This window comes from Saccopteryx leptura, chromosome 2 (genome assembly GCF_036850995.1).
Source record: "Saccopteryx leptura isolate mSacLep1 chromosome 2, mSacLep1_pri_phased_curated, whole genome shotgun sequence".
Lineage (NCBI taxonomy): Eukaryota > Metazoa > Chordata > Mammalia > Chiroptera > Emballonuridae > Saccopteryx > Saccopteryx leptura.
The window spans coordinates 29,435,786-29,579,964 of NC_089504.1; the positions used below are offsets into that span (position 1 = coordinate 29,435,786).

General features: G+C 38.4%; 1 protein-coding gene across 3 annotated transcripts; it reads right to left on the reverse strand.

Moving 5' to 3' along the window:
* Positions 1-20,688: 20,688 nt before the first annotated feature.
* On the reverse strand, positions 20,689-94,101 carry SMC2 (structural maintenance of chromosomes 2). 3 transcript variants are annotated; one of them, XM_066367526.1, is made up of 25 exons: positions 93,925-94,101; positions 92,811-93,010; positions 90,863-91,012; positions 88,201-88,323; positions 86,756-86,794; positions 83,189-83,299; positions 82,972-83,016; positions 81,164-81,397; positions 80,823-80,972; positions 63,789-64,022; positions 62,384-62,543; positions 61,384-61,501; positions 60,206-60,344; positions 59,711-59,830; positions 57,885-58,089; positions 55,685-55,820; positions 52,662-52,786; positions 46,820-47,013; positions 45,699-45,842; positions 40,778-40,972; positions 38,691-38,891; positions 35,091-35,207; positions 31,479-31,639; positions 26,599-26,746; positions 20,689-25,235 (listed from the first exon to the last, which is right to left on the reverse strand). In XM_066367526.1, exons 2-25 carry the CDS (start codon positions 92,976-92,978, stop codon positions 25,077-25,079), a joined length of 3,576 nt encoding a protein of 1,191 aa, XP_066223623.1. In that variant the 5' UTR covers positions 92,979-93,010; positions 93,925-94,101; the 3' UTR covers positions 20,689-25,076. The 3 variants fall into 3 exon arrangements, with proteins under 3 accessions (XP_066223623.1, XP_066223622.1, XP_066223621.1); XM_066367525.1 differs by having other exon boundaries at positions 92,811-93,039; XM_066367524.1 differs by having other exon boundaries at positions 20,690-25,235; positions 92,811-93,039; positions 93,917-94,101.
* Between the last annotated feature and the right edge of the window lie 50,078 nt (positions 94,102-144,179).

A 144,179-nucleotide genomic window follows, 5' to 3' on the forward strand; every position in this document is an offset into this window, starting at 1 on the left:
TCAACATGGCCTACAGATAAGTTATGTAAGGATAGGACAACACACTAAATAACCCTAGGCTACATTAACTAAACTACCCTGGAGAAAATTGTCATTCTTTTTTCTTAGGAGCATTCTGAGATTACTGAGCCATATTTCCAAAATATTGTGGGTTTTGTTTGTTCATTTGTTTGTAGATTTTCCTCCCTTTCACACAAGCAGGAAGATGGGGTCTGAGCAAGGACAAAGTGAAATCATGGTGTAAAGGTGACATTTTGAATTCATTTTGCTTGAAACTACCAAAGTTAGCTGCAGTGTCCTATCTTTGCCAAAGATGGACCTCGTAAATGCCAAATTCTTGGGGCCACCAGTTCTACACTTTAAAAGTATAATAGTATTTGACCGCTTTGATTATTGAAATGTTTGGACTAATGATGAGAAGTGTGCGAAGCAATTGTAGTTACTTCTGTATTCTAAACCCATTCAAAAGAAAATTCACTAATTGTCATTAAGATGCTAGAAAAACACAGATGAAAATATTGGGGGTTATATTTGTATTTTTTTGAAGTGCGAGATAGGAGGCAGAGAGACAGACTCCTGCATGCGCCCGACCAGGATCCACCCGGCAAGCCCACTAGGGGGCGATGCTCTGCCCATCTGAGGTGTTGCTCAGTCGGAGCCGTTCTAGCACCTGAGGCAGAGGCCATGGAACCATCCTCAGTGCCCAGGCCAACTTTGCTCCAATGGAACCTTGGCTGCGGGAGGGGAAGAGAGAGAGAGAGAGAGAGAGAGAGAGAGAGAGAGAAAGGAAGAAAGAGAGAGAGAAAAGAGGTGGGGGGGGGGAGGGTGGAGAAGCAGATGGGTGCTTCTCCTATGTGCCCTGGTCAGGAATTGAACCCGGGACTTCCACATGCCAGGCCGACACTCTACCACTGAGCCAGTCGGCCAGGGCTGAAAATATTGTTCTTGACTGATGTAGCTGATGGTCCAATTTGGGATATAGAAATAAAACCAAATAAATGCACTTCAGAATCAGGGCTATAAGAGAAGAATGGTCAGAAGCCGAAGGACAGGAAGAAAGGCATGACACAGGGGAATTCATGCGTAAGTTGGGCTTCAAAGAGTGAGAGTTCATCAGGAAGAAGAGCTGCGGGTGAGGTGTGGATGAACACGCATGTTATGCGGTGGCTGCAGCAAAGTGTGAAGGCGGAGGAATGAGGCGGTGGAGATGCCCTGGACGGCTGGACTACAGTTAAATATAACTGTGTTTACTTAACTTATAGGCAATCGGGAATAAATGGTTTTAAAAGAATGACATGAACAGACCTCTATTTTAGAAAGATGCTGGAAGCAGTGTGAGCTGTGGAAATAGACAAAAGACAGAGACAGTTACAAGGGCAGAGAAAAACCTCAGTAATAACATGTACTCTTACATATTTTCAGCTTTGAAAAGATCTTACCAAAGGCAGAATTATGTTTGCAATTGAATTTATAAATGATGTGAAAATTTTCATTGAACAAATATTCGATACCTGTCATGTAACAGGTATTGAGAAAACAAATATACCTGAGGCACAGGTAAGAATGACAGGCGCCTCGGAGTGACATGTTGATTCTGACGCTGTAACCTAGACTCACTCTAAGGGTAAAGCACAGCACTGAGGCCACCTGTATCCCCCTTGGTTCTGTCTGTGTCTGCAGTGTACAGAAAGCAAGAGGCACCAAAGGGTGTGGTCGATTTTCAGTGTGTCTGGAGTGGACGCTACTGAGTCAACAATTTTCACACCATGAATTCGAGTTTGAATAGGTCAGACTTCTAATTTAGTTATAGATAGTGCTTTTTATCTTTCTTTTTCTTTCTTTGAACAGAAAGCAAATCAGAAGGCCTACATAGTTTTAGGTGAGGCTCTTTTTCCAGCCTAAAGTCTGGAACATCTTCCACCTGCTTTTGCAGTATTTTTCTCCCCACTCAGGACACTGTTTCCAGTGATTGCTCATCTTAGAATTGTGCTAAATTTTAAAGGTTGGGTGATGGGTCCATATCCACATTGTTAACACTTTCTGTCACATTTTTTAGTGATATCTCTCATAAATTTGCAAATATGTAATACGGTATTAATTATAGTCACCATACTGTACATTATATCCTTGTGACTTACTTTGTAACTGGGCAGTATTTGTTTTTCTCACTTAACACAATGGTTTCAATATCCACCCATGTTGTCACAAATAGCAAGATTTTCTTTTAACGGCTGAAAAATATTCCATTGATGTATACACTACACCTTCTTTATCCAGTTGTCTATTGATGGAAACAGGTTGCTTCCACATCTTAGCTATTGTAAATAATGCTACATTGAACATGGGGGTGCATATGTCATTTTGAGTTGGTGTTTTCATTTTCTTCAGATACTTAGGAGAATTGCTGGATCATACGGTAGTTCTGTTTTTAATTTTTGAGGGACCTCCAAACTGTTTTCCATAGTGACCACACCAATATAAAACCCCACAGTACACAAAGGTTCCCTTTCCTCCACACCCTCCAACTTCATTTCTGGATTCCATTTACCCACTCTATCCCAGGCATATAAAATATTTTCAGTTACCCAACATTCAGCATGTTTTCACATTTTCATGCTGTGTTCTTCCCTCTCTCTGGAATGGCATTGCCTTTTGCTTCCAGAAAGGGTTCATTCTCTTATTCTTACATAGGAATAATCAGTCTTCATGCCTTTTGCTATGTTTTTGTTTTACAAATAAAGCACTTGGCCCTGGCCAGCTGGCTCAGTGGTAGAGTGTCAGCCCAGCATGTAGATATCCTGGGTTCAATTCCAGTAAGGGCACACAAGATAAGCGACCATCTGCTTCTTCACTCCTCCCCTCTCTCTCTCTCTCTTCCTCCTGCAGCCATGGCTCAATTGGTTCGAGCTCATGGGCCCCAGGTGCCGAGGATGGCTCTGTGGAGCCTCCACTTCAGGCGCTGAAAATAGCTGTTGTGAGCATGGCCCCAGATGGGCAGAGCACTGGCCCTAGACAGGGGTCACTAGGTGGATCCTAGTTGGGGCACATGTGGGACTCTACCTCCCCTCCTCTCTACTGGAAAAAGAAGAAAAAAGAAAGCACTTGTGGTATGGTTACAGGTAGCATAATGAACCTCCTGCAAAACATCTGCAAGAAGTAGGTTTTATTTGACATTCTTACAGGACTTCAGAGATTAAAATTAGATCCCAAATGGTAGAACTATTCGAGCTTTTTCCTTAGATTCAAAATGAAAGTCCTGAAGCTATCACCTTTCAAGGAGGTGTAGAAAGTTAAAGTATAGTAGAACATAGATGACAAATACTCGTAAGAATGCTACTGTGGAAGGAACCTTACCTTTGTCAGAGAATGTCTATGCAAGTTATCAAGTGAAGACTCGACATGCTGTAGTGCAGTCCTTTTCAAATTGCTTTGAGGAATTAAGAATTCTCAGGACTCTGTAATGTCTCAATACTCTACATTTTTTTTTGTTTTGGCAAAATTAAAAATGATACCTACATATTTGGGGCTCATCTCAACAACTTGCATCTTAACCCTGCATGATTTCAGTGCTAGCATTTATACTTGAGTAATAATCTTTTTAGCATGAAGAACCGGTAAGTGTATTTTAATGCAATGTGCCATGAAATACAAGGTGTTACTATGTACATGTGGCATCTCCACAGTAGAGGAAGACCAAATGGCACTCACCCTGCTGTGCGGTTCTAGAGTGGTGTGCGTGGAACAGGGAGGAGGATGGATGAGTCCCTACATGGTTCACACAGATGCTAAGGCACAGGAGCCGGCTCAGCACACAAACCATAGTCTCTCTGAACAATTTTATTTCACCCTGCATTGGCATGATTGTTATTAAGCTAAACATTGTTCGTGGTTGTTTGTATTTATTTTGTATTTTCTATTTAATAGTTTTTGAGAATGGAAGGCAAAAGGAGTTCATTTCAAAGTTTATGTTCATACACATTAAAGTAAATATTGTGTGGAAATCAGGCTTCCTTTAAATAGCTTTTATATTAAATGTTTTAGAAACAACTGAAGGTGAAAGATTGTGAACCCTGGAATTGAACATATTCAAAGTGTTGCACTTTAACTGAGGATGTAAATTCACTTCTTTGAGCCTATGTTTTCTCATCTATGAGAATAGCAACTTTGTTGTTAAAACCAGGAAATAGGTAAAACTGTGCAGTCAATGTAAGCTTTTCTTTCTGTTTTTAATCTTCAATCCACATCTTGCTGTCTATATTTTTTCAGTAGAACCCACCAGGGAATAGCAAGGGCCACAGATTAGCAGCACAAGATACGGCTTAGAGTACTGGAATTACTGGTTTCAGGTGTACAGCAGAGTGGTTAGACAGTCATATACATTACAAAGTGTCCTCCTGATAGTTCCAGTACCACCTGGCACCCTACAAAATCATAATATTAATGGCATTCCCTATGTTGTACTTGACACACCCTGTGACTATTTTGTAACTTCAATTCGTACTTAATCCCTTCACCTTTTTTTTTTTTTTTATAATTTTATTTTTTTAATGGGGCGACATCAATAAATCAGGTTACAAATATTCAAAGATCAACAAGTCCAGGTTATCTTGTCTTTCAATTATGTTGCATACCCATCACCCAAAGTCAGATTGTCCTCTGTCACCTTCTATCTAGTTTTCTTTGTGCCCCTCCCCCTCCCCCTTTCCCTCTCCCTTTCCCCCCTCCCCCCATAACCACCAAACTCTTATCAATGTCTCTTAGTTTCACTTTTATGTCCCACCTATGTCTTCTTCTATGTACTTTATTGTTTCAGGTCTTATGTTTAGATTTTTGATCCATTTTGAGTTAATTTTAGTACAGGGGGACAAACTGTAGTCCAGTTTCATTCTTTTGCATGTGGCTTTCCAGTTTTCCCAGCACCATTTATTGAAGAGGCTTTCTTTTCTCCATTGTATGTTCTTGGCCCCTTTATCAAAAATTATTTGACTATATATATGTGGTTTTATTTCTGGACTTTCTATTCTGTTCCATTGGTCTGAGTGTCTATTTTTCTGCCAATACCATGCTGTTTTGATTGTCGTGGCCCTATAATATAGTTTGAAGTCAGGTATTGTAATGCCCCCAGCTTCATTCTTTTTCTTTAGGATTGCTTTGGCTATTCGGGGATTTTTATACTTCCATATAAATCTGATGATTTTTTGCTCTATTTCTTTAAAAAATGTCATTAGAATTTTGATGGGAATTGCATTAAATTTGTATATTGCTTTGGGTAATATAGCCATCTTGATTATATTTATTCTTCCTAACCAAGAACAAGGAATATTCTTCCATCTCATTATATCTTTCTCAATTTCTCTTACCAATGGTTTATAGTTTTCATTATATAAGTCCTTTTCATTCTTTGTTATGTTTATTCCTAAGTATTTTATTTTTTTTGTTGCAATTGTGAAGGGGATTATTCTTTTGAGTTCATTCTCAATTGTTTCATTGTTGGCATATAGAAAGGCTATTGACTTCTGTATGTTAATTTTGTATCCTGCGACCTTACTGTATTGGCTTATTGTTTCTAGTAGTCTTTTTGTGGATTCTTTGGGGTTTTCGATGTATAGGATCATATCATCTGCAAAAAGTGATACCTTTACTTCTTCTTTTCCGATATGGATGCCTTTTATTTCTTTGTCTTGTCTGATTGCTATGGCTAGAACCTCTAGTACCACATTAAATAACAGTGGAGAGAGTGGACAACCCTGTCTTGTTCCTGATTTAAGGGGGAAAGCCTTCAGTTTTGTGCCATTTAATATGATGTTAGCTGATGGTTTATCATATATGGCCTTTATCATGTTGAGATATTTTCCTTCTATACCCATTTTGTTGAGAGTCTTAAACATAAAATTGTGTTGTATTTTATCGAAAGCCTTTTCTGCGTCTATTGATAAGATCATGTGGTTTTTTTTCTTTGTTTTGTTGATATGGTGTATTACGTTAACCGTTTTACGTATGTTGAACCATCCTTGAGATTCTGGGATGAATCCCACTTGATCATGATGTATTATTTTTTTAATATGTTGTTGTATTCGATTTGCTAGTATTTTGTTTAGTATTTTAGCATCTGTATTCATTAGAGATATTGGTCTGTAGTTTTCTTTTTTTGTGCCCTCCTTGCCTGGTTTTGGTATGAGGGTTATGTTGGCCTCATAAAATGTGTTTGGAAGTATTGCTTCTTCTTCAATTTTTTGGAAGACTTTGAGTAGAATAGGAACCAAGTCTTCTTTGAATGTTTGATAAAATTCGCTTGTATAGCCGTCAGGGCCTGGACTTTTATTTTTGGGGAGGTTTTTAATGGTTTTTTCTATTTCTTCTCTACTGATAGGTCTGTTTAGGCTTTCTGCTTCTTCTTGACTCAGTCTAGGAAGGTTGTATTGTTCTAGGAATTTATTCATTTCTTCTAGATTGTTGAATTTAGTGGCATAAAGTTTTTCATAGTATTCTACAATAATTCTTTGTATATCTACGGTGTCCATGGTGATTTCTCCTCTTTCATTTTGGATTTTGTTTATATGAGTTCTTTCTCTTTTTTCCTTGGTAAGTCTTGCCAAGGGTTTGTCAATTTTATTGATCTTTTCAAAGAACCAGCTCTTTCTTCTATTAATTTTTTCTATAGTTTTACTGTTCTCTATTTTATTTATTTCTGCTCTGATTTTTATTATCTCCTTTCTTCGGCTGGTTTTGGGTTGTCTTTGTTCTTCTTTTTCTAGTTCCTTAAGGTGTGAAGTTAAGTGGTTCACTTGGGCTCTCTCTTGTTTGTTCATATATGCCTGAAGTGATATGAACTTCCCTCTTATTACTGCTTTTGCTGCATCCCATAGATTCTGATATGTCGTATTGTCATTTTCATTAGTCTGTATATATCTTTTGATCTCTGCACTTATTTCTTCTTTGACCCATTCATTTTTTAAAAGTATGTTGTTTAGTTTCCACATTTTTGTGGGATTTTTTTCCCTCCTTTTTGCAGTTGAATTCTAGTTTCAAGGCTTTATGATCAGAAAATATGTTTGGTACAACTTCGATTTTTCTGAATTTGCTGATGTTGTTTTTGTGGCCCAACATATGGTCAATTCTTGAGAATGATCCATGTACACTGGAGAAAAATGTATACTCAGTCACTTTGGGATGAAATGTCCTGTAGATGTCTATCATATCCAGGTGCTCTAGTGTTTTGTTTAAGGCCACTATGTCTTTGTTGATTCTCTGTTTGGATGACCGATCTAGAGCCGTCAGCGGTGTATTGAGGTCTCCAAGTATGATGGTATTTTTGTCAGTTTTTGTTTTAAGGTCAATAAGTAGCTGTCTTATATATTTTGGTGCTCCTTGGTTTGGTGCATATATATTAAGAATTGTTATGTCTTCTTGATTCAGTGTCCCCTTAGCCATTATGAAATGGCCATTTTTGTCTCTGAGTACTTTTTCTGTCTTGTAGTCAGCATTATCAGATATGAGTATTGCTACGCCTGCTTTTTTTTGGATGTTATTTGCTTGGAGTATTGTTTTCCAGCCTTTCACTTTGAATTTGTTTTTATCCTTGTTACTTAGATGAGTTTCCTGTAGGCAGCATACAGTTGGATTTTCTTTTTTAATCCATTCTGCTACTCTGTGTCTTTTTATTGGTGAGTTTAATCCGTTTACATTTAGTGTAATTATTGACATTTGTGAGTTCCCTATTGCCATTTTATAAATTGCTTTATGTTAGTTTTGTGTCTTGTTTGATCCTTCTCTTTCGTTTTTTTATCTTTTGTTTTTATTTGGTTGTATTCCATACATCTTTCCACTGTTGCTATCTTTTTTATCTCATGTGCTTCTGTGGTGGTTTTTTCAATGCTGGTTACCTTTAGGTAATGAAAAGGGTTCCTACCCTGTTCATTGTAGCGCACTATTTTGTGAGTACTTTTGCACTCCATCATCCTTTGCTACTGTAAATCTCCATCCTCTCCCCCCTTTCTTTTTGTTGTTGTCACAGTTTAAATTTGGTTTTATTGTGTTCTTCTTGGAGCTTTTACTTGTGGCTTTTTTTTTTGTTCTTTGTATCTGATTGGAGAACCCCCTTTAGTAATTCCTGGAGTGGGGGTTTTCTGATGATAAATTCCCTCAACTTTTCTGTATCTGTGAATGTTTTTATTTCTCCTTCATATTTGAAGGATAGCTTTGATGGGTATAGTATTCGTGGCTGAAAGTTCCTCTCTTTCAGGACTTTAAATATTGGGGTCCACTCTCTTCTAGCTTGTAGAGTTTCTGCTGAGAAATCTGATGATAATCTAATGGGCCTTCCTTTATATGTTGTATTCTTCTTTTCCCTGGCTGCCTTGAGAATTTTTTCTTTGCCATTGGTTTGTGCAAATTTCATTATGATGTGCCTTGGAGTAGGTTTGTTGGGGTTAAGAAAACTCGGAGTTCTGTTTGCTTCATGAATTTGAGGCTTTAGTTCTTTCCACAGGCTTGGGAAGTTCTCATCTATTATTTGTTTGAGTATGTTCTCCATTCCATTTTCTCTCTCTTCTCCCTCTGATATACCTACTATTCTTATGTTATTCTTTCTGATGGAGTCAGATAATTCTTGTAGGGCTATCTCATTTTTTAAAATTTTTGAGTCTCTTTCTTCCTCTCTCTGTTATGCCTCAAGTTGCTTGTCTTCTATTTCACTAATCCTCTCTTCTATCTGGCCTGTTCTATTAGCCAAGCTTGTTACCTCGTTTTTCAGCTCATGAATTGAGTTTTTCATCTCTGTTTGATTTGTTTTTATAGTTTCAATTTCCTTGGACATATATTCTTTGTGTTCATTGAGTTGTTTTCTGAGCTCCCTAAATTGCCTTTCTGTGTTTTCTTGTATATCTCTGAGTATTTTTAGGATTTCTATCTTGAATTCTCTGTCATTTAGCTCCAAGGTTTCCAATATATTAAATTTTTTCTCCATAGATTTTTCCTCATCTATCTGTGTTACCTCTCTTTCTTTTGTATCCATGATATTCGATTTTCTCTTCCTTAGTGGCATCTGAGGGTGGTTTTGTTGATAGTATTAATGAGATTTAATAAAAAATAAAAAGTTAAAAAAATAAAAAATCGAAAAAAGTTTTTTTTTAAAAAAAAAATTAATAATGAAATAAAGAAAAATAAAATAAAATAAAAATGTAAAAAAAAAGGAAATTATTCCCCCCCTCCTTTTTTCCTCTCCTCTCCTCTCCCCTCTTTCTTGAGAAAATCTTGTGGTGAACTGTGAATTATATTGTATTTAATAGAACAAACAATGCCTGTAATGGAGGGCCTGAATTGGGGAAAAGTAATAAAGGGGCAAGAGAAAAAATAATAAAAATAAATAAAAAATAAATAAAAATAAGGGGGGGTATGGACCCACAAAAAAGCAAATAATGAAAAAATTTGGATCAAGAATAAAATGATTTGCGTTTAGGTGTTGGTTGACTAAGAGTTATGATGAGAGGAGTAAGAGGGAAACAGGAAAATGGGGGGACAAATTAAAAAATTACTATTGTATTTAGTGGAACAAGAGCTTGATAAAATGGAGAGCCTGGGATAGGAGCACTGCTAGTGAGTTAAAAAGGTGAAGTAAAAACCCCCCAAAATGCCACAAACATAAATTTGAGTCCCATATAAAATAATTTGTTTGTTATTGAGGTTTGAATGAGAAGAGATGTAAAGGAGAAAGGAATAAACTAATATAGAGGGAGAAAAGAATGAGAGAGAAAAGAGAGAGACAAGATGGCGCTGGAGTAGGCGGACGTACCAGCATCTACCTCCCAGAACCAAAGTGGATTACAAACTAATTTTATGAACTATCAGCTGGAAAAACCAACTTTGGACTAAACTAAAAGGACTCTTCAACCAAGGAACGCTGAACAAGCCACACAGAGACTGGTAGGAAAAGCGGAAACGCGGAGAGGGTTGCCCAGCTCCTCGGAGCGAACGGCAGCAGGGAGAGACTCGCATGGTGGGAAGTGAGTTTAGCAGAGGGGAAAGGGTCCTGAGCCCCAGAAACAAAGCCCCACCCTGCAGCCCCAGACCCCAGAAGAGGCGTAAAGACAGTATTTAGCCAGAAACAAGTCAGGATACTGTTTGTGAGGGAGTCTGATTTCTAAGACCCAGGATCCTTCTTAAAGGGACCACGCAGAACATCTCTCTCACAAACACTCACCCGGGGCTCCTGGAGACGGAGGGAGAGGGGAGAGAACCACAGTAACAGGAAGAGAGTATAATCTAGGAGGCACAGGGAGAAACATTTTGGGAGATAGCCACCCTAACCCCTGGGACGAGTCACTCCCCAAAGCTGAAGTGAATATTTCCCCCGGATATAGCAATACCAGCAAAGGGAAGCAGGAGAGCAGCCAAACAAGCTCCCCCGCAGCATTCAGAGCAGAGTCGCATAAAAGGAGGGAGCTTTAGGGTCTACAGTAGTGAGTCTTAGGGTCCGAGCTGCAACGCCCCCACCCACGCGGCTGAGGGTGAGCCGGAGGGCAGGCGGCAGCAGGAGACAAAAGTGCAGTTCTGCTGGCAGGGTTGGAAGCCGGCTGGCCACCACTGGGCTCAGGTGTGAGCTCAATCTTGCCCGGCTAGGGAGAAGGGGGCGTGCAAAAGCGGCCAAGCTCAGATGCCGGCAGCCTGTAATCCAGCCTCGGGAGAAGGGCGGGAAACCCGGAAAGGGTAGAAACCAGCCCCGGAGCAAGGGCAGAGGAGCACATCCCTGCCCCGCCCGTGCAACCCAGGCTTGCGGTCTGACTTGGTAGCCGGCTCCTCCCGCGGGGGTGGAGCCAAAAGCCCAGAAGAGGCGGAGTTCCGCTACGGAGCTGAGCTTGGGCACGCAGCCCTGCCTGGTGGTAGAGCCAAGGCTAGCAGCTGTTCCTTGAGTGGGATCATCCGGCAAAGGCAGGGCGAAAGCTCGGAAACAGGTGGAGACCCGCAGCTGAGCAAAGGTGCTCGCCAGTGCCAACAGGACCGAGCATAACATCACACACGGGGGAGGGGCAAAGGCCAAGGCCACCAACCCTTGTGCACCCGAGCACGTGATCACAGCCACTCCCATGAAGAGAAAATGCGGAGGCAGAGAAATACAACACAAATAAACCAAGAGAAATCCCCATAAAAGGACCTAAGTGAATCAGATATAACCAAATTACCAGATGCAGATTTAAAATAACGATTGTTAGGATGCTCAAAGATATTAGAACCACCATAGATGGCCATTAAGAAAACCTAAATAAAGAGATAACAAATATAAAAAAGGACATTGAAATAATAAAAAAGAATCAGACAGAAATGACAAATACAATATCTGAAATAAAGAATACAATGGAAGGAATTAAAAGCAGGATGGATGAAGCAGAGAATCGAATCAGTGAGTTAGAGGACACAATAAATAAAGGCACAGAAGCAGAGCAGAAAAAAGAAAAGAGACTCAAAAAGTCTGAGGAAACTCTAAGAGAGCTCTGTGACAACATGAAGAGAAATAACATCCGCATCATAGGGGTTCCTGAAGAAGAAGAGAAAGAACAAGGGATAGAGACTTTGTTCAAACAAATTATAGCGGAAAACTTCCCCCAGTTAAGGCAGGAAAATGTCTCACATGTTCAGGAAGCACAGAGAACTCCATTAAGGAGAAACCCAAAGAAACCAACACCAAGACACATCATAATTAAATTACCAAAGCTAAATGATAAAGAGAAAATATTAAAAGCTGCAAGAGAAAAAAAGACTATCACCTACAAAGGAGCCCCCATAAGGATGACTTCTGACTTCTCAACAGAAACACTTGAGGCCATAAGGGAATGGCAAGAAATATTCAAAATAATGCAGAACAAGAACCTACAACCAAGACTACTTTATCCAGCAAGGCTATCATTTAAAATTGAAGGAGAAATAAAAAGCTTTACAGACAAAAAAAAACTCAAGGATTTCACTGCAACCAAACCAAGGCTGCAAGAAATGCTAAGGGACCTGTTGTAAACAGGTCAAAGGAAAAAAAGAATATAGCAAAAGAGAAAAACAGTTTTAAAGAAAAAAAATGGCAATAAACAATTACATATCAGTAATAACCTTAAATGTTAATGGATTAAACGAGCCAATCAAGAGACATAGGGTAGCTGCGTGGATAAGAAAACAGGACCCATACATATGCTGTCTACAAGAGACACACCTTAAATCAAAAGATGCACACAGACTGAAGATAAAAGGATGGAAAAAAATATTTCACGCAAATGGAAAGGAAAAAAAAGCTGGGGTAGCAATACTTATATCAGACAAAATGGACTTTAGAACAAAGACCATAGTTAGAGATAAAGAAGGTCACTACATAATGATAAAGGGAGCAATCCAAAAGGAAGACATAACCATTATAAATATCTACGCACCTAATATAGGAGCACCTAAATATATAAAGCAGACTTTGATAGACTTAAAGGGCGAGATCAACAGCAATACTATAATAGTAGGAGATTTCAATACCCCATTAACATCATTAGATAGATCCTCAAGAAAGAAAATTAACAAAGAAACAGCAGACTTAAAGGACATATTAGATCAACTCGATCTAATAGATATCTTCAGAACCTTTCATCCTAAAGCAGCAGAATATACATTCTTTTCAAGCGCTCATGGTACATTCTCTAGAATAGACCACATGTTAGGGCACAAAAGCAGGCTCAACAAATTTAAGAAGATTGAAATCATATCAAGCACTTTCTCTGATCACAATGGCATTAAACTAGAAATCAACCACAACAGAAAAATTGAAAAACATTCAAACACTTGGAAACTAAATAGCACAATATTAAACAATGAATGGGTTAACATTGAGATCAAAGAAGAAATTAAAAAATTCCTAGAAACAAACGATAATGAGCATACATCAACTCAAAATTTATGGGACACAGCAAAAGCAGTCCTGAGAGGGAAGTTTATAGCATTACAGGCATACCTCAAGAAGCTAGAAAAAGCTCAAATAAACAACTTAACCCTGCATCTAAAAGAACTAGAAAAATAACAGCAAGTAAAGCCCAGAGCTAGTAGAAGGAAGGAAATAATAAAGATCAGAGCAGAAATAAATGACATAGAGGCTAAAGAAACAATACAGAGGATCAATGAAACCAGGAGCTGTTTCTTTGAAAAGGTAAACAAGATCGATGAACCTTTAACAAGACTCACCAAGAAAAAAAGAGAGAGGACTCAAATAAATAAAATTAGAAACGAGAGTGGAGAAATAACAACTGACACAACAGAAATACAAAATATTGTAAGAAAATACTATGAAGAACTGTACGCCAAAAAACTAGACAACCTAGATGAAATGGACAAATTCCTTGAATCATATAATCTTCCAAAAATCAATCTGGAAGAATCAGAAAACCTAAACAGACCAATTACAACAAATGAGATTGAAACAGCTATCAAAAAACTCCCAAAAAAGAAAAGTCCTGGGCCTGATGGCTTCACAAGTGAATTCTACCAAATATTCAAAAAAGAACTAACTCCTAACCTTCTCAAGCTATTTCAAAAAATTCAAGAGGAAGGAAGACTCCCAAACTCCTTTTATGAGGCGAGCATAATTCTGATTCCAAAACCAGGCAAAGACAACACAAAAAAAGAAAATTATAGGCCAATATCCCTGATGAACTTAGATGCAAAAATCCTCAACAAAATATTAGCAAACCGGCTCCAGCAATATATGGAAAAAATCATATACCATGATCACGTAGGATTTATTCTTGGGAGGCAAGGCTGGTACAATATTCGCAAATCAATCAATGTGATTCATCACATAAACAAAAGAAAGGAGAAAAACCACATGATAATTTCAATAGATGCAGAAAAGGCATTTGATAAAGTCCAGCACCCATTCATGATCAAAACTCTCAGCAAAGTGGGAATACAGGGAACATACCTCAACATGATAAAGGCCATCTATGACAAACCCACAGCCAACATCATACTCAATGGGCAAAAATTAAAAGCAATCGCCTTAAGATCAGGAACAAGGCAGGGGTGCCCCCTTTCACCACTCTTATTCAACATAGTTCTGGAAGTCCTCGCCACAGCAATCAGACAAGAAAAAGAAATAAAAGGCATCCAAATTGGAAAAGAAGAAGTAAAACTATCATTATTTGCAGATGACATGATATTGTATATAGAAAACCCTAAAGTCTCAGTCAAAAAACTACTAGACCTGATCAAAGAATTTGGCAAGGTGGCAGGATATAAAATCAACACTCATAAATCAGAGGCATTTTTATACACTAATAATGAACTGTCAGAAAGAGAAATCAGGGAATCAATCACCTTTACCATTGCAACCAAAAAAATAAAGTACCTAGGAATAAATCTAACTAAGGAGATTAAAGACTTGTACTCGGAAAATTATAAAACATTGATAAAAGAAATCAGGGAAGATACGAATAAGTGGAGGCATATACCGTGCTCATGGTTAGGAAGAATAAACATCATTAAAATGTCTATATTACCCAAAGCAATTTATAAATTCAATGCAATACCAATGAAAATACCAATGACTTACTTCAAAGACATTGAACACATATTCCAAAAATTTATATGGAACCAAAAAAGAACACGAATAGCCTCAGCAATCCTGAAAAGGAAGAAAAAAACGGGAGGTATCACACTTCCAGATATCAAGTTATATTATAAGGCCATTGTACTCAAAACAGCATGGTACTGGCATAAGAACAGGCACATAGATCAATGGAACAGAACAGAGAACTCAGAAATAAACCCACAGCTCTATGGACAACTGATATTTGACAAAGGAGGTAAGACAATACAATGGAGTAAAGACAGCCTCTTCAACAAATGGTGTTGGGAAAACTGGACAGCTACCTGCAAAAAAATGAAACTAGACCACCAACTTACACCACTCACAAAAATAAACTCAAAATGGATAAAAGACTTGAATGTAAGCCGTGAAACCATAAGCATCTTAGAAGAAAACATAGGCAGTAAGCTCTCTGACATCTCTCACAGCAATATATTTGCTGATTTGTCTCCACAGGCAAGTGAAATAAAAGACAGGATAAACAAATGGGACTTTATCAAACTAAAAAGCTTCTGCACAGCTAAAGACAATAAGAACAGAATAAAAAGACAAACTACACAATGGGAGAACATATTTGACATAGCGTCGGACAAGGGGTTAATAACCAAAATTTATAAAGAACTTGTAAAACTTAATACCAGGAAGACAAACAATCCAATCCAAAAATGGGCAAAAGAAATGAATAGACACTTCTCCAAAGAGGACACACAGATGGCCAATAGGCATATGAAAAAATGTTCAACATCACTAATCATTAGAGAAATGCAAATTAAAACCACAATGAGATATCACCTCACACCAGTCAGAATGGCGCTCATCAATAAAACAACACAGAATAAGTGCTGGCGAGGATGTGGAGAAAAGGGAACCCTCCTGCACTGCTGGTGGGAATGCAGACTGGTGCAGCCACTATGGAAAACAGTATGGAGATTCCTCAAGAAATTAAAAATCGAACTGCCTCTTGACCCAGCTATACCACTGTTAGGAATATACCCCAAGAACACTATAGCACTGTTTGAAAAGAAGAAATGCACCCCCATGTTTATGGCAGCATTGTTCACAATAGCAAAGATTTGGAAACAGCCCAAGTGTCCATCAGAGGACGAGTGGATTAAAAAGCTTTGGTATATATATACTATGGAATACTACTCAGCCATAAGAAATGATGACATAGGATCTTTTACAACAACATGGATGGGCCTTGATAACATTATACTGAGTGAAAGAAGTAAATCAGAAAAAACTAAGAACTATGTATGTTTTCATACATAGGTGGGACATAAAGATGAGACTCAGAGACATGAACAACAGTGTTGGGGTTACAGGGTGGGGGGAGGAGAGGGAGGGGGTTGGGGGAGGGGAGGGTCACAAAGATCATGACTTTTCAGCATTTGCCATATTCCCCCCTTAATCTATAGACAGACAGCAAATATTTACGTATGGTGTTCCCACTACAAAGACTGCTGTCTTAGGGACAAATGCTGATAAACTACTTCAGCAGTTCCTCCTTCTTCAAAGACTTATATGTAAACATAGAGCTCCATGTTTCATAGGACATACTCAAGCTCACTCCATGCTCCCTGGAGCTTTAGCACAAGGGAATGCCCCCTCCCTTTTTTTTTTTTTTTTTTTTAGTATTTTTTCTTTTATTTATTTATTTTTTGTATATTTCTGAGGATGGGGATGGGGAGGCAGTCGGACAGGCTCCTGCATGCGCCTGACTGGGATCCATCTGGCATGCCTACCGGGGGGAATGCTCTGCCCATCTGGGGTGTTGCTCTGTTACAACCCGAGCCATTCTAGCAACTGGGGCGGAGGCCGTGGGGCCATCCTTAGTGCCCAGGGTGGATTTGCTCCGGTGGAGCCTTGGCTGCGGGCGGGAGGAGAGAAACGAAGAGGAAGGAGAGAGGAAGGAGTGGAGAGGTAGATGGGCACTTCTCCTGTGTGCTCTGGCCAGGAATAGAACCCGGGAATCCTGCACACCAGGCCAATGACTCCGACGGGTCTACTATATCATGCTTTTTACTTTAAAAAAAAAAATTACATTTCTTTTGAATGCTGATGAGCAGGAGACACCAAATCTTTTTCGCCTGCAAACTACTACCCTCTTTATTAGATCTAGCTAATAACACTGTTCTGTCTTTTTTCCAAACAGCTCCAGATATATGGAAAAGATTTATATAGGCGGATGGGGATCCTCAAACCCCTCAGCGAGATCTTCTGAGAATGGCTTTTAAGATACCTAGAGGCAGAAAAAGCCCAATAGAGATCAGAGGAACTACCAGCTTTTAGGATACACCCTTAAAGGCTCCAACGCCCCAAAGGGGTCTCATAGGATGCCATCTGGGTCCTGCTTCAATAGTGGAAAGGAAGGTCATTGAGCTAAAGCCTGCCAGGCTTACACGCCTCTGCTGCGAGGAAACAGGGACACTGGGAGGTGGGCTTCCCCCTCGCTCCTCTAAGGGAGGGTTCAGTCTCTTCCAGTCCTGCTCCAGCCACCTATGACCTAACCTTGCCCAGAAAGCTGGGGTTTGCCACCTAAGGCTGAAGGTGCCCAGGGCCGTCGGCCCCATCTACAACACTGTGGACGAGCCTAGGGTATTTCTTCCATGAAGTAGGTAAACTGATCTCATTCGCACAAGGGCCACTTAACTATGTTTTGCCTGAATAGTCAGGTTTTTTATTCTTCCCTCAAAGATCTCTGTTGTGGGTGTTGATAGTCCTATTTTCTGCTGCTTTGCTTAATATATAGTGTTTCCTTTATCCCTTCTACCTCAATGCCCCACTCATATTTCAGGCTGGGACCTACTCCTAATTTAGAGCTCTCTTTCCTCCTTTAGCCAACTTGTATTATGAATTTACCTTTGCCACCCAGCTTAGTGTATCCCAAAGTTCTCTTTACCAGGCCACAGTCACAGAGCTCCAGGAAAAAGCTACCTGGTCTCAACTCTCTAGGCAGAGGAGAACAGAAGCTTCATATCCACGCATGCTGCAAATGGCTTTTTCCAGTCTACCTGAATCATTACCAGCTAGAAGCAGCGGTCATTGGGACTTGGACATGAGCTGCAAAATATAGAATGGTGACAACAATTCCAGTGCCATGCGGACTTTTCCTGTGGGGAACTTTCCTGGACTGCTCCCTGTGACAGCTCCTAACAGACTGAACTGTGGTTGGGTTGCATTTTTCAGGGATTTGGCATGGTGATGGGGCCAACTTGGACTTGGGGAACATGTTAAGGACACCACTCTTTTAGGGATTCTTGCTGTATTGGCCAAGAGTTTGCTTAAAGGCTTTTAGTCACTGTAAAAAAAATAGAGGACTGGATGAAGAAGATGGGGCACATATACACCATGGTATACTATTCAGCTAGGAGAAATGGTGACATTGGATCACTTATAGAGGAATGGTGGAGTCTTGGTAGCATTGTGCGGGGTGAAATAAGCGAATCAGAAAAAAACAGGAACTGCAGGATTCCATACATTGGTGGGACATAAAAGCGAGACTAAGAGGCATGGACAGGAGTGTGGTGGCTATGGGGGGTGGGGGGAGGGAAGGAGGGAGAGGGGGAGGGGAAGGGGTACAGAGAGAACTGGATGGAGGGTGGCGGAGGATGATCTCGCTTCGGGTGATGGGTATGCAACAGAACTAAATGACAAGATAACCTGGAAATGTTTTCTTTGAATGTATGTACCCTGATTTATTGATGTCACCCCATTAAAATAAAAATTTATTTTTAAAAAAAAAAAAAAAAAGAGAGAGAAAAAAAAGAGGGAACCACTAAAAGAAGAAAAAAGAAAAAAGAGAGAGAGAGAGAGAGAGAGAGAGAGAGTTAAGGGTTTTGGAGTGCAACCCTCATAGAGAGAAAGAAAGAGGAAAGAAAAGATAATGGGAGATGTAACACTTATGGGTAGTGTAGTTCAAGGGGAGGAGAGAGTAAAACCGGTAGTGAGTTAAACGACCAAATTGGAGGAGGAAAAAAAAAGAAAAAGAAAAAAAAAATCAAGGATGAAGATAAGAGAAACAAACGAACAAATATAATAAAATGGGATAGGTTATAAAGTCTGCGGATTATTCTGATTTTGAGAGGTTATCTTCTTGCTTTTTCTTTTCTCTCCCTCTTCCTGGTCGGTGACTCTGTACCCCGGGTTCTGCCCCTTTGGCACGCTCAGGTAGAGGTTTGCAGTTGATAAGTCTCTATGGCGATGCCATGTATTGTGCTTCAGTCTTGTTGGCAGTCGAGGCTCATTAGCATTTATAGGCTCCGACAGTGAGAGAGTCCGTGTTCCAGGAGCCTCTCTCCTAGTCTTTCCTTCCTCAATTAGTAGCCTGAGAATCCAGCTATGGGGTTGCTGCTGCCTCTGCCTGGATAGTAAGAGGCTCAAAGAGCTGGCAACTCCCCACTCTATTCCCACTCAGCACAGGGCTCTGGGTAAGGCTCAGTCAGTCAGAGCCGCTAGCATAATTAGCCGGGGCTTCCGCCTACTCAAAGACCTCTGGCTCTGCCACTCTGTCCGGTAACACGGGCGGGTCTGCACGCAGACCAGGATGTTAGACCGGAAGTCTCGCCCTCTGAGTGAAACCCCCCGCCCGCACTGAAAAGTTCCAGTGTTGGAATTGGCTCTCGCTCCGTCCCCGTGTGCGGCTTTTTCAAGACGCTGGGGCAGCCCGTGACTCCGCCCTCAGCCCACACAAAGGCCCCCGACTCTGCCCCTCCGTGGGACAACACGGGCTCCCACTCCAGAGGTGCTGGGAGGAGTCTCCTGCCCACTCTCCGTGCGCGCAGACCAGGATGTGAGGCCGGAGTCTCGCCCTCTGAGTGAAACCCCCCCGCCCGCACTGAAAAGTTCCAGTGTTGGAATTAGCTCTCGCTCCCTCCCCGTGTGCGGCTCTCCCCGGGTGCTGGGGCAGCCCGGAGGCTTTTGGCCCACACAAAGGCCTCTGACTCTGCCTCTCTGTGGAGTAACACGGGCACACCCTCTGGGGGCTTTGGAAGGAATCTCTCGCCCACTATGCGCCTACCAGGGGATCAGGTAAAATGGCTGCCCTGCTTGTCTTTCTTTGTCTGGGTTTGGCGCGAGTGTTAGCTGTATTGCCCGGGTTGTCACAGGAACAGTTTTTCCTTGGCTTGGATCTCCGTGCCACAGCCTGGTTCGGCCATTTGTGCCGCGGCCTGGATCTATTCACCCCCTTTGCCTGCCTTAGTTTCTATATTCTGTTTCCAGTGAAAATCGCCCTGTTTAGGTTAGTGAGGAAGGCGGAGCATTTCTTACTCCTTATTTCCTTCGGGGTTTGGTTATATATTTAGCCTATTTTTCGCTCGATCATACCTTTGGGTGTATTGCAAAACACCTGGAGGCTCCAAGGATAGGTTTTTCTGTTTCTGGTTGAAGATCTTGTTGAGGTTTGGGGGAGATTTATCGGTATCGCTTCCTACCCCACCATTACTCTCCCTTCACCTTTCATAATGCAACACACCTCACCTCTTGCAACCACCAGTTCATTCTGTGACTAAGTCTGTTTCTATTGTTTGTCCATTTATTTTATTTCTTAGATTCCACATATAAATATTGAAATTATATGGTACTTGTCTTTCTTAGTTCACTAAGACCCTCTAGGTCCAACCAGCCGTCTCAAATGGTAAGGTATTTTCTATGGCTAAGTAATATTCCATTGAATCTTTGCAACACTACTTTATCCACTGTTTTATTGATGGGTACTTGGGTTGCTTGCATATCTTGGCTATTGTAAATAATGCTGCAATGAACATAAAGGTGCATACAGTCTTTCAAATTAGTGTTTTAGGTTTCTTTGAATGCCCTTAAGTGGAATCACTGTGTCATAGGAAGTCCCATTTTTAATTTTTGAGGAACCTCTATACTGTTTTCCAAAGTAGCAGAACCAATCTGCATTCCCAGTACCAGTGCATGAGGATTCCTGTTTCTCCACATTCTGGCCAACACTTGTTTATTGACTTATTCTGAGAGGTATGAGGTGATGTCTTATGGTTTTAATTTGTATTTCTGATTAGTGACACAGCATTAAAAAAAAAACCTGTGAATAAATTTAAGAGGTAAAACACCTGTACTCACAATAATTATAAGATACTAAAGAAAGAAGCTGAAGGTACAAATAAATGCAAGCATAAACTGTCCTCATGGATAGGAAGAATTAACATTATTAAAATGTCATACTATTTAAAACAATCTATAGATTAAACACAATTACTAGAACATTGTTCTAGTTCATTTTCAAAGAACTAAAATAATCCAATAATTTTATGGAACCACAAAAGAAACTGAATAGCCCAGCAATCTTGAAGAACAAAGTTGGAGGTATCACACTACCTGATATTAAAATATATAAAGCCACAATAATCAAAACAGCATGGCACTGGCATAAAAAGACATACAGATCAGTTGAGAATATGTAGATAAGAATACTTAGTATTAGATCATGTAATATTCTTTGACGCTAAAAAAATGAGACAATAGTTTCTTAAAAGTTGCAATGTTGAATTTGAGACCATACCAAAAAGGTTCTCATACTGTAACATTAAAAACTCTATTGGTCTCTACTGTATTTAGAATGGCTGTCTTATTCACGCAGGTTTTTATAGCAATTCACATTGGACACTGGAAAATACCACTCACTAAGTTATGCAGATCTTCACTATATTAACACATTTCATAATACAATATAAAACGCACACCTGACTGAGTGGTGGCATAGTGGCTGGAGCGTCAGCCTGGGAGGCTGAGACCCAGGTGTGAAACCCTGAGGTCACTGGCTTGAGCGTGGAATCACAGACACGACCCCATGGTCACTGGCTTGAGCAAGGGGTCACTGGCTCAGCTGGAGCCCCCCCCCAAGGCATGTTTGAGAACGCAATCAATGAACTAAGGTGCCGCAACTACAAGTTGAGGGTTCTCATCTCTCTCCCTTCCTGTCTGTCCCTCTCTTAAAAAAAGGAAAAAAAAATCCTATCAATATTACCACCAGTATTAGAAAAGTCTTTTAAGTATTGAGAAGTTGTCAAGTTCACAATGATGAATACAAGTTTGCCAAAATTCTAATTTTCATTTGAAAGGTACAATTTTATTATTTGCAACAAATATGTCAGGTTCTTATGACAGGATCACTTTGTTCATTATTGAAAAATACTATAGACTTAATAACCAAATTTGTCTTAGTCTTATATTCAAGTAAGAAATGGTATCCCATGAAAAATAAATGCAGTTAATTCAGACCCCAACTGAAATAACTGCATTTCTGCAAAATACCCATCATGTTTTATGCATATGTACATTATACATAATTCCCATTTTATCATTTCAATTATTAAAAATGTATACTCAGCAGGTTGATATGTTTTACATCTTCATCAAAGACACTTAACTGACATTAAAAAATTCAGCTACATGGTAATGAAAACTACCACTTGTGTGTTGTACTGCCTTTATTTGTGTGTGCATGAAAGGTCAACGTTTGTTTTTCTACAGAAGTATCTAGCCATCAATGCCATCATTTAAAACAACTTGACAATAGATTATTGCTTATAAATGTTAGATTCAATTTGCTTATATTTTCAGGACTTTTGAGGACTAGAGTCCTACCATCTTCTTGTTTTGTTAATGTCTCTGTCAAGTTTTAGCATTAGAAAAATACTGGCCTCATAAAAAAGGATATAAGAATTCCCTCCCCATCTATTTTCTGAAAGACTTTGTGTAAGACTGATGCTATTTTCCCCGTTAATGGTAACACTGACAATATTAAAATGATACAAATGATCCCTGACCATAACAAAATTAAACTAGAAATCCGTTAAGAAAAAGCTACCTGAAAAATCCCAAGTGTAACTGGCAATTAAAAAATACACTCCAAAAACACCAAAACACTTCCCAATTCACTTTTTAAAGCTAGTATTACCCTGAAACCAAATTAAGGTGGTAGGAAAAAAGAAATCTACACGAAAATACATAAAAATCATGACCAAATTTTTAGCATATAAAAAGAATTATATACCATGAGCAGGTGGGGTTTATTCCAGGGACACAACACTGGTTTAACAGTCAAAACTGAAACAATGTAATTCATAATACTAACTGGCTAAAAATGTTACATATCATTTCAATGTAGAAAAAGCATTTGACAAAATTCAACATTCATCCATGATAAAACCATGATCAAACCAGGGAGAGAAGGGAACTTCTGTAACTTGATAAAGAACATTGAAAGCTAATATTATGTTTAGTGGTGACAGACTGATTAATTCTGGGAAAAACACACCTATGCCATTACTTCTACAGGTAAGAAAAGGAAATGAAAAGCATATACAATAGATCAAAAGGGAAACACTGCTTGACGAATGGTGGCCTGTGATTCTCCCAGTATACTGGAAGAGGGACTCTCAAGTCTGGGCTTTTGCAGTTGTTGGTGTACTTGAAATGCTCAAACAAAAACAAGGAATCCTCTCTACAAATGTGTGAGGTTCTCCCACAGGTAATTTTCACATGTTGTGATACCACTCATCCAGGTAACCCTTAAATTTATTATGAACAATAAATACAAATGTTCAAGCTGTCAGAGCTAGTTCTGGAGGCCAAGCGCCAACATCTGCATCTTGGCTCTGCCACTAAACTGTTAACACTGTGGGCAAGTTTCTCAACCTCTCCGTTCACTTCAATTTCCTCAATTATATAATGCTGCAACAACAGTACTCACCTCCATGGGTTACTACAGGATTACATGTGAAAATATGTGCATGTGAGAATAGTATTTGATGCAGAGAAAGAGTTCAATCAATGTTACTCATATTATTACAGATGTGTGAAATAAATGTCCGCAGCCTACTTAATATCTTCCTTCTAATCAAAGAATAACCTTAACACAAAAAGTTAATGTTTAAGGATTTTCATCAAAGAGCAAAGTATAGATAAGATAAAATTAGAAAAGCAAGCAAATAGAAAATTTGTAGCAGAGGGAAATTTGTACATACTGCAAAATATTCAAGCCCAGCAATTATTTATACAATGCTAGTTTAAACAGCAACGCAGTACCGTTTTATAGCTAGTGAATGACAAGTATTAAAACTAACACCCCGTGTTGACTATTGTGGTCAACAGGTAAACTTACTGGTGACAATGTAAATTGATATAATTGTTTTGGTAAACAATCTACAATACATCTGAAAGAAAATAAAAAGCTTCTTACGTCAGTTAAGTGTAATATTGGGCTGTCACTCAGCATTTACACCTTTGTCGTCCCCCCCAAGTCAGAACTAATCCCAGTCAGTTCTTTCCAGTGTATCCCATCACAGCTGCCTGGGCGTTATCTGACATCCTCACATATGTATGAGGACAGAGAATGAGAAATGTTAAACCCAGGGTCAAGAAGCATGAGCATATATTATATTAGGGAAAGGATGTAGGATCAAAGAACATACCCAAGATCCTATTAGATCATATCAGAGCTTTCAAGATTCAGTTTGGAGACACTGGTGGTATACCTATACTCTTCTAGATAACAACTATTCTTAGGGTGTTTGTTAGTACAGTCTTTTGAGAAATGTTATCTTTTTGATCAGGAAAGCAGAAGACACTAAGAAATACAATAATCATCAAACTTTGAGTCTTTTTGGTAGAACAGAGGGAGGAAAAGATAAATTTGGCTTGGTCCATTGTTCTACATTTTCTCTCACTAATACAGTTACTGATTGCATTATGAAAAAGCTGACAAAAATATCTGAAAACACTGGGAGACTTCAGATAAAGCTGCGCCAAAAGTAGTATGAAACATACCATCTAAGCTCCTACTGAAATATACATAAAGGTGTTTTTTAAAAATGTATGAATGCACAGATCCATCTAAGCATATAGAAACATGATATTCAAACATAAAATGGGAACTAGGATCTTGAAAGATTTCTGTCATTAGAGCCTAAATCAGGGACCTACATTGTGTCCTCAAGGAACTAATCACAAATAGCTCAGAAGATGCTCGATACCTTTCTCTGTTCCCTTTGTTGCTTTATATTCTTTACTTGAATGACTATTAGCAATAGAAAACACATTAATATTATGTTAGGAATTAAATGAAAAGCTGATTATCAGCTAAATTTATCCTATGACCTAATTTCATCTGATTCTTTGTATTTTTGCTTTTGCAAACAGAATTTCCAACAACCAGGTTTCTCAGGCTCCCTAATATATAAAAGACTAGTGTAAGAAAAATAACTGATGACATGCATAAAATCACAATCACAGTAATTGGGCCATAGTTACATTAAGTAAGAAAAGTAGAATCATGCTCATTTATAAGTAATTATATAAAGGAAGAGAAAATATGGGTCAAGCAACAAAATAACATTAAATCTTTATATAAACAAATTAGATAAATCCCAAGTTCTTAAAAAGTTTGTTTAACAAACAGGTCAAGGTGAAGGAGTCAATTTATACAGGTCACTTCCGCGCATGATCACTTGGGGCCTTTCGCCTTGGGTTTGGCTTCCTTTGGAACCTTTCCATTTTGACTTTGCGTAAATCTGGCTACTGTAGAAACACCATCCACAAACTTGATTTTGAAAAGGACGTTTGCATTGTTGAACATACCTTCTTTTAGGGACACCACAATGAACTTAAAGAAAAAAAAAAACAGAAAAAATAATTTTTGTAATAATCTTGAAAAAGTTCACTTTTTTAAAAAAATAAATGGAGTTAAAGAATTGATTGTAGATATTTTTATTTTATTTCTTTCGATGCTTGGTTCCAAGCAAACATATATCCTCAAATGTAGGTAACAACTAGTTTTAATATCAGGCACCTAAGTTAATTCTAAGCTTCCCATATTTGGTTTTAGGAGGCTCTCAATTTTACCTTGTGCGCTTCATTACCCAAGTTTTACACTTCCTGCTAGCTGACTGCTTGTTGCTATCTTCTGTAGCTGACAACTGTTTTATTGCTGGCTCTAAGTGCCCTGGTGAAACATTTTTCTCTGTGATATTTTAATAATATCAAGGCTTCACGTTCCTACATTACCACCAGCTCAAATGGAACATTTGTATTTGTTGCCTGCTAAAAAACTGCCTTAACTACACTGTTGGCCCTGGCCGGTTGGTTTAATGGTAGACCGTTGGCCTGGCATGTGGAAGTCCCACTTTCGATTCCTGGTCAGGGCACACAGGAGAAGCGCCCATCTGCTTCTCCACCCTTCCCCCCTCCCCATCTCTCTTTCTCTTCCCCTCCCACAGGCATAGCTGGAATGGTTGGAGCAAAGTGGGCCCCAGGCACTGAGGATGGCTCCATGGCCTCGCCTCAGGCGCTAAAATAGCTCCGAGCAGCGGCCCAGACAGGCAGAACATCGCCTGGTAGAGGGCTTGAGGGGCGGGTCCCAGCGGGAGCACATGCTGAATCAGTCTCTGCCTCCCTGCCTCTCACTTAATAAAAAAAAAGTATACTGTCTATGGTAACTATGATATGGGAACCCCCAGAGGTACACATGCATTATCTATAAATCATATTTGGCAGCTCCAGTTCAATAAGAAACTGTTTAGTAGAAAAGGGCTTTCTCTACTTTCTAGCCAGGAGAAACGAAGGGTCCACCACCGAGTGCCACATGACATTCTGACACAGGCAGAGCCCTGAGACATTCCTGTTTTGACCACGCTGGTCAGCTAGCCATAAAAAATAATTCCATTTAATCATCACTTAATTCCAAATGATGAAAATATCAGAGTCTCCTTCATGCTACAAAATCAATGATTGTAACGTCCGGCATTTTTCTTTAATGGGAAACCAAACCCTCTTTCATTTTAAACCCATATGAATAGCAATATACTATATATATATATCTCTAAAAAAACATACAATGCTTTTAGTATTTCTCAGTCTTAAACATCTTATTAATGATGACCATTACTAAGGAATAGTTTTATAAAAACAAGTACTATTACAGAGACATTTATAAAACTGTTGAACAGAGCCTCCTTCCTGGCTGTTACCTGCGAGTGTGTGAAGTGGGTGCGCAGCATCTGGCCAATGTTCTGGGTGTGGGACAGGTCCAAGGCCGCGTCCACCTCGTCCAGGATGTAAATCGGGGCTGGCTTGAAGAGCAGCATGGACAGTATTAATGACAGAGCCACTAAAGACCTAAGAAAAGAAGGTGGGAGAAAGCTGTCAAAACTTGACTGTATTAGTTTTTCCCAAAACACTGAAGCAATTCTGCTATCCTGTTATTATGAAAAGTACAGATTTAGCTGAGAGAGTCAGAGAAAAAAATAACCTTGAATTTCAAACTTCAACACTTTTATTAAAATGTTTTTTATTTTAGGCTTTCATTATTCCTCTCTTTAACAAGTTTCATTTTGAATAGAAATGGTTTATAATTTTCTTTCCAGTCAAATAATGATATTACATTTGGCATCTATATTTAAGAAAAATATTAATGTTAATAGTTTCTGCCTGAGTAGGCGGTGGCACAGTCCTGGGATGCTGAGAACCCAGGTCTGAAACCCCGTGATCACCAGCTTCACTGTGAGGTCATAGGCATGACCCCGTGGTAGCTAGCTTGAAGCCCAAGGTCGCTGGCTTGACAAGGGGACAATGGCTTGACTGGAGTGCCCCTGGTCAAGGCACATATGAGAAGCAATCAGTGAACAACTAAGGAGCTGCAACAAAGAATTGATACTTCTCATCTCTCTCCCTTTCTATCTGTCCGTCTCTTTGTTTGTCCTTTCTCCCGAAAAAAAAAAAAAAAAAAGTTTCCTTCCACCACTGCACAAATGCCTACGTGGCAGGTGACTAAGGGCTATACACTTGTTAAAGTAACAGCTACTGTCTTGGTAACAATGTAACTGGTTTTGATGCCCTCTTTCTAACTTTTACTATGTACACATCCATGTGCACACACACTATCAACTTTTTTACTGGCACCATTTGACTAAGCTGCATAGATTATGGCCCATTACTCTAAATACCGTACTTCAGTGCCAAGTTTATGCAATCCTTATGTGATGGTTAATTCTGTGTCAACCTGACTGAATCGCAGTGCCCAGATACCTGACTAAACATTCTTTCTGGGTGTGCCAGTGAGGGTGTTTCTGGACGGGAACAGCATGTGAACTGGAACTGAGTCAAGAGTCTGCCCATTCAGCCGCCGAGAGAGCAAAGAGCATAAAGGCAGAGGAAAGCGCTCTTCCCTTCCTACCTGATGACTGTATTTGGGATGTGAATATTCTGCTCAATGCTCCTAGTTTGAAGGTCTTCACACTCACCAGACTGAATTACACTACTGGCTTTCCTGGGTCTCTAGTCTGCAGATAGTAAATGAGTGACTTCTCAGCTTCCACAATAAAATGAGTCAATTCCTCCTAATAAATCTATTCACACACATATGTGTGTATATAAAATCTCTTATTGGTTCTTTTTCTCTGGAGAATGGTAATACATCTTATTTAAAATTTATTGTCATGCCCTCTTAGATTCTGCAGCTCTCATAGTTCTCTTCTAGCTAACCATACTAGTTAACAGGTAGCTATTTTCTTTCTTTCTTTTTTTTTTCTGTTTTTCTGAAGCTGGAAACAGGGAGGCAGTCAGACAGACTCCTGCATGCGCCCGACCAGGATCCACCCGGCACGCCCACCAGGGGGCGTCGCTCTGTCGTGACCAGAGCCAGTCTAGCGCCTGGGGCAGAGGCCAAGGAGCCATCCCCAGCGCCTGGGCCATCTTTTGCTCCAATGGAGCCTCGGCTGCGGGAGGGGAAGAGAAAGACAGAGAGGAAGGAGAGGGGGAGGGGTGGAGAAGCAGATGGGCGCCTCTCCTGTGTGCCCTGGCCGGGAATCGAACCCGGGACTTCCAACAGGTAGCTATTTTCATTCTAATCTGGTATAAAGAATCATATTAATTTTTATAACATTTTATAAGAAAGCCTTGTTTATTTTAAATACAAGACATTTACAATTATTCAACATTATTATAAGAGTTACAAGAACATTGTAACACACTTACTGTAGAAGCCGATATACCTCCAGCATGCAGCACTAGAACGCACTGTCACCCTAATGCTCACTGCACGCCACGACCAGGGGATGGATTAGGAAACATGTAAGAGGGGGCAGAGGAAATGTGCACAAGTAGAGGAGGATCTAGAAAGGTGAAACCAAAATGTCTAGCAAAGGAAATGAATGAAATGGTACAATAAAAACAAATAACAGTGAGACAGAAATCTGCCTCTACTGAAGGTAGCTGAGGTCATTCAAGCAACCTAAAATTATTATTTTTTGTATTTTTCTGAAGTTAGAAGCGGGGAGGCAGTCTGACAGACTCCCGCATGCGCCCAATCATGATCCACCCAGCATGCCCACCAGAGGGTGATGCTCTGCCCATCTGAGGTGTCACTCTGTTGCCACCATAGTCATTCTAGCGCCTGAGGCAAAGCATGGAGTCGTCCCCAGCGCCTGGGACAACTTTGCTCCAATGGAGCTGTGGCTAAAGGAAGGGAAGAGAGAGACAGAGAGGAAGGAGAGGGGGAAGTGTGGAGAAGCAGATGGGCGCTTCTCCTGTGTGCCGTGGCTGGGAATTGAAACCCAGGACTTCCACACACTGGGCTGATGCGCTACCATTGAGCCTACCGGCCAGGGCTGCAACCTAAAATTATTTTTAATTGACTTTCTATGAACCAAATGTTTAAGGCATTGATTGAGCTTTCAACTTCCTCATTCAGAAAAAAAAATCTCACCAACAGTTAAAATAATTTGGATAGGCCCTGGCTGGTTGGCTCAGCGGTAGAGCGTCGGCCTGGCGTGCAGGGGACCCGGGTTCGATTCCCGGCCAGGGCACATAGGAGAAGCGCCCATTTGCTTCTCCACCCCCCCCCCCCCTTCCTCTCTGTCTCTCTCTTCCCCTCCCGCAGCCAAGGCTCCATTGGAGCAAAAATGGCCCGGGCGCTGGGGATGGCTCCTTGGCCTCTGCCCCAGGCGCTAGAGTGGCTCTGGTCGCGGCAGAGCGACGCCCCGGAGGGGCAGAGCATCGTCCCCCTGGTGGGCAGAGCATCGCCCCTGGTGGGCGTGCCAGGTGGATCCCGGTCGGGTGCATGCGGGAGTCTGTCTGACTGCCTCTCCCCGTTTCCAGCTTCAGAAAAATACAAAATAATAATAATAATAATAATTTGGATAGTGGTATAAATACAAATAATTTTATATCATCTTAATTATGGAAATAAGTTTTAGGTCCCAATATCAAAATAAACATACATTTTCTGTTTTCCTCAAAGTATTTTCTCGGACTTTGGCAAAAGCTCTTAAAGATACTGGGACCTAAACTGTGGAATTCAATTTTGGTTGACAGGCAGCAGAAACTCAAAGTATCTAGGAATTTTATCAATAACAAATACAGACTGGATTGCTAGTCTACTCATAAAAAATGACAATGGATTCCATAAAGAAAATGAACAAGTCCTAATATTTTCTATATATGTAAGAGAAGAGTAATGATGGCATTACAGGGCACATGAGAATAATTCAAGGTCTATGGATCGTATCCTGCAGGGGGAAAAAATTAATAACCATCTTCAATTATATTAATATTCACAATTTTCTCTTAAAAGGTTTTAGCTCTCTGCAGGTAGGGAGTTAGGCCACTTGACCTTGAGTTTCTCTTGTTATGGTGATAGCCTTGTTACTTCTGGCAACGGTTTAAGATTTTTCTTCTAATCACTGGCATATAAAACCACAGCAATTTTATACGACATGCCTTGTCATGTCTTTGTAGTGAGATATGTGTGGGGTGGGGTGTATGTTTATCCTACCTAAGGTTAACAGAAATCAAGTAAGTAGGTTTACAGAATTTATCAACTTGGAAAATTTGGGACCATTATTTCTTCAAGTACTTTTCTGTTTGGCCTTTCTTTCCTCTTGGAACTCCACCGCATGTATATGATGGCTTAATATCCACAGGTCACTGAAGCTATACTTGTTTCTAGTGTTTTGTGTTTCTTGGGTCAGCTTGAATAGATTCTATTGCTAGATCTTAAAATTTACTCATTTCTTTTACGTTGTCTAATTTAATGTATAATCTCATGCATGAACTTTTCCTTTCAGGCACATTTTTTATCTCTAGAAGTTTCACTTGCTACTTCTTTTAAAAAGTTTCCATTTCTCTCATCACATTCTTTTTTTCTTGTAATTCTTAGGAATAGTTGATGTAACTATTTACCTTTCTTATCTGCTAGTTTTATCACCTATCATTTCTAGGTATGTTTTCATTGGTTGATTATTTCCCTATGGTATGAGTCATTTTGTTGATTTGTCTATTAATTTTTATAAGATGCTGGACACCTATGTTGTTCAGAGTCTGTTTTGCTGTCTTTCTTTAAAGAATGTTGGGCTTTGTTCTAAGAAACAAGTTATATGCAGGTCAGCTTTATTCTTTAATTCCTTCAATTACTTTGCTAAGGTGCATCTAGAGTAGCTTTCCCTTCAGGGAGAACAGACCTAATGCTATGCTGTCTATGCTGTAGCTCACGGGAGCCTCCCAAATGTGCATTCCAGAAACTGCTCCCAGAAAGAAAGGGAGGTCAACAGCACTTTCATTTCCTTTCTCAAGTACATATTCCTGGGCTACTCATTTGCCAATGTCTGAAAATAATTGTTTTTCATACATTTTATCTAGTTTGTAGTTGATTTCATTTCCTTTGTTGCCTACTATTTTAATCAAATGTTCTAACTAAAGTGTATAGTCTTACATAGTGGTTCCTCAAATTCTATGTATATGCAAGTAGAGCTAAGCAATGCAAAACTGAAATAAAATTGGTAAGCAAGGAGATGATGGATTATAATAGAGTAAGAGGAATCAGGAATTGCAATATAACTAAGGGCTTACTCACCTCTGACCACCACTAAGTTCAGTTAGGTTTTCTTTCCAAGTGTTTCCTAGGGCAACCCTGAACTCCAGACCGTCCAGCACAGTGTGCCCCTCTGGGGGTGCGAGCATAGCATTAGCACCAGGCAGAAGTGTAGAGAAAATAGACCCAAAGTCTTTGTTCACCTGGGTAAAAAAAAAATATTTAAATATCATGTTTTCTAAAACATCAAACATTGACATGTGTATATTAGAGCCCAGCAGTGCATTTTGTTGTTTGTTCCTCTAACCTAGGGTCGGCAAGTTATGGCTCATGTGACAAATCTGGCAATACTCAATTCACTTATATATTTTCTATGGCTGCAAGCACTATAACAATGAGTCTAGTAGTTACAACAGAGACTATTTGGCTCACAAAACCAAAAAAAATAAGAATAATCTTTTCCTTTACAGAAAGTTTGCTGAGCCCTATTCTACTTCCAGAGGGAGCTAGAGGCTGTAGCTCAACTCGACCCTTAAGTTTTGATAGTTTTATAGGCCATAATGCAGGAATCATCAGAGACAAACAGTGTACAATATAGGAGAGTAAACTTGTGGATAGAGAAACAAAGACAAAACAAAAACTCTTCTGCCACAAAACGTTCTCTTAAAAACTTGTTTTCTGTTAACTGGTATGGTAGATGGGACTGTGGTTATCAGCTAACCTTAAAAATTCTAGGATAGGCCCTGGCCAGTTTACTCAGTAGAGTAGACAGAATGTCAGCCTGGCATATGGACGTCCCAAGTCAGGGTACACATGAGAAGCAACCATCTGCTTCTCTTCCTCTTCCCTCCCCTTTCTCTCTCTTTCCCTCTCACAGCCACTGACTTGATTGGTTCAAGTGTGGCCCTGGGTGCTGAGGATAGCTCAGTTGGTTCAAGCATCAGTCCTAGTTGGGGTTGCTGGCTGAATCCCGGTTGGGGTGCATGCAAGAGTCTGTCTCTCTATCTCCCCTACTATCACTAAAAGAAAGAAAAAAGTCCTTGTAAAATCAGGATGGCTCTAAGAGACAAAGAGGTATGAAATCAAACAACCAAATCTTTCAAGGTTTTCAATGGTCTTTTTATGCTTCTTCTCATAGCCAAAAAAGTGAGGTTTCAAGGGACAGGAAAAGGATTGGACCCCAAGAAAAAAGGCTAAAGAAGCTGTGTGGCCTATCTTCATCAAGCTACAGTAGGAAATTACAGAGACTTAAGACCAATGATGCAGCTTATAATTGGGTAATTTTTGTGCATATACACTTGATGATTTGCGAATTCGGCCATCTGTTCTCAAAGACATGACTAATAACCTTAGAGTTTAGCAGACACTGTGACAGTGTATACACACACCACACACCCATAGATCTGATAGCCATGTTCTCTAGGAAAATCTCCAAGTTCAAGTAGAGACCTGAAGGAAAATATACTTTTTTATGAGTATTTTAGGTAATGAGAACTCTCCTAGACCCAAGCAGTGTTCCTGAACATGGACTTACTAAGGAATACATATTTTAAGAACACCTATACACATGCTCAGTAATACCATACTACAGAGAACGGAGGTGCTAGTTTTATCTGGGAGGACGCTCAGGGGCAGGCAAGGTTCATCTCAATGGGGAGACAACCATGTCTCTTTTAGGAGAGCGGGAAAATAGCAGAATAATTTATAAACACCCTAGGTTCTTTCTCTTTTTTAAAAAAACTTTTGGCCAGACAAGAGAGAGACACTCAGAACTAAGAAAATGGAATGCTACTAAACCCTCAACATGGCCATGAACTCCATATATAAATTCCTCCAAAGGGGAAATGAGAAACTAACTTATCAATTAATGGGCAAAGAAGATTATAGCCTTGTCCTGATAGAAAATGAAGTATATTCATGGGTAAACATAAAGATAAAATACAATCAAATTTTGAAAATCCAATGAGGCTAAGAAGGGGACAAAAATACAGTGACTAAAATGCTCTGGCTTTGTGAATCAAGTGTACTTAAAGCCAGAGGGAAGTACATAATACTATAATACTGATAATATGTACCTCATTAGGTTTCTGTGAAGATTAAACTAAATATTAATATGAGAATAATGCGCAACATAGGCACTCAACAAATTTACATGCTTTGTGAGAAACTTGGATATTGGGAAGGAATCAATCTAAAGAGTAAATCTATACTAGCACTAAATCCGGGAACCTTGCGGAAAACAAGAGACAAAACCTGTCAGATCCAATATTAAAATCCACATGTTGTACAAGAATAATGGGGTCCACTTTTGCATGTACTTTGAGACAGACAAACCCGACACTGAAAATAAGTTGTAGAACAGGAAAAACAAGGGGACTGGCAGGGATTAATTGTGCTGCTATAACTGAAGAGAAAGTTTCTATAGAATCAGGAGAAAAAGAGGCAAGATACTCAGTTAAATGCCAGAAGCACAGGATTGCTCAGGTACCAAGCAGCACAGTAACTATGTTCAGAATTTAATGAGAAAGTGTTTTTTGCTATGGTAGATATAGGAAAACTTCCACAAAAAAAGGTTAAGAAATTATCCTGAAAGAGACAAATATATACAGCAAGGGAAGTAGAAATATTGGTAAAAAAACCTTGAAATCTTCCAAAGTTGTCATAAAACAAAACAAAAATGTTAATTGGGATTTTTTTTTTAAATTAGAGTTCAGTAAAAAAGACTACAAAATGCCTTGTTTACTGTCCAATTCTTAAAGAGGAAGGGTGAAAGCAGTTAGCACCAAAAGAAAGCTTTAACTTTGGTACTACCAGTAATTTAGAAAGAGAATCCCAGCTTTTCCACCTTTGGCTACATAATTTTAAGTCTATTTCATTGTTGTAAGCTTTGGTTTCTTCATGTATAAAATGGGGATAATACCTACGAAAGTTATGGAATTGTTTTAAGATAATTCATGTAAGTGAACTAACTGAGTGGCAGTTTAATATGTGTTATCTAATATACTTATTAATCTAATGTACACAAAAATGCTTTGTTAAAAACCCATAGAATGCATATCTACGAATTCTGAAATGCAATTAATAATTTGTAAGTGGTAAGGAATATCCCAATCTTGCTATATAGAAACATTCTTAGAACTAACATTTGACCACCGTGAGTCTGGGTAAGAGGAACCATGGAAGTCATAACTAAAGGGGTCGCTGGGTAAGCTTTTCCAACCATTGAAAATGATACCACTCTCCAGTTTCAAGCAGAGGGTAATTGGGCAGTATCTAAGGCTTCTTCCAAATGTAAGAGCCTATGATCTCCTGGGAAGTAAAGGGGGACAGTTGTCCCCTTTAAGGTAGTACAAACTTGGCAAACAGTAAGAATAAAAAATGGGAGAAACCTAAAAAGTTAGGAAGGTAATATAATCTAGGAACCACTCACCATGAGTGAGTATGATGGAGTGACACAAACTTACCTTTCCAACTCAGTAGTAAAGTCCAAAAGGACAAAATGCATGAGGTCCAGGTTTTAATTAAATGTGAGCATGAGCTTCCTTCAAACACAAATCTGCCACTTCCAACTCATCTTACAGCATAAACCTACTGCCGACATTCTTCACCTTTGCCACACACAGAATAAATAATATTATTTTTTGGTTCAAATACCTTTTGCCAAGCAATATTCAGGGCTTGGTTTTTCTTCTGGTCAAGGTCTTCTATAGTTGCAAGGATTTTGGATTTGTCATTTTCTACAATTCTCTTCTTCTTCATCAAGTCATTATACTAACAAAACAAAAAGCATATATAATTTGAAAAATATAAAAAAAATTTTTTTTCTATTCTAAAATTCAGCCAGGAATAAAGACCATTATTTTATATACATTATATACAGTTTTATGTACCAAAAAGATATACTGTATTAACAGCTATAATGTAAACCACTTATGGGGAAAGTAAGTATCTCACCTATACAGTGTGTCCGTAAAGTCGTGGTGCACTTTTGACCGGTCACAGGAAAGCAATGATAGAAATGTGAAATCTGCACCAAATAAAAGGAAAACTCTCCCAGTTTCATACCTATTCAGTGCAGTTCGATGTGGGCTCACACACCGATTTTTTAGGGCTCCTTAGGTAGCTATCCTGTATAGCCTCTACAGACTCATCACTGACTGATGGCCTACCAGAACGGAGTTTCTCCACCCAAACTGCTGGTTTCCTTCAACTGCTTATCCCACCGAGTAATGTTATTCCTATGTGGTGGCGCTTCGTTATAAACGTGCTGATATTCACATTGCACTTTGGTCATGGATTTGAACTTAGCGAGCCACAGAACACACTGAACTTTCCTCTGTACCGTCCACATCTCGACTAGCATGGCCTTGGGCTGCTCCGCTGTATACACGGTATTATGTCATCATCTGTGCATGCGCACATGCTGCCACATCATCCTACAGAAACTGGGAGGGTTTTCCTTTTATGTGGTGCAGATTTCACATTTCTATCATCTTTCACATTGAGAATTTATAGGATAACCTCCTAAAACATTTTGACTCCACTAATATTCCATTACTTCCTAGCAGCCAAGGCACCCCCCCAAAAGTGTCATATGTAAGCTCAAACGTAGCCCTGCATACTTTCTTCTTGTTAGCCTTAGCAGTGACGTGAAATGTCAATTCTTCACTGTGATGTACAAATACTACTGACCCTGGCCTTGTTTTTTTTACCTGACTCTGGCATCACACTCCTCCCCTTGAACATAACAAGCTCACTGTAGGCTTATGGCCCCTGCACTGTCTTCCTGAACATTCTTCCGCTGTATCTGACCTACCTGCTATCTCAAGTTTCAGCTGGAACATAAAAACTTTAGTGATCTTTCCTGGTTAACATAGAAATTTTCTGAAAAACAATTTGAGGAAGGCTACAGAGAGTTAATTATACCATAACTAACAGAACTTCTTTAAGATCCTATTTTCCCTCAAAACCTCACATATCAAGGCCTCAAACTCTCCCTTAAAAATCCCAGCTAGTCCTGCTGGCTAGCTCCCTTGCTGTCCCTTCTTTAAGGCTAGGCTCCTAAGACCTCCCTACTCTCTTACCTTTTTTTTCTTTAGGTGAGAGGGGGATAGACTCACCACATGTGTCCTGACCAGGATCCACCCGGCAACCTGTCTTGGGCTGATGCTTGAGTACTAAGCTATTTTTAGTGACTGAGGCTAATACGCTCTGAGCAACCGAGCCATCCTCAGCATCTAAGGTCATGTTCCAACCAATCGAGCCACTGGCTACAGGAGGGGTAGAGGAAGAAAGGGTGGAGAGGGGGAGTGGCGGAAAATGCAGATGGTCACTTCTGTGTGTCCTGACTAGAAATCGAACCCGGGATGTCCATACACGGGCCAATGCCCTATCCACTGAGCCACCGGCCAGGGCCTAAATTTTTTTTTAATCTAATTCCTTGCATAATTCCATGTAGTAGTAGTTTCTTATGTGGACACACACGATAAAAAAAACAAAAAACCAAAGGTCATCTGTTTATCAATAATAGAGCTTTCCTCTCTGGAAGTGGTGATTTGATCAATTCTTTTTTTAAAAAAACTAGACCCAGTTATCATTATCTGATAAAAACAAACAAGTAAAAATTAACAAATTTCATGATGCTAAACAGCTCAAATTTAGGCCAATGGTTTACTTCCAAAAATATGCTATACATTGCAAATGGAGAAAGAAAAACTAGCACGAACATTTTACAGAGATCACAACACATACATTAGCCTGTTTGGTATCTAATATAATATAGATTCTTTGTAGATACTAATGCCAGTAAGATTTTTTTTTTAAAAACCCACTACAGCAAAATTTCTTAGAAGTAACTGAGCTTATCCTAAGTATTATACTTTTACAGAACTCTCATTAACTCTGTTACACAAATTCAAACAGTTTTACAGAATTAACGAAGGTATAGGGCATAATATATAATTACTCAGATTGCTAATTCCTACAGGGCTGTCAAGAATAGAGATTGCTTTCCCCTCTGCATTTTTCTAGTGACATGAAGAGATGGATAACATTATCCAGTAATAAGAGTACTAAAACAGAAGATGCTGTTCGATTTAGAGATTAGTAAAACAGTGGTTATGTATATGACATTTTTAATCACTAATTATATAATGGTTCCAGTATACACTCAGAGTTAAAAGGAAGATGGTAGATGTGGAATGACTGGTAAAGAAGCAGTATACCTTATTTTTGATGGCCTTTCAAGGTAAGTAAACAAATAATAACAATGTGAGGCATTAACATGGTAAGAAAGTACTGGGGGTCCTTGGGTTACAACACAGTTCCATTCCTCCAACAGTGACGTAACCCAAATTTTGGTCTAAGTTGAAACACACCCAATCTAAGTCACTTACCTATCCTAACACAGTTGTAAAACCATAATCTAGAACATAAAAACACAACTAAGCCACAGAAAAAGGAAATAAATACACTGTACTGCAGTGGTCTCCAACCTTTTTTGGGCCACGGACCGGTTTATGTCAGAAAATATTTTCACGGACCGGCCTTTAGGGTGGGACAGATAAATGCACAAAATAAAATTATGTGACCGGCGTAAAAACTATGGTATTTTTAAATATAATTGTCGAACTTACGAGACAAGCGTCAAGAGTGAGTCTTGGATGTAACAGAGGAAATCTGGTCATTTTTTAAAAATAAAACATCGTTCAGACTTAAATATAAATAGAACAGAAATAATGTAAGTTATTTGTTCTTTCTCTGTGGACCGGTACTGGGTCGTGGCCCGGGGTTTGGGGACCACTGCTGTACTGTACACTGTACTGCATCTTCTTCCACTGCACTCAACCTAAGCACTTCGCCCACGTAGTCTGTAAGTACAAGGCTAACAGCGTAAGCCAAAACACATCTCAGTTTAAGTTTTTACGGGAGTGAGCATTGTAAATTTGAAACGTATATTGAGACTGTCATAACCCGAGGACCCCTGTATTGTGCCTATATACCAAGCGTAAGATAAAGAATAGAACATATTTATGACAAAGGGCAAAGCCACCAAAAATATCACTCAAGGACAATAGAACATATAAACTGGTTCTGCAAAATGAATGAAATAGGAAAACAAAGACCTGTGAGGAGAGAAAAGGAAAGCCCAGAGCCTCAAACAATAGGCTGACCGTGGTAACTGTCTCAGAGCTTAGCAGACATCAACGCTGCACCTGCTCTACCAGGACCAGCCAGCCACAGGAAAGGGCTTACCCGCTCCTCTGCTTCCGTCAGCACATTCATAGCTCTCATGTTGACATTTCTTCCTAGTTTCTCTTTCATTTCTTGCAACTTCTGAAGTCTCTGACCAGCTTCTTTTGGGTTGTTTGTTTTGAAATCATAAGCGCTATTGGGCAGCCCAAAGAGGTGTCTGTCTGCTTTAATCCAGCCATAATCTTTCAACATTTTGGATACCTAGTCGCATATGATTAACAGAAGGATTTATCACTGCTTATAAACCTACATTTAAACCAGATTTCTTAAATATGTAGTTACTAAGTTTTTTAAATCAAACACTGGAGAAAAACCCCTATAGTAAGTATGAGTATTTTTACCTGGAGGATAGGCTAAAAATAAGAGGTTATATAGAAAAAATATCTTCCTATTACTTAGCATTACAAGAAAGCCAATGCAGGGAAATTCTTATAACATATATGTAAGACATTTAAATTGGAATGAAATTTGAGGTTTCTTCAGATTCTACCAAATTCAGTCATTGCTTCAAAAAAACTTGTGAAAGTTAAAATTCTTATAAGAATATTTAAATCACAGATTTGCTAAAATCACGGAAGCCTATTCCTGACTGATATACCTAGTAATTCTTCTCAGAATTACAATCTAAGTAAAAAAACCGTCCTAAACATAGATCCCATCCCCTCATCACTCACTCTCTTCTGACCAAGCTGAGGAAAATATATCTTCAGGTAACCAATTAAAAAATTTAAATATACTGCTTAAGGAAGACTTCTCTTGATTAGAATTAGTTAAGGTGGGTTCTGATTGGTAGAATCTGATACTTGTCAATTAGTTTATTCTTACTAATTCCCTGGGTATGAGCTCACCACTAGGCTCCAAAGTAAAATGATGATGTCTAATCTGTCCTCCCTGCTGATACATAAACTCTGTGGAGGCATTCTGTGTATGCTGCTCATCTTTGTATCTTCAGTGCCTGGCACAGTATCTGACAGTATGTCAGATATGCAGTACATATTTGCGAAACCGTGTATTTCACAAAACCCTGAGTTTTTAGCATTCTACTTCCACGCCCCTTTCCTTACCCCCTTAACTGTAATAAATCCCCTAGCAATCATCAGTACTAGCGTGTTCAATTACCAAATAGGCTAATGAGGAATCAATACTAATAAAATATTAGGATATAATGATGTGGCCATAAAAAATGTTTTTTAAACCAAGTAATGAACCCAAGCATGGCTCTTTCAGGGGCTGAGAAGACTTTATATGCTGTAATCTTTTTGAAGTTAAGTCTGTTGTACTTTTATGATGCTACAAAAGATTTAAAAGGCACCAAACTATTATATACTCTAAGAAAATATAATAGGCATGTATTTTCCTTAAAGCACTTAAGACACTGTGATCCACCAAAGGAAGAAGCTCGAGGGTGACCAGGCATGGCAATGGGTTTACGGTGGGCCCACCTCTGGGGGCCTCTCACAGTGGACCCAGGCCAGAGGACGCTTCAGCCTGGGCCCACTGCCCACCTCCCTTACCTGTGGGCTTCAGCCCTTCAGGTAAAGAAAAGAGGGGAGGGGAGGGGAGGAAGTGACCCAAAACAAAACAAAAACCTGTGAAATAATCTCAAAAAGATAACTGCGTGGTAAAACATCACATTTCAGATGAGAGTGCAAAATTGAGTATACTGATCTTGAGAAGGACATCCAGAAGCCAATTATGTTTGGAAGTTGCTTGTGTATGTAATTTCTTTGGCTTTACATTCAATGTAAAATAAGATAAAGAATATATGTTATTACTACTAATACATTAGCAATAGTTCTACGAACAATGGGAGAAGAAACAGCCATTTCCACGGGCGACCATTAAGTATGTAGTAAAAACATTTTGTAGATGGGAATGAATACCTGGAATTAAATTTAAAAACATTTGTGCCATTTGGTGAAAATGAGCCCTGCTGAGAAGCAGTTAACATAGCTGTACAGCTTCAAACTTGTTACACAGTAGTTCTGCCATCTATACCTAACACTTCATCCAGCAAGCAGTTTACTGAATATTTCAATTACTCAGAAACAAAAACCTGAATCTGGGTAAAAACAAACACAGCGTGCCTTTGCAGCGGCGTCTTCAGCTTCCCGTTTGTGTTTGCTGATATTGTGATCCAGTTCCTTAATTTTAAGCTGAGAGTCATTGTTTTGCTCCTTATACTTTGCCACTTCTGCGTGTTTAGCTTTAATTACAGTGTCTTGAGCTGTTATCACTTCTTTTTGCTTGGTCATCTCTTCTTGAGTTTTATTTAATGACTCCTGAAACAAAGAATTAGGAGACAATATGGAGATATTTTTAGTTTACTAAAAGATCATCTAACAGACTTCTGGGTAAGATAGCAACATGATTACAGGCAGATGGTCACCTAATCCTCTTTACTTTACATCCCCATTAAAATGACAAATGAATTTTATACATAGGAGAAAACTGAGATTTCCATTGGAAATAAAAGAAAGGATTGGATGCAGTGATCACGGATAACGGGTCAGGGAAGACTGGAATCAGACCTGTGAAATCTCTCAGAAAAGTGGTATTTAGTTAATAAAATCTGATAGACTCCTGAATGACATTTATTGGGAGGGGCAAAAAATAGGGGTAGAAGTAAGCTAAATAAACTTTACCAGTATAAATGGAAGGTCATGTTTGGTTCTAGCACAGAAAAAAAAGAATGTTTTCTGAAGAAACAGATCTGTGGCATAAAAAAAAAACCTCCTATCCCCCAACTCCCAAGGCTGAAGCTGATCAACCTCCAAAGGGGTCATTACAACTGGAATTTAGTCTAATACAAATGCTCCCTGCCCCCTAAAAATCCCATTGCTTCACCTAGCTCTTCAAAGAACTCACACAAATGCCTACAGAAAAAGCTACCTCAACTTGTATTTAAGGATGGAAAACAAAGAAGTAGGATACCTGCTACCTAAGATCCTGAGGAAGAATGATCTTTGTAAGTGATTAAAAGCACCAGTAAAAATTTAAGGATTTTCAAAGGACTGCTCATTAGGAAACAAGATAATTTTGAACAGTAAAGAATACCTGACATTATAATTAGGTTATTGAACGAGCCCAAAGTGCTGTAACTTCTTTATACTGTTTAATTTGTGTCATTAGAGGGCTCTTACAAAAGGAAGATAAATCATGGCATTCATCTAAAAGAGCGATTTTCAACTGGTGTGCCACAAGAATTTTAAAAACAAACAATATCTCACTATTTAGTCATAAACACTGACCTCTTTTCCTTTAGATCAGGGGTGGTCAACCTTTTTATACCTACCGCCCACTTTTGTATCTCTGTTAGTAGTCAAGTTTTCTAACCACCCACCGGTTCCACAGTAATGGTGATTTATAAAGTAGGGAAGTAACTTTACTTTATAAAATTTATAAAGCAGAATTATATCAAGTTAAAGCATATAATAATAATCACTTACCAAGTACTTTATGTTGGATTTTCGCAAAGTTTGGCAGAATAAATCTTTATAAAACAACTTACTATAGTTAAATCTTTTTATTTATACTTTGGTTGCTCTGCTACCACCCACCATTAAAGCTGGAACGCCCACTAATTGGCGGTAGGGACCAGGTTGACTAACACTGCTTTAGATTGTCAAATTAAAAAAATGACAACAGCCAACATAACAATAGCTTTCCAGTGTGAATAAGATAAAGTAAATTATACCTACTTTTTCTTTTAATTGAGAGTCAACAGACAGACAGGAAGGGAGAGAAATGAGAAGCATCAACTCATATAGTAGTTGTAGCACTTCAGTTGTTAATTGATTGCTTTCTCTTATGTGCCTAACTGGGGGGATGGGGGGCTCCAACCAAGCCAGTGACCCTTGCTTAATAGCCAGTGACCTTGGGCTCAAGCCAGAAATCATGGGGTCATGTCTATGAGATTGTACTCAAGCCAGAGACCTCGGGTTTTTGAACCTGGGTCCTCAGTGTACCAGGTCGACACTCTATCTACTGTGCCACTGCCTGCTGAGGCTATTTTAGTGTTTTTTTTGTTTGTTTGTGTGTTATTTTTGTATATTATGAAGTGAGAAGCTTGGAGGCAGAGAGACAGGCTCCCATATGTGCCCAACCGGGATCCACCCAGCATGCCCAGTAGGGGACAATGCTCGGCCCAATCTGCGGTGTTGCTCCTTTCTTACCGGAGCCATTCTAGGACCTGAGGCGGAGGCCATGGAGCCATCCTCAGCGCCCAGGCCAACACTGCTCCAATGGAGCCTTGGCTATGGGAGCGGAAGAGAGAAAGGAGAGGGGGAAGGGTGGAGAAGCAGATAGGCACTTCTGTGTGCCCTGGCCGGGAATTGAACACGAGACTTTCACATGCCAGACCGACGCTCTACCACTGGCAAACCAGCCAGAGCTATTTTAGCTTTTTAAAAGGTTTGAAAAACAAAGTGAAAAATACTCAGGTGCCACTAACCAAAAGAAAACAGAGACAGGTTTATTAACTGTATATGATAAAAACACATTTGTGATGAAGATTCTCTCATGCCTCAACATTAAAGACTGTATTGCATATGTAACAGTATTAATCTTTTCTTATTTTTTCTTTTGTATTTTTCTGAAGCTGGAAACGGGGAGAGACAGTCAGACAGACTCCCGCATGCACTCGACCGGGATCCACCCGGCACACCCACCAGGGGCGACGCTCTGCCCACCAGGGGGCGATGCTCTGCCCCTCCAGGGCATCACTCTGCCTCGACCAGAGCCATTCTAACACCTGGGGCAGAGGCCAAGGAGCCATCCCCAGCGCCCGGGCCATCTTTGCTCCAATGGAGCCTTGGCTGCGGGAGGGGAAGAGAGAGACAGAGAGGAAGGGGGGGGGTGGAGAAGCAAATGGGTGCTTCTCCTATGTGCCCTGGCCGGGAATCGAACCCAGGTCCCCCGCACGCCAGGCCGACACTCTACCGCTGAGCCATCCGGCCAGGGCCTAGTATTAATCTTTTTTAAAAATCATTTTTATAATAGTAGGGAAAAACAGTAAATCTATTACTTAAGGCTGAGGGTTAATGAAATTTTAGTATTATTTAGAATGTAAAGGCTGAAAGTACAAAGAAATGGATAACCTCTTTATAGAAATAGGTACATGGTTTAAATTTCTTTATTTAGATGAAGGAAGGAATAAATTATTTTCACACTTCTCTTTAGAAAGACAATATCTAAGTTTTATAACATGATGCTCATGAAAGAGAAAATATGGAGAAACGAGATAAAATAGAGGGTGAGCAAAGTAGGTTTACTATGTGTTGCCTTCCACTGGTTTCACTGTGCATCAGAACTTCCATCAAGAATAAACTGTCTTGCATACTCAAAACTATAAACCTACTTTTGCCCAACTCTGAATATGAGATTAAAAGACAAATCAGAAGAAAACAAAATATTTTTAAAAACTAAAATTTACTTTGGAGACATAAGAGAAACTGAACAGTAACTATGGAAAACTTAACCAGCAACAAAAACCACAAAGCTGAGAAACATTTCTGTCCCTTATCTTAAAAAAAAATAGTAAAAATTATTTTGTGATTGATTCGGTCAATGTTAAGAACAAAAGACATGAATTTAGCCACGAACAGAATCAAGAAGAAACAACTTCTTTTCCAAACACTGGATGATACAATAATTAAATGATTAAAACAATCATTTCAAGGAGAAACCATAACAGAAGATGTCAAAGCAGATGACAAAAGGCAAAAACGGTCTTACTACAATGTAGGTACGTAAACAGAACTCTTGTTAAAGCTATGTACATTTTGCCAACATGAAAAATCAATGACACACTACTTATAAAAACGGTATTAATAGCAACAAGACAGAAAGCTTCATTTTTTCAGTTACATCACAAAATGAAAGTACAGCATGATTATTATAGTAAATAACGCTGTATTGCATATTTAAAAGTTGCTAAGAGAATAACTTTAAAAGTCCTCATCACAAGAAAAAAACTTGTAGCTGAGCTGATTGATGTTAACTAGACTTACCATAGTGACCATTTTGCATATTATACAAATAACAAATCATTACATTGTACACCTGAAACTAATATATGTCAATTATAACTTAATTTCAAAAAGAGAAGTAATATGTAACAAAACAGAATTCAAGGTTAAAAATCAGAGACAAGAGGTTATCTAATATTAATAAAGAACAATCTCTAATAAAGACAAACCATAACATTAATTTGCAGGTAACCTAAAATTTGAAACCCCCTTCTCCCAAATCCACACACTTCACTGACTGCTTCTGATATAACACTATTTCTCTCTCACCAGCTACAATGATATTAAGCTCCAAAATAAAGAATGCTATAGGGACCTTGTCACGTACATGCAAGGGTTACAACTTGCATGGCTTCTCCTAACATCCCAGCGAGGGGGCTTCTCCGCATGCTCGCAGGCCGGGCACCTCCCCATGACAGTCTCCCCCAGCATCTAAGACAGCTATTTATTTCCCAGCAAGTGGGGCCCATGCAGCACTTCCCTAGGCGGCCTCTCCTAGAACTCAAACCTCACCCCCAGTGAGCCACAGCAGTGTCTTCTTCAACCAGATCTGGTTCTCAGCCCTGAAGACAGAATGGGGCTCTTCCTCAAATTTGTTTCTTCCATGAGTGTACTGCCTCAGCCCTATGGGTAATAACTGCTCCTTGTATTTGCCATTTCTATTTTCAGAATTCTCTTGACCCCTTAGTGATCAAACCGGCATCATTCCTAATTCCTATTATAGTTAACCATTTTTATTTAAAATGCCCATTCAAATTACTGTATAGGTTTTGTCATCTGAATATACTTGGGCTAAAATAATCACAAAAATCATTTCAGGACTCTGAGTCGATCATCATTATTTTTGTCTCTCATCATAGAAAGAGTGAAGAGATTGAGACGACTGAGACCTCTAAAGTCAAATAACTCCAAGCTAACATGAAAAATTTCATAAGTAGATTAACACTTGCAATTTTTCAACACAGCAAGTAAATCTTACCTTACTTTTAGCCACCTCAGCTGCCATTACTTCAACCTGACCTTCATAGGACTTGATAGCTTCATTTACAGCTTCAAGCTGCTGTTCACAGGATGCATGCTCTCTTTTGAGCTCTTCCAGCTCCAGAGTGATAGCTTCAACTTCCTGTAAGAAACAGTGTCTGGGATTCAATGGTCATTAACTACTGAAAAATAAATGCTTACATATCAACAAAACCAGTAAGAATCTCATGCAAGTAAGACCCCACAGCTTGCTACTCAACTACCAAAAACACACATATGCTACTTCCCCAGAAGAAGGAAGAAAAAAGAAAATTATTTACTTTCCTATACTTAAAATTATGGGTTAAAAAAACTTTACATAAACTAAGTCCTTAATCATTTTATTCCTATAGGAAAAAAAATACAGAGTTCTACATAACAGATAAATTAAGTACATTTAAAACCTTCTCTCAACAATTATTCAATGTTTTTAAAAAAATCAGTTTCTCAATTTTTTTCTTTCCTATTTATAGCCTTTAACTCACTGGAAAATAATTTGTGCAGCTATTTACTGACAAATCATAAGATGGATTAAAAAAAAACAACTATGAAGAAAAGTGAAATTGTATGAAATGGTAATTCAGAGCCCAGCCACAGAAATATCTAGGTTTAATTTCCAGCTTCGGTACTTTCCAAAATATATAAGCATGTATCACTAGTCTCCAAATGAACAGCACTTTGTAAATATAACATGCTTTGCCCTACATTATTCTTTCACAATATACATTCACATAAATGATCACCAAAAGACATACCATCACTGAATCTCTGATACGACACAGTTCCACCACACAATACAAGGCTTGGTCCACTCTACAATGGAGCATTTACCAAAAGGCAACTTTGCTCTTACTAATGAGCAAGCAAATGCAACAAACACAATTATGACACTCAGAGGGTTTTCAGAGTAGACTATTTTAATTTAACTTCTAGGATGTGTAATTTATTTCTTAAAGAAGCATGCTTTGCTTTTGGATTCTGTGATGAATGCTGATTAATAAGGCCAATCAATGGTGCTCTTCCACCTTCTGCTCCATGTAGATGTTAAAAGATTGGTTCTATTTCTAGAAAGATTATTACCTGTTGTTTTTCTTTCATTTTCTTGCTGGAGGCATCTGCTTTGGTTTTGGCACTGTTAAGTTTGCTCTGAGCATCCTTTAGTTCTTTCTCTCGTTCAGCTTCTGCATTTTTCATTTTGTTCTCCAATATTTCATATTTTTCTTCTGCTTTTTTTTGAATTTCTTTGGTGTTTTTTAAGGTCTCCTCACTTTCCTCTGTTTAATAAAGTAGGCAAATGTGGCTAAATGAGGTACTCCAATTATTAAGTTATAGATAATGGCTTACAAATTCAACCTTTAATAAAAGAAGTGATCTAGAGAGTTAGAGGCTAGAGTTTTAAAAATATAACTGTTCCAACCTTATTCTAGAAATGGTATGTTGAAATACAGATCCTGCATAAAAGCAATACCTGAATTACCTAAATATCTGTGATGAAATTATTCCCAATCATATGTAATTGAGTAATATAAACTTTACCTACAAATCACCTACTTTTACAAGGATTTAAAACTTTTTAAAAATATCACAGGTCTTTTATTTTATTTTTAGAGAGAGACAGAGAGAGGGACAGACAGGAAGGGAAAGAGATGAGAAACCTCAGTTGTTCATTGCGGAACCTCAGTTGTTCATTGATTGCTTTCTCATATGTGCCTTGACGGGGGTGGGGACCCTCTAGCAAGCCAGGGACCATGAGGTCACGTGTATGATCCTATGCTCAAGCCAGTGACCCCACACTCAAGCTGTTGAGCCCACACTCAAGACCAATTTTGTGCGTCCCGCAGACTAATCCACGAAGTTCAAAATATTTTGGATACAATTAAGTAAGCCTAGGGGCCTACTTGTATTTTTCATTTCTCTAGCATCCTAGCTAGATATTAGCTTAGTTAACAGCAGTTGTGATGTGAACTACAGTTTCTGGTCGTTTTGTGACACTGAGTAAACTGCATGTACGATTGTGCTTGTTGTACTGATTTTTTTTTGTTTTCAACTGCAGTGAGAAAAGTGTTGCGTAACAGTTGCCTTTTGTAGACCTAGTGCGGCCCGCCGAACGGCTGTGATCTTGCTCTGCGGCCCACATGCTGAGTTGAGTTTGAGACCCCTGCTCAAGACGGATGAGCCTGTGCTCGAATCAGTGACCTTGGGGTTTCAAACCTGGGACCTCTGCATCCCAGGCCAATGCTCTATCTATCCATTGCACCACCACCTGGTCAGGCACAGGCCATCTTTTTAACATACCTGTATGCTTCCTAAAACCAGAACTGAGAGAATATCTATATTTTTTCTTTATGTATTTTAGTTACAAGAAAGCTTATAATTAATTTCATAAGCAAGCTTTTTTTGTGTTCTTTGCTCATTAATTGATTCAAGGACCCTCTTATTAAAGAGAAATATTGTGAGAATACATCCATGATGAAGCATAGTAAAAATATTGTCTCTAAATTTATGAAAAATAAAAAAGACAGATGACACATTGTGACAGAACCTAGGTACAAATATAATCTTGGATACCATGAGTTCACTGCAGGATGTCACTGCAAGAAATCAAAAGATAAATTAAAAAAACCCTTTAAACAAATGAAGATGAAATACAACCTACCTAAATGTATGGAATGTGCAAAAGAAGTTCTCAGAGGGAAGTTCATAGTGATAAATGCCAACATCAAGAAACAAAAAAATTAAAACGAACAACCTAACTTTACACCTCAAGGAACTAGAAAAAGAATAAACAAAGCCAAAGTATGTAAAAGGAAAAAAATAAAAAAGGTCTGAGTGGAAAAAGAGACAAAACGATAACAACAAACAAAATCAATGAACTAAGAACTGGTTCTTTGAAAAGATAAACAAAATTGACAAACTTTTAACGAGAGTTGCCAAAAAAAAATAAATAAAAAAATTGAGACTTAAATAAAACCAGAAAGAAGTTACAAACAATACTATAAAAATTCAAAATATCAGAGACTACTGTAAATACTTATATGCCAACAAAATGGATAACCTATCCTAACAAAAAATCATGAAGAAATATAAAAGCTGAACAAATTATTACTAAGGAGATTGAATCAGTAATCAAAACCTCTCAAAATACAAAAGAACAAAGTCCAGTACCAGAGGGCTTCACTGGTGAATTCTACCAAACATTCAAAGGAGAATTAATACTAGTCTTTCTCAAACTGCTCCAAAAATAAAGAGGAAGAAACTCTTCCAAACTTATTTACATGGCCAGCATTACCCTGATAACAAAACCAAACAAGAATACCATAAGATAATTACAGGCCAGTATCCCTGATGAACAAACATAAATGCAAAAATCCTCAACAAAAGATTAGCAAACCAATTTCAACATAAAAGGGTTATTCCCCATGTTCAAGTGGGATTCATCCCTGATATGCAAGGATAGTTCAACATCTGCAAATCAATGTGATAAGCCATATTAACAAAATAAAAGATAAATAATAATCTCAATGATATAGAAAATTAGACAAAATTCATCATCCATTTATGAGAAAATTCTCAACAAGGTATGTGTAAAGGGAATATACCACAACATAATAATGGCTTTATATGACAAGACCAGAGTTAACATTATACTCAACAGTGAATAACCTGAAAGCTTTTCTTCTAAGCTCAGGGACAAGAAAAGGGTGGCTACTCTCACTTCTTTTATTCAACATAGCATTGGAAGTCTTGGCCAGCACAGTTAGACAGTAAAATGAAATAAAAGGCATCCAAATTAGAAAGGAATAAGTAAAACTGGCACTATTTTCAGGCAATATATTAAGCAATCCCCCTTTACCACTTCATTAAAAAAAAAAAAATATCTAGAATTAATTTAACTGGGGAGCTGAAAGACTTTTACAATCAAAACTATAAGATATTGATAAAGAAATTGAAGAAGACATCAATAAATGGGATGATAGTCCATGCTCATAAACTAGAGAAATGTTATCAATCTCTATCAAAATTCCAATGGTATTTTTCAGAGAACTAGAACAAATAATTCTAAAATAAGCATGAAATCACAGAAAGCCCCAAATAGCCAAAACAATCTTAAGAAAGAAAAATACGGTCAGGAAATGTACAGGAACAGAGCAATGTTCCCTTCTCTCTCTCCCCTGTCCTCTCTCTATAAAATAATTAAAAAAACAGAAAGAAAAACAAAGCCAGCAGTATCATACGCCGATTTCAAATTATGCTATAAAGCTATATGTTCAAAACAGTATGGTACTGACAAAAAGACAGACACAGAGATCCATTGAACAGGATATAGACAAATGCAGAAATTAACCCTCACAAAAAACGGTCAATTAATTTATGAGAAAGGAGTTAAGAATATGCAATGGAGAAAGAACAATCTCTTCAATATATGGTGCTAGGAAAAGTGGACAGCCACATGAAAAGAATAAAATTGGACCACTGTCTTATACCATACACAAAATTAACCCTATATGAATTACAGTCTTGCACATAAGACCTAAAGCAATAACACTCAAGAAGAAAACAGGGTCATCTTAGTTTTTTGGATTTGACATGTAAAGTAAATGTATCAAGAGCAAAAATCAACAAGTAGGACTGCGTCAAACGAAAATATCAATAATTCTGCACAGCAAAGGAAATCATCAACAAAATGAAAAAGCATCTAGTAAATGGGAGAAAATATTTGCAAAATATAAAATAGGAAATAGCTAAAACATAAACTCATACAACATAAAAGAAAAAATCCAATTAATAAAATGGACAGAGGCTTGACCAGGCAGTGGCGCAGTGGACAGAGCGTTGGACTGGGACGCGGAGGACTCACGTTCGAAACCCCAAGGTCGCTGGCTTGAGTGCGGGCTCATCTGGTTTAATCAAGGCTCACCAGCTTGAGCCTAAGGTTGCTGGCTTGAGCAAGGGGTTACTCAGTCTGCTGTAGCCCCCGGTCAAGGAACATATGAGAAAGCGATCAATGAACAACTAAAGTGCCACAATGAAGAATTGATGCTTCTCATCTCTCTCCCTTCCTGTCTGTCTGTCCCTCTCTGTCTCTGTCACAAAAAATAAATACATAAATAAAAATAAAACAGGGAGAGAATGTGAACAGATATTTGCCACAGAAGACATAGATTGCAAATAGTTGGTCAACACCACTAATCACCAGGGAAATTCATATCAAAACCATAATAAGATATCACCTCCACTGGCCCTGGCCGGTTGGCTCAGCGGTAGAGCGTCGGCCTGGCGTGCGGGGGACCCGGGTTCGATTCCCGGCCAGGGCACATAGGAGAAGCGCCCAATTGCTTTTCCACCCCACCCCCCTCCTTCCTCTCTGTCTCTCTCTTCCCCTCCTGCAGCCGAGGCTCCATTGGAGCAAAAGATGGCCCGGGCGCTGGGGATGGCTCCTTGGCCTCTGCCCCAGGCGCTAGAGTGGCTCTGGTCGCGGCAGAGCGACGCCCCGGAGGGGCAGAGCATTGCCCCCTGGTGGGCAGAGCGTAGCCCCTGGTGGGCGTGCCAGGTGGATCCCAGTCGGGCGCGTGCGGGAGTCTGTCTTACTGTCTCTCCCGGTTTCCAGCTTCAGAAAAATACAAAAAAAAAAAAAAAAAAAAAGATATCACCTCCACTTTTAAGAATGGCTATCATCATAAAGAAAAGAAATAAGAAGTGTTATAGAGGACGTAGAGAAAAGGAAACCCTTGTGCACTGTGCTAGCAATGTATACTGGTGCAACCAACATGGAAAACAGTATGGAGGTTCCTCAAACAGTTAAAAATAGCACTACCATATGATGCAGCAGTCCCACTTCTGGGTATTTATCTGAAGGAAATAAGACATTAACTCAAAAAGATATAGGCACCCCTCACCATGGTCACTGCAGCATTATGCACAACAGCCAAGATATGGGAAACAACCTAAGTGTCCATTGTGGATGAAAGACTAAAGAAAATGCCACACACACACACACACACACACACACACACACACACACACACACACGAATACTATTCAGCCATATAAGAGAAGGAAATCTTGATGTTTGTGACAATATGACAGACCTAGAAAGCAATATGCTAAGTGAAATAAGTCAGAAAGACAACTACCATATCTCACTCATACCTGGAATCTTACCTACAAAGTATCTAAGATCAGAGACAGAGAACAGATTGCAAGAGGCAGGGGGTAGGAGAATGGGGGTGAACACAATGGGTAAGTTTTTTATTTTGCAAAAGAGAAAAAAAAAATATTAGTGGAGAAAAAGGTGTATGGATATTATCCTTAAAAAAGAGAAAAATTAAGACTACCTTATACAATTAAATTCTGATCAAAAAGGTAAGATACAATAGGTTCTTAAAATTAGGGAAAGAGACAGCTATAAACTGAATAATCATACTGAACAAAAAATGTTCTGTACACTCTAAACATAAAGTTAAAAGTCAAGCTAGAAGCCAAAAATATTAATAATGGAGATAAGCTACAAGAAATCAGAATATGAGAATAGACAAACAATAAACAAATCAAGAGAAAAATGGGTAAAAAGAAAAAAAATCACAGAAGCAGAAGCCAAGGACCATACAATAAAAATAAAGATCCCAAACTTCACCAAGCAATCAGAGAAATGCAAATTAAATGCTAGTGATCTACCTCTTCACAACATAACAGGAGAAATTAAGGATATATTTGGAGAAATGAGAACTTTCAAATGCCACTGGTGTGTATATGTGTACTGGTACAAATGGGCAGAACTTTAGCAATAGAATAATCATAATATGTAATAATTAAAACAAATAAGGAGAATTCAAAAATTTTAATACAAATATATAATAAAGATAAGATCTAAATATCTAAAGGTTAGCAGAAACAGAGTAAGCACAAAAGTTCTTTATATTACCAATGGTTTTTTTAAGAGCATCTAATTCTTCTTCTTGCTTGTGATAGGAGCTTTGCTGTAGCTTGGTTTGTAATAAATCTGCCTCCTCAGTTTTCATCTCCCACTGCTGTTTTAGTTGGCGATACCTCAGAAAAAGAGAAGTTTGTAAAAATGAACACAATTTTCCTGATGTTTGAGACATGTATTCAAACTACAGGCTTTCACCTAAAAATAAACTCACATACTAAATATAAACAATATAAGATGTCACTGGTGGCCCTGGCCGGTTGGCTCAGCGGTAGAGCGTCGGCCTGGCGTGCGGGGGACCCGAGTTCAATTCCCAGCCAGGGCACATAGGAGAAGCGCCCATTTGCTTCTCCACCCCCCACCTCTTTCCTCTTTGTCTCTCTCTTCCCCTCCCACAGCCGAGGCTCCATTGGAGCAAAAGATGGCCCGGGCGCTGGGGATGGCTCCTTGGCCTCTGCCCCAGGCTCTAGAGTGGCTCTGGTCGCGGCAGAGCGACGCCCCGGAGGGGCAGAGCATCGCCCCTGGTGGGCGTGCCGGGTGGATCCTGGTCGGGCACGTGCGGGAGTCTGTCTGACTGTCTCTCCCCGTTTCCAGCTTCAGAAAAATACAAAAAAAAAAAAAAAAAAAAGATGTCACTGGTTACAAGAATAGTTTTGAGGCATCAATTAAATTCGAGTCTGATTTGGTCACTGAACATTAACAATTCTAAATGACCAAGACTGATAATAATTATTTACAGAAATACTCTTAATTTTAGAAAACACAAAAAATAATCTGAATAGGATTCCCTAAAAATAATCCCTCCTACTAATCCTTACTAAAAGGAAAAAATCCACAGCAGCTCTCTGTCAGAAACCAGATTAACTATATAACAATTACATAAAATTTCAGATATTTTATTTATTAATCTCCATTTTCAAATGTAAAAAAAAAACATTCCCTACATTTTCTAATGAGACTGACAGTATACTGAACAGACATTTGCAATGCACTTTTTCTTGTAAACCCAGTAATTCTACCCCAGTTCCGGCTGCTTAGTTATTTCTTTAGAAGGTATTGAGCTAATTCAGCTACAGTGAAATTACAAATTATATAAATTCACAAGGTAGCTTGACACTAGAAATTCATGAGTTTTGAGGGAAAGTATAAAACACTCCCTTAAATACCTTGCCTGAGACTGCTTGATATCAATTAAAACCGTATTTTTAAGTTAGTCATTTTTCAATTCATTAAAAAATGTAGTTGTAGAAAATCAGGGGGAAAAAAACAAATGCTACATTCCTGATAAGGTCTATGAAAGAATGGCTTTAGTTGACCCTTCCGCTCATACTTTTTCAAAATCCATTTCCTTTCCTTGACCTCAGTGCCACAATTGGTCTACATGACAATTCTGCAAAACAAATGATCCAACACTACTGAACGAAGTTAACAGTTCTGAGCCAAACATGACCACAAACTAATGGCGTTGCCAGACCTTCCACACATCTCAGAGAAACTGTGCGCTTTTCTCACAGAAAAAGTTCAGTCACTTTATGGGTAAACACAGAGTTTATATGTATATGATGTTTGAAAGTAGACATTTTGATACAAGTTATATCTTAAAATAAACACACTGATTATGACAATTTCTTCAATATACAGAGTTCTAAAGGTCTTGTTACCATTCTAAGCTTTAATAATTTTAGAAGATGAATCCTAAAAATCTACCAAAAAGCTTCATTTCAAAGTTTAGATTTTTAAAAATCTTTATTCAGTACTATGAATTCTGAATAAAAGATTTGGTTTTAATTTTGCCAACTTCAGAGGGATTGGAAAAAATTATAATTAAACTTTCAAATAATGTACTTTGTAAGTTTGTGGCAATTATACTCCTGAAGCTTTCCAAGCAAGTAAGGACTCTTCCCCAGAATAACCTATGGAGTTAATTCACATCATTCAGGCATTTATTCAACAGCCACCTTCTCAGTGAGGCTTTCTCTGGACACCCAATCTGAAATTTCAGCACCTGTTTGTCCTGGACAGCTCCCACAGCCTTTCCCGGTTTACTTTTTCTTCTTATAACTTGGCATTACCTAACATGTTTTATCAATTTAATTTTCTTTATTGTTTGTTTCCCCAACTATATGTGTTTAAAAACAAGGTGAGGAAAGAGATTTATCTGTTTGATTCACCACTGTATTCTAGGTCCTATAAGAGTATTTGGCATATATGAGGTGGCATTTAATAATGAGTAAGTCTGAGTGACAAAAAAGAGGCCACTTAATAGCATGATCTCAGTTTTGAAAATATAATAATATGCATATACCTTGTAAAATACACAATAAGAATACTGAAAGATGCACATATATACCTATATCTATACCTACAGAAGAAACACTGTAAGGACACACATCAGACTTTAATTTTAGCAGTGACATTCCGACATAAACTTTTTTACTTCTTCCACAGGCAACCTAGTGATCTTCAATAGCTACAGGACAGCCAGAATGCTGCTAAAGTTAGTGCCGGCACCTGATCAATGCTATATTGTATCGTATCATTTCAAATCAAGAACTCAAGTATCTCTATTAACCTCTAGAGTACAACATATGGGTTTCTCTACCAATCCCAGCACACAGCACAGCACATCTCAAAGAGTAACGGAAATATTTGGCTATTTTTTCTTCCTTTTGTTTACTTAGCTTTCCCTAATTTCTATAACAAAGACATTTTTATTAGAAAAATATTAACTGATAAACAAGTTATCAAATTCACAATCTATTCAATTAAAACCAAGAATATTATAATAAAAGCCAGAAGTTGTATTTCTTCTTTAAAAATATACACATACACATTTACAGGGGTGGGCAAAATAGCTTTACAATTGTGTGTATGCAAACACCAAGTTTACTCTTGTATTGCTCTTCATTCTTATTTTCCATACAAACAACTGTAAACCTACTTTTGTCCCACTATATATATATAAAAAAAGTTTATAAGCGATATATATATATAGCTTAATTCAACAGAAGTCTTACTTCTCAGCAGTGTTTTTAAGACCTGCTAATTCCTCTTCTAGAGCGTGTAGCTCATTCTCCTTGATTCTCAGCTTATCTTGAACATCTTTGAGCTCTTGAAACTTGGTTAAAATAGAAGCTGCCTGGGATGAGGCACCTGACAGAGCAAATGAAAAGAGGCCCTGGACAGTAAGTTATCACATATTTAGTAAACAATAAAAAGTCTTCTAAGAGAATTATACTTGACATCATTCCACAGCCAATCTTGTACAGTGAGCTTATGAAGCTACAGAATTCACTTCACCATTTCATATTAGAGCATACATACGTGGTAAATACTTCTACCTACTGGGCCCATCCCTCCGAGGCCCAATCTCCCCCCACTAACAGCGGGGTTTAGCCATGTAATTTGCTTTGGTCAAAATGGGAAATGCGCCTCTTCTGAAAGTAAGCCTTAAGAGACAGCACCGAATTCACCCGTTTTCCCCTGGCCCATTCTTCCTTCAGCTTGGTCCCACAATAAGATTAACACAGAACAGAGACAACTGACCTACAGTGAGGTGACATAATTATTAAAAAGACTTGTAAGCCACTGAGATCTGGGAACTGTTTTTACCACATCATAACTTTGTCTGAGCTCAGACAGAGCAGAGCAAATCGGTTTCACTTTATAAGCAACTATTTGTCTAGCAGTTAACAGGCTGAGGTGTTATACTGGCAAGAAAACTATATAGGTTTGATAGGAGAATACAAAGGTCAATTTATTAGCAATGCTATTATGAGTCCTTCGTTAATATGATACAGGGTTACATATTTGCCATCCTTTAAGTATGAACTTCAGGAACATGCAAATCAATTAAATCTAGTTTCTTCTGTTTCAGATATTTCAAAATATTTGGTCAACTTGACTATGCAGTGGTGCAGTGGATAGAGTTGGACTGAAACGCGGAGGACCCAGGTTTGAAATCCTGAGGTCGCTGGCTGAGCGTGGGCTCACCAGCATGAGTGCAGGGTCGCTGGCTTGAGGGTGGGATCCTAGATATGACCCCATAGTCGCTGGCTTGAACAAGGGGTCACTCGCTCTGCTGCAGCCCCCTGATCAAGGCACATATGAGAAAGCAATCAATGAACAAAGGTGCCGCAATGAAGAACTGATGCTTCTCATCTCTCTCCCTTCCTGTCTCTCTCTCTCTGTCTCAGTCACAAAAAAAAAAAAATTAAATTAAAAAAATTAAAAAATATTTGGTCTATCTTTCAACTGTAACTACTAGTCATCTTATTGTATACTGGGAACTTGATACTTGATCATGGGGTTCATTTTGAATTCTTGGCCTAGAAAAAAATTATGTCACTTGATATTGTAAGAAATGCTACATATCCTCTTGGTTTCATGAAAAGCACAAATTGTAATGAGACTACCTAAATTCAAATTCTAAGTTTTGTCACCTACAAGCAAATTACTTAATCACACTATGCCTTACCTTCTACAACTGTATACTGGAGATGATAATAATATGCCTACCTCATCATTGCTATAAGGATTAAAAGAATAAATTATTAAAGCCCTTAGAACAGGGTTTCGTAGAATGATAGAAATGTTCTATAGCTGCATTTTCTTGTTACCCATTAACCATTTATGGTTACTGAGCCCTTAAAATGTGACTTGTAAAACTGAGGAAATTATTTTTAACATTAATTTTGATTAATTAAATGTAAAGAGCCACATGTGGCTAACAGTTACAGTTTTGGACAGCACAGACTTAACAGCATTGACTGGTACACATTAAGTATTATTCAGTGTTTGTTATTATGATCATTTGACACAGATCTGGAAACTCAATGTGGCAAATATTAGAACAAGAATATTACCATTACCTAAAAATTCTTTTCTTAAAAGCATTAAAAAAGTACTATCTCACAGTACTTTAATTTTTTACTTTTGACAGGAGCACTGGCATGTATGCAAATTAGAAGTTAACATACTATTTTCTGAAGGAGAAATGGGTAGTTAAGCTAAAAATATACTGAATAAAAAGACTTCTTTCCCAATTGACCAGAATATCCTGATGGGGCAAAAAGCAAGAGAAAATAAGAGAACCCAACCCCTAGATTAGGAATAAAACTCTGTATTAAGTCATTCCAACCCTATTTCCTATTAAAGACAATAAAAGCCCCCATCTTATTTACCACAATCATTAGGACAAAATGATATAACACCTACCTCCACTCAACGTCCCTTGAGGATCAAATACCTCACCTCCTAGAGTTACAGTTCTAGTCATTATTCTTTTATCAAAGGCTACTTTTTTTGCATTATCCATATTGTTGCAAACAAATGTTGTTCCAAAGACAAATTCCATTGCTTTTTGAAGTTCTGGTTTGTATTCAACCAGGGAAAGAGCCGTATGAACATTGTTAGGCCCAACCTGTGGGAAAACAGACGTGTCATAGTACATGCTACTCCTCTCCTTTCAGGAATTATTTTATAAAATAGTAAGGACTGCTATAATAATAGAAAGTCAGGTAATACTTACCTAGTACTCCAATTCCTTTTGAACTTTCTAAAAGGCTGTGGAAATCTCAAGACTTTTAGAAAAAAACAATCCTACTGCAAAGTAAAATATGTAGCAAAAAAATCAGGCACCATGTGAATTTTATCAAGCAAGAGCCACTACCAAGTTTCTGAATCCAAATTGGACTATTTGGATATACTTTCTTAATAGCACTTTATTCTTTTTTATTATTTTTTTAAGATTTTATTTATTCATTTTTATTGGAGAGAGAGAGAGAGAGAGAGAGAGAGAGAGAGAGAAGGAGAGAGAGAGAGAAGAGGGGAGGAGCAGGAAGCATCAACTCCCATATGTGTCTTGACCAGGCAAGCCTAGGGTTTTGAACTGGTGACCTCAGCATTCTAGATCGACACTTTATCCACTGCGCCACCACAGGTCAGGCTGGACATACTTTCTTAATTAAAGCACAGTAATGGCTGCATCAACAATATGACATAAAATGTTTTATTTCAATTATCAGTAATATGGGTGGTTCCACAGTAAATACTTTTTATCCAAATTAAACATGCTAAGGCAGCCCCATCAGTTACAGAAATAAAAACACAACTAATAATCAAAAGTTAAAAAAAAATCTTAAATCCTCAGTCCTTTATTTTGATCCAACTTTCTCTTTTTAACCTTTGTTTATAATATAGTGTCTACCTCTGCCCTTCCTTTAGGACAACTAAGCATTTTTATGAAGCTCAGCAGCAGAAGTCAAACTAAAGACAGCTTTATGTAAATAACATATTCAGCATTGTACCCTGACACAAATAATTCTTATGCCAAATACACATATTTCGAGGTGACAAATTTTATTTCCCTATAGCTGCTTGGCTACAAGCCTGTTCAGCAAGTTACTATATAGAATACTATAGGCAACTGTAACACCATGTTATGTATTTGTGTAATAAGTTGTGTTATGACATTACTAAGAATTTACTAAGCCTTAAGAATTTTTAGCTCCATTATAATTTTATAGGACCATGGCCTTATAAGGGTCCTTCATTATCTGAAATGTCTTTATGGGGTGAGTGACGTTATTTACTGCCACCTGACAGTCATGTGACTTAAGGGTTTGAGATTCTAATACTACATACAACTTTAAAACATCAAAGGTAGTTTTAATGTTATAAAAATTTTTATTTTCTTTCCATCTAATTTCATAAAGACAAACTCTAATGCAAGGGTCCCCAAACTTTTTATACAGGGGGCCAGTTCACTGTCCCTCAGACCATTGGAGGGCCGCCACATACAGTGCTCCTCTCACTGACCACCAATGTAAGAGGTGCCCCTTCCAGAAGTGCAGCGGGGGGCCGGATAAAAGGCCTCAGGGGCCCGCATGCAGCCCGCAGGCCTTAGTTTGGGGATGCCTGCTCTAATGTTTGAAAGCATGGTAGCAATACAATTTTGTGATTCTGCATATGATTATGTCCCCAAAATTAACATTCTCCAATTTTAAAAAAATATAGAGATAAAACATATAAATAAGACTTACAAGATTCTGAGCGACCCTCAGAGTTTCTGGAGGAATACTTCTGGCTGAAATTTTATTGAGTGGAATTATAGTGTATCGACGCTTCAATTCCCCCTTTTCTAGTAGCTTTTTTCCAGTAACCTAAAATATTGTGCATGTAAAATAAAAATACATACATATCATTAAGGATGACAGAAAACATTCAATTGGAAAGAGTTTCACATTTAGAAATCAATAATCAAATAAATGTTTAGTGCCTACTGTCCTGAACAATTAAAAGTCTAAGATTGATTATGCATTTTGGATTCCTAAGTATAAAACTTCCTCTGAAATGCAGTCAATCAAATATAATACAATCAATAATATAGTAAAAACATCATTAACTGAATAGCTTCACCCTGTGAAGATAAGCAACCTTGGGAGAGCTTAGAAAGAACATCAAGAAAGTACGTTCTAGCAGCTCATGATTTCCAAGCTGAAGAGCAATTACAAACATCTTTGTTAAAATCCGTTTACCTCTGTGTCTACTACAACATTGTAGAGCCGCTCCCCAGCCACCAGCTCCAACGCTCTGGTAGCAGAAGTGTCTTTCACACTAATCAAAGAAGCCACAAGTCCTTTCACACAATTTCTATTCCAGTTTTTCTCCGGGTCTCTAAAATGGAAAAGTTGACAAAATTAATCCTAGATATAAAAATAAAAAAAGATGTATGTAAATTAATACTAAGAGCTCTTTCTGACAATACATTAAATTGAAAGCAGAAGAATCATAGTTTTAACAAAATAAAATTTTTAAAATGTCCCCAATAACTATCTAGCTATTGTTTTTAAATAAATCAAAAACTCTTTTAGTATATATTGTTTTTCAGTGAAACAGAAAGAAATTTGACTTTCTTATCTTTGTAATGCCTGTTACTGTAGCATTCCATGAAAAAAGATCCATGTAGGAAATCAAATTGTATATTGTTAATGTAGACAATTAACATTAATAATAGGAAACTTCAAAAAAATTTTGGATTGAGATTAACTTCCTCTCATTCTGATAAGATTGGAGGCATTACAACCACTAAATTTCACAAGAAATAATTTCCCCTGCCCACATTTGAAAATTTTTTTTTTTTTTTTTTTTTTTTTTTCATTTTTCTGAAGCTGGAAACAGGGAGAGACAGTCAGACAGACTCCCGCATGCGCCCGACCGGGATCCACCCGGCACGCCCACCAGGGGCGGTGCTCTGCCCCCCAGGGGGCGATGCTCTGCCCATCCTGGGCGTCGCCATATTGCGACCAGAGCCACTCTAGCGCCTGAGGCAGAGGCCACAGAGCCATCCCCAGCGCCCGGGCCATCTTTGCTCCAATGGAGCCTCGGCTGCGGGAGGGGAAGAGAGAGACAGAGAGGAAAGCGCGGCGGAGGGGTGGAGAAGCAAATGGGCGCTTCTCCTATGTGCCCTGGCCGGGAATCGAACCCGGGTCCTCCGCACGCTAGGCCGACGCTCTACCGCTGAGCCAACCGGCCAGGGCTGAAACATTTCAGTGAATATTTAAGAAAAAAAAAAAAGCAATTAAGGTACAGCTGTTTACAGTATTTTCATACAAAAAAATCTCCAAGTGCATAAAATTTTTAGAATGCCTTCCAGCCAAAATTCCAATCTATCTTGACTATTATGATGTTAAAATTCAGGATTTACATCTCTTACCTGTAGGCAAACTGAAGATTGGGAAATCTGGCCAAGAGAGCTTCATGTGTTTCTTTCAATTTACTGATATCACGTGATAGCTGCCTTCGCTTTTCCAGAAGGCTTTCCTCCTTGTTTTCTAAATAGTAAATCATAACTAAATTAAAATCAAGTTTAAAAATCGAAATATTCTATTGTTTTAGGGGAAATATTAGTAACCTCTATTTCTGAAGCATTTCTAGAAGCAAAATACAAATTTCTGGTAAGTACTAAATAAAAAGCTTGCTTAAGGCTCTGGCTAGTTGGTTCAGTGGTAGAGCGCTGGCCCGGTGTGTGGAAGTCCTGATTCCTGGTCAGGACACAGGAGAAGTGCCCATCTGCTTCTCCACCCCTCCACGTCTACTTTCTTTCTATCTCGCTCTTCCCCTCCTGCAGCCAAGACTCCATTGAAGCAAAGTTGGCCCAGGCACTGAGGATGGCTCTATGTGCTCCGCCTCAGGTGCTGGAATGGTTCCGGTTACAATGGAGCAACACCCCAGATGGACAGAGCACCGTCCCCTAGTGGGCTTGCTGGGTGGATCCCAGTTGGGCACATGCTGGAGTCTGTCTCTCTGCCTACCTGCTTCTCACTTCATAAAAATACAAACAAACAAAAAAGCTTGCTTAACAAAATTTCTATCAAGTGTCATGGAGACATATCTGACAAATAATGTAATTTCCATTCCTAGAAACAACAGATGGATGCCTAATAATGTAGAAATAAATAGATGACAATTTTGAGTTTTTAAGTGGCACTTCAGAGTGACAGAAGCAGGAAATTCTCAGTGAGTTTTCAAAAATTCAAAGCACTGTTTTATAGATATTTTTGTGACTATATTTATAAACATTTCTTATACTAATAATACCTACCCATTAATAGGATAAAAGAAACTATCCTACTTGCTTTCTTCTATTTAAGTTAGTTTCTACCAACAATCACTACTTCCTTATTGATCTAATAGCATGTCTTTTAAAGGCAAACCTTCATAATTTAGCTTTTTCATTTCAGCTTCAAGTTTTTCTTTAAATTTCTTCACAGCCTCTAAAGCTTCCAGATCCTTCCTGTAGCCACTATCCATCTTCTTAACTTCAGCTTGTTTAGTCTTTAGTTCTTGTTGCGCATGTTTCAGCTTCATCTGAGCCTATACAAAGAAACATGTAGCAGACTATCTGAGGCACATGGTGCTAGTGATTAAATGGTCAGATTCAGATTTGTTAAAGCAACATCAGCCTCGAAATTGTAACTAGTTTGTCCCTTGGACCAGTATGTCTATCTACAGATCAATCATTTCCTCCTCAAAACACTACTCAGTAAAAACTAATACATGCAAAACATTAAATATTTTGCAATTTAAGGGCACATTTGTAGTATTTATAAAATATACCATAACATTAATAAGTTCAAAATTATATCAAATACTTGTCATTAGCTGGTTAAATTAAAACCACATTAGAAAGCTAGAAATCCCAACTCTTATTCTCTTCCTTTCCACTTAGCTTGTACTCTTGTATGTTGTGTTATCTAACAGTGGAGGTGTACTGAGCAATGAGAAATAACATCACATAGGAAAAAGGAAGCCGAATTGTCAGAATTTTAAGTGCTACATTATATAATTGAGTACTATTCCTTAAAACCATGAACTAGTATTCTAAGATCTATATAGGTGTATCCTCCCTCTGAAACTGACTGAAGGACCTTTCCAAATACAAAGTCTACAGAAAGACTAAGAGAACTTTAAAGTATTTCTGCTATTGATTTTTTACCAATTTTTGTGACCATCATCATATGAAAAAGTAGCAATCACGTAACAGAAAACCTTGAATAGAATTAATACACACACATACACACCCCTGTATATATTTTTAGAGCTGAATCTTCCATTAAAAAATGACTAAAAAAATGTACGTGTACACACATTTCTTCTTTCTGTCATCAAAAGTCTTGTAGTCACAGGACTTTAAGTTCACAACTAACTAAACAAATTTGAAAACCATTTTAATATTGAGAAACTTTTGAGGATTATGAAGTCAGAGTAGAAAAACCAAAGACTAGACCTGGGGTAAATGAGAGGGAGAGATACCACCAAAGAGCATGTTGTAAAGTTTCAAAACCAAAGTTTTAAGAACTATTGATAGATGTGGTGGGCCTAGAAACAGGGAGGACGCCTTTATTTTCCTGTTAAAGCTTAGTACCTCAATATTTAGCAGTCAATATATTTGAATTTCACTGTATTAGATGTGATACAGTGGCAGGATAAAGTAAACAAGTTACCTGACATTGATCTGATTATTTTTTAACACTTTATAACAACTGCCAAAGCATAAATGTAAAACATCTTCTCAAAAACAAAAGAAGGAATCACCTAGTGCTCAATGGGCATACTTACCTGTTTGGCCTCTGTCTGAGCTTTACTTATGTCATTTTTACAGGCCATCATCTGACCAGCAAGAGTGGCTTCTGCGCCGTCTTCATTACTGGACAGGCCGGCGGACACGGCGTTGAAGTGCTGCTGCGCGGCCGCCAACGCTTCAGCATCTTTCGTACTTGCTTCTTGAAGGGTGGTCAGCCCATCTGCTATCTTTTTAACCTCTTTTTCTTTTGCTGCTAAAGTTTTAGAATCCTTTAGGAACAGTTTCAGATTGGAAAGTTACTATATTTTAGGAAAAACATCCATTTTCTTATGCACATGTACACACATCATCCAATTTCATAGCAATGTGAAGTGGGCATAGTAACAAGAATAATTTAACCATAAGTTTAAATACTTAACCCTCATTTTGAAATTCGCTCTGTTTTAAAGATAATTGTGTCTCTTATTCTACTAGAAATACTTTCAGATGTTATAGTTGAATCTGGGAGATAATGAGCTAAAATATCACTGCAAATTTAAACTACTTGAGGAAACTAAAAATCGGTTTCTAAATCTAAAAAACTGTAATAATAGCCATAGAGACAGATTTGTTGGTAGAGAAGAGGCTGACAGATGTTAGGGGAGGAGGGTGAGAAGGGTAGAGGGATTGAGCAAAAAAAGACCAAAAAAAAAAAAAAGAGAGAGAAACAACTCATGGATATGAACAACAGTGTGGTGATTGGGGGTGTGAGGGTAGGTGGAGGAGGGTAGGGAGGAGAAATGGTGACTGATGAAGACTGGACTTGGGAGGCAGTAAACACACAATACAGTGTACAGAGATGTGTAATTGGGTACCTGAGACCTGTATAATTTTGTTAACTAGTGTCACCCCAATAAATAAATTAAAAAAAAAGAATTTAGAATTAAAAGTATCTACATAAAAATATTTTTATAAACTATTAAGGGCCATAAAATTTAAGGTTATAAAATTGTATGGACAGCATTACTTAATCTTTTAAGTTACATTAACCAGATACCTAGCACTATGCAAGATACAAGCACTAAAACAAACAAACAAACAACATATCTTTATTGGTTACATGATGTGACCAGAAAATCTGGCCAACCTGTTGAATTAATGATTGATTCAATATTTATTAGAGGCTTCCTATGTACCAGGTATTGTTTTAGATTCCTCAGGGAGCTTATATTCTAGAGTGGAAAACAAAGTAAGCAAATAAATCAAGGTAAAGGGATGGGAAGTGATAGCAGCTATTATTTTAAGAAGAATGTTGACAGTCTTTTTGTGGTAACATCTGAGCAGAAACCTAAATGAAATAAAAGGAGTGACCATACTGATACCAGGGGACGGCATACTTGGCTAGCTCTGAGGAATCTGCTTGGATGTTTGAGGAACTGTGGCCGGAGCAGTGAGCAAGGGGTAGGAAGGAGACAGGAGTCCTATCACACAGTGTTATAAGCCATGATAAAGACAGGACTTAACTATACTTGTGACTCTGAAACCACTAAAGGGTTTTAAGCACAAAAGTGATGTGATCCAATTTATATTTTGGTTTTAAATTCCAAACTATAGAGCACCCAAGGCAACTAATAAGGACACCATTGCAGTATTCCTCATGGAAAGCGATGGGATATACCAGGTCAGCAGTGATGGAGGTGATGAAAAGTGGCTGTGTTCTTGACATATTTTAAAGTCAACAGAATTTGCTCATGGATTAGATGCAGAATTTGAGAGAAAAGGGGCATCCAGGAGGACACTAGATTAACAGTGGTATCCTTTACTGACATGAGAAAAATTCAGTAATTCAGGCAGGTTTGGGTAGGTGGGGAAACAAGAGTTCTATTTTGGATATGTTTTAGACTTTCTGTTAGTTAACTATGTAAAACTGTCAATTAAGAAACTAGATAATAAGTCCAGAATTCAGGGAAGTAGTCAAGAATAATTATAGATTTGAAAGGCATCAACACATAGACGGTATTAGGGCTACAGGGGTGGATGGGATTGCCTAAGAAATGAGTACATATGGAAGAAGCCTGAGCCCTGAAACATAACCAACATTTATACTATATTTCTAAGCTGGGTTCAACTACCTAATCTACATCTCTCTTCAGATGTCTAACAGGCAACTCAAACCCATTAAAGTTCACACTTGTACTTCTTATTCTCCACTCAAAAATGGTAGCCATATCTCCAATTGTCAAACACAAAACCTGGACTTCTCCTTCATGCTTTCTTTTATTATTATTATTATTTTGTATTTTTCTGAAGTGAGAAGCGGGGTGGGGGAGAGGCAGACAGATTCCCACTTGCACCCAACTGGGATCCACCGGGCATGCCCACCAGGGGGCGATGCTCTGCTCATCTGGGGCATTGCTCTGCTGCAACTGGAGCTATTCCAGTGCCTGAGATGGAGGCCATGGAGCCATCCTCAGCTCCCAGACCAACTTTGCTCCAATGGAGCCTTGGCTGTGGGAGGGGAAGAGAGATAGAGAGAGAGGGGGGGGAAGAGTGGAGAAGCAGATTGGTGCTTCTCCTGTGTGCCCTGACCAGGAATAGAACCCGAGTCTTTCACATGGGTTGACACTCTACCACTGAGCCAACCGGCCAGGGCCCTTCACACCTTCTTTTTACATTCAACCAATCTCCAGGTCTATCTGGTTGGATCTACCCTTAAAATACAAATAAAAGTCCCATAATTTTCTCAATACACTCACTTCTACTGCATTTTTCCAAGAGCTATCTTCTGGATAAGCTACTATACTTCATTATTTCTTGAGTTTATCCTCAAAATAACAAGGGTAGGAGAATTTTGGGTAGATGGTGGGGTAGGTAAACACTGTGCTCAACTCCCTCCATGACCATATCAAAAAACAACTAAATGACGGAAAAACCATCATTGCAAACTGCGGGAAGACTAGCTGAACAGAGGTCCTATAACTAAGGATATAAAGAGGCCATGCTCAGACTGGTAGGAGGGGCACAGAAATGGAATAGGTAGGTCCCATATGCTGGTATTTAAGAATCAGGAAGGCCAGGCCTGACCTGTGGTGGCACAGTGGATAAAGCGTCGACCTGGAAATGCTGAGGTCGCCGGTTCAAAACCCTGGGCTTGCCTGGTCAAGGCACATATGGGAATTGATGCTTCCAGCTCTTCCCCCCTTTTCTCTCTCTCTGTCTCTCTCTCCCTCTCTCTCTCCTCTCTAAAAATGAATAAATAAATAAATAAATAAATAAATAAAAAAGAATCAGGAGGGCCAAGTAGGCTATGGATGTGTCCCCTGAGGTACAACAGGTCCCAGCCCACACCACACTTCCTGCCCAGGACTCCAATGCCAGATAGAGGAGCCTGTATAACAAATGAATGTAAAAACCAGTGGGCACTGTGTCTATGTGAGGCAGAGGTAAAGCTGCAGGTCTTAAAGGGCCTGCGCACAGACTCACTTACTGACAAACTTAGGAGCTCCGAGCTCCAACACAAAGGCAGCAGTTCAAAAACCACAAGGGCATACAAGGAAGAATCAGCTTCAGGACAAAGGCTGGAAGGGCAGGGGTTGGAACAGTTCTCTCCCAGAACTAAGTGCTTGAAGGTGCCACTGTTCCTTTGTTGAGCCCTCCCCCCACCCAGGCGGCTCGGTGCAGGGATGACACCAAGTCTGAGCTCTCTGTTAATATGGCTAACAGCACTGACCCTAGTAATTCCGAGACCCCATTACACCCAACAGAATCACTTACAGCGGGTGGCTCTTTGACTGAAGCAGCCTGCCTACCTTGAGCTATGGAATTTCCTAAAATCTCTCTAACATGCAGAAACCCCAAATAAATCTTGGTGTGCCTGGTACCTGTGGCTTAACTATTCCAACCCTAAAAGAAGTGGCAAACAGTCTCTACTTGCATAACTCCCATCAGGTAGCTCCAAGCCTGGCTTAAGCAGTGGCCAGAAGTGGCTTAGAATGTAGTGTCAACTAAACTTCAAAAATCTGGCACAAGTGGCAACTAGCCTGAGCTAACAATATGCTTCCTACCCAAAGGTCCCAAACCTGACACAATTCACAGAATAGCCTCCTCTAAGGGCCTCCAACCCAGTACTGGCAACAACAACCCACAGGTCACATTATAGCTCCTACCAGATGGTCCAATACAGGCACAAGTGCTCGCTGAATTTGACCAGCTTTGGAGTCCCTCCTAAGAAGATCCAGAACCAGCACAGCTGGTGGCTGGTATCAGATCACACCAGTACACCTCCCAACCAGTTCCATAAAAGAAATACCCGAAGGGGAAGACATGGTGGGCATTAGAGGCTCACTGAAGCAACTCCTACTGCATAGTGTCTGCCCCTGCACAACAGCTGATCTGCTGTGGTCATGGTCATTCCCACACACAGCAATTAAGGCTCAACTACAACGAGAGCAGAACACCCACTTATGGAGCACAAATAAAGCAACCAGCTCAAGTGAGCAGAGAATGTGCCACTGGGTTCCACAAGACACCCACCTCATAAAGCACTCTGCCAGACTGGTAGATGGAGAGGATCGACCCACTACACAGAAACAAGCACAAGGTGGCAGCCAAACTGAGGAGATAAAAAAAAAATATGTTCCAAATAAAAGAACAGAACAAAACTTCAGAGAAGTAACTAAACAAAAAAATGGAGACAAGGAACCAACTAGATGCACAGTTCAGAACACTCAATATAAGGATGCTCATGAACTTAGCGGAATAACAGATTAACTCAGTGATAATTTCAACAGAAATAGGAAACAAAAATAAAGTCAGCTGTGAAGAGTAAGTGAAATAAAGAATACACCATAGGGAAGCAACAGAGATCAGATGAAGCAGGTGATTATATCAGCGATCTGAAATACAAGGTAGGGAAAACACCCAATTGGAACAGCAAAAAGAAATAAAGAACCAAAAAAAAACTTAGGATAGTTTAAGGAGCCTCTGGAACATCAAGAACAACATTTGCATCACAGGGATAATCTAAGAGAACAATCAAAGCATAGTATTTAAACCTATTAGAAGAAATAATAAATGAAAAATTCCCTAATCCAGTGAAGGAAAAAGACACACCAGTCCAGAAAGTGCAGAAAGTCCCACAAAAGATGAAGCCAAAGAGGCTCACACCAAGACACACAATTCAAAACCGCAACCTCAGCATTCCATCCAGGTCAATCAACCAATGCTTTATACATTGCATGAGCAACAGGGCGACACATCATAATTAAAATGCCAAAGGTTAAAGACAAAGAGAGAATCTTAAAAGCAGCAAAAGCAGGATATTTGAGGATGCAGAAATCCTCAACAAAATATCACCAAACCAAATTCAGCAATACATTAAAAAGATCATACATCATGATAAAGTGAGATCTGTTTCTGGATGCAAGGTTGGTATAATATCTGCAAATGAAATAATACGATATACTACATATGCAAAATAAAAGATAAAAATCATATAATCATATCAGTAGAGGCAGCAAAAGAATTTAACATAATCAAACATCTATTTATGATCAAAAGTCTCAGTAAAGTGGGGACGGACGAACCATACGTCAACATTATAAAAGCCACACAGGACAAACCCACAGCTAACATCGTACTCAATGGTGAAAAGCTGAAATTTTTAACTCTAAGATCAGGAACAAGAAAAGGGTGGCTATTCTTACCACTTCTATTTAACATAATATTTGAAGTCCTACCCAGATCAATTAGGCAAGAAGAAGAAATAAAAAACATCTAAAATGAAAAGGAAGGAGTGAAACTGTCATTATTTGCAAATGACATGATACTACACAGAACCCCAAAGATTCCATCAAGAATTTATTAGAATAATGAATTCAGTACAACAGCAGGATACAAACATTCAGAAATTGATCACATTTTATACACCAATAATGAACTATCAGAAAGAGAAATTAAGAACACAATCCTATTTACAACTGTACTTAAAATAAAAAAACCTAGGAATGACCTAGCCAGCTGGCTCACTGTTAGAGCATTGGCCCAGTATTTAGATGTCCTGTGTTCGATTCCAGGTCAGGGCACACAGGAGAAGCAACCATCTGCTTCTCCACCCCTCCTCTTCTCACTTCTCTCTCTCTCTCTCTCTCTCTCTCTCTCTTCCACTCCAGCAGCCATGGCCTCATGAGAGGGAGTTGACTCCGGGGGCTGAGGAAGCTCTGTGGCATCCACCTCAGGTGGCTAAAATAGATCTGTTGCTCAATGAGCAACATCCCAGACAGGCAGAGCAATGCCCCGCTTGCACTGCTGGGTGGATCCCGGTCGGAATGCATGCTGGAGTCTGTCTCTGCCTCCCGTCTCTCACTAAATTAAAAACAAAACACTTGGGAATAAATTTAACCGAGGAGATAAATGGCCTATTGTGACAAAACTATGTCACTGAAGAAAGAAATCAAAGAAAAGGAAGGATATATGTACTGTAATCATGGATAGGAAGAATTAACACTGTTAAAATTATCTTACTCCCAAAGCAATCTACAGATTCAATGCAATCTCTATCAAAATAGCAATCGCATTTTAAACAGAAGAAATACAACAAATAATCCTAAAATTTAAGTGGAACCACAAAAGAATACAAACTGCCAAAGCAAATTTGGGAAAGAACAAAGTTGGAAGTATCAAGTTACCTGATATGAATCTATACTACACGGCTACGTTAATCAAAACAGTATGGTACTGGTATAAAAAGAAACACAGAGATAAATGGAACAGAATAGAGACCCTAGAAATAAAACTAGGAAATGGTCAATTAATCCATGACAAAGGAAGCAAGAATATGCAATTGGATAAAGACAGTCTTCAATAAATAGTATTGGGAATATTGGATAAAAACGTGCAAAAAAAAATGTATATGAAACAGACCACTTTCTTATACCACCTACAAGAACAAACTCAAAATCAATTAAAGACTTAAATATAAGACCCTAAACCATAAAACTCCTAGAAGAAAACAGACAGTAAACTCCTTGACATCACTCTTAGCAGTTTTTGTAGATTTCTCCCTGGGCAAGAGAAACAAATGAAAAATAAACAAATGGACTACGTGAAACTAAAAGTTTTTGCACATCAACAAAATGAAAAGACACTCCACTCAATGGGAGAACATACTCGCCAATACATCTGGTAAGGGATTAATATCCAAAATTTATAAGGAACTTTTAAAACTCAACACCATAAAGCAAACAATCCAATGAAGAAATGAACAGAGGACCCGAGGACAGACACTCCTCTAAAGAGGGCATACACATGATCAAACAGACATATGAGAAGATGCTCAATGTCATTAATCATCAGAGAAATGCAAATTAAAACAGCAATGTATTATCATCTCACACCTGTTATAATGGCTGTCATTAATAAATCAATAGTGGTAGAGGATGTGGGAAAAAAGGAACCCTTGTGCACGGTTGGTAGCATTGTAAATTGGTGGGGCTACCAGGAGAAACAGTATGGAAGGTCCTCAGAACTACCACAGGCCCAGCAATCCCACTGCTGGGTGTTTGTCCAAAGAAACCAAAACACCAGTTAAAATGATAAGCACCCCTATGTTTATTGCATCATTATTTACAATAGCCATGATATGGAAGCAACTTAAGTTTTCCTTGAGAGACAAATAGATAAAGGTGTGGTACACATATACAATGGTACATATATTACTGAGCCATAAATAAAGAATGCGATCTTGCCATTCGCTACAACATGGACGGACCTAGGCAGGGGTCCCCAAAATTTTTACACAGAGGGCCAGGACACTGTCCCTCAGACCACTGGAGGGCCGCCACATACAGTGCTCCTCTCACTGACCACCAATGAAAGAGGTGCCCCTTCTGGAAATGCGGCTGGGGCCGGATAAATGGCCTCAGGGGGCCGCATGCAGCCCGAGGGCCATAGTTTGGGGATGCCTGACCTACAGGGTATTATGCTAAGTCAATTGAGTCAGACAAAGAAATACCATATGATTTCACTTATTTGTGGAATCTAAATAAGGTAAAATAGTCAAAATAAAAATAAATTCATAGTTGCCAGATAGAAGGGGGGTTTGAGAGAGAAGTAAAAAAGGTGAAGGGATTAAGATGTACCAATTAGGAGTTATAAAAACAGTCACAGGAAATGTAAAGTATAGCACGGGGAATACAGTCAATACTGTATGGCAGGGGTAGTCAACCTTTTTATACCTACCGCCCACTTTTGTATCTCTGTTAGTAGTAAAATTTTCTAACCACCCACCGGTTCCACTGTAATGGTGATTTATAAAGTAGGGAAGTAACTTTACTTTATAAAATTTATAAAGCAGAGTTACAGCAAGTTAAAGCCTATAATAATAATAACTTACCAAGTACTTTATGTCGGATTTTCACTGTTTGGCAGAATAAATCTTTATAAAACAACTTATTATAGTTAAATCTATCCTTTTATTTATACTTTGGTTGCTCTGCTACCGCCCACCATGAAAGCTGGAACAAACACTAGTGGGTGGTAGGGACTAAGTTGACTACCACTGCTGTACAGTGTCAGCTGGGTAGTAAACTTATTAAGTTGAATATATAGTATGGTATATAAATGTCTAATCACTATGCACTATACCTGAGACAAATATTGTATACAAACCGTATTTCAAAAATTAAGAAAAAACAATACATGTTTTCCAATTAAAATAAAAAATGTCAAGAGTGATGTCAGAGAAATGGTGCCATGAGGGGTGCTCCTGATATCTCCCCCTGAAATTTCAACGAATTCAACAACTAGAGACAGAAAAAAATCTCAGGATCACCTGAAATACACATATACCAAATAAAGGTACAAGGGGGCGAAAAGGTGGCTGAAAATATAACCCACTCTGAAAGAAATAAGGAAAACGGAGTATTCCGCTTTCCTCACTGACCTGAGGAAGGGCCGCTTTCGCTTGGAACTGAGAGGAAAGGAGGGCTGGGGGTGAGGGAAAAAGCTGGGCTAAGGCAGACGATCAAGCCGAAGAGAAAGCATGCTGGTGGTTCAGCGTGAGATCGCGGTCCCGGGAGCTAGTGCAAGTGGCAGACTCCAGCAGAGGTGGCCGAACAGGTTGCCTGCGGAGGCCAGCACCAGAACAGCTTTGGGCTTAGTTCACTCCTGGTCTGCCACTGCAGGTGGTGTGCGAGTGGCTCCACCTGGCACCTCTGGAATGGGCACGTGCATTTGCAGATGGAGGGGATAGGCTGGAGATTGTCAGCAGTGGACTTCTGCATGGGCTGTAGCCAGAGTTTCTGTGTGGTCTGGCTCCCCGACCAACAGCATAGGAAGTGCACAAGTGACCTGTCCAGGCAGGGTGCCTCCACCAGCAGATACAGGTTACAAAGCGCATTCCCAAGGAGCAGACCTCAGAGAGCACTGTGGAAGTTGAGGGGGCTGGGCGCTGAGAGCACAAGCAGCTTGCTGCGGGCTACCAAACAGGGCACAAGGGAGAAGCCTGTGGAGATCAGACCCGCAGAATGCTGAGGCAAACTCGACATACCCAGGGACCCTCAGAAAAGAGCCTGACCAACAGTCGCCTCCCAGCCTGCCTGCTTACACTGGCAGCTCTGACTGACAAAGTCTTAACCAGGACTGTGCTTTGAGTGGACCTGGAGGAGGGACTTGGCAGCTCTTAGGGCCTCTTGCTCTGCAGGCAGTGGCTGGGCAACTTCCTGCCAGCCGATACAGGTTACAAAGTGCATTCCTGCACAGCAGACCTCAGAGACCACTGTGGAAGTTGTGTGGGCTGGGCTGAGAGCTTCCAAACAGGGCACAAGGGTAAAAAGCCTGTGGAGAGTAGACCCATGGAGCACTGTGGCATACTAGACATGCCCGTAGGCTCTTAGAAAGGAACATGAAAAGCAATCCACTCCCTGCCCTGCCTGCTTACACTGGTGGCAAAGCCTTACCCAGAACTGTGCTTTCAGCGGACCTGGAGGGACTTGGCAGCTTTTAGGGCCTCTTGCTCTGCAGGCAGTAGTTAGGGTAACTTCACAGCTGAGTCCCCAGGCTGCTGGCTCCGGAAGGAGAGATGTAGGGTGAGGAACCTGGAAAACTGACTCTCCCATTGCCGGAGCCTGCAAACCCTAACAAGCCCTGTCTACCAACAAGACTGAGGGCTAGCTTATGTCACTGCCATAGCAACATGTCAACTGCAAATCTCTACTCAAGAGGGCCACAGGGGAAAAACCTGGGGTACAGCGCCACTGGCCAAACAGAAAAAGAAAAAAGAAAATAACCTCTCATAACCAGGAAAAAAATAACATTTTAATAACTTTTTTCCATTTTTTTCTTGTATTTTTCATCTTTTTTTTCCCACCTTGGTCATTTTATCCTCTTTCCATCTTATTCTTTCCTTTTCATTTTGAACTTCATTACCCATAGGTGTTACATTTTCCATTCTTGTTTATGTTTATGAGGGTTTCATTCCAAAACCCTTAACTCTTTTTTTCTTTTTTCTTCTTTTCTCTGTCATTTTTTCTCTCATTTAATCATTCAAACAAATTATTTTATTCTGGATTCAAAATTTTCTGTGTGTGGCATTTTGTGTTTTTTACTTCGTTTTTTTTATCTCTTTGTCATTTCCCACAACTCTGGCTCTCCATTCTATGTAGTTTTTGTTCCACTTAAAACAATAAAATTTTCATTTTTTCACTGTATTTTTTTTAATCATCTCTTATTAGTGTTATTAACAATACCACTCTCAAATGCCATTAAGGAAAAAGAAATCAAATATCATGAATACAAAAGAAATATGTAGCTCAGATAGATGAGGAAAAAATCTATAGAAAAAAAATTTCAATTGCTTGGAAACCTTGGAGTTAAATGAGAGAATTAAAAATTGAAGTCTTGCCCTGGCCAGTTGGCTCAGTGGTAGAGCGTTGGCCTGGCGTGTGGGGGACCCGGGTTCGATTCTCGGCCAGGGCACACAGGAGAAGCGCCCATCTGCTTCTCCACCCCTCCCCCTCTCATTCCTCTCTGTCTCTCTCTTCCCCTCCCGCAGCAAGGCTCCATTGGAGCAAAGATGGCCCGGGCGCTGGGGATGGCTCCTTGGCCTCTGCCCCAGGCGCTAGAGTGGCTCTGGTCGCAACAGAGCGACGCCCCGGAGGGGCAGAGCATCGCCCCCTGGTGGGTGTGCCGGGTGGATCCCGGTCGGGCGCATGCGGGAGTCTGTCTGACTGTCTCTCCCGTTTCCAGCTTCAGAAAAATACAAAAAAAAAAAAAAAAAAAAAAATTGAAGTCTTAAAAATACTCAAGGAAATACAAGAAAGCATGGAAAGGCAATTTAGAGAGCTCAAAAAACAATTCAATGAACAAAAACAATATATCACCAAGGAAACTGAAACTATGAAAATGAATCAAACAGAGATGAAATACTCAATTCATGAACTGAAAAACAAGATAACTAGCTTAGTTAATAGAACAGGCCAGATAGAGAATTAGTGACACAGAAGACAAATGGAGGCACTACAGAGAGAAGAGGAGAGAGACTCACGAATTAAAAATAAATGAGACAGCCCTACAGGAATTGTCTGACTCCATCAGAAAGAGCAACATAAGAATAACGGGTATATCAGAAGGAGAAGAGAGAGAAAATGGAATGGAGAACATATTCAAACAAATAATAGATAAGAATTTCCCAAGTCTGTGGAAAAAATTAGAGCCTCAAACTCAAGAAGCAAAGAGAACACCAAGTTATCTTAACCCAAACAAACGTACTCCAATGCACATCACAATGAAATTATCACAAACCAATGACAAAGAAAAAATTCTCAAGGAAGTCAGAGAAAAGAATACAATATATAAAAGAAGGCCCATTAGATTATCATCAGATTTCTCAGCAGAAACTCTACAATCCAGAAGAGAGTAGACCCCAATATTTCAAGTTCTAAAGAGAGGAACTTCAAGCCAGGAATATTATATCCATCAAAGCTATCTATCCTTCAAAGACGAAGAAGAAATAAAAACATTCACAGAGATAGAAAAGATGAGGGAATTTATAACCAGAAAACCCCCACTTCAGGAAATACTAAAGGGGGTTATCTGACCAGATACAAAGAACAAAACAAAACAAAATTACAAGTAAAAGCTCCATCAAGATCACAATAAAAAACAAGATTAATCTGTGATAACAAAAACAAAAAAGGGGAAAGGACAAAGATTAACAGTAGCAAAGGAGGACAGAGTGCAGAAGCACTCATGAGATAATGTACTACAATGAACATAATATGTATCCTTTCTATTACTCAATGGTAACCACCCCAGAAAAATCACCACAGAAACACATGGCTTAAAAAAAGAAGAAACACAGGAAAAAAGTATGGCATACAACCAAACAAAAACAATGATAGAAAAACAAAGGAGAAGAACCAAACAAGATACAAAGCTATCAGAAAGCAATATATATAATGGCAATAGAAAACCTTCAGTCAGGTGTCAATAATTACACTAAATGTAAATGGATGGATCTAACCAATAAAAAGACACAGAGTAGCAGAATGGATTAAAAAAGAAAATCCAACTGTATGCTGCTTTTAAGAAAGGCATCTAAGCTACAAGGGTAAAAACAAATTCAAAGTGAAAGGTTGAAAAACAATTCTCCAAGCAAATAACATCCAAAGAAAAGCAGGTGTAGCCATACTCGTATCTAACAATGCTGACTACAAAAACAGCAAAGGTAATCAGAGACAAAGATGGTCATTTCATAATGATAAAGGAGACACTGAAACAAGAAGATATAACACTTCTTAATATATATGCACCAAATCAAGGAGCACCAAAATATATAAGACAGCTACTAACTGATCTAAAAATAAAAACTGACAAAAATACAGTCATACTTGGAGATCTCAATACACCGCTGATGGCTCTAGAACATTCATCCAAACAGAAAGTCAATAAAGAAATAACGGCCTTAAACAAAACACTAGAACTATTGGATATGCTAGACATCTACAGGACATTTCATCCCAAAGCGCCAGAGTATACATTTTTCTCCAGTATACAGGGAACATTCTCAAGAATTGACCATACGTTGGGCCACAAAAATAACATCAACAAATTCAGAAAGACTGAAATTATACCAAGCATATTCTCTGACCATAAAGCTTTGATACTAGAATTCAACTGCAAAAAATAAACAAACCCACAAAAATATGGAAATTAAACAACATAACAACATACTTCTAAAAAAAGAGTGGGTCAAAGAAGAAATGAAAGAGTTCAAAAGATACATATAGACAAACGAAAATGACAATATGACATATCAGAATCTTGGATGCAGCAAAAGCAGTAATAAGAGGGAAGTTCATATCACTACAGGCCTATATGAGCAAACAAGAGAGCCCAAGTAAACAACTTAACTTCATATCTTAAGGAACTAGAAAATAAAGAATAAAGGCAACCCAAAACCAGCAAAAAGAAAGAAAATAATAAAAATCAGAGCAGAAATAAATGAAATAGAAAACAGAAAAACTATAGAAAAAAAATCAATAAAACAAGGAGTTGATTCTTTGAAAAGATAACAAAATTGACAAACCCTTGGCAAGACTCACTAAGGGAAAATAGAGAAAAAACTCATATAAAAACAAAATCCAAAATGAAAGAGAAATCACCACAGATATCATAGATATACAAAGAATTATTGTAGAATACTATAAAAAACAATATGCCAACAAACTTAACAATCTAGAAATGGCTAAATTTCTAGAACAATACAATCTTCCTAGACTGAGTCATGAAGAAGTAGAAAGTCTAAACAGACCCATAAGACCCATAAGCAGGGAGGAAATAGAAACTATCAAAAACCTCCTAAAAAATAAAAGTCCAGGGCCAGACAGCTATACTAGTGAGTTCTATCAAACACTCAAAGAACACTTGGTTTCTATTCTACTCAAAGTCTTCAAAACAAGGGAGGAAAAGCAATACTGCCAAACACATTTTACGAGGCCAACATAACCCTCATACCAAAACCTGGCAAGGACAACACAAAGAAAGAAAACTACAGACCAATATCTCTAATGAATACAGATGCTAAAACACTAAACAAAATACTAGCAAATCGAATACAACAATACATTAAAAAAATAATTCATCATAATCAAGTGGGATTCATCCCAGAATCACAAGAATGGTTCAACATAGGTAAAACAGTTAATGTAATACACCATATCAACAAAACAAAGAACAAAAACCATATGATCCTATCAATAGATGCAGAAAAGGCATTCGATAAACTACAACACCATTTTATGTTTAAAACACTCAACAAAATGGGTATAGAAGAAAAATATCTCAACATAATAAAGGTCATTTATGACAAACCATCAGCTGATATCATATTAAATGGCATAAAACTGAGAACCTTTCTTCTAAAATCAGAAACAAGACAAGGTTGTCCATTCTCTCCACTCTCACTCAATGTAGAGCTGGAAGTTCTAGCCGGAGCAACAGACAAGAGAAAGAAATAAAAGGCATTCATATTGGGAAAGAAGTAAAGGTTTCACTTTTTGCAGATGATATGATCCTGTATATAGAAAATCCCAAGACTCTACAGAAACACTACTAGAAACAATAATCCAATACAGTAAGGTTGCAGGATACAAAATTAATGTACAGAAGGCTATTGCTTTCCTATATACCAACAATAAAACATCAGAAAACAAACTCAAAAAAATAATCTCCTTCGTGGTTGCAACAAAAAAAATAAAATACCTAGGAATAAACATAACAAAGAATGTAAAGGACCTATATAATGAAAACTACAAAGCATTGTTAAGGGAAATCGAAAAAGATGTAATGAAATGGAAAAATATTCCTTGTTCTTGGATAGGAAGAATAAATATAGTCAAAATGACCATATTACCCAAAGTGATATGTAAACTTAATGCAATTCCCATCAAAATTCCAATGTTGTTTTTTAAAGAAATGGAACAAAAAATCATCAGGTTTATATGGAACTATAAAAAACCCCGAATAGCCAAAGCAATCCTAAAGAAAAAGAATGAAGCTGGGGTCATTACAATACCTGACTTCAAATTATATTATAGAATCACAATAATCAAAACAGCATGGTATTGGCAGAAAAATAGAAACTCAAACCAATGGAACAGAACAGAGAGCCCAGAAATAAAATCACATATATATGGTCAAATGATTTTCGATAAGGGGCCAACAACATACAATGGAGAAAAGAAAGCCTCTTCAACAAATGGTGCTGGAAAAACTGGAAAGCCACATGCAAAAGAACGAAACTTGACTACAGTTTGTCCCCTTGCATCAAAGACCTAAATATAAGACCTGAAACAATAAGTTACACAGAAGAAAACACAGGTTCTAAACTCATGGACCTTGGCCATAAAGAGCACTTTATGAATTTGACTGCAAAGGCAAGATAAATGAATGTGACTATATCAGACTAAGAAGCTTATGCACAACAAGAGAAACTGACAACAAAACAGCCAACTAAATGGGAGATGGTATTTTCAAACAATAGCACAGATAAGGGCCTAATATCCAAAATATACTAAGAACTCATAAAATTTAACAAACAAGCAAACAATCTAATTAAAAAAATGGAAAAAGGACACGAATGGACACTTCTCCCAGGAAGAAATACAAATGGCCAACAGATATATGAAAAGATGCTCATCTTCACTAGCTATTAGAGAAATGCAAATCAAAACTATGATGAGATACCACCTCACTCCTGTTACTGTCAGATTGGCTATTATCGGCAAGACAGGTAATAACAAGTGTTGGAGAGATTGTGGAGAAAAAGGAACCCTCATCCACTGCTGGTGGAAATTCAAATTAGTACATCCATTATGGAAGAAAGTATGGTGGTTCCTCAAAAAATTAAGACTAGAACTACCATATGACCCAGCAATTTCTCTACTGGGTATAAGCCCAATACTCAAAAACATTGGTATGTAAAGACACATGCACCCTCATGTTCTTCGCAGCATTGTTCACAGTGGCCAAGACATGGAAACCACCAAAAATCCCTTCAATAGATGACTGGATAAAGAAGACGTGGTACATATACACTATGGAATACTACTCAGCCATAAGAAATAATGACATCGGATCACTTATGACAACATGGATGGACCTTGATAACATTATACCGAGTAAAATAAATCAGAAAAAACTAAGAACTGTATGATTCCATACATAGGTGGGACACAAAAATGAGACTCATGGACATGGACAAGAGTGTAGTGGTTACCAGAGAAAGGGGAAGGGAGGAAAAGGAGGCGATGGGGGGAGGGGATGGGCACAAAAAAAACCAGACGGAAGGTGATGGAAGACAATTTGACTTTGGGTGATGGGTATGCAACATAATCAAATGTCAAAATGATCTGGAGATGTTTTCTCTGAATCAATGTACCCTAATTAATCAATGTCACCCCATTAAAATTGTCTAAATAAATAAATAAAAAGAAAAAATGTCACGTTTCTGCTTAACCAACTCCAGTGGCTTCTCGTGTCAGTGAGAATATAGGTCAAAGTCGTTCACACTGTCCTGTAAAATCACCTGTGTACCTACATACCATTACTTTTCTGCATTCCTACTACTTAGTGTTAACCAATCACACTGATGTCCTTTCTTTTCTAACAACTTATGCTCTGGGGAATTTCCTGGTCTTCTGCCTGGACCAACTTTCCCCACAGCCTCCAAATTTATCTACATGGTTCTCTGGCCTCTGTTGTATCTTTAATGAAATACACACTCTCTAAGAGATCTTCAAAAGCTATCCAACTAAAATGCACAAACTGCATCCCTCTCTTATATACTCCTAATCATTTCCCAGCTTTATTTTTCTATCCACATATTATCAAGTATACAGTATGCTATATATTTCATTTTTAAATTTTCTTTACCACCATTTCCCTCGCTAGACTGAAGATCCACAAAGCAATTTGTCTATTTTTGTCATTTTGTCCATACCAAACAAGTACACTAGGCCATAGCAGACACCCAATATTAACAGAAAGGATAAAAGTATACCATAGTAATTAAATTAAGCTTGTTTGCTTACCTCAATCATATTTTTTTCCAGCTCTTTGCGTTTGTTCTCTTCACTTGTCAGATTTTTCTTCTTGAGATCAAAGGCACTTTGAGATTTAGTATGAACTCGCTGAGCTTCTGCAAAAGCATCTTCTAAAGATCGGAGTCTACCTCCAATTTCCTAGGATCAAATGTACCCAATTCAATCACCATACTTAAAATTTGTTCATGTCATCATTTTCTTGTATGATTTCAAAAGGAATGATTTACTTTTTAAAAGATTAGATTGACAATGCCCAGTGAATACCAAATAGTTATCATATATAATTTTAGTATTTGTTCAGAATACATTATCTTTCATGTATATCTGACCTTATCTTTTCTTTTTTCCAACTCTTCTATTTCATTATTAAGTGCTTTTATTGTTTTATCATTCTCAGACAACACCTCTTGAAGATTTAGAATTTTATCCTGCATTTCTTTTAACTCTTCAGCTGAGCGTTCTTTGGTATCTTCAGCCAGCAAAAACTGATAAGCGATATAAAAACGACTCAAATGTTCTATTTCCCTCATTACTTTTTGATACTCCAAGTAGGAAGATCTTTCCTGAAAGAGAAATCACCAATAAAGCATAACTCAAAATTTGTATTTTTAAACAAATTTCAGAATCAAAGTATAGCAACATGTATAACATTTCCCATTACATAATATATTTTATCTTAGACTAAATAATTATGGGTTATAAATCTTATAAAACTTGAAGTAATTTCAGAATTCTGGCTTTTTAGATAGCAGTATACCAACTCTGGTGAATCTTATGTGACTGTTTCTCCTGGTACATAATCAGGCAGTTGGAATTAACACAAAATGTGGGCACAGGTTCATAAGACATCTATAAAAACAATCTGTACAATTACTGATGATACACTATTAAATGTATTTTGTAATGGTCTAGTCATCCCTCTTTACTCATAAGGGACTGGTTCCAGACCAACTGTGGATACAAAATTTACAGATGCTCATGTACCTTACATAAAATGGCATAGTACATGGTACACATATTACCAAAATGCATACCCAACGTTCATGTAATTATTATTATTATTTTTAATTGAGAGAAAATAGTGAGGCAGACTCCTGCATACACTCTGACTGGGATCCACCTGGCAACCCTGTCTAGGGCCAATGCTCAAGTACCGAACTATTTTTAGTACCTGAGGCTGACATACTTGGACCAACTGAGCCATCCTCAGCCCCTGGGGCCATGCTCAAACCAACAGAGCCACTGGCTGTGGGAGGGATGAGGGAGAGAAGGGGAAGAGGGAAGGGTGAGAAGTAGATGGTTACTTCTCCTATATGTGTGCCCTGACTGGGAATCAAACCCAGGATGTCCATATGCCTGACCAATGCTCTACCCACTGAGCCACTGGCCAGGGCCTCATGTAACTATTTATAAGCATTCACTTACACAATGCTAAATCTGATTCTCATAAGGAACCCCTGGGACAGAAAAGCAATAAAACTCCTAATTTACAGATAAAGAAACAAATTCAGAGTGGTTAAATTACCTCTTTGTGATGTCAGCTTCAGTAAGAATTTGGCAAAATTAGGTGTGAAACCTAGGTTTAAACCATAATCTAGTGTTCCGTACTAGATCATGCAAAGGGAGTACTTTCAAGATCACGATTTTTCAGTTTTCCGATAATACTTATGGTACTACATGGATTCTGAAGACAGCTTTGAGAGTTTCAAGTTTAATGAGAATTTAATAAATTCCTAAACACATAACTTTAAAAACAATGTGCTACAAATGTGTTCTTTCCCTGAAATATTGATTATGACATCAGAAACTGCAAAGATTATAGAGAAAGCTTAATTATCTGTTTCAATACCTTCCATTTTCCCAAATGCCTTGACAGCAGCAATTGTAGTGACAGCCCCAAGTATCCCAGAAGTTATTCTCTACCAACAACAGTCACTAAGAGTGCTGCATCTAAATTCTAATTATCAAAAAGAAATCTAGATTTCTCTTCAACAAAGTATTAAAATCTGGCATATCTGAGATTATCCAAAATCACTGTAACTTGACAGACATGGTACACATTTAATCCTTAAATGTATGATCTTGAATCAGCAACTGTGAGAGTCTAGCTGGTTGTATTCACATATACAGTATATACCTCTTTTAATTTCTGAATTGTTGGAGTAATTTCTTCTTCAAGTATCTGAAAATTAAAAAAAATAAAAATTTTCAATATGAAAACTATCATAAAAGACACTTAAAAAGTAGTAGGAGCATGGAAGACTGGAAAACTAAACAAAGGGGTAAGGTGAAATTTCCCTCTTTAAAGCAAATTACTCCCTTCTCTAAAAATGTTTTAAAATAAATTTAATTACCGTCTTAATTTCTTTCAGCTTAGCCTCCTTTTTTTCTATAGTTTTCTGCGCAGCTATTTTTTTATATTCATACATACTGGTTCCGGCTGCTTCTTCTATCATGGCCAAGATCTAGAAAGATAATTATATTAATATTTTAGGAATCTAAGACAAGTCTCATTGGAACTTACATTAAGAATATCATTTTAAGCCTTGGCCTCACTAAGCATCTTAACGAAATAATGATACAAATGGATCATAAAAGGTGAGTATATAAAAATGTACATATTAGCCTTAACATTCACGTTCCAGAAACGTATCTGGGCTTCACTCCAACTCTAACATCAAACTTTATGCTAACACCAACATATTAGCGTACATTTCTTTTAAAATGAAAGCCAGTAATTCCTCCTTCCTCTTTTCCTTCAAATACAAGTCTAAAAAAATTAAAGGTGAACACCATTCAGCTTTCATTTTAGAAGATTCTACTTAAAACTGTTCCAGGTCGGAATTCAGTCATTGTATGCCTACAAGAATGAGGCATGGCATAACATCTGCATCCCGACTGTGGCACATGTTTACAGAACCTGGGAAAGTGACAATTCTCTGTCTGTTTCTTCATCCAGAGTACTCATGATATCTCACAGCACTGTTGGGAATTCAACAAAATAACTCATGCGAAAGACACTCTGAAAAGACAAATATTAATCAATTATTACTGAAAGGAGGGCAATTCTGCCAGCACTCCATTTTTGGAAGCTTCTCCTCACCAACCGATTACTATCTCAAGAGGATTATTTCTCTGGAGATCACTTTGATTTCTATGTATTTGACAGTTTTCAAATTAGAAGTTTTTCCTTAAGATGTTATCTAAAGAAATAAGCATGCTCCAGATTCAAACTAGACAGGTATTACCAATTATCAGTCTTATGAACTCTTTTTAATAATTAAAGAGCCTGTGTTCCTTACAAAACATTTATTCCTTCATACCAACTCTTCTCAAGGGGACTCCAAGAGATTAAACCTTAATGCCCTAAGTAATCCATTGAAGGTAATGAATTAATTTCACTTGAATCTTTTTCTGCAGAAATTTTCTATAGGGTTTAAGTCTGACATAAAACACGGGTTGAAAAGCTGCTCTATATAGTCAAAGTTTTTTAATATTGGGAACATAAAACTCCCAGAAAAAAGCATTGACAATAAGCTCCTTGACATCCACCTTGGCAATGATTTTTTGGATGACACCAATTTTGCTTTTTTGCAAAAGCAAAAATTAACAAGTGGGACTACACCAAACAAACAAACAAACAATTCTGCACAGCAAAGGACAACATCAACAAAAAGAAAAGACAATCTATGGAAAGGCAGAAAATATTTGTAAGTCATGTATCTGATAAGGGCATAATATTCAGATATATAAGGAACTCAACAGGAAAAAACAATCCAATTTAAAAGAGGGCAGAAAATGTGAACATTTTTACAAATAAGATACACAAATGCTGGCCCTGGCTGGTTGGCTCAGTGGTTGAGTGTAGGCCCGGCGTGCAGATGTCTTGGTTCAATTCCTGGTCAGGGCACACAGGAGAAGCACCCATCTGCTTCTCCACCCCTCCCCATCTCCTTTCTCTCTATCACTCTCTTCCCCTCCAGCAGCCAAGGCTCCGTTGAGCAAAGTTGGCCCAGGCGCTGAGGATGGTTCCATGGCCTCCACCTCAGGCGCTAGAGTGGCTCCAGTTGCAACAAAGCAATGCCCCAGATGGGCAGAGCATCGCCCCCTAGTGAGCACGCCAGGTGGATCCCGGTCAGGTGCATGCAGGAGTCTGTCTCTCTGCCTCCCTGCTTCTCACTTCAGGGAAAAGAAAAAAAAAAAGATATACAAATGCCAGCAGGTACATAAAAAGGTACTCAACATTAACAGTCGCCAGGAAAACAAAAATTATAACTGCAATAAGATACAATCTCATACCTGTTAGGATAGCTATTATCAAAAAGACAAGGAATAACAAGTACTGGCAAAGATGTGAAGATAGGGAAAACTGTGTGCACTGCTGGTGGGACTGTAAATTGGTTCTGCCACTATGGAAAAAGCTTGGAAGTTCCTTAAAAAAATAAAAATAAAACTACCATATGATCCAGCAGTTCCATTTCTGAGTATTTATCCGAAAGAAAAACACTAATTTGAAAAGGTATTTGCACCCCTCCAATCACTGCAGTATTATTTACAATAGCTAAAACATGGGAGCAAGCTAAGTGTCCACTGACGGATGAAGAAAGAAAATGCGGTACACAGACATACCTTGCTTGACTGCACTCTGCTTTATTGCACTTCACAGGATGTTGTATTTTTTTTACAAATTGAAAGCAAGACTCTCCACTAGCAAAAAGATTATGATGTGCTTTATTGCAGTGGTCTGGAACTAAATCCACAATATCTCTCTGAAGTATGTCTGCAGATATATGATGGACTATAATCTAGCTATTAAAAAAGGGAAACCTTGCTGTTTGTGACAACATGGATGGACCCTGAGGGCATTATGCTAAACAAAATAAGTCAGCCAGAGAAAGATAAATACCATATGATCTTGTTTATATTCTTTCTCAAAAAAGAAAACAAAACCAAACTCATAAAGAGAAGACTGGTGGCTGCCAGAGGTGGGGGTTTGGAGGCGAGTAAAATATGTGCTTAGAAAACTTCCAGTTCTAACATAAATAAATCATGGGGTATAATGTACAGCATGGTGACTACAGACAATAACAAAGGTATTTGCAAGCTGTTATGATAATAAATGTTAAAAGTTCTTATCACAATGAAAAATTTGTGTCTGATCAAAAGGTGGCACAGTGGATAGAGCATCAACCTGGGACACTGAGGAACCAGGTTCAAAACCCTGAGGTCACTGGCTTGAGCACAGACTCATCAGCTTAAGCGTGGGATCATAGATATGGCCCAAAGGTTGCTAGCTTGAGCAAGGGGTCACTGGCTCAGCTGGACCCCCCCCACACACACACACCCCACCCCCATCAAGGCACGTATGAGGAAGCAATCAATGAACAACTCAAGTGCTACAACTACACGTTGATGCTTCTCATCTCTCTCCCTTCCTGTCTGTTTGTCCCTGTCTCTCTCTAAATAAAAAAGAATGAAAAAATTTAACTGTGAGATGTTAATTAGATTTATTGTGGTCGTTTGCAATAAATATATATATTTAATCATTATGTGGTTTACATAAAATTAGTGTCAATTATTTTTCAATTAATAAAACAATTTTTGAAAAATCTGCTTAACACATCTTATGTCTCTCCTTATAATACATTCCCACTTAACCTCAGAATAGACCTAAGGTTAGGATTATTGACTCTAATTTATGGATTAAAAAACAAAGGCTCAGATGGTTATGTAATAAAATTTAAAAGTATGAAAAACAAAATATTGGGTAAATATTCTTAAAAATCTACTTTCTTTACTAATCATTCTTAAGCAAATGTTCCTAATAATTTAATAATGGAAGTATGCTGAAAAATTAATTATTGAGAAGGTTAAAGCCATTATCTACCATTATTTTACTACCTAAAGAGTAGTTCTCTTACCTCTGGAGGTTTCATGTTCAATACTTTTGTGATTCTGCCCTGAAAATAAAATGGCAAGTTACCATAACGATAACAAATTAAAGGAATACATGTTTATCTGCACTGAAGATTTTGTACCCTAATATATAAATCCTTTTGGAGTTCTTTCTTTTACATACATGAAAAGATGCTTCTTTTATTCGAGACTGCTGACATTATACAATTATAGAATCTTGCTATTCACTTTCTTAGTAACTAGTGATACAAATTACAGCAGTTATTAAATGATATAAAGTTAATTCAGACCATATTTCTGCAGCAGTTTAATACAAATGATGCAGAAATCTCAAATTCTAAACCAGACAGGTATATTAATAAATTGTAGCATAATCACTGAAGTTTTCCTGATTTTTTTGAATGACAGCCCTTGAAGATCATTTCTAGAAATAGACTACATACTTCTAGTCCTTAAAGAGAATAGTAAAATGTTTTCTTTCAATGCCAGAAAATCATCAAATTCATTCAGTGCCAATAAAAAATACAAATAAAACTCACAAAAACTTGCTATCCAACAAACAGAAAATATTATTTAAGATTTGAAGTAAAGTTTCACTTTTGAGGCTATGATGTAGTGAAAATTTTATTTTGGTCCCATCAGGATCCTGCCTATGAATGACCTTGCTGTAACTTTCTCAAAGCATAGCTGAATGGGTGAAGTGAGATACTGTAAGGACAAGAGAACATTTGTTCTTATTTTTCATTTGAGTAAGTCTCTAAGGAAGAAAATTATATAAAACTCAATATATATTTGAAATAACACAATATTTTAATCCAATATTTTAAAAAGATGTATTATGACAATATTCATAAAAAAATTTTATAGTGAGCATGTATTTTTCTTATAGTAACCAAGGTTAAGGAAAGATGTTCTTCAAAATTCAAATGTAGCCTGACCAAGTGGTGGCACAGTAGATAGAAAAAGCATTGACTTGGGATGCTAAGGACCCAGGTCTGAAACCCTGAGGTTCACCAGCTTGAGCGTAGGGTCATAGACATGACCCCATGGTTGCTGGCTTGAAGCCCAAGGTTGCTGGGTTGAGCAAAGGGTTAGTGGCTCAGCTAAAGCCCCAGTCAAGGCACATGTGAGAAAGCAATCAATGAACAACTAAAGTGCTGCAATGAAGAATTGATGCTTCTCATCTCTCTCCCTTCCTGTTTATTGATCGCTGTCTCTCTCACCAAAAAAATAAAATAAAAAATAAAAAGAAATATATGTGTACAACATGTTAGAATACATCATTAGAAATAAGTAATCCCCATTTCTTAACAGATGCCCAAACACCAGCATAATAATAATAAGTAAAAAAATGGAAAATCAAAAAAAACCCTTCTCTTATAGTATTATCTTAAACAATAAAAGATGTCAAAACCACATGAAAGAGATAAAAGGATCACAAACACAATACCTGCATGATGAGAAAGTGAGGGTTGTTAACATTAAGGCCAACAGAGCAAAAGAGATCCTGTACTCTGGTATTGTTTGCATTCACTCCATTGATTAAATATTTATTTCTGCCACCAATAACCACCTAAAAAGGGAAGTACTTTTCAAAATATAAATAAACACACACACCTTGAACTAAGATAATAAAGTCCCAAATATATCACATACATTTGTTTGTTCTGTCTAATAATAAACAAAACCAATCCTGAGCAAACTGGAGTGTGACAGTCAAAAAGAATACGAGATTGAGTTAGGACAACTGGCTTCCAGTCCAGGAACTTTTACTAACTTGTGTGACTATGCACAAGCCTCCTAACATTCCTGCACTGGACTGGGTCCCCAAGGTCACTTCTAGCTTTGTTTCCAAGTATGTGTAGAACATACTTTCTATACCTGTCACCCTCTTTCTGCAATTTTTCCATACTCAGAGGTTAAACCCTTCTCCTTCCACCTTTTCATTCCCAAAGAAACAAAAGTCAGACACTAAAAAATAAAGATAAGCAGTTAGGTATCAATCTTTAACTAGACTCTTAAAGGTATTAATAAAAATATGACTAGTGAATACTTGCAAGAAAAAGAGTAATATAGACCTTCAGTATGGGCTCATTGAGAACATATCAGATACCAGCTTGTTTATACTCTACTATAGCACTAACATTGTCATTTATTGAGTCTGTCTCATATTTTGAGGTCCTTAAAGACAAGATCTGTTTCTCACTCTTGAATGCACTCCATTTCCCAGAGCATTCAAAAATGCACAGCACACATCAAGCACTTAATATTGAATAAATGCTAAATTTCTTTTCCTGATGGGATTAGGCTAACAGAACATATATTAATATATTTGAACAGACCTAGCATACCCATAAGCAGGCGTCCCCAAACTGCGGCCCCCTGAGGCTATCAATATTTATCCGGCCCTCCTGCCACACTTCCGGAAGAGGCACCTCTTTATTGGTGGTCAGTGAGAGAAGCATTGTATGTGGCGGTCCTCCAACGGTCTGAGGGACAGTGAACTGGCCCCCTGTGTAAAAAGTTTGGGGACCCCTGCCTATAAGTAATTTGACAAAGTCACTGTAACAAAATTATGAAGATACAGGCATATGGATCACATGAGAGCAGGGATTTTAGGTAGATTAGTAGCAGACCTACCAAAAATTCTTCGAGTGATTATTTAATGACTGCTTGATGACACGGAACAGAATTCTGTCCCAACCTACTCAATGCTAGGCTTCTCTTTTCTTTTCTCCCCCCCCCCCTTTTTTTAACCAGATTTTCATTAAAATAGAGAGGAATATCTGTAAGTTACATACACTAAGATGGAGAGTAAAAGGGAGTTAGAATTTTTTAAAATGAAACTTGACAAACTAAAAACACTGTCTGACTATAATAAGAAAGAAATTTTAAGGGACAAATGTAAGGTCCTGCATTAGTTTAAAAAACTAGCTCACATACAGAAATGGCAGTAACATGGCTAATAGCACATGTGAAAAAAAATTAGGGCGATTCTAAGTAAATCAGATATAAATTCATAAGGTATTAACAACTCTCATTGAGAATAGAAGTACAGTAACTAAAATAAAAGAAGTGACAGTTTTGCTTAATCCTGACCTAAGCAGACCAATTCTGGTACATGCAATTTGAAGTGTCATGCCTTTAAAAAATGAAAGAGCCCTGGCCGGTTGGCTCAGCGGTGGAGCGTCGGCGTGGCGTGCGGGGGACCCGGGTTCGATTCCCAGCCAGGGCACATGGGAGAGGTGCCCATTTGCTTCTCCACGCCCCCCTCCTTCCTCTCTGTCTCTCTCTTCCCCTCCCGCAGCCAAGGCTCCATTGGAGCAAAGATGGCCCAGGCACTGGGGATGGCTCCTTGGCCTCTGCCCCAGGCGCTAGAGTGGCTCTGGTCGCGGCAGAGCGAAGCCCCGGAGGGGCAGAGCGTCGACCCCTGGTGGGCGTGCGGGGTGGATCCCGGTCGGGCGCATGCGGGAGTCTGTCTGACTGTCTCTCCCGTTTCCAGCTTCATAAAAATAAAAAAAAAAAAAAAAAAAAAAAATGAAAGAAGAAAAAAAAAAGATATAAAGAACTGGAATAAGTTTGTATTCAGTGATCAGACAAGTAAAGGAACTAGAAACAAATATCAATTAAAAGAACTATATTTAGCTTATAAAACATTTAGAATTACAAAACACTTAACGGAAATATGGAATGAATTATATTTGCTTTTTTTGTTCTTAAGAGAAATAGGATTAATGTTAAAACTTGAAGACAGCACTTTGGCTCAGTTTACACAAAGAACTTTCTAATTAGACCTGTCCAAAATCAGAATAGGTTCCCTCAGAAGACAGCAAGTCCCAAGTACTGTTAGGTATTCCAGCACAGAGTAATTATGGGTAAAGACTGAAGCACAGTTGAGTACTTATAATAACAGATGACTTTCAAATCCCCTTAAACCTCATGGTAAATGGTATGATTTACATGATCACTTAACATAAAGAAGATATTACGGAATCTAGTCAATATTTGATGCATTGATTTCTCTCATAAACTTTCTCTCTTCAGCAAAGTCATATCACCAAAAACACAGACATGTAAGTTCTTAGGTATCCAAGTATTTAATAGTCACTCACCTGCCTTGTTACTGTAATTTCATCATGAATTTCAAATCCTAATGGACTTTGCTTTTTGTCAGAATTGTCAAAGGTGATTGAGACTGAGGCTTTAGTAATACCAGCCTGCCCATTTTTGTAAACCAAATCTTGTAAATTAGAAGCGCGAACCTAAAATAAAAAAAGTTTATCAATTACAAAATCCCATATTGCACAAAATGGCACTAAAAATGGGTTTCCTGATGCTGAAAAACCACCCCTTTAGGAATTTATCCATTCAGGAGCCAAGGACAGGCACTTGCATTTACAGGCAAGGAAAATAAGCAACAACCTGAAATAAATGCCTTTTTCCATAGGATTTTTTCAACCTTCAACTGAATTTCTATTTATTTTTTAACATAAGTTCATTTAAAATAGTGGTAGTCAAGCTGGTCCCTGCTGCCCACTAGTGGGCGTTCCAACTTTCATGGTGGGTGGTAGAGGAGCAACCAAAGTATAAATAAAAAGATAGATTTAACTATAGTAAGTTGTTTTATAAAGATTTATTCTGCCAAACTCAATGAAAATCTGACATAAAGTACTTGGTAAATGATTATTATTATATGGTTTAACTTGATGTAACTCTGCTTTATAAATTTTATAAAGTTACGTTACTTTCCTACTTTATAAATCACCATTACTGTGGAACCGGTGGGCAGTTAGAAAACTTTACTACTAACAGATACAAAAGTGGGCGGTAGGTATAAAAAGGTTGACTACCCCTGATTTAAAAGATTGAAGGGTATACAGCATCTAAGAATTTCACTCTTCACCAAATCTTATTAGCAGATACTGAGGAGGCATTGCAGCCCTGGGTGGGTGTAGGGGTCAAGGGGCAGAATACAGACTCTGGAATGAGACTGCCTTAAAGTAAGGATGTCTGAGTTTGAGTGTTGCTCCAAAAACCATAAGAGGATGCACCTTATGCAATCCATCTAAGTTTCTATTCTGAATAATCCTTACCTTTAAAAGACTGCAGTGAGGTATAATAATTCTCAAAGTAAAAAAAAAAAAATGCAAATACTGGTGTTGTAAAGTGGCCTGCGAGTTCCACAAAGACACCAAGTCCAGATGAATCTTTAGAAGTTTATTGACTGGCAACTTCAGGGAGCTAGGGCAAACCAAATCCTGCAGCTCCTCACAGAACTCTGAGGCCCCTTTCTAAAGACCAAATTACACACTGGCTGGGCTTGAGAGGAGGGGGAGCATGGTACAAAAGTCATTAATCTCATTAACAAGCTCATTGAATTTTACTGTCTTGTTACAACATTTATCTATAGCAGGGGTCCCCAAACTACGGGCAGGCAGGCGGTGGCATGCGGCCCCCTGAGGCCATTTATCCGGCCCACGCAGCACTTCGGGAAGGGGCACCTCTTTCATTGGTGGTCAGTGAGAAGAGCATAGTTTCCATTGAAATACTGGTCAGTTTGTTGATTTAAATTTACTTGTTCTTTATTTTAAATATTTAAAAATCCCTATGCAGTATGCATAGGGATTTGTTCATAGTTTTTTTTATAGTCCGGCCCTCCAACGGTCTGAGGGACAGTGAACTAGCCCCTTGTGTAAAAAGTCTGGGGACCCCTGATCTATAGGATCTATCAAAAGGAGAACATTGCTACACCCTAAAGGCTTTTAAGAAAAGAGATTTGAAGGGATTCTCGGATAAGTTCCACCTTTCTTGCTCTGTAGTTAAATTATGACTTAGCTGACCCAGTTGCCCTTCTTCCTGCATTCTTCTCTTTCCTTTCTTCACAGAAAGGAGGGGGTAAGGGGCCTGACCTTTCCCCTTTAAAATGGAGTTGCTAACGCTAAGTTTTACAGTTTCTTGGCACCTTATCACACTGGATATAGTTTCTGAGTTCAATGAGGGAGGATTAACTTTAGGCTCCCCACACCTAAATTCACATAAGTCAGACAGTTTACACTTTACCTGAGACAGGTTGGAGATGCCCAGCAGAAAGCAGATGGAGTCCAATATGTTGGATTTCCCACTGCCATTTAAACCAGTGATAGCATTGAAGAGGGGGTCAAAACCATTGACTTCAGTCCGCTGAGCATAGGACTTGAATCCTTCAAGAATGACTGACTTAATATGCATTTTCACTACTGCCTTGGACAGGTCAGCCTTTCCTAGGAATCAAATAGGCCACAAAGCAGTTCTGTACAAAACAGGAACGACAACACATAAATGGAACGTAAACCTGGAGTTACACACCTAGCGGATGTAAAAGACTAAAAAACTAAAAATGACAGCTCAATACCAGCTACTTGCCAAACCAACCTACTACCTCTGATGTGGAAGTTTAAAGTTGTTTTGCTCCAGCTTAAAAACATTCAAGAGTTTGTCGTTACCTGGAAATTCATTAAAATTCAACCTGGGAGTCAACTGCTTACTTTTCCCGGCTTATCGTCCACCGTTCTAACACGCCAGCTAACAGAGTACTGATTGTTGTACATGCCATTGCTTTTGCCCAGTCTCCTCGCCGGCACCGGAGTGGCTCACTCTCCTTCATCAACACCCTATCTTTGCCCACACGTCCCCTTACCGGAGTCCTTCCTGACTGCTCTACATAAAAGAGCACCTCTACCCAGCCCACTGCTCTTTTTCCTTCAATGAACTTAAAGGTAACATTAAAGACTATTTATTTATTTATTCGTCTATCTAACCTATCATAATGTAAGCTTCCGAAGGATCTTCGCGTACGTCCCCAGTTGTGTGCCCAAACACAGTAGTGCCCGACTCGAGGGCATGCCGGGGGCAGCGGTGGCGTCAGTAAACATTTACTAAACACATGAATCCCATATATTCGCCAGCTTCTTACTTTCCATCAGGCTGTTCCCTCGCCACACCAGGCCTTCCCGTCAACACTTCCTCGCCCTACTCCCAAGGCTGGAGAGGAGCTGCCATTCTGCCAGGAACCCTGCAGGGCTAATTTTCGCCTAAGGTCCCTTCTTGCTACGTCCCCCTCCTCGCCCAGCAGCCCCCAGCTCCTGCCAGAAATGTCAGGCTAGGCCCAACCCGCCGCGCGCACGCACCGCCTCACCGCTGCGTCGGGCCCCCTGGGCTCGAGGCCCCCTAAACGCTCTTCCTGGTCACAAAGGCGAAGAGTGGGCCAACCTGGCCCGGCTTCGGGCGCTACAAGGTGTCCTCCACCATAGCGGCTCCAACACCAGGTCCTGCTCAGTACCCCTGCCGGAAATATTTATACCTTTGAATTTCGGCGCGAGCAAAGGACCCCACCTCCACTGCTTAGTTCATTGGCTGGTGCCTAGGGGATGCCTGACTTAGGTGGTTTAGTTTTTCCCTCCCATCGAACAATCAACGTGACAGCGAGCTTCAAAAGAGAGTTGTGACAAGGTCGGGGATGCGACTGCTCGGGACGGCGGACTATAGAAAGCGGTGGCATACATTGAGTTCGGCGTCCGGCACACCACGGGCAGCCCCACACCTCAGGCGCGGGGCCTCGCGCTTCGCTGGCCCCGCCCCCCTCGGGCGCCGTGGGGCTGCGGGCCGCCCTGGAAGCCCCGCCTTCTCTCGGGTTTGGCCTGCTTCGCGGGCTCTGTGGTGTTGACCGTGACCGTCTCAGAGCGACCGGGACAGGGGGACTGGGAGCCTCAGAATCTGCCCCCGTTGGCACAGAGTCCTAAAAAAGGAACCTCCCCCTTTTGGAGGCTGAAGTGGCGCCGGCACTCCAGCGACTCGGGCTGGCGTCTGGCTCCGCCTCTCGTCCCCTTCGGGTCTTGGCGGCCTTTCCATCCGGAGTTTCCAGTGCGGACGGGCTGGCGCTCCTCTTACCCGCACAGCGCTGAGCCCGGAGGGGAAGTGATGTGGGCAGTTACTAGGTGCTGGACTGACAGGTGTTCTCCTCTTTCACTGAAAAGCCGTGTAATCGTAAACAGAGGCAGAACTAACCTTTCAGAGGATTTTTGGGGGGAAACATGCTTATGACAGCTAATATTTCTTGAGCTCTGTGTGCCAGTCTGTGTTTCGAGGGCTTTTAGAAATACTACTAGCAACCCTTTGAAACCCGCGACCCTGTGCTCATGTTACGCGTGAGCAAACTGAGTCACAGAAATTAAGCAACTTATTCCAAGTGCTAAGTGGAGAAGCTGGATCCGTTCCCGAGCAGTCTGCCAGAGCGCGCGCTCTTAAATATTTTATAGTATCTCTCTTCACTCCAGTGCTACCACTAACAGATCCCGTTACTTATTGTCGTTCATTGTTCTTTCCTTAAAAAAGGGGGAAAAAATAACTAGCCAGTTTGCTCAGAATTGAGCACATTGATATCAAGGAGTTAGGAAGGCCTTGGTTTGAGAGTGCAGGGGTCCTATGTCCTAAGATACAGAAAGATGGTGCGGCCAGGATATTTTAGGCCATATGTTTAGATTTCCTTTCTTGGCCCCAGAATGGCTTTTCAGTATTTGACAGCAGTCTTACACAGCAAGAACAGGCTTTTATGCCTTGAAATTCTTCACCCAAGAAAGTGAGATGAGTTATGAGCGGGGTAGTTTAAGAAAAAATGCATATCCCACCCCTCTCCCATAATGTCAATCATTACAGACCTAACATCAATTTAGTTAAAGCAGTTATTTTTGTCAACCTTGATTCTTGCATCCCTTTCACTCCACAGCTGTATTGACCCTATTTCATCTTAATTCATTTTCAGTTATGTCCCCTTCATCTCTTCACTGTGAATAGAGAATTTTAACTTGCCAAAAAAACTGGTGTGAATTTTACTAAGTTGTGAAACAAGTCTTTGAGGTGAAAATATAACTGTTAAGACGTTATTAGCCTTTGCAGCTACCTAATAGATTAATAACTGGCTAATATATTGAAGATAAATGGATGAAAACATATATGCAAATGCACTTGCCAGATAAAGACTTCAGTGTGGCTATAAGAATATATACATCTCACTACTCCCACTAGAAGTATTCATTAAAATAAAAATTGCTTATATAGGGAGAGAGCTATGTCAATTTTAGTGGGTGCCAGAAACAGTAAGGAACTGTTTAGTGCAGATGGACCTGAAGAATTCACTAATGGCTGAGTTATAACTCTGCCTCCTGAGATCACAGGGAAGTGGAAAAGGTCAAGGCACAAAGGCACTGACACCCTCCCTCTTTGAAGAGGTAAGGACTGGAAGTAAAGGTAGACTGTAGGGTAGATGTAATATAAATAGAACACCGTTCTTGTTTTATCCCCATGGATCAAAAGCTTTTGAAAGCTTCAACTCTGGCAGGCCAGAGGAGTCTTAGTCCTTATGTGCAAGGCAGCAGTACCAGCAAGGATACCATTAAAGTCATAAAAGGGAGACCTAAGAAAAAGATCTGAGGCTCTGCTCTTCCAGGGCATTGGGAGGGACCCTCTTTCCCAGGTGCACTTGCCAAATTTTGGAGTCCTAAAGTAGCATTTTTAGGGGCCTGGGTGAATCCTCTATCCCTGAAACTTAGGACAGAAGAAGAAATGAAAGGATTTAACTATAGAAAAAAAGAAAGATTGGTTCAACTTGTTGAGATTGATTTTGGCTTCAAGGGGATGAATTGATAAAGACAGGAAGTTCATACTGTACAATTGTATTGAGTAGCAGCACATTTTGAATACACCGAGTATAACCTGTCTGACAAACTTGGAAAGAAATGCAGCTGAACATAATTTAAAATGAGGATGAGAAAAGGAGGTAAATATTCATTCACCTAGGCAGTGGTTCTCAAACTTTTTGAAGTCGGGGCTTATTTAAAATCCTACAAATAATTGTAGGCGCACTATATACAAATTTATGAGAAATATGTTATAATAATTAAGTCAAATATTAAAAAATATAAAGAAAAAATATAAAGTTGCTGTATGATAAGTAAATGAAATAAATACAACAAAATTAAATTTATTCTAACAAAACCATTTTTATGTTACATTTTTTGTTATGCTTTTTAGAATTCGTAAAAAAGGGGTTAAAAAATAAAGACAAAATTTTATCTTTTTATATATATAGATACATTCTTAGTTAGATTTAATAAATTCGGCAGGTCCCGGAGCAAATGTGTTTTTTTTCATTCTTGTGTTTATGAGAAAAATGAGCATGATGTGTCCTAGCAATTTCTTCAATGTTTGGGCATATATTTGAAAGGAAAACTGTCATTTTCTCATCAATACAGTGAAGAATTTTTCTCTTTTTACTCTTAATTGTGTTGAGTACAGAAAACTCCCACCATACATATTATTTTAACTTTACACCAAACAAAGGATAGAAGAAACTTGCCTCCAGTCTTTCCGGGGAACATGGGGGTAGTGTAAACAATCCAGCACCACAGCTAAACAGCCTTTTACAACCTAATCAGGCAAGTGAGATGGGGGTTGGGCAGACTGTCAGCTTACAGTTAATTCCTCACACCTCTGTCTCCCAAAAGTCTAAACTTCAAAAACCCTGTTGGTTTTTTGGTCCCCAACAGGCACATGTTTCTCTGGAATACCATGGGGCACACCTGGAAATCTTCTAGGGTGTACCAGTGCACCCTGGCAGCACATTTTGAGAACCACTGACCTAAGGTGTCTACTTAGACCCATTCATTTTCACTTCAGTGGCAATATAGCTTTCAATCCAACATGTTCTGTTTGGTTCTTTGTGAAATCCACCTGTTCTTTTTAAATTTCTATTATTTAGCATCTTTAATCAGGTTAAATATCTTTATTTTATCTTCTCTTTCAGGTGCTTCTATTATTTCCAGCTTTTGAGTTCCTAACTCAACTGTTTACATTTGCTGACTCGTACCCAGAGTGATTCCTTCTGTGGTGCTGTTCTGGGTGGGGTTATGTTTGTGGGAGTCTCTTATACCCTGAGTTGTAAAAGAGTTCCTTCAGAGGAGTTATGTATTTGCTCTTGCCAGAGTTCTTTGGCTCTTAAAGATCTGGGAGTATTGGTAAATTATTATTTCTGTTTGTTGTTCAGTCGACTATGGTGGAAGAGTCTTCTCATTTTCTTTTAATGAGAAACATCAGTGATCTTTGTTCTACTCCTGCCAGGCCTTTCTTTCAGATTCTCACAGTCCACATTCAAAGTAGCTTTAAGAAAAGAAATCTGGTTCCAGCTCTTAAGAAAATACTATTTTTGGCCCTGGCCGGTTGGCTCAGCAGTAGAGCGTCGGCCTAGCGTGCGGAGGACCCGGGTTCGATTCCCGGCCAGGGCACACGGGAGAAGCGCCCATTTGCTTCTCCACCCCTCCGCCGCACTTTCCTCTCTGTCTCTCTCTTCCCCTCCCGCAGCCAAGGCTCCATTGGAGCAAAGATGGCCTGGGCGCTGGGGATGGCTCTGTGGCCTCTGCCTCAGGCGCTAGAGTGGCTCTGGTCGCAACATGGCGATGCCCAGGATGGGCAGAGCATCGCCCCCTGGTGGGCAGAGCGTCGCCCCTGGTGGGCGTGCCGGGTGGATCCCGGTCGGGCGCATGTGGGAGTCTGTCTGACTGTCTCTCCCTGTTTCCAGCTTCAGAAAAATGAAAAAAAAAAAAAGGAAAAAAAAGAAAAAAAAATAAAGAAAATACTATTATCTCACTGATTCTAAAATCCAGCCTCTTGTTACTCATCCCATATTTGTTCTTTCGGTTTTTCCAGCCCTCCTTGGCTTTTATTACTTCCATGCCGGTTTATAGCCAAAGCTACTCATCGCATCTCTCTCTCTTCTGTTTTACCACATCCCTTCCTTTATGGAGTTGATTACTCGCTTCTTTCTCAAACGTGCTTCCCATTTCATTGTTCTCTCTGTCACTGTAGTCCATTATTGCCCTTTTTTGGAAATCCATACTCATTTTCTGACCTTCCTCCAATTGGTTCCCTTTGTTATCAACTCAGTTTTTACAAGATCTGCCTCTTCTGTAATGAATGTTTCCTTTACCTGTTACATCATTCTGCAGTCCTCTACATTCTCCACATTCTGACTTAAATTCCAACTGCAACAATAATTAGCTGCCCATCTTTGCCCTCACTGAAGGTCTGGTGTCCAAAATATGTTTCTGTGTCATAAATAGGATGTCTCTTCAATCTGTATAAATCCTTAGTGAAAACTGCCTGCAGAATTAATTCTAACCTTTTTAAGGTGGCATGCCTGGCCTTGCACAATTTCTTCTCAACCTACATTCTCAGACTCATTTCTGTTGCTTTGTTGTTGGTTGCTTCAGTGAACCTAGCACCTACCTACTGTTCATTCACATTGAGAAGGAAGCAAGGCCAAATGTGGGGATAAAACAATTTAATGGGGAATCTGCAAACAGTGGGCTGAGACCCTAGTGGCATCAGCTCTGAGTGTCTGGGGATTCAAGCCTTTTTAGGGTTAGTAAACAATGTTAGTGAGGTGGTTAGCCTTGACAGGGAATCCTGGGGCAGGTTATTCTTGATGTCTTGATGGGGAGTCCTGGGGTGGGGTGATGGTTGATCACTAAGCAACAGAATGTTTAGATAAGTGATGGGAGGAGAGCTATGGACACTGCCCTGGAGCCAAATCACCTTAAGGTTTTCCTGGCTAATTGAGAATATGATAAGGCACCCTGGACCTGAACCTAACACCTACCATCTCTCTCCCTCTCTCTCTCTCTCTCTCTCTCTCTCTCTCACACACACACACACACACACACACACACACACACAAGTGTTAGCTAACTTTGTTAATGAGTAGATAAATGAATGTACTCATTGGGCATTTATAGAATGCCTACCTATGCTAAGGATTGTGTTAGGTGCTGGGATACAAAGATAAATAAGTTACGGGCCTGTCCCCAAGGAGTCTATAGTTGAGTAGAGATGACATATATAAACATATAACCAGAGCAAGAGAAAAGTGAAAGGTATTATAAATAGAGAAGATAGCACAGGCAAGGACATAGAAGGCAAACACAATATATGAGGCAAGAAGTAGCAAGATTTAGTGCAGGAAATGCTCAGAAGCCAGACTATGGAGCTTTTTATGTGAATCTTAAAGAACTTGCTGTCATTGCTGAAATATTGATGACTTCTTCTCCCTCTCTGTGTCTTTGCACGCACGTGCTGAACTTGAAAGGATCATCCCCATCTCCCTATCTCCCCTATATATAATATATAAATAGAAATGTGTATTTTTATTTATATTTCAACCCCTGAATCTGATCCATTTCTGGAAAAATTATTTGCAAACTTCTCTGTAATCCCTTAATCCTTTATCCAGATTTTTCTTCTGACTTCTATTTCTTTGTGACATACCTCAGGACCTAGCACATAGTATACAATAAATATTCATTGAGTATGAATACATTTAGGGGGTTCATTTGCTCCTTTCTCAAAAGGTAAAGGCCAAGAATAGATTTAAAAAGGAAAAAAGACTTGAAGAATGCTGAATAATAAAATATATATTTCACAAACTTCAATATTATAAGGTTCAGTAAGTTAATGTAAGTGATTATTTTCATTGCTCTAACATTGATTTTTTTTAACTAGCTCGCAATGTGTTGCGTTTGTCTAATATCATCGACCACTGTCACATTCATAAGGCTGAAAACTGCTGTGGAATACATATTTCAACTTTGGGCAGAGGGCTCTCAGCACCATATACTTCCCCCATCCTGATTTTTTGACCTGTAAATTACAAAAAAGCTCCTACTATGCTATGGAACAGCTGCAGTTTCAGGTTGAAAGAATATACTTTAAATATCACCACTTCCTTAACTGCTTCCCAGGTATAATTAACCAACCCTTTTTTGTGCTCCTTTATTACACAGATTCCTGTTATTGGATTTATTCATCTATGTTTGTCTGCCCACCATGAGCACTTTGATGTCAGTGGTCTTTTCTTATTAGTGTTTGCATCCTAGCATCCAGCCCAGTTCCTGACACAGAGTTGTGCTCCATAAATGTGTATTGAATGCATGAACAACTACATGAACAGATAAAGATGATAAAGGCGGTCATTCTTTCTCAACCAGAGAACACTCAGTCTCTGCTTTTTAGGTTTTTCAAATAAACCTTGGTTGTTATTTTTACCCATATTTAAATTCCTAGGTAATCACATTCCATTGAAAGAACATTAACATGCATAGGAAATCTGGAATGACCACTATCTGTATCTCTCCTCCTCCTTTTCCCATTCTGGCCTTGTCTCCAAACATCGACTTCCATAGCCCTCTGTGTATTCCCTTTCAGCCTCCACTCTCCCTGTACTCTGTTCTCCCCAAAGCCCACTCCCACCCATAGGGGTAGGGTCTTGCCCTTTGCTTCCCAGAAGAGTGTAACATCAATACATTTGTAAGAGTTTGAGGGGTTTTGTCTTCAAAATATCAGCATTTGTGAGACATTCAAAATAGAGTTGAAGTGGGGCTTCAGCCAAATCTAGTTCTCTGTATGTCAGCGGGCAATAAAGATCATGTTTCTAAGGCTTTCCTGCCATTTCCAGGTCTCCCCTCCCAATAGTACATGGGGTACTACTTGGGAAGAAATAAAAAATGAAAAGCGATACTCATATACTTCTCTAAAGACTAGCAATAAAGTAATAATGGCAAAAATCTATAAGCATAGCTCATAATTATAATCTACCTTAGATTCATAAATAGTAAAGCATGTTTTTAAAAGAAACAGACTCTGCCTACATTAATATGAACATGTGACAATATTAAGCAAAGCTGTTTACTCCCTTTGTACTACATGTCTAAAAACTTTCTATTCCAGCAGAGCACTGTTGCTCTCCATCTGTATAAGCTTGAATATCTGTTCAGATAATTTACAAAAACAAAGGATTTTTGTGCCTAAAGTTTACTCAGTCCTTCACATTTTGGGGGGAAGAACAATGTTTGCAACTTTTAAACAACAGTTTTCCTCATTATTACTCTTCAAGGATTCAAAATAGTCTTATTTCAGACTTCACTTAAGCCATTTTATTATTGTTAAGTAATATTATTACTTAAAATATTGATACCTATTTGTACTATGCTATGTTCCAAACATTTTCCCTAAATCATTGCATGTAATTCAACAATTCTAATAGTATAATCTCAACTTGATAGATGAAGGAGCTGAATCATGGGAATAGACCTGTATCACAGAGCAGCACCAGGACTGCAGTTCATTTATTTAACAAATGTTTGAGTTCTTGCAATGTCAGCGAGCAGTACTATGAGAATGTCTGCCTTATGGAACTTATATTTTAATAAGTTCCATGGATATCAATTCTTATTGATTGCAAAGCGTAACTTTTTACTACAATATTATATTGCCCTACGAGTAGCTATCAGTCTTAATCACTCAAATAATTGCCCTTTCCATGTAACAACAGAAGCCCTCAAGTCAATGAAACTCCAGCTGACCTATTTTACCAGGTGCCTGGACATTTTCAGTCAAGCTTGGGTTTCCAATGGGTTCCTAGGTTTACATCAAGATACTAAACTCTGGACCATTTTAAACATTCCTCATAGGGAGTAACTTCGTAGTGGAGAAGCAATGCCCCACTAGTAATAAATGCTACAACAGGCTAAAAGGTAGATTTGTAAATATTTATAAAAAGGAGATGAGGTAGCCCTGGCCAGTAGGCTCAGTGGTAGAGCATTGGCCCAGCATGTAGATGTTTCGGGTTCAATTCCTGACCAGGGCACACAGGAGAAGCGCCCATCTGCTTCTCCACCCCTCCCCCTCTCCTTTATCTCTGTCTCTCTCTTCCCCTCCCACAGCTAAGGCTCCATTGGAGAAAAGTTGGCCCGGGCACTGAGGATGGCTCCATGGCCTTCGCCTCAGCGCTAAAATGGCTCCGGTTGCAATGCAGCAAAGCCCCAGATGGGCAGAGCATCGCCTCCTGGTGGGAATGCCAGGTGGATCCCTGTCAGTCTGTCTCTGCCTCCTCGCTTCTCACTTCAGAAAAAAGAAAAAGAAAAAGCAAATGGGGTGTATTTAGGTAGGAGGACTGAGCTGAGGGAACAGAAGGAAATGTTCTTAACAGTGCTGGTTGGTGGCATCTTCTGTTTAATACAAAGAACTGTTTCCAGCAATTCTGCTTGTACAACTAACTGGGAATAATTGTTATTTTGTATATTTTTTTATTAGTTAATGGGATGTGGGAGTGTAATAACCTGGTGAGAATTTCTCTGCAAATGGCAATCAAATTAGTCACATCCATGAAACACATAAATAAGCTATAATTTAGCATTTTATGTATAGGGAAAATAAAACTAGAGTCATGCTGTTTAAGAGGACAAGGAATTTAACAGAACACTGGGGAATTGATAGCAGATTAATGATGAAGATATATTCTAACTGGAAGTTTAATTGTGATTTAAGTTACAGTTCAAGCTGGGCAATGTATTTTCATGGGAAAAATCTTTGGGGAGACATAGTGTGTTTGTTTAAAGAAGAAACAAAACAAATAAAAACCATTGCATTTTCAGTTTTTCTATACTATTATTATTGTTGTTGTTGTTGTTGTTATTTTAAGCTCCTTCAATTAAGAGTGCCCCTGAGCTCCTGATGGTGGCTGTTGTGGTATTTCTTTGTTATATTTCTTTGTGTTACTCTCGCCCTCTGTTTTAGAGCAGCTGTTTCACTTGACAGTAATAAAAAGATGTAAGCAGCATATCTGCCAACAAACTAATATGGAAACCTGAGATAAGATATTTCCAACCTTTCTAGAGTTATGACATCCTATCATTGCAGGCTGACACAGAAACCCATCAAGTTCTGCAATCGGCGGGGCCCTTGAGGAATTATTGCCACTCATTTTCCAATTGGGAAATTAAGGCTTCTAGTGATTTTCCTAAATTTACTCTTTATCTAAAGTAAATTAAGGAAGGTCTAATAAGATAGAAAAATATATGTATGAATAATTTTAATTCAAAGTATAAAGAAATTCCTTCCATGTAAAATTAAAATAATTAGATAATCAGAGCTTGCCTCTTTAGGGAGGATTTCTACCTGGAAAGAACGGTTAGACCTGACAACCCGCTCTTACTCTGACATTTCCCTCCCCTCCGGGGAAATCCCTCAGTAAGTACCACCACATCCACCACACCGGATTCAGCCGTGGGTGGGGATGGAGCTGGGGGTGGGAATGGGAACAGGAGGCCTGTGAAGGAATTGAAATGATCAGCTCTCCCTTCAGTGCTCTGAAACAAAGCCAAGTTGGGAATGAAACATTTAAACAATCTTTTACTAAAGCTTTAGGACCAATAATGGGAGAAGAATCTAGAGAATATGTTCAAAAAGAGAGAAGAATCTAGCTTATGAGGCACTGTAGCAACAAGATACTCCGGGACTCACAGACTCAGTGTCATCTGCATGGGCCTCCAGAGAAACAAGTGACACTACAGTGTCCTATTTGGACACCTCCTGTGATTCCTCTCGCCTACCCTCCTTACCCTTACTTGGTCTGTGCTGTACATTTGAGGAGCAGCCTTACCCCCTTAGAGGGCCTTTTCCTCATACAAGGCAAACTTATAACACAGGGTTGGTGCAAAGTGGCAAGAAAGACCATAAGAAGAAAAATAAATTATGATGGGATCACCATCCAGAGATACTTCCTGGGAGGATGAGTAGCTCTTAGAATAAACATGCTTTTGACAGTTAGAGAAGGAGACACAGTCCGAGTAGACAAATCATTGCAGACAAAAACTAAGAGTTAATAGTATCAACAGGCAATAACCTGGCACAGACTGACAATGATTTTATTAGAAATGTATATATACTACTGTTGTCATGGAAAATGTGTTGTATTCCACCCCCTCATCCCCCACCCCTCAGAATCAAAGCAGAAGATCCTCCAGTTGCTAGGAGTGTTGACTGCGGGCGGCTCACTTCCTAGGCGTTGCCCTCCACTGAAGGTAGCTGCCTAGCTGCAGGTTACACCTTGTCTTCTGGGTTCGCCCGTATCTACTGCATGCCTGCCTGATGATGCAGGGACACAAAAGCCCCTTTTCTTTAACCAGGACAACTAAAAAGGGCCATCTAAACAGCTCCCATACCATCAACCGAGGCCTTGTGACTGCATTGAATTGTGGTTTCTTCTTGTGGCCAATTCTGTTTTGTGCCCCAGGTCACGAGTGTTCTGAACAGCACTCCCATGTAAACCTGCGTACAAATCTCTGTCTCAGTCTGTTCTCTGAGAAATCCACCCAAGACAACTCCAGATATCATTGGAGATACTCTAGGCTACTTTCACACAAATCAACTCAAACCGAGGAGAGTCTAAAGAGTACGTATGATTCAGCCTTTAGAAGTGCTGACTTGTGGTCTCTATGGTACCAAGTTGGCATCTCAAGTTAAGTGCTGAATTACTAATTTATATTCAACTGATTAAGAACTGGAAAATGAGAAAAATCTTACCTGAGCTGTGATTCTTCCATTCTCAAGCTTTGCCAAACTCATCAATCAGTTCTGGCCACTAAGTATTAGGGGATCTATTGAAGGCTCCATAGGAAGTTATGCTTTGAAAAAAAAAAATTATACACACACACACACACACACACACACACACACACACACATCAAGGGCTTAAAAATCAAATACAGTTTATTTCTTTTTCATGCTACTTATTAATTACAGATCAGCAGGGGAGAAGGCATTTTGGCTTATCATTATCATAGCCAATAAGGAAGCCCATGGAATGGAGCATCCTTTACCTAGAAACCTATAGATCCTGCCAGAGAGAACAAGAGCTCTGGAGGGTCTAGAACTAGAATTTAAAACACTCCATCCAAAATGACACACATCACTTACAAATCACAAATATATACCATAGGCGGCTCAGGAAATGCCATCCCAAAATGTTCCTGGAAATGCGTGGTGGTGTGGGTAGGAGGCCTGGGCTGTTTGGTAGATTGTACTAATAAAGACTTGGGAAGAAACGTGAAATCTTTCTAGAAAAAAAAAAAAAATAGCCTGACCAGGCGGTGGCGCAGTGGATAGAGCGTCGGACTGGGATGCGGAAGGACCCAGGTTCGAGACCCCGAGGTCGCCAGATTGAGCGTGGGCTCATCTGGTGTGAGCAAAAAGTTCACCAGCTTGGATCCAGGGTCGCTGACTCCAGCAAGGGGTTATTCGGTCTGCTGAAGGCCCACGGTCAAGGCACATATGGGAAAGCAATCGGTGAACAACTAAGGTGTCGCAACGAAAAACTGATGATTGATGCTTCTCATCTCTCTCCGTTCCTGTCTGTCTGTCCCTATCTATTCCTCTCTCTGATTCTCGTGCTGTCTCTGAAATAAATAAATAAATAACTATCTTAAAAAAAAAGAAAAAAGAAAAAAAAGAAATTAATAAAATAATAATAACAGTAAAAGAAAAATCAAGTTAAACAGGTAGTTAAATCCTCAATTTTCAATTAAATAAAAAGAAACTTAGTAGTAAGGAAGCATCAATCCTTTACCTTTCAAATCATGTTTGGATTTTATATTTACCTACTTTATAAACATGTGTTACTTACTTTCTATTTACAAAGTGCTGTGGTAGTTACACTTGGGGCACAACTATGAAAACGTCTTGATTTTTTTTTTTCATAAAGGACACATATCTAGTTCAAGATATACATCATTCAAAGTATATCCGGGAGAGAATAAAAAGAGGGAACAATGTTTAGTGAGCATAACAGGGAAGTGTTAAGTGCCAAGGTTCTGTGTTTGAAGCTGGCGTAGACAAAATTGTGCTTCTACAAGAACCCTTGAAAATATCCTTCTGATCTGAGCTATAAAGAGGGCTAGAAAAGCAAAAGTGACTGTTACATTATGTTTTTAAGGCCCCTTCTTATTTCCATTTCCCCCTCCCATTCCCAACCTTTCTATTTATATTTATATTGTTTCCCATAGATGCTGCCACAGACCTTTCTGTGGTTAGGATAAGTTATTATGAACTGAAAGCTGACACTGTTGCACCTTAAAATCAGAAGCCACACTTTTTTGGTATTCTGTACACCATCCTTCAAGTTAATGATGATTTATGGTGATAATTATAATCAATTGCACCGCTAATGCCTATTAAAGCTCATAAAGCAAGTTTACATATACTATTAAAGTTATTTCCACAATATACTCATGAGATAGGTTCAGGAGGTTTTAATACAATTATTTCTATATTATAGGTAGAAAAATTGAGGTTAAAAAGAGTAAAATAATTGAATTATATTTGTGGTTATTTATAGCTGTGAACAAACCACCGAAAGCAGTGCCATGAATTGATCGCACTCATTTATGTTGCACACCTGAGGGTTCACTAGGCTCAGCTTGCAGTCTCGTGGGCAGTTGCACCCCAGTGATGGCTGGGGCTGAGGTCACTCAAAGGCCTCACTCACATGTGTGATGCCTGGGTCGGGAAGACTCAAACATCTGGTGTGAGAACAGCTGGGGCTCCTGAAGCACAGCTCTGTCTTTGTTCTCCCCACTTGGTCTCTCTACATTGGCTGTACCACCTCCTCTCCCAAGGGATATGAATTTGGGAAACATGGTTCTTTGCAGCCGAAGCATTCTCTGAAGGTGGTGACAGCTGAAGATTGTCTGCCAGAAGCCCTCCCAGCACCTTGAAGCAACGAGTTCTTCATTACAGGATAATTATAGCCCTGGTGGGATAGCTCCGTTGGTTAGAGCATTGTCCCAAGGTACAGAGGTTGCTGGTTCAATTCCTGGTCAGGGCACATACAGCAGCAGCTCCATGTTCCTGTTTCTCTCTCTCTCTTGTTTCCTCTCTTGCTAAAATCAATAAATAACATGTGTTTAAAAATTAAAAAACAAAACAAAAACAATTACAGGCAGTCCTTGGTTACAAATGAGATAGGTTTTGCAGGTTAAAAAAAATGTTTAGCCTGACCTGTGGTGGCGCACTGGATAAAGCATTGACCTGGAATGCTGAGGTTGATGATTCAAAACCTCAGGCTTGCTTGGTCAAGGCACATATGGGAGTTGATGCTTCCTGCTCCTCCCTCACTTCTTTCTCTCTCTCTAGAATAAATAAATTAAAAATATGTTTAAGTATTTATATGCACAGAAAGGTCCAAATGAATACTATGTTAAGACAAACATCTATCTAAGTTGCATTTAATAGGTAAATGTACCTGTTCCAACTTACATACAAATTCAACTTAAGAACAAACCTATAGAACCTCTCTCTTTTGTAACTTGGGGACTTCCTGTGCCTCATTTTGGCTTTAAATCCAGTGCCCTGTCGTTATACCACACTGTCTCCACTAATATAACATCACTATTCTGTCAATATTAATAAATGTTCATTGTAAATTAAATTATATAGTGAAAATGAATAAGCACATGGATGGGGATACTTGGTTAAATAACGGCACAGTACTTTTGCATGTATACATATTACAGGAGCATGCCATACCTTACAAATTTGTAGGTATTAATGATATCACATCAACGTTAGTGCTCAAATCTTGCTCGTTTCAAACTCTCACATGCTCCCCAAACAATTCTAACTCCTTTCCTTTCAGAGTAACCACCCTTACACATTTGTGGGGCTACCCAAGATGGGAAATACAGACTATGAGTGAGTCCAGCCTTTCTTGATGCCCCAGGCTGCACTGCCAACGCCCCATCCCTAGTTCCATGCTTGTTGCAGTGGAGATCCTTGTGCTCCAGCCTGTCCATCAAGCTTCAGACTCCTACATCTAACTACTTAATCCGTTTGTCTGCCAATAGTGAGCCAGCATCTCAGAATTTACTTGTCCAAAACCAAACACTGGATTTTGCCAACCCAAACTTCTATGCTTCTACATTCCAGTAAATGGCATAACCATTCTTTAAAACCTAGAACTCATCCTTGATGCCTTTCTTTCACATCCTGGGTGTGAACACATGAAATTACATTACTTATTTACTCATCTATTTATTTATTTTCTGTCTCCTTGTCCTAAAATTTTAGCTTCCTGAGAACAAAAAATGTATTTGTTTTGTTCCCCAGAACTAAAAATAACTTAGGACCATGACTTAGAGTAGACACAAACCAATATGCAATGAATGAATTTGTGAAGAAGTTCATTTCCTTTAACTAATTCAGGATTCCACAGCCACTGGCAGCAAAATTTCTAAAAACATGTTTCTCTAAGAAGGCATGCCTCTGCTCTAAGCTGAGGGAGATCTCACTGCCTTAGAATCAGCCTGTTTCTACCACTGCCATTTATTAAAGCAGCCTCTCTCTCAAGATTTGCTGATGTCACAGCCATGCTTTTAGTCTGATGTGGATTTCTTAGCTGCTGGCCTCACAAACTGTTTTTCCCTTATTTTAATGGCACTGTGAGCAGTGGCCTAGGAGTGGCATGATCCAATATTACTCCTGCCAATATGCAAATGTCCCTGCACTCGTGAAGTACGTTATGTTGAGTTGTAAAAAGAAGTATTTCAAAGCAGTTATTTACATCCCAAATCATGATTGAGTCTAGTGAAATAAACTTTCTTTCCTTTCTTTCTTTTTTTGTATTTTTCTGAAGTGAGAAGTGGAGAGGCAGAGAGACAGATTCCCACATGTGCCTGACTAGGATCCACCCGGCATACCCACTAGTGGATGATGCTCTGCCCAGCTGGGGTGTCGCTCCATTGCAACCTGAGCCATTCTAGCACCTGAAGTGGAGGCCATGGAACCATCCTCAGCATCTGGGACAAATTTGCTCCAATCGAACCTTGGCTGTGGGAGGGGAAGAGAGAGAAAGAAGAGGGGGAAGGGTGGAGAAGCAGATGGACGCTTCTGTGTGCCCTGGCTGGGAATGGAACCAGGGACTTTCACATGCCAGGCTGATGCTCTGCCACTGAGCAAGCCGGCCAGCCAGGGTCGAAGTAGAACTTTCAACAGACACATAGCACCTTTTCTTCTCCCTGGACCTACTATACACTATTATAGTTGGGTTAAGTTGGATACAAATAAAATTATAACACTAAAGGAGCCAGTTAATTCTTATACTAATTCCTTTCACTCTTTAAGAAAATTATCTTGCAGAATCCTCATTGTCTTATATTGTAGTCTGGCTCCAGATTATCAGTCCATTCTTCCTTCTTCCTTTTCTCTCTGTCTCATTTCTTACCTATCTCACAGAGCTAAGTACAGAGGAGACAAAGATGAATTAGACAAAGTCTGCAATCCCAAGGTACAGACATGTATTTGGAAAGGTACAAAGAATTGTTTCAGGTTTATGACAAATGTATGTTCAAGTTATAGTGGGCCACAAAGATGGGAGAAGTCAATTAATAGTAAGTAATAAATAAATCTTAAGGAGGAGAAACAAGTTGTGTCTGGCTAGAGATACAATTAGGTTTTTTTCTTTTTCTTTCTTTTTTTATTTTACTTTTTGAGTGATGATGGAGGTATGGGTGGTGAAAGGGAAAAAGGAAATACAGGTAGTTGGGGAGCAGCATAGGCAAAAACACCAACTCGAGACATACTGTAACGTATTAAATCAGTCTACGTTGCACACCCAAAGATTTCTCCGTCTTTAATTAAAAAATGTATTATGAATTCAGAAATAAACATTTCATATCAGAGAATTGTATTCATATCCTTTTATTTATTTTATTTATTTTTCTTTTACACATTTTCTTTTCTTTTTTAAAAAATTTATTGATTCATTTTAGTGAGAGAGGAAGTGAGAGAGGAGAGAGAGAGAGAGAGAGGAACATTGATCTGTTCTTGTATGTGCCCCGATCAAGGATTGAACCAGCAACCTCTATGCTTTAGGTCGATGATGCTTTAACCAACTGAGCTATCCTGCCAGAGCAACTTTTCTTTTTTAAAAATTTTTATTTATTGATTTTAGAGAGAGAAAGAGGAAGCAGGGGGAGAGAGAGAAAAAAGACATCAATTTGTTCCACTTATTTATGCATTCATTGATTCTTTTTTTTTTCTTTAAATATTTTATTTATTAATTTTAGAGAGGGGACAGAAATAGAGGGAAAAAGAAAGGAGGGAGGAGCAGGAAGCATCAACTCCCATATGTGCTTGACCAGGCAAGCCCAGGGTTTCAAACCATTGACCTCAGCGTTCCAGGTAGAGGCTTTATCCAATGCACCACACAGGTCAGGCTCATTGATTGATTTTTGCAAGTGCCCTGACTGGGGATTGAACCCACAATCTTGGCACATCTGGACAACCTTCTAAACAGCAGAGCTTCCTGGCCAGGGTCTACAAATATGATAATTATAAAAGTGTATATTTTTCTATATTATACCATTCTGGCATATTTTCTCCCAATTAAATATATGCTTATGTAATATACACATATTTCTAATATTAACACAAAATCATTCATATATAGCTAATGCAATATCTTACATACCTTGCTACTTTTTTCTAATCTATAGTGCACATATGAATCTAATTGCTCAAAACCAAGGTGTTGTTGGATCTGTGATCTAAATAGTTCCACTGAACTGTCTGTTCTAGGACATGATTACTTTTTGTGAGTGGCCCAGTAGGATGCCATTTTCTAAGATAAAATTAGGGTCAACCTAGTTCAGGTTTCTGATTGATCTGATAGATTTTTTCAAAAAAAGCACACACATTTTTAAAATATAGATTTATACAGATATAACTGTATATGTGTATAAAATAGACTGCATATAAGATATAAAAATATTTTCTTTATTATAATGATGCATAATCTAATGTTTTCACTTGTTAGACAGAATTATCAAGCACTGATTATTGGCAGATACTGTTCTCAGTTTTATCATGTATTACATGTAATCCTCAAAACGATTTCTCTGTATTTACAGTTGGGAAAATTGAAGGTCAGGGAGATTAAATATTATTGCTCAAGGTCACACATCTAATAAATGCTCAAATTGACATCAAACCCAGGGGGACTGTGGTAATTATTATGGCATGAAATACATGCCACAATCTATTTCTCTATTCTCCTATTAATGAATACTTAGATTGGAGAAACAGACAATAATAATTTGATGGTAGTTTTCTCTGTTTGGTAGAATTTAGGAGCTGAGTTTTACTTTATTCTTTATTATTACAATTAGAGGAAGTTCATATGACAGTGGCTCTGCCAATTGCCAGCAGTGTGACACTGGGCAAATACCTCTTTCCATTTAATTTTTTACCTTTGACTTATCTGGAAATTGCCAGTGCTCATCCAGCATTCTGAGGCTCCCTTCCTGCTCAGAAATTCTGTGACTGTAAGACTTGTCAGGGGATAGAATATTGCATGCAGAGGACCTATATAATATTGAGACTAAAATTTATGTTTACATAATATTATTTCTAGAAATACATTACAAAACCCAATTTTGTCTAGCAAATACCAATAAAATCTCAGCGGAAAAGCCAGAGAAATGAGTCATTTAGGAAGAATAGCATAGCAGAAAAAAAAGATTTCACTGAGAAGAAGAAAGACAGTTACATTCCATGGTTTGCTATACTGGGTATGTTGACAAAATGCTTTTTCTCTCTGATTCCCAGTTGCACTTCCTGTACTAAATAAGGCAACTGGGAATGGAAGAAGTTAACCTATTGTTATATTAGGCAAACTTGATGCTACATGGGAGTTTTGAACCAGAGCAGTAGGTGAAACAGGCTTATTACCTTTTGGGGTGTGGAGGGAGGGCAAACATTGCTTCTCTATATGCAGGCTTTCAGGGAGAACTTTGGGGTAGAGAGGTAAGGATGATTAACTCTTGATTTCCATGCTACAGAACACCTTGAGCTGTGCTCTGTGAAGATCTGTATGCTGATATGCAGAGGATTCACATCAGGGGTCCCCAAACTTTTTACACAGGGGGCCAATTTACTGTCCCTCAGACCGTTGGAGGGCCGGACTATAAAAAAACTATGAACAAATCCCTATGCACACTGCACAAATCTTAAAGTAAAAAAACAAAATGGGAGCAAATACAATATTTAAAATAAAGAACAAGTAAATTTAAATCAACAAACTGACCAGTATTTCAATGGGAACTATGCTCCTCTCACTGACCACCAATGAAAGAGGTGCCCCTTCTGGAAGTGCGTTGGGGGCCGGATAAATGGACTCAGGGGGCCGCATGTGGTCCGTGGGCCGTAATTTGGGGACCCCTGATTCACATGGATCCATCCAGTCAGCCTGTAACTAATTAAACACTCCCTCCATATGGGAGCAGAGAGAGGTGCCCATTTTCAACATTTTTTTTTCTTTCTTCAGAAAAATAAACCTCTTCCTTTCAAACCATGGTGGCAAAGCTAATATAGTCCTTCCTTACTGTGTAATCATAATCCATGGTCTTGATGAGGGGAGTCTGGCAGCTATCATAGCTCTCTTCACTGAGGTCTGAATCAAGAGAAAAAAGAAATCACAGTATATTGCAGGTGTCATTATAGGGTAACAAGAAAGTACATAATTTATTTTAGAAAAAAAAAACAGGGAGAAAGGAAATTCTCATACAAGGTGAGTGAATTGTAAATTGGTAATATCTAGTAAAGATGAAGGTATATGTTCCGTAAAACTCAGTAGCTCCTTTTCCAGCAGAGAAACTCTTCCATGTGTACAAAAGGAGACTCTACGACAGCATTGCTTGAGAAAAGGAAGGACTGGAAATAATTGAAATGTCCATCAACTGGAGGATAAATACATTGTGCGATACAGTCATAAAATGCCATGTTACAAAAATAACACAGCCAAGATAAACCAGCAGAGCAGCAGAGAGAATAATATGGATGAAGCTCACACATGTAATGTTAAATAGAACAAAGCCATCTGAAAAGTAATACCTATAATATGATGCCAGTTATATAAAGTTAAAAATGCTGCGGAATCACAATACCTGTTTAGAGATAAATGCAAATGTAGAAGTATTAGAAAACCTAAGTAGAAATGACAAACGTTGACTTGATGAGAGTAGGTTAGTTCTGAGGAGGGAAGGGAATGGAAATATGAGAGATTTTAGAGAGAACCCCAATTATAACTAAAGCAAATAGGGAGTAATATGAGAGTATGCTGAACATATGTTTTTTATTATATTATTCCTTCTTTTTTGTGACAGAGACACAGAGAGAAACAAGGAGAGGGACTGATAGGGACAGACAGACGGGAAGGGAGAGATGAGAAGCATCAATTCTTCATTGTGGCACCTTCACTGTTCATTGATTGCTTTCTCATATGTACCTTGACCTGGGAGGCTACAGCAGAGCATGTGACCCTTTGCTTAAGCCAACAACCTTGGGCATCAAGCCCGGCAACTTTGGGCCTAATCCAGCAACCATGGAGTCATGTCTATGATCCCACGCTCAAGCCAGTGACCCCATGCTCAAGCTGGTTTACCTGTGTTCAAGCTGGGTGAGCCCTTACTCAAGCTATCGACCTTGGGTTTCATAACTGGGTCCTATGCATCCCAGTCCAGTGCTCTATCATCCACTGTGCCACCACCTGGTCAGGCTATTCCATGTTTTTGTTAGAGGTTTTGAACTACTTAATAATTTTAAAACTCTGAAGAGCTTAAATGTTACATATACAGTATAGAACATTCAAGTTTGGGTACTTTTTTTTGTATAAGATATTGCCTTTGACATGTAGAAAAGGCAAAATGCCAGACAAATGTTAGAAATACTGAAGTGCATGTTCATAGGGCACTTTATAAACATATGAACCCATGACAAGAGATTAATTAGGGAAGTTAAGGGTTTCATTATCATAGGGGATATTCTCTTATGCAGTGAGAAAAAATTTATTTATTTTCATATGACTCAAATTCCAGCTCTGAGTTTTACTACACAAACACACACACACACACACACACACACATTCAATTTTTCTTGGACATATTGGTGTTTTCAGACTATTGTTTTAAAGCCCTTTGCTAAGGTGTTATAAAATTATAATCAAGTCAGCACATTTATTTGACTACTGAACACAAGATGTGTTTCATTTCAGTGAGTAAAATTCATGGGAAAGCATTCTCACCGTGTCTGTTTAAGACACATTGAGGAATTGAGGTTCTATTTTGTTTTTCAAGATTTTTATTTAAGAGAGAAGAGAGAGGAGAGAGAGAGAGAAGGGGGAGGAGCAGAAAGCATCAACTTCCATTGTGCCTTGATCAGGCAAGCCCAGGCTTTTGAACCAGTGACCTCCGCATTCCGGGTGGACTCTTTTATCCACTGCACCACAACAGGCCTGGGCTTAGGCAGTGAGATTCTAAGGTAGAGTTCTATTATGGTAAAAGTCCTGGAAGCATGGCAAGTATGTAACCATACTGATTTTTTCCTCAGCTTGCAATAAAGAATTTATATACCCTTTTTTGCTCTCATATAAAAAAATCTATTGTCAAAAATAATAGCCCTGAACCAATTATATACTGAAAATGATCAGATACATTTTTTTAAAATTCCCACTTTTTATATGACATAAAACTATAAATTACAAAACAGGAGTTTGGAGAAAAATGGTTTAAGTTGTTATAGCTTTTAGCACCAGTTTTTATTTTGCTATATATATATATTACATAAACATAATTTTGAGACAATAATGCATTTATTGCACATTTTTTGTTAAAAAATTTACACTTTTTCAGAAAATCTTCTAAATTATATATCTCTAGAATCCACTCATTTGCTATTTCTTGTGGACTTATTATTTGCAGGACATGGCAGACGAAGATATATAAGGGACATATAATTTAGCACGTATTGAGTATATATATTCATTTGTTAAGTATTTTAAAACAAATATCTTATTTCATAATAGCTCAGAAATATGATATTCCCATTTTGCTGATTTTGGCAGCTCCTCTTTTCAAAGGGTAGAGTCTGTGTCCCACTAACTTGAATCTGAATTTCCCTTTATTTTAGTTTTTGGCCAACAGAATGCGGTAGAAGTGACTGTCATTACTGAGCTCATGCTCTAAGAAACGCTCCGCTTGCTTTCTCTTGCAACTCTCATTGCCATGTGGGAAAAGCTCGGGCTAGGAGGATGAGAAGTTATGTGGAAAGAGACTAGTTGTCCTAACAGACTTTCCTAGATCATCAATTGCCAGCCAACCACCAAACATGTGAAAGACCCCAGCCAAGATCAATAAAGCTTCCTCATTCATACACATCTCATTGTGGATTCATAAGCATAACCAGAAAACACCAGGAGAGCCACCTAGTTTACTCACAGATTTAACAGCAATAAGAAATCCTTACTGTTTTAAGCCACTGAGTTTTGGGGTATATTGTTATACCACCATAGTCAACACTGATCTTTAGAAAAGTGATGTAATTTATTTTTAAGTGACATAATTTAGATTAAAGCTGAATATTGAATCACATCTGTACAATTTCAAAACACACACACACACACACACACACACACACACATATATATATATATATATATTTTTTTTTTTTACATACATTGCATGGAATACAGATAATGATGTAGAAGTATGGAACAAAGTAACATAGCTAGTCCAAAGAGGTAGAGGTCACTTTGACTGAAGTACTTAAGAAAGTGACAATAAGGAAGATATCTTTTAGCTGTGCCCTTAGTAGCTGGAGAAGGAGGTTTGCATTTGAAAATGAGCTAAAGTGCAAAAGCAAGAAGGTAGAAATCATATTCAAACAACGGCAATCAGAAAGTACAGCTGGTGGAACAGAATGCTGGAAGTATCTTAAAATGGTTTTCATTCATACTGGTTTATTTTTTCATTCAGATGAAAACTTATATAGAAAGGTATATTTACTGATTTATAAACAGAAATAGTAATTGGTTAAGAGTTTTGATTGCTTAAATTGTTATTTATTCATGTCTTGAATGATTATATATCAATGTAAAAAATAATTTGTAATAGAAATTTGTATTTAGAGAAACATATATTTACCTTTTTAAATGACTCAGTGTAAGTTAAAGATCACAGAATTTAGAGAGAGACAACATTGGATCTAAAATTCAGCAAAGTCATTTAACTACATGATCATGGACAAGACATTTAACTTCTCTGAGGCACATAATAAGTACTTGACAAATAGCTCTTTTTTTGCTAAATCATTTAATACATTTGAAACATTTAATACATTAATAAGTCCCATCAAAATCAAAGTGTTAAGCCCTGGCCGGTTGGCTCAGTGGTAGAGCATCGGCCTGGCGTGCAGGAGTCCTGGGTTCGATTCCTGGCCAGGGCACACAGGAGAAGCACCCATCTACTTCTCCACTCCTCCCCATCTCCTTCCTCTCTGTCTCTCTCTTCCCCTCCTGCAGCCAAGGCTCCATTGGAGCAAAGTTGGCCTGGACGCTGAGGATGGCTCTGTGGCCTCTGCCTCAGGTGCTAGAATGGCTCTGGTTGCAACAGAGCGATGCCCCAGATGAGCAGAGCATCGCCCCCTGGTGGGCGTGCTGAGTGGATCTCAGTCGGGCGCATGCGGAAGTCTGTCTGACTGCCTCTCCATTTCCAACTTCAGAAAAATACACACACACAAAAAAAATCAAAGTGTTAATAGTGACTTTAATATGATGCAGTCATGACTAAGTTCAGCAATACTCTTCAGTGCAGAGATTCTTCATGTTTTATTGATATCGTTTCTTAGATTCTACGTCACAAAGAAATACCTATGCTTTTATACAATTATAGAGCTTGCAGTGACCCACCTCCCCATCTTATCTGTTTTCCTACTTCATGGACAAGATGAATTGCAGAATGACATATGTCTTTTTCCAACATCAGAAAATACTGAACTAGTGATGTTGTGGTAAGAATAAAGTATGAAATGAATCCTTAACAAACAGTTGAAGAATGAACTAGCAGACTAGAAAGGGGCTAACACAGGGGTAGAATCATTTCCTCTGAGAGGATTATCATCTTCCCTGTAACCTTGTCACTGTTTTCAGAGTCCTTATATCAGAGAAATGCTATTGGGAAGGGAACAATGAGTCCCCATAGCAACAATCACATATAGAACAAAATTTAATCTATTTATTAAGGAAGTAAAATCAAGTGATATGATATATCTTTTTTTCAACTATTAAATTAGCACATAGTGAGTTTGTGTTGAAACTAGTGCATTAAGTTACACTGATGAGACCATAAATTGTAGCAACCTTTTGGAAACAAAAGAGCAAAGACTTTGAAAGTTTCAAATGTTTTAAGCTGTTGTTATTGCTGAGACTCTATGAGGAAAAAAAAACTGTATGCAAAAGTACTCATGGCTAACATTTATAACAGTGAAAAGTTGAAAGCAGCTTAATATCTGAAAACTGAAAAACAGTTTAATAAGTAACAGAATATCAATTTGTAGACTTTAAACCATCCATTTCAAAGCATTATTGTGAGGAATAGCAACATGTAAAAATGCTTATAATGTAACGTCAAGTGAAAAAAATTAAAATGAATACTGTACATTCAAACACATAAAATTTGTTTTCTTATGAGCAAGAGAACAAAAAAAAAAATAAAAACAAAGGCTCTGTTAGTGAAGTGGTGTTGTAAAAGATTTTTCTTTTTATTTCTTTCATTATTGATATAATGCTTCTTGTGCTGCAAATAGAAAACAGAATTAAAAACCAATAAAATGGAACTAATTACTCTGATGTCAGACCAGGGAGGCAATCTACAAGTTGATTCTTTATAGTTTACCAATATCAGTGTAATTTCCTATTTCTAGAAATGCTTCATCTCCTTTATTCAATAGATTCAATTAAATGTTTGTGAAGCAGTAAATGTACATCAATCTGAAATAAATACTGTGAGAATAATAGGCTTACATTTATGTAGTCTGCATTGGGTGAAGTTTAGAATGAATCATAAGGCAATTACTTACCAGTTCCTCAATACTTCAATACATCTTGTACCAGGGAAAAATATAAATATAAGTTCTGGAAAATGGTGTTTTCAATGTCTTTTGGTTTATTTTTTGAAAAATGAAAACACTTTTCAATAATAATAGTTTGATGAATTTTAGCTAATTATAGCATTCACATTCCACATTAAGTTATACAATTATTTCAAAAATTTTTATTTAGAAAATTAAATTTAATGGAGTGACCTATATCAATAAGAGCACATAGGTTTCAGGTCAACATTTCTATAGCATTTGAACTGTTGATTATGTTGTGTGCCCATCACCCAAAGTCAAATCACTTTCTGTCACTCTATATTTGTCCCTCTTTACCCCCCTCCTTTCCCATAATTCCCTCCTCCAGTAGCCACTTCAATTTTATCTATGCCCATGAATCTTATTTTTACATCTCATCTGTGTGTGAAATCATACAGTTCTTATATTTTTATGATTTATTTATTTCACTCAGTATAATGTTCTCAAGTTCCAAAATTCTTTATAAGAATATAGAGCTCTTTTTTTCTATCCACATCACAGGAAAAAAAACAACATAATATCGAGCATTTGAAAGAATAATTTTTATGTGCTGAATGCTGAGTTTTAGGATTTCAATCTAAATGCTAGCACTAATTTCTGAAAGAGATATTACCTGCTTTGAGCTTCAAAGATCTTATCTGCAAACTGATGGTAATTTCCCTATTTTCTTTGCTTTTCAGGAAAAGTTATGACAAGCTTTAAGTTAATTAAAAGAATGATAAATTCACTGGAAATGTAAAATAATAAAATTCCATTTGCTATCCATTAGAGAGGCATTAATAAATACTGAACCCCTTCTATTACAAAAATAAAAAGAAATACATATTTCCAATCTACATATTTTCTTCTGTCACTCAAGAAATATTTATTTGGAGCCTATAATCACTTTGCTAGATGCATGGAATACAATCCTAAAACTGGCAAAGATCTTGTTTCACAGTCCAGTAGGAAAGGCAGAAAAATGAACAGACAATAACATTACAGTTTGATCATTTTATGGTAGGGCACAATGGCAATGCTATGGATTGAATGTTTGTATCCTCCCAAAATTCATGTTGAATTCCTAATCCCTAATGTGATGGTGTTGAGAGGTAGAGGCTTTTAGGAAGTAATTAGGTTTGAATGAGGTCATGGGAGTAGAGCCCCCATGATGGGAGCTGGAACTCAAACAACAAATGGTATTGAGAACTGAGGTTCTGCTGTAACAAATACCTAAAATTGTGGAAGTAGCTTTGAACTGGATAACAGATAAAAGCTGAAAGAGGTTTGAAGTGCATGTTAGGAAAAAATCTAATATTGCTGTAACGGTATTTTTTTTTAAAGGCAATTCTGGTGAAGCCTCAGAATGAAAAGAAGAAAGCTTTAGAGAAAGCTTCCCTCTTCTTAAAGATACATCCATAATTACGTACCAATGTTAGTAGAAATATGAATGTAAAGGCCATTCTGATGAGGCGACAGATAGAGATGCAGACTGTGTCACGGACAGTGGAGAAAAGACAATCCCTGCTATAAAGTAACAAAGGAGTTGGCTGAACTGTGTGTGTGTATTCCCTGAAAGATTTTGAACTGAGGAGATTTCTAAGCAATGTGTTCAAGAAGCAGCTTGGTTCTTTTTGACTACTTATGGTAAAATAGGACAGGAGAGAGAAAAATTGAAAATGGAATTGTTTGGCAAAAAGAAATCAGAACTTGGAGATTTAGAAAATTTTCAGCCTGTCCATATTACAAAAAATGAGAACACTAAGGTGTATCTGACAAACCTTTTGATAAAGAGATTAACTGTGAGAGTGAACCATGAATATAATCAGCCATCTCAGCAGAGGCTGGGAAGAGAGACAGGATGTTACCAGCAATGACACTGTGAGTTTCAACTGAAGAGAATGGAGAATATGGAACAACCTAAAGGAAGGTTGTAGGACCTCTTAGACTCTACAGGACTATACTGTAGAGCTGTTTGGCTGTGGATTTGGGCTCTACTTTAAAAAGAGAGAAGGACTGCATGGGTGATTCAGTGATCATTAGAGATCAATACTCCAGATAGCTTCCAACCAAAGCTGTAGAGGTGATATTGCCAAAGGGTTATCTGGAGCCTTAAGGTCTAATGGAGTTTGCCTTGGGAAGTGTTGGACTTGGAATTTGTCACTCCTTTCTTCCTTCTCATTTCTCCCTTTTGGAATGGTATTATCTATATTATGTCCAACCCATCATTGTTCGTATGTTGAAATATGACTGACTTCTGTATATAGACCTTGTATCCTCTGACCTTGTTAAATTCACTCTATTTTCTAAAGAGACAAGCATATCTTCAGTGAATACCATTCTCCAATCCAGTCTATCAGACATTTATTTCTATTCTTTCCTTTTTTGCACTAGTCAGTATAGTTCCACATTGACTAGGGGTGATAAGAGAATACATTCTTGCCTTCTTTCCCATCTTTCTTTCCATTCTCTCACCATTAAGTAGGATGGTAACTGTAGCTTTAGTTTTAGTTTTCTTTACCTTGTTGAAGAAATTTTTTTCTGCTCCTAGTTTTTTCTTGAATGTGGAAATTTGGCAAATGCTTTTTCAACATCTCTTGAGATAATCATATAGGTTTTCTTACTTACACTGTTATAATAGTCACCTAATTGCACATGATATCATCCTTTTTATATATACTTTATGCACATTTTACATGTTATTAGATCTGATATGCAAGTGTTTTCTGGCTGTTCTAATGTAGAGTGCTCTGATAGCAGCTCAGATACTTGAATTTGTACAGAGGGTAATCAAACTTTTTGGTTTTAGCTCCAATTTTTAAAAAAATGTAGGGGTGGCAAAGTAAATGTTTTTATTCTTTGTGAGTCCAGTACTGCTTTAAAAGCATATACATACAAAAAATATATAGTTGTTTAGTATTTAGAGGGACTTACAGAATACATGGACTTCATAGGGTTATAAATAGAAATCAACTCATCAGTTGAATCAGTAGTACATCCTCTGCAACATTTTGATAAGAAGGAAATTGGAAAAAAAAGATGATATGTAGTTAACACACAATAGTACAACTAGGAAGTGTCATACATAGGACGAGAATTCAGAGTCATCTGCACTGAAGTCCATGCTATTTCCATAATACCATATTTCCACATTTTTGTAGGGTATATATCATATAATGGGAAATATAGCAAAAGGCATTATAAAATTGCTCATTCTTGTATATATGTTTTCACAGTCTCTCATCTGCAGGAAATTATTGATTTTATTAGGAAACCAGTCTATTTTATTGTCAGCACCCCATGCTAACTCATGCTTTTACCTCAGCTTGCTTTATCTTTCTTTTTCACTAGCTGCATTGCAATTTGCAAGAGTAAGAGTTTCTGTTTCTTCGTCAGGATTCTGTGGCTCCTCTATTCTGGCTGTAGTCATTTGTTCAAACTGTCACATTTCAGCAATTAGAAAACCTAGACTTACTTTCATCAAACCAGTACTGAAATCACAGCTAGTGCTTTCTTGTAATCAGAGTACATTGAATACATTCATTTGAAGGCTTGTATGAAAGATTTTTACCCAAAGTTTTTTTCTTCTCACATCCATCTTGTGTTACAAACATTTTGAGCATGTTGCATCATCGTGTGCTATTTTTTTTTTAAGTAATAAAAATCCACACCTAATTTGACATGATTCCTTTTGGCATTTAATAAGAACACATTATATAGCTTAATGAATCTGCAAACTAAATAATGTTTGTCGTGGGTGTGAAAATAGGGATATTTAAATGCATAAGGAAATTTAGCACACATCCCAGTGGCCATATAAGTAGACCTCTGATTCTTTTATAAATTGCAAATATTTCCTCGTGCAGAAACACAGTGAAAAATATAGTCCAGCATCCATACATAGAGCTCATTATCATCCCTCAGAATGCTCACTATGTGCCTATTATCCACTTAAAAGCTTCATTAGAACACTCATTTTGGTTCAGCAGCAGCTAAACAAGTCAAAACCGAAGCCTCATTTGTCACTACTTGTCCCCAGAGATTAAAGACAACAGTACAGATGAGGTGTATTTTCAATATACATCTCCATTTATTTTGATAAAAAGCTTTCAAATATGACCCTGTGTCATATAGTCAGTATTCAAAAGCTCATTATCAACATAAATTCTAGAATAGACAGACCCAAGAGGAATGTACACGAAGAAAAATAATTGGGGGTAAAGGACATTTGGTGGGTTGCACTGTTAACTTGCTATAAGAAAACTTAAGCTTTTTGATGTAATAGTTATTTACTGTTATTTACAATCTATGTATAAGGATGCTTCACATGAAAGTAAAGTAATTAAAAAATTACATATTGCTGAGAAATAGAAATTGAGTTCCAAGTAAAGAAATCATAATATGGAGGCTGCTGACATCCAGAATATGCCATAAAGCTCATGCACTTTGAAACTTGTATTTTTAATAGGCTGTGATAGTCTCTTCCCTTTTCATTTGGCTTTATCTACCCTTTATCTGGATACCACTGACCATTGATGTGTTGTCACAATTGATGTGTTGTCATTAAATGGGCAGATGACAGCAGTATAAGCAAACACAAAACAAAATGTGGGAGGTAATGTTTAAAATGAATACAAAACGAGTGAGTAGTCATATGGAAGTCAAACAATTACTTGTATGCATTATGCTGAAGCCTTGGATGTAGGCCATGAGATGAACTATGATGTCTATTTAGGTGAGCTCAGATCCATGCATACGCATGTGCTTTTCATGTTTAAATGTGAAAGGTGTATTACTATTTTGATCCATTCCTCTATAATTTTATGCAAATATAATTATTGGGAATTCAATATACATTTTTCAGCAATATAAAAACCTCTTTCACAATGAGTGTTGGAAGAACCTTCATAAAAATAGATGCATGTCACTGTTTAACCATTGTACTTAAGCATGTATTTCACTTTCTTTTTAGTTGTTTATTTTAATCTGGAGGAATGCAACCATCTTGCTGTTTCATGATTTCTGGATGCAGCAAATGTTGGGGTTTTTTACTAATCATGGTCCTTATACACTCTCCTTTTTCCCCTTTCATTTAAAGAAGCCTGATTTTATTTGATAGGTAGCACACAAAGTTCATGAAATTACTCATGAGTAATTTCTTAAGCTAACCATTTCTTTATGTTAGTGGAATGAGTGAGCATGTCACCTGGTTCTGGACAATAAGGTGTTTGAAGGGTAGGACTCCTATGAAGGAATCTGCTCCCTGATCAAAGAGAAAAGTCAAAGTGAACCTTTACTGACTCTCTAGTGCACTGTGGGGACTTGATTTAGAAGCCATGTTGGACCCATGATATTACCATATCTCTTCTGCGCACTGGCTGGAAGATGCTGGAGCTAATTTGGGTGTAGACACACTGATCAGCCCTGTGTAAATCTGACTCATTTGCAGGCCTCTAATTTCACCTCAGGGTATCAGTCAATAATTGTTCTCGGTATGCTTTTCTATTTTCTATCTGTCTTCAGCTTGCAATAATTATCTTTGCAGAATAAAAAAATATATATAAGTAAAAAATTTTTGTACAAATAACTGTTTAGTAGAAAAACTCATTCTTTGAATCTATATACCAAAGGGTAGTGTTATATACAATTATATCACAGTTAAATGCAGGAACTAAAAGCATCATACTGATTACGAGGAGAAACACTAAAGATTTGTTTTTCAAGTTTCTTCAAACAATCTTATGTGCAGTAGATAAATATGGAGAATTTCTGGCTGAGTGGAGGTGGAATCATAATTAGAGGGAGGAATAGAGCCATACAATATTCATAAGAGGTACTTTTTAGCCCTTGTAATTATTAGATTAAAAATACATTAGAATTTGCAGTATAAAATAAACAGTAGAAGTATTAGTGTCAGGCAAGGAGAAACTTGGAGAAAGTCATCAAGGAGTAGTAAGTTTTTATGTGTTTGTTCCTCCAAAGGAAAAATAAAGAAATGGGAAATATATCAAACTAAAAAGTTTTTGTATAGTGAAGGAAACCATCAATAAAACAAAAAGACAGCTTACTAAATGGGAGAAGATATCTGCCAATAATATACCTGATAAAGGGTTATATACAAAATATATTAAAAAATTCATATAACTTAAAACCAAAAAAATCTCAAACAATTTAATTTAAAAATGGGCAGTGAACTTTAATAGACATTTTCCAAAGAGGATATCCAGATAGCCAATAGACACATGAAAACATGTTCAACGTCACTAATCATCAGAGAAATGCAAATTAAAATCACAATGAAGTATCAATTCACACCTGTCAGAATGACTACGATCAATAAATAAACAAATAGTGCTGGCAGAATGTGGAGAAAAGGGAACCCTTGTGCACTGTTGGTGGGAATGAAAATTAGTTTAGCCATTGTGGAAAACAGTATGAAGTTTCCTCAAAAAATTAAAAATAGAACTACATTATGACCCCGCAATTCCACTTCTGAGTATTTATCTGAAGAAATTTAACATTAATTTGAAAGGATATACATATCCCTATGGTCATTGCAGCATTATTTACAAGTTAAGATATAGAAGCAAACTAAGTGTCTATCAATAGATAATTGGATAAATACATGGTACATATCCACATTGGAGTACACTCAGCCATAAAAAAAGAATCAACTCTTACCATTTGTGACAACACAAATGGACCTAGAAGGTACTATACTAAGTGAAATAAGTCCGACAGAAAAAGACAAATATTACCATCTGATTTTACTTATATGTAAAATTTAAAAAACAAACAAATAAACAAACAAAACAGATTCATACAGAGGACAAACTGATGGTTGCCAGATGGCAGGAGTGTTCAGAAACCGAGTGAAAAAGGTGAAGGAATTAATAAGTACAAATTGGTAGCTACAAAATAGTTATGGGGATGTAAGGTATAGCATAAGGAATATAGTCAATCATATTGTAATGATTCTGTATGGTTCCAGGTGGGTACTAGACTTATCTAGGGATCAATTTGTAAATTATATAAATGTCTAACCACTATGGTGTAGACCTGCAACATATATAATATTGAATGTCAACTGTTACTAAAAAATAAAAATAAAATAAAGGTATAGGGGTCCTTTCAAAGATTGCTTTACTTGGCTATGTTTCCCTAGCTCTGCTGTGGCCCAGGAGGGGAATCTAGTCGTGGCTTAAATAATATCCACTTAGTGTTCATACTTTCTTTTCAAACAACTCTACAAAACCTGGGATTTTTTGATGTTGAGACTTATCATTGGGCTTGTGACATTTTATTCTGATAATGTTGTTTTATGGGTGGTGAATAAACTATGGCAAATCACATTAATTGAGTTAATTGAGTGGAAGCATAATTAGCAACAAATCTAAATGATTAAATATTCTTGTTTTGCTTTCAAGAAAACTAGATGATAGACTACAAAAAGGTAGTTTTCAAGAGAAATGGTTTCAATGAATAAAAACAATGGTAATTAGCCTATCACCCTGAGTATTTACATGTAAATGATACTTCTACACTATTTGAGCTTGCTTGAAAGTAATTTTTTTAATTAGTTATAAACTTTCAGCATTGTGCTCACAATAGTTTTCCTCTATTAATTAGCTTAACAAACCATTTCTTTCTCATTAAAACAAAAGTAAATGTCCACAGAAGAAATATTCAGCCTTGGTTGGTGAGAGCGTTGTCCCAATAGACAAAGGTTGCCGGTTCTATCTTGGTTAGGGCTCAAATAGAAACAGATTGAGGTTGTTGACTTTCTCCCCTTTCCTCTCTCTCTCAAATCCATAAATACATTTTAAAAATTAAAATGGTATACTTTGTTTTATTGCACTTCATTTTCTTGCACTTTGCAAACACTGCATTTTTTACAAAATGAAGATTTGTGGCAACCCTGCATTGTGCAAGTCTATCAGTGCCATTTTTACAACAGTGTTGGCTCATTGCACATCGCATTTAATACATCTTGCAATGCTTCAAAATTTTTATAACTATTATATTTATTGTGGTGATCTGTGATTAGTGATTTTTGATGTTACTGTTATAATTGTTTTGGAGTGCCAAAATTTCCCGTACCATGGCCAACAATTGATAAATGTTCTGTGTGTTCTGACTGTTCCACTTAGGGCTGTTCCCATCTCTCTCCTGTTCCTTGGGCCTCCTTATTAGCTGAGACACAGTAATATTGAAATCAGGCCAACTAATAACACTCTAGTGACCTCTCAATGTTCAAGTAAAAGGAAAAGTCACACACCTCCCACTTTCAATCAAAAACTAGAAATGCTTAAAGCTTAGTGAGAAAGGCATGTCAAAGGTTTAGATGGGCTGAAAGCTAGACATCTTGAACCAAAGAGTTAGCCGAGTTTTGAATGCAAAGGAAAAGTTCTTGAAGAAAACCAGACGTGTTCTCTAGTGAACATGTGAACGATAAGAAAGTGAAACATCATTATTGCCCATATGGAGAAAGTTTTAGTGCTCTGGATAGAAGATCAAACCACCTTCAACATTGCCTTTAAGCTGAAATCTAATCCAGAGCAAGGCACTAAATCTTCAATTTTACCAAGGCCAAGAGAGGTGCAGAGAAAAGTATGAAGCTAGCAGAGGTTGGTTTGTGAGGTTTAGAAAAGAACCCATCTCTATAACAGGCAAGTGCAGGGTGAATGAAGCAGCAAGTACTGGTATAGAAGCATCAGCAAGTTATCCAGGAGATCTAGCCAAGATACTCAGTGAAGAGGGCTACACTAAACAACAATTTTCAATGTAGATGAAACAGCTTTATATCGGAAGGAGATGCCGTCTCGGCCTTTCATAGCCAAAGAGAACACAATGCCTGGCTTCAGAGCTTCAAACGACAGGCTGCCCTCCTTGTTAGGAGCTAATAGTACTGGAGGTGACCAAGTTGAAACCAATACTCATTTACTATATTGAAAACCCTAGGGCCCTTAAGAATTATGGTAATTCTACTTTGCTTATGTGCTATAAGTGGAACAACAAAGACCGAAAGACAACACATCTGTTTACTTAACAACACATGGTTTACTGAATATTTTTTTAATTTTTTTAATTTTTCTGAAGCTGGAAATGGGGAGAGACAGTCAGACAGATTCCCGCATGCGCCCTACCGGGATCCACCCGGCACGCCCACCAGGGGCAACGCTCTGCCCACCAGGGGGCGATGCTCTGCCCCTCCGGGGCGTCGCTCCGTGACCAGAGCCACTCTAGCACCTGGGGCAGAGGCCAAGGAGCCATCCCCAGCACCCGGGCCATCTTTGCTCCAATGGAGCCTTGGCTGCGGGAGGGGAAGAGAGAGACAGAGAGGAAGGAGGGGTGGGGGTGGAGAAGCAAATGGGCGCTTCTCCTGTGTGCCCTGGCCGGGAATCGAACCAGGGTCCCCCTCACGCCAGGCCGACGCTCTACCGCTGAGCCAACCGGTCAGGGCCGGTTTACTGAATATTTTAAGCCCACTGTTGAGACCTACTGCTCAGCAAAAAAGATTCTTTTCAAAATATTACTGCTCATAAACAATGTACCTGGTTGCTTGAGGTGACCATATATAGAGATTCTTCTGATAGGTCTGGACAAAGTAAATTTGAAAACCTTCAAGAAAGGATTCACCATTCCAGATGCCATTAAGAACATTCATGATTCATGGGGAGAATGGAATGTCACAATACCTACATTAATAGGAATTTGGAAGATTCAAACCCTCATGAATGGTTTTGAGGGGTTCAAGACTTCATTCAGTGAAGGAAGTAATTGCAGATGTGGTGGAAATATCAAGGGAACTAGAAATTAAAGTGGAGCCTGAAAAAAAATGACTGAATTGTTATAATTTCATAATAGAAGTTCAACAGGTGAGGAGTTGCATCTTATGGATGAGTAAAGAAAGTTGTTTTGAGATAGAGTCTACTACCAGTCAAAATTGTTGAAATGACAACAAAGGATTTAGAATATTGCATAAGCCTTTTGATATAGCAGTGGCAGGGTTTGAGAGGATTGACTCCGATTTTGAAAGAAGTTCTTCCCTGAGTAAAATGCTGTGGAGCAGCACTGCATGCCACAGACAAAACGTTTGTGGAAGGAAGAGTCAATCAATATGGCAAACTTGACTGTTGTCTCATTTTAAGAAACTGCCAAAGCCACCCCAACCTTCAGCAACCACCACCCTGATCAATCAGTAGCCAACAATATCAAGGCAAAAAGATCGACTTGCTTTATCAGTGACATTCACCTTATTGCCGTGGTCTGAAACAGAACCCTCGATATCTCTGAGGTGTGGTCAGGGTGAAGCGGGGTAGTTATCTACACACTTCCATCTCTTAATGCCAAGAAAGTTATTTCTCTTAATGTCAGAAAACGACATTGGCTATCACATGCACTTTTGTCTGTCTGATCATCCAACATCTAGCATAAGTGTCAGTTCTAGCAAAGAGATAGTCTTGTTCGTAAGACTGCCTATGACGCAAAATCAAAGGACAGTGTCCACCTCTAAAGACTTTGCATCTCATTGTTCTGCCCAGTGTCGGAGGAGAACCTAATGACATATTATTGCAGAAGAGTGAGCCCCAGGGAAAGCAGGCTCCTGAGTGACGTGAAGGGGACAACTGAGTGACTGGGAGTTGCCTAACAGAATCATCTCCGGTGACAAATGCGCTCAGTTTAAAGAAGTAAATGCAATAAATGGATCTTGATAACATTATACGGAGTGAAATAAGTAAATCAGAAAAAACTAAGAACTGCATGATTCCATACCTAGGTGGGACATAAAAACGAGACTAAGAGACATGGACAAGAGTGTGGTGGTTAGGGGGGGGGGGGGAGCACAAAGAAAACCAGATAGAAGGTGATGGAGGACAGTCTGACTTTGGGTGATGGGTATGCAACATAATTGAATGACAAGATAACTTAGAGATGTTTTCTTTGAACATATATACCCTGATTTATTGATGTCACCCAATTAAAATTAATAAAAATTTATATTAAAAAAGAAGGAAATGCAAAACTCTAAGAGAAATAATGTTTTAGCATAAAAACCTAGAGGCCCTTAAGGATAGATGATGCTAGAAAAATGTGAGATTATTGTGTTTGCCAGAGTATATTAATACTATAAATATAAATGATTTCCTGGGATGGCTGGGATGGCTCATAGGCACCTCAGATTAGAGTGGACCCCACATAGAATTCATTAATTCTTTTCTCATGCTTCCTCTCCTTTCAGAATCTCCATCTTTGTTAAATGTAGAGATAGACACCAAGAGCTATAAATGATCATATTCATCCTTTCACTCAACAAATACTTATTAAACACCTCTGAAGTGCCAGGCACTGTTCCCAGCACTTAGGATACATTTGTGAACAAAACGGACAAGTAGTTCTGCCCTCCTGAAATTTATATTCTAGTGATGGTGAGCAGTATAGACATTAAACAATAAATATAACAATCAGTAAATTATATATTGTTTGATAATTGCTATGGAAAAATCAGTAAGTAAAATAAAAGAGGGTCAGGATGTGGTAAAGAATGATGGGATAGATGGCTTACAATGTTAAATTATGCGGTCAGTGTAGACTAAAATTGAACAAAACTCAACTCTACTTTCTGCTTCTTTTCCTTACCTCTTGCCATTCTGAACTGAGTTCAATTCTCTCATCCTTCAAAGCCCCATCCTCTGTGATGCCTGCCCCAGTTCCTTCAATATTCCTTATGCATGCTCTCCTTTACATTCCCACGTGCGGCTGCCTGTGTTGTTCTTTACCCCGTGTACCCTCTGAATTGTGGACAGTTCCTGTGCCCGGGCTTGTGCAGTCCGACAGTTTCCCACCTCAAAGGTTTACATCGCTGCTTCTGTCCTTAGAGCTTTCTCTAGCGCCAGTGCTTAAAGTAAGAGGAGTCCTTAAAGTTCTGGTGATTCAACACCTCCTAGAGATAATCCTCCAACCAGGAGAGATGGGAGTGTGTAGAAAACTGCCCCAGCCTCCCATTCCCTGTTGGAGTCATTCTGAAGTGCATTCCACAAAATTCCTCAGAGGGTCCCAATGGGATTAAGCACCTGTTGCCAATCATATCCGTTTTTTAATGCTCCATTTATTGGTGTTTTACCCTTCTCTGTCTCCCTATCACTTGAGTTTTCTATACTCACTTTGTCACTAACCTACACACACCTAAATCCTTTAGGGAAATCTAATTTCAAATAATTCAGCATTTTAATCCTGAACTCCTTACGATCATATTGGATTTTTCTTTATATTATTTATGGGCATTTCCCCCTTCTACTAACTTGTGAGTTCTCCAGTTTACATCCTAAAAACTCTATATTTTTAAACATAGTTTTTGACCTTTAATCTGAAACATTAAGTTACCTATACCTATATAAGTTATCGATACCTGTATTCAAATTCTGGCTCTATCAGTTAAAACATATTTGTGAGCACAATTGTCTGCCTCAGATTTCTCATTAGTGAATTGGCAATAATATATCTACCTTGCCAATTGTTCTGAGGATAAAATAAGAAAATATATGCAAAGGTCTTAACATATTAACTGGCATTTATTAGGCACTCAATCACTATAAGACTTTTCATACCTCTCCCTGCCTTTCTCTTTCTTGCTAAATTCAATTTTTTTAAAAACAAAGGAACTGGAACAGGAACAATAGCATTTCAAGTCTTTTTGAAATATTAGTATGCTAAATCAGAGACATTTCATCTGTGTAAGAAGCATACCAGAAACTGATACATGTTTCTGTTTCCTCTTATTCCTTTTAATTCAATAAATAATTTGGCATGATATGTGGCAAACTTCTCATTTATCTCTTTAAAGTGTCTGGTATATATGATAGAAATACACTAACAATAAAATAATCACCTTGGCCAACTAGTTACCTAGGGCAGCTGTGTGCAAAAGATGCACTGCATTATTTTTAGCATGTACAATATTTGCCAATCAAAGAAATGTGTTCATTATTAGATACTCACTTTCACCCTACTCTTTATCTTAAAATAGTGATTTAAGGAGAGGAGCCCAGCTAAGTGTGGTGCCTTGAAAATTATAAGGAAACATTATTTAACTCACGAATAACAACAGACAGTGAAACATTTTTAGAATTTCCACTTGAGAAATAGTTCCTGCATATGCAAATTCCTGTATCAGATGCTTAAAGCACACAGAAAAGAGTAAGTGCAGGGGAAGATTTATAATTGTACATAATTTTATAGGCTGGGGTCAAATCTGTGTCATGAGAGATGTATGAACTCATTGCAATATTGGTACAAAAGACAAAAGGATAAGAACTATTTCAGGAGTTAGGAAACTTTCATGAGGAGATAAGAACTGAGATGAGTGTGTCCTAAGGATTTCCGCCTGCAGAAATGAGTAGGGGATATTTCTGAAATGAGCAAAAGCCTATACAAAGATAGGGTCAGGAGAAATGAAAAAGTATTTCTGAAAAAAGATTGTAGTCTTCCAGTTTGGCTCAGAAGTCAAGTGTATTGAAACAGGTTATAGATGGGGGTGGAGGAAGCACTAAGGTGAAGAATCTGAAAAGCCAGAGAGAGAGAGAGATTTGTAGTTAGCTTCTATCAAATGGGAATACTTTCAGCGGAAAGTAACTGAAAATTCTGCCTTAACTTATTTAGGTGTTAAGGAAAATTTATTATCTAACTCAAGCAGAACAGGGTACCCCAGGGTTGGTTAATTCAGAGTCTCAGGGATATTATCCAAGAACCAAGTTCATTGTCCTGCTGAAGCTGGGATGTCAGCTCGGTCCTCTGCCAGCCACCTCATGATCACAAGTTGCCAACACTAGTTCCAGGCATCAAATGCTGACAAGACGTCAAACAAAAGAAGAATAAAGACTATCTTTATATATGTACAGAGACATTTTTCAGAAATCCTTTTCCCTGAAGCAGACTACCTCTCACATTTCACAGACTAAAATTAGATCACATGCTCCATACTAATTAATTACTGACAAAGGAATGGAATGTCCATAAGGGCTAAGATAATTAAATTTATATCACTAAATCATGTCGAAAAGGAGTGATTGCCAGAAAAAAAAAGATTTTCTTTCAGGAAGAAGGGAGGAATGATTGTTGTGTAGGCACCCAACAGTCCCTGTAAAAGTCAAGGTAACCATATATCCTGGCTTTCCAAGACAGTTGAGGTCCAAACCTGCTTTCCCAAGATAATTAATAATAGTGCTCTTTTCATTCTTGATAATGTCCCTATTAGGACAATAATTTATATGGTCATTGCAGCTAAAATAGATGATTCTAGATACTACAGATTTGAGTACAATAGCTGTGATTTACAGTAATTCATTAGTTAATGTGATTAAAAAACCACTCAAAGCTAAAAACCAAGAGAACAGTTAAGATGTCTAAAGCTGTTCAGACAAGAAAGTCCTAACTACTGTGGTGACTATGGGAATGGAAAGAGGCAGAGTCCTTGCAGAAGTAATAATTTAAAATTTGGCATCTATTGATGTAAGACTTAACAATAAAGTAGAAGAATAAAAAGTGAAAGGAAACGTTAAATATTTGAATTTGTATGACTGAGGGGGTTGGATTGCTCTAATGGAAACAGTAAAGTCAGAAAAGACGTGTTTTTTTTTTTCTTTTTGTGTGTGTGTGACAGAGAAAAAGAGAGAGACAGAGAGAGGGACAGATAGGGACAGACAGGAAGGGCGAGAGATGAGAAGAATCGATTCTTCTTTGTGGCACCTTAGTTGTTCATTGACTGCTTCTCACATATGCCTTGACCAGGGGGACTACAGCAGAGTGAGTCACCCCTTGCTCAAGCCAGTGACCTTGGGCTCAAGCCAACAATCTTGGGCTTCAAGCCAGTGACCTTTGGGCTTCGGCCAGCAACCATGAGATCACGTCTATGATCCTATGCTCAAGCCAATGACCCTGCATTCAAGCTGGTGACCTCAGGGATTTGAACCTGGGTCCTCTGCCTCCCAGTCCAATGCTCTATCCACTGCACCACTGCCTGGTCAGGCAGAAGGACGTGTTTCAATGGATAGAATGATAAGGTCAATTTTGACATGGTGAGTTTAGTTCTATTGGGAAAATTGGGTGGAAATATGAAGCAGATATACTAGGGGTTTATCAACAGCTTCTGTGATAATTTAATTAGTCATATGATCTTTTTGGTAGGCTTCATGAAGCTGGAATTTATAACCCAGAAAAAGGAAACAAGTAAACAAATAAATTTAATCCATCATTTACTCAATAAGTAATTATGATTCTAAGAGTTGAGAAATCGGCAGTAATCAAAACTGACCCAGTCTCTGTCCTCTTGGAACTTATATTCTAATGGAGGGTATTACATAAACACTTAAATTTATTCATATAATATATTTTGACAAAGGTGATAAAATAAACAAAAGTATTTTGGATGATAATGCAAGTCTTTTCTGATATAGTGACATTTGAGTGAAGAACTGAAGGAAATAAATCCCACAGATATGTAGTTAATAAGTACTGTAGCTTGAGGGAACAGTAGGTGCAAGAGCTGTTACTGAAGGGTTCTTAAAACTTGCAGGAACAGTAATGAGACAAGTGTGTCTGGACCTAAGGAATGGGGAAGATGGTGGGAGTTAACAACCTGGCCTCTGCTATCTGACCAATTAACACAACAAATGAGAAAGGTCCTATGAAAGGTGCTTTATAATAATTAATGGGTAGTGAGTAATGCTACTTGGTAAAATGGTGAGTTAATATTTGTTTCTCTCTGAGAAGGCAGTATTTGAGGATGTGAAGCATATAACCACATAAAGAGCAAGAGAGAGAGCATTCCGGGGAAGAGAAAGTTCCTGTGTAGCAGGAATGAGTTAAGTGGCTTCAATAATGGAAAGAAGACTTATGAGGTTCAACCACAGTGAGCAGGACAGGGAATGGCTAGAGATGATGTGTGAGATAGAAGCACTATCATGGTGTTCTTTGTAGGCTGCCATAAGCAATTTATATTTATAACTAAAGCGGAAGTACATAGAAGGGCTTTAAGTAGAGGAGTTTCATAATCTGATTGGCTTTTTACAGGTGATTACTGGCTGCATGGAGAACACATTGGGTCTAGGAGCAAAATAAGAGAATGTAGTGCCCCAGTAGAAGAATTACTGCAGTCGGCCAGGTGGGAGGTGATGGTGACCTGGTGAAGAATGGTGGCAGGGAAGAAAAAAAAGAAGGCATACATTTTCAAGGTAGAGAAAGCATTTACTAATAGACTAAATATAAGAGATGAACAAGAAGGAGGCATTTAAAATGATGTTTAGATTTGTGGCTGGCTTGAGCTCTTGAGTTAGGCCAATTCCTGAAATATGAAAGGTAAAGAGAAGTATCAATCTTAAAGGGAAAAACATGCATTTCATTGTTTATATGTTAAATAGACTTAGATTTATGGAACTGGAGATAAGAAGAAAGATTTGGGCTATGTATTTATACTGGGAAGTTGCTGACACATATATATTATTTAAAATCATAAAAATGAATGAGATTGCCCAGGAAGGGTATAGAGAGAAGATAAGGTCGCAGAGTGAAGGAAAACCAAGAAGTATACAGAAAGAGAAGAGAAAAGTCAGGATAAAGTGGAATTATGAATTCTAAAAAGGAAGAGTATTTAGTGAAGTTATGGCCCATGAGGTCCAGTGAGACCAGAAGCATGGGGGTCATTGGAGACCTTGATAAGAATAGTTTTAGAGAAATGCTGGGGTGGAAATGAAACAGAAACCAATTGAAGAGTGAACAGCTAGGGGAAGTGTAGACAGTGTGTTGACAGCTCTTATAAGAAGTTTGTTGAGGAAAGGGAGCAGAGAAATAGGAAAAGAGGAGGTAGGGAAATATAGTTTAAAGGTGGATGGTGTAAACAACCTCTGCATGCTAGCAGGAATAATTCAGTATGGATGCAGAGACTGATGACACAGATGACAGGGGGAATGATCAGGAAGCAAAGCCCTTGAATAGGTGAGTGGTGGAGGGACATGGAGTGCATGTGAAGGAACGACTTCAGCTGGGTGTGAGGTGGGAGATGCCTTTTTGATTGCATCTGATAGGCAGAAGATAGGTGTAGTCAGGTAGGTTTGTTGGCTTAGTGACAGGAAGAGGAGGAGCTTGCCATAGTATGACTTCTGTTTTATATGTAAATTATGAGGCAAGGTCACCAGAATAAAGTGGTTGGAGGCATGAAAAATAAAGTAGCTGAATAAAGAATAGAAAAATAAGCTTCTTGGAGACACATAGCAGGATTTCAGGATGTAAGTGAATATACGTGAAAGGCTGGCAATCACAGTGTTCATGAATATAAAGTGACATTAATTACATCAGTTTCTCCGGTTGTGTGATTTTCTCAGTAATTCTTCCTATTTATGTTGTGATAGAAACTAAAATTATGTCCTGTATGCACATATCATAAAAGTAAGATTTATTATGTTTAAATGGGTAAACATTTTCAGTTTCTCTTAGCTGCTGCTAATGGAACACCTGCTACATGTCAGACACTAGAGTCAAAGACAGAAGTCACGGTCCCCTCCCGAGAAACCCCCACTGTAGTAGTGCCACAGGCATTTACAAAATAACTACAAGCCACTCACATCAGCATATAAGAGTCTGCTGCTCTAGGCCATGTAAACAGGTTTATATTGAGTGTGTGAGGTCTTTCAGCTTAAAAAATTTATAACAACCGTATAATGAAAAAAAAAAGCAGACCCTGGCCGGTTGGTTCAGTAGTAGAGCGTCAGCAACCATCTGCTTCTTCATCCCTCCCCCCTTCTTTCTCTTTTCCCCTTCTCTCTCTGTTCCCCTCCTGCAGCTGTGGCTCCACTGGTTCAAGCACATAGGCCCCAGATGCTGAGGGATAGCTCCATGGAGCCTCCACCTCAGGGGCTAAAAATAGCTCAGTTGCAAACATGGTCCCAGATAGGCAGAGCATCAGCCCTGGTGGGGGTTGCCAGTGGATGCCGATGGGACCACATGTGGGAGTCTGTCTCTCTAGCTGCCCTCCTCTCACTTGGAAAAGAAGAGGAAAAATCAGCATTATCTGCTTTTTCAATCATAGGATTATACAAGTTGGTGTTTCTTATGTTCTATTCCCCCTCTTTACATAACAACATTGGATATATATATTTCTCTTTAATAATTATCAAAACAGCCTGATAGCCTGTTTCCTGTGTGAGTCAGAATCTCTGAAGGTACATTTCACATCCTGAAATTATAAATACTAATTCTATGTTTATACATATGCATTCTGCTTCAATATGTGCTACATACTGTGCTAAGCACTGCACATAGATTATGCCACTCTAGCATCATACATACAAGACAAATGTACATGTCACTATTCACATTTTTTCCTCATTAGAAAATAAATTAGAGAAGTAGGTAAATTATTTGGCATCACGGTTTGAAACAGATCAAATTAAACTAAGTTGTACAGCTAATCAGCCTCAGTCTGTACTTTTAAGAGATGCTTCTTTAATTCAATTTTAATAAATATTTTTAGGAATATTTTAAATGTTTAATTGTTCTTTACTTAAGTCCCTCTCCTGCTTCCCATCCACTGCCTTCCGCTTCAGGCCAACCAAAGCAGAACATTCTTGTACACCTGAGAATGTTTAGTCTTTGGACATTTCTAATGAGAAAAACAAAAACAATTTTTTTAAACTTTCAAATACATTTCTACTGTGCTATTCATCCTCATTAAAATGAGCTTACAGTGTGTTTTCCTGTAGAATTTCTGAGGGAAGACATGTCTTAAATTTCCATTTACCCTTCTCTTCTGGTTTAGTTCCTGTCAGAGTTAGAACTAAAAAATGTCTGTTCGTCTAAACTAAAGATTAAATGTAATATTGCGGTGGGAGCTTAAATGGCTCTAGCTCTAGGCTGAGGCAGAGCATAATGACATCTGGATGCTCTGACCAAAAGTCTCAGCAATGCCTGGTGATCTGTGAAAACAGATCCACAGACACTGATGTTGCCTCCACGATATTCTAATTAATGACGGAGTGTATTAGAAAAACAGTGAGCTCAGTGAGTGTGGGTCTTCTTTGACTAACACTTAAGGTCAGGTTGTTCTGAGTAGTGGTGGCCCAGAAAAGTGAGGCAGTGACTCTTCTGTACTTCCATAGCATGGTGGTTCCACCACTGTCATGGCTCTTATCTCATGGTAGCAAGAGAAAAGACACACACACACACACACACACACACACACATCCACGTCCTAATCTACCTGCTGCTTCTTAGGTCTATAATTTTAGTGAGTTAATTCTGTGAATCTTACATTCTTTACAATGTATTTTTCTCCTAGATTTGATGTAATCAAATGAGAAAACATTTATGTACCCTGTGAAAAAAAACTGAGGTTCTATGTATTGTGCAGAAAATGTTGAATTAGTGTTACTTATTGATATCATGACATTTTTTAACTGACCTGGAATTATGCCTTGTTTATTTTTATTTTCCTGATGACAAATCTGAGCCCAACTTAGATTATGAATCAAGAAAAGATTAATAAAAGTGATAGTATTTTTCTATTCTTCTGTCTTTCACTCTTTCAAAGACCTTTAGGAAGCTGAAGTTATGCATCAGATTTTTCTAACCACCTATTGAAATTATCAAGAAAACTCTGCAGCAATTATGGTTAAACAATTACAAGACACACATTTATATTTTAAATTATTAATCACATACATCTAGTTTAATTGAATCTTTTTATTTGCTACTTGTCTAAGTGACAGTAAATATAGTCATTCTCATTATAAACTAATTTGAAAAGGTAATTTTCCAATTAATAAATATACACCAATGTAAACTGTGTTCTTAGGATTAAATAATTATAATAGCTGCTGATAACTTTGGAAGCAAAACAAAGGTATTTCTTAGTGGTGAGACCTAATAAAATATCTGATGGGCTAAAGTAGAAAAACTGACTAGCACAATTCCCCCCACAAGAACAATTTGTTACTAATGATGAAAAATAACCAGAATGAAAGTTGTGAAATTCATTGTGAAAGCCCTCAGGGTAAAATTACTTTTTTTTTTATAACACAGTTTACAGGCACACAAAAGGAAATTGTTTGTGCCAGATGGGATAAGAAGAACATCGTGAATAAGAATAAGCATCTCTTTTCTGCTTACAAATATCTGAATTAAGACGGTACCAGTATGTCTAGTTAATGCAATAAAGTACTGATGGTTGCACAAGTTTCAACAGATTTTTCTCATTCTTCTTAAATGGACTTTGTCAACACGACAAAGTACTATAAGCAGTATATTAAGCCTAGTACTTACTATCTCAGTACGTTTTATTCTCTTTGAATTATCATTGCAGATGAAACAGGGAGACTACAGTGGGTAAGTCACTGAATTTTGAGTCAGAGAATGACTATGTATGTGGTTTTTTTTGGGTTCTGCCACTGAGTGAAGGAGGGTAGGCAAGCCAGACTCTCCAAGGGACAATTTATTCATTAGTAAGTGAGAATAGGAATACCCACCCTTCCATCCACTAAGTTCCATGAGGATTAAATGCAGTGGTGGGATTCAGCTGCTTCTCCCCAATTCGGCAGAACCAATACCTAATTTTTTGTTGAGTTTGGTGAACAGGTTGTAAAAATGGCACTTGTAACCAGAGATCTCTCTAAGGTGGGCGCCTGGGCAGCATCCCAGTATGGAAATCACAAATTTACATTCCTTACTCTTTTTTAACGTTCATCTATGCAACAGCATATTCTAAGCACTCATAGTAATGTTCATTCTGTCCATAGGTGAAAAAAATTGCGAGTGAGGATACCAATCAAGAAGCAATATGGAAATATCTTAAATAACAGTTTTACTGGTTTTTGTTAGATATTATTTAATATTTTCTCATTAATATTTTAAAACTCTTATAATCTAGTTTTGTGTACCTCTTTTACTATTCTTATTTAAGCATTAAATGCATAAAATAATAAATGACCTTTTGCTATATTGTTTTATTATACAGTACTTAAAACGGTTATTTGGGCAGAGAACTGGTTGTTAAATTATTTGAAGAAATAATAACTGATTAAATGAGATAATGAAGGTAAACATTTCTTGAAAGCCCTAAACCATAGGCATGTAAACTTTGATTTTGTGGCTTATTTTTCTGGAAAAGGACTGGAAATTATCTGCAGTGTTACCCTGAATCCTGTCTAAACGGTTGGGGCACAGATGCTCGCTATCGTATTATTGTAAGCTCGTGCATTTTTCTGCATAACATTTCAAATTGAATCATTAAGAATGCATCTGATGGCGATCGCGCCTTGCTCTAAGCACCTATAACAGTTGCTTAGTATTTATCATAGGCCACAATTTATCTTCATATTCACATGTCCTCTCCACGCGGCTGTAACGCAAAACCTTGAATACTAATCCTGCTGCTAATAACAGCTAACAGTTATTATTTACACTATGCCAGGCACTGACTGGGATAAGCATCTTCAATAGACTATCTAATTTAACAAGAAGCATAAAATGCATCATATTTTTTAGTGGGGTCACATCATACATCTGTTATATTATGTAAATGAACATGTCACACTCAGCAGCTCCCACTCTCCCCAAAATGGAAGACTAAAAAGCTATAGAATTACATGTTTATGTAGTGTAAACATTTGTCCTATCATATCATTCAACGAGCTGATACCCAGAGTAAACTGAATAAGCCCTCTCCCCAGCTGAAGCCACTTCCCATATATGCCTCATAGTGTGAGCATCTTTCTGTAAAAAGTATGATTGTAATTTCTAAAGATGGGTCTTCTTTGTACAATACAGGCTTGAATGTAGGCTGTATAATTTATCTGATAGTAAACTGAAGAAAGTGTCAATGCTAGAGGAAAAGCTGGTTCTACAAGACTTCTTAAGAGAGGATGGGTTAGTTTTCAATGTGGAACCTTCCAAGAATTTTTCAAGGCTCATTTGACTCTATGGAGCTTTTGCCATACCAGGCAGTCGTCAATGAAGTGGAAAGTAAGAGCATCAGCTGAAAGTGAGAAGAGAAAGGAGCTCTGACGGTTTCAGCGGAAAGGGAGGGAAGCAGATGAAATGGTAGTGATGTGGTAAAGTGGGAGAGTAAATGAAATGTTAGCGAGGCCCTGGCTGGTTGGCTCAGTGGGCAGAGTGTCAGCCTAGCATGTGGATGTCCCGGATTCAATCCTGGTCAGGACCCACATGAGAAGTGACCATCTGCTTCTAGCTCCTCCCCTCTCCCTCTTCTCTCTCTGTTCTCTTGCAGCCGGTGGCTTGATTGGTTCAAGCATCAGCCCTGGGCACTGAGGATAGGTTAGTTGTAGGTCCAAGTATTGGCCTCAGGTGCTGAGGATAGATAGCTTGGATGATTTAAGCATTGACCCCATACGGGGTTGAGGGGTGCTGATTGGATCCTGGTCAGGGTGCATGCAGGAGTCTGTCTCTCTACTTCCCCTCCTCTAACTTAAAATAATAATTAATAATAATAATATCCATAAAGCACCAAATCATTGAAGTGAATCTGGACTTCCAAATCTTTAGCTCTTCAAATACATACTTTGAAAAAATTTCATCTCAGGTTTATTTATGATGTAAAATCATACAATCTCACAAGATTTTAAAAATACTCTTCCATTGACTATAATTCAGATTTTTTTAATCAATTGATTTTGAGAGAGAGTGAGAAAACCTTTGGCAATCCTGTGCCATCTTAGATAATATCTGTTCTGGAAGAAGAGATGGTTATATGTCAAGCCTCCATGTCACTGCCATACTCACAACTGGGGCTTCTTGGCCATCTGAGTCTGTCTCTTTGCATTCCCTCCTCATAATCTCTCCAGCATGATGGCATGCCTAGCTCCTAATTGGCAGCTCAGAGCTTCAAAGGCTCATGTGTCAGGAGAAAAAGAGTCAGGTAGTAAGAGAGAGACAGGTAGAAACTTTTCATGGCTTAGCCTTAGAAGTCATATAGCATTCTATTCATCAGAATCCAATTATGCATTTTAATATTAGTAAGTATCACATACATGTAATTCTCAGTGCATTTTTTTCTTCAACACAAATAATTTTGGAGTCATTCCCAATAGAAAAAATAGTTTTATTTCCATGATTCTAAATATGGACATCTTGGATTACAAATGATGTTTCTCCTTCCTTATTGTTTTACATGCAGTGTCTTAGAAAGGAATAAACACTAATTGCACTTAATATTACATTTAATAATTTGTCTTTATTAAAAGAATGCATGAAATTGGATGCCTTAGCTAATTATACCAATGGATTCCTCTCTCAAATGGATTCTCTCCTCTTCTCTACCTTTGCCCTCTGATGTGACTCATCTCTTTTTTCTTTTGCCTGTCTCCCTCCTTCTTTGAAATATCAATACTATTAAAAAATGTATTTTGTTATTGTTATTGTTGAAACATCCCATAGCAATGAGGATTAAAAGATACAGGTTTTATGTTTCCTGTTCTTACTTTTCAAAGTCAGGAAATATAATATTTTATATTTATCTTTTTCTGAAAACAAACACAAAAACACAGCAGCACATGAATTATTGTTCTTGGTCACGGTATTCTACCGAAGGTTTCTACCTTCCAGGGAGCTAGTGTTTCATCATGACCAATGTTTCCCCATCCTGGCTAAGGTCACACGAAGTCTGTGTCTGTGCTTTCCAAAGGTTCACCAATCAATGTTCTCAAGTTTAGATTTAAAACTTTCAGCCTCAAGGGTATGTTCTGAACTGGAAAACTTCAATGTGAGGCATAGCTTGGGAGTGAAGTCTGTTTAAAAACAAACATAAAATTTCTCACAGCTGGGAGTTGCCCTTTCATTTTTAGAAATTCATTCTTGTTTCCGTAATGTACCAGTAATAAATATTTAGCCTCTGATCTCTGGTCACATCTCACAGGTTTTTGCTAAAAAGTGGCTGGCAGAGAATGCACTCCTTATAATTTCAGCTACATTAAATAGTCATTTTAAGGTATTCAAAATGCAATAAACAGAATTTTAAAAATCCAGAGTATTTAACATCCATCCCTACTGAACACTTAGACATTATCCTCGAACTAGCCCGGATTTCTATTTTGCATCTCTATTAAAAGACTAACAACTTCAACCACACAGTCAGGTGATGTACTAAAGCTAATTGTCCAGGGACCTCTTTATAGAACAGGATTTTATATAGTCTCTCAATTTTCTAAAAATTATTCTTTTCTTTTTTTTCCTGAAGAATTAATTTGGTGTAAATTTCACCTAACATTTTTTGAAGACGTGAATGAAACTCTTCTGATAGCTTTAGAAAAGATTAAAAGCACAGCGTGCTTCATTCTTCTGGGCTTGGTTTAAAATGGTTATAGATTTTAGTTTGTAATGACTCTGGCTGTAACTGAAAAATCTTTTTAATTGTATTAAAATAGAGTTTTGTTCTAGCAAATGACTCTAGCTCTGACTTTTAATTATATATATATTCTAATTTATTATAATACTCTAATTATATGTATGTATATATATATATTTTTCCATCCAATCACTCAATGAATAAAATGAATAAAATTTAAATTTAGCTATTATACAAAATTTTATAACAATTCTTCCCTTATTGTTTGCATTGCAGGACAAAACTGCCTTAATTTCTGTACCCGTTAAATAAAAAACAATTTAAGTGTATGCTGTTCTGAAAATTAGATAAAGTACAATACTGTGAAATACAGTGTATTGAAGGCTTATCAAGTGTCTTGAAAGCTCATTGAAGGCTTATTCCTATCTTTCCGTATGTCCCCCCATCTACATGATGCCTTGGTTTTGGGACATGTCAGGTGCCTCTGTCCCAAATATCTGATAAACAAAAAGCATACGTGAACATACTCTGTAAATACTAAAAACCCTATATAAATCTATTTTCTTTTGGACTTCCTTTGTATTATTGTGACTCCCTTCCCCTGTTGCCTTTCTGACTCCATGGTTTTTATTCATTTTGTCCAAAGATAATGGTGGCAATAATGGGAAAAGCAGAACTATGAGGTCTTGGTATTTTCCTGCTCAAATCAGTAGGAAAACGAATGAAAAAAAAAAAACACAAAAAACCAAAACACAACACACAACAGAACAGAAACTAGAATGAAGTAAACCTCCCCTTGCAAAAAGCTTATTATAAGATCACAATCCAGTTACCAAGCACATCCTCCACTGAATCAATGAACAGAAGTTGCATAACCGACAGCTGGGTGATGAGAAATGATCACCCACTCAATCATTGTCCCAGGACCTGATCTTGGTTTGCTGCTAAGAGAGAAGGAGTAGAAGAAGGAGAAGACAGAGAAGTGTAGAACTCTGCCCTAAGTTTTCTGCTTTCTCCGTACTCTACCCCTCTACCCTAAGTGATAGCATCTAAGCATCTATTACTATGACTTAAAAAACATGTACAAACTGTTGACTCCAGAATATATCAAATGAACTACTTGGCATCTCCACTTAGGTGTCTTTATAGGCATGTCAATATTCATATGCCCCCAATAAAACCAATTATCATTTTCCCTACTCTATTCCCACAACTCCTCCCAT

Excerpts from the sequence above, each read along its gene's own strand:
- SMC2 (XM_066367526.1), bottom strand. The coding sequence starts at position 92,978 with ATGCATATTAAGTCAGTCATTCTTGAAGGATTCAAGTCCTATGCTCAG. Across the intron at positions 91,013-92,810 it reads GCATCTCCAACCTGTCTCAG|GTTCGCGCTTCTAATTTACA; the intron begins GTAAAGTGTAAA and ends TTTTTATTTTAG. Across the intron at positions 83,017-83,188 it reads AGCTGAAAGAAATTAAGACG|ATACTTGAAGAAGAAATTAC; the intron begins GTAATTAAATTT and ends TTTAATTTTCAG.